The following is a 144,179-nucleotide window of genomic DNA, read 5'->3' as shown; positions in this document are numbered from 1 at the left end:
TCTCCACGTCTGAATAGTTGAGTTCAGCACCTTGTAAATTCGAGCTAAAAAATGCGATTGGAGCTTCCGCTTTCTCTTGATTTGCTTGAGTTAGAATCGCGACATATGATTTCTCTGAGGCAAATGTGTATAAGATAAAAGATTCTGAAAAATTCGGGGTTGCTAAAGATGGAGCGTTAATGATAGCTTGTTTGATCAGGTTGAATGATTCATGTTCATCTTGACCCCATTTAAAATTTGAATTCTTTTTAATCATGTTTTGCAAAGGAGAAACAATACGTGAAAAATCTGGTACAAATCTCTTCACAAAATTGATTTGACCAAGGAAATATTGCATGGCTTTTTTGTTATGAGGCATGGATATTTCAGAAATTTCTTGGATTCTGTCAGGCTCAATGTGAATACCAGATTTTGACACTATGAATCCTAGAAGTTTTCCTTCACTTAATGCGAAAAAAGATTTCTTTGGGTTAAGTGAAATCCCATACCTTAAACATCGTTGAAAGATTTGTTTCAAGTCTTTGAGATGGTCGCTTCGCTTCTTGGAGTACACTGTTATATCATCCAGGTAAATCACTACAGAATTATTGACTAAACCTTTGAATGAGATGTCCATGGCTCTCTGAAATGTAGCGCCGACATTGATCAAACCAAATGGCATCTTCCAATATGCGTATGTGCCCCATTTAGTTCGGAATGTGGTTTTTAACTGATCATCGGGATGTACCAGCACTTGATTGTATCCTGAAAATCCATCCAAAAATGACATTAATTCTGAGCCTGCTACTGCCTGTAATATCTGCTCCATAGGTGGGAGGGGAAAATTGTCTTTTTGACAGGCTTTGTTGAGATTCCGAAAATCGATACAGATTCTAATAGCTCCGTTTTTCTTTCTAACGGGTACCATATTGGAGACCCATTTGGAATGTCTGACGGGGAAAATTATTCTGGCTCTCAATAACTTATTTAGCTCAGTTTTTATCTGATTTTCTAAATTGGGGTGGATTTTTCTGAGTTTCTGTTGGACAGGTTTTTCATTGTCAATCATAGGGATAGTATGTTGAATGATAGAAGTGTCGTATGTCTTTAGCTCATCGTAATTCCAGGCAAAAACATTTTTGTATTGTCTCAATAAACGGATATACGCTAATTTTTCTTCAGGAGCTAGGCTGTGGCCTAGATTAACGTTTTGCGGTTTATCATCGGTTCCTAGGTTTACTAATTCGTAGTTCAGAGTTGAACTGTAGAGCTTAGAATTGGTAGACCTTTTAAACCGACTTTTCAAATCATATAAGTCTTCTAACTTAACCACCAATTTGGGTATAGCATTATCAGTGCTATTTTGTTGTATTTGTCGATCATGATGGTCTTCGTCAATTATTTGATTGGAGTAGGATCCTTCAGAAGTGAGGAAATTTACAATGTCAGGATCGTCATTGAATACTCTCCAGTTTGTAATGTTGTCAGGGATGGACGGTCTAAAGATTAATTATATTGAGAATCTATCTGGACTAAAATCTTCGGAGGGAATTAGTCTAGAGGCTACGTTAGCTAACAGGTCTGCACTCGCATTTTGGAGTCTTGGGATTGACGAAATATTGAATGCTATGAAATGTGCAGTTAGATATTGCACTAAAGATTGATAGTGTTTCAAATGACCCGATAGGCAATGTATGGTGTTACGTACCTGTTTGACGACAATCTCAGAGTCTCCGAAGACTTGAAGGTACTTAACGTTCAACCCGATTCCTTTGTATAGGTCTTGCACCAAGGCCTCGTATTCCGCTGTATTGTTTGTGCAATCGAATTCAAGTCTGCACGTAAGCATGGTCTTATTTCCCTCTGTGCTAATCAGAACGCATCCTGCTCCTGCTCCCTCGTTAGATTTAGAGCCATCAAAATATAATTTCCAAAACAAAGATGTATTTACAGGTTCATCTAAAAAATTAACACGCTTTGAATTATCAGTTTGGGAAAAATTTTCAACTTGGGAAAAAACTGAATTTTCTAAGTAAGGTGAAGTATGAGCATTGAAATTGCCGAGGAAAGAATCTACCGAGTAATTGCATATGATACTGTTGTTTTATGCTATTGCTTCATTTTCTCCTTCCAATTCTGTTACTATGTACTTCTGGTGTAACTCTCGTTCAACCTTTATTTGATTCGGTTTACCATTGTAGGGTAACCACATGTGCGACCAGTCGGTTGAGAAGTATCCATGGAGTTTTTCAGACCAATCCCTGCTAAGAATCAAGCCATAGAATTCTGGGATATCAGCGACTAGAATGTCAATAACCTGACACACCTTCGGGTTAGACGACAATCTTATGGTCACTTGATTAAGTTCACCAATCACTTCGACTTGAGATCGATCAAGCTGAACTATGCGCACTGTGGATTTTTGTGGTTGAACATTCAACTTGGCACATATTGATCTGGGTAAAATATTCGTTGAAGCACCAGAATCTACCAAACAATTGTGCACATTTTTATTGAAAATTTCATAAGTGAGAAGAAAAGGGGGAGTGTGATACCTTGATCTTCCTCCAATCAAGGCGATGTCATTTGGGTCAACCTTATTGATCGTGTTGGTTGGAGGTCTTCCCATGTTGTGGGAAGCTACAGCTGTAGGCAAAGATGTAGTAGGCACGACATGTAATTCTTTCATCATTATTTTCTGTTGATGTTTCAATTTGCTCAACTCATAAAGAGTGATATTAGCCCTAGTATTTTTCATGTCATCAATAATATTGTACTCCATTTCATCCGACACAATTAGTGTTCTTGATGGAGGTGTTTGATCTGATTGGACTGGGCTAGATTGAGTCGCTTTAGCGGTCGTTTTCTTTGTTGCGACTTTATCTTTTGCTGCAGGGCTTGCGCCCTTCTGCTTAGGGGTAGTTTGGGGAGGATCAAGTTGATTTTTGCTTCGTGTGCTAACCGGAAATGCTTCTTGATCTTCTTCTTGCGGGAGGATGAAATCCCACATTCCTTGTAGTTCCACAACTTCTTCGTCATCGGTCTGCCCTTCAGTGGTATTCTCTTCTTCTTCCTCTTCTTCGGATTCGACGTTTGAGATAGCGTTGGGTGGTTTCACATCCATTGAAGGACTTCTTTTAAAAGCTCTGTAGGGATTTTTTGAAGAAGTTTCTGCTACTTGTTTTTTTATGTCAATCATCTCATTGGACATGGTTTTTAACACTTTTTGTAATCCTTCCAAATCGAAAGGGTCTTTCGTTTGTTTCTTCTTGGGGTCTTCCTTGAAGGAAACTTTCTTAGATTTGCGTTCCTCTATCGCAGATCTTTTTTCCAGGGCTACTACGCGTTTCTCTACTGCTATCGCTGTTGTTGGGAAGAGTATCCAATACAGAATGACCCTATCCCACTCTAAGGGTGATAGTTCCTTAGCAACAATCAAAGCAAAGCTATCTGAGATTACTTCTTTATGAGATGTAAAAGAGGGGAGAAAGAGATCCACTAACTGATGTCTTTCGCTAATGGTTGATCCAATCTTCTCTCCTTGCTGCTTGCCCCCAGCTCCTTGCTCTTTCACTGGCCCAGCTACACCAAGATCCTGCAAAATGGCAAGAGAGGGAAACTACAAGAAGCATACATTCATAATTGATTCAAGGATTAGAATAAATCAAATACACAAGTATAACAATACACCATTGAGACACATGCATATAGAAGAACCTCAAATGCTTTATTAATGGAAGAAGTAAGGTTCAGGAAGTGATACAACCATAAGAGGCCCAATCCAGCATCACCTTCCCAGCAGAAAGAAATCTCCTCTTCACCTCCTTCAAAGCAAATCACCCAATAGTTCTAAACTCAAACCAACAGCAATTCTTTACATTCACCAGATTCCAGCCTCTGGATCTCATGGGAGAGAGATCCATATATAGGAGTTTGGAGAGAGGATGAGTCAGCCTGAGATGTGACTAGTGTCCTCTCCCACTCCAGTTCTTCTTCAGTTCTTGAGTCCACTTGGAGGTTCTTGCTTCCACTTGGAGATCTAGAACCTCTTACTCATCACCAGTCGAATTCCTTGATCCAAGTGTCATTTTGGAAGCTTCCTGGGCATTGACTCATTGAGGAATGAGACTTCCACATGTCAAAACTCGCTCAGCGCAGGTATCCTTTGTTGGAGTTGACATTCAACGCAGGTGGTCCATGGAGTAGTTGTCATTCAGCGCAGATGCTCAGTGGAGCAGTTGACATGATCCAGAATTGCCTTGTTTTTGAGTAATTTTCAGTGGAGACCTTGTTTGGATTGCTGTGGTTTGCTGACCTTGTTCCCCTAGGGGTAGGAACAACATGTTTAGGGACTTTGGATCCCTTAGATTATGGACATTTCATGCTTCATGCTGTAAGGCACAAAAATGTCTATAACAGTTGCCCCCTAAAGTATGAGGTCGTTTATCGGGTGAAATGCTTTATCAGGAGGATCCGAAGTTCATTCAATCGTTGAGAGGTGACCTGTAATAAGATACAATACAATACATTATTTTTCATACTGCTTTCATGATCTAGCTGAGGCGGGCATTCCCATGCTCAGCTTTATAAATACATTTTTCTGTACATAGAACAGACAATCGTCTGATGGTAGACTGATAATTCTCTGTTGAAATTATCATCCTTTGGGTAGGATGATCATCTGCTGCACATGTCAATGTCTTTATTTCCTGAATATATATCGCAGCCCGGATGGATGAAACTAGATCTGGGGTCTTCAAACTCGTCCGATCTTCACTCTAAGTACAAGTCGATCCATGTGAGAATTTCTTGGAGTCGAACATGGAAAGACATCGCTTGATTACCAGTCAGTGATGTAAATTGTTAACAAGCGCGAGAGGAATCACCGATAATGATGATGACCCTCAAGGTACGGCAGTACAATCCACGTGGTGTGAATAAAGGACTTGGCGTCGAACACCACGCAAAATCTTTCGGTCGAAGGTCATTGATGTATACCTGTCGCCGGAAGTGAGAAACTTGCCATTGAGGCATGCAAGCTTCAAAGTACTGAGGGGGTTGTTCCTAGATCAACTTCTTGGATAATGAGCTGAAGTCGACAAGAAGCGATCCGTCAAAGGAGGGCCTTAATGAATCCCACATCAGTGACACGGAACGGAGCTAATGATTGTGATGAAGGTGAAAACGATCTATGAAATATGATTCAGGGTGGCGGTCATGAGAGGATGAAAGATGATGTATGGTAGTGGATGGGACACGGTTGACTCTTTCTGAACAACATCTCTTGAACATATAACGACACTGATGCGATGGATCGGTAGCATTACCCCAAATGTGGATGGTTTGGCGAGACCATGGTGATGAGACCGGTGAATGAAACAACCCAACCCGATGTGGTACGGAGGAAAAGTGTCATGTTCAAGAGCGACTTGCTACCATTAAAGCTTTGAGGTTCTCCCAATTTTTCCCCAGTCATTTCTGACCAGTACCTCTTTATTTTTGTCAAGCTTGAGGAGGATAACATATGCTTGTTCTATAACCTGCCCTTCGGGCAAGCCCATCGCTATGTTTTAACGAGCCTAGCGATAGGGAAACTCGTTCTCGTCTAAAGACAAGTTTGTCGCTATTTAATGCATTTTAACGAGTCTAGCGACAAAGACAACTCGGTCCTTTTCATTTTTAGAGAGTCTAAAAAGGTACGTAAAGTTAACTCCAAAGGTCCTTTTTCGTCATCTAATCCCTTAAGTCCGAAAAAGTATAAAACAATACAGAAGGGATGAATGTTCGATAGTTTTATCGAGCCGAACCAGACAAGCGCTCGATCTTTTTGTGCGATAATCCCTCAGGTCCAAAAAAGATTAAAATCTAGAGGAGGGATAGCTCTTTCAGTCATTTTAACGAGCTGGAAGGCCAAAACTCGGTAAACTTTTCATATTTTATGAGTCAGAAGAAAAGAGCTCAAAGAAGACTCGTATTTTGAGGAACGAGTGATAAACAGGGATAGCAGCAGATTCCAGGTACAGGTTGGAATTTTCCAATCGCGGCAGTGTCACAAGGATGGCTAGGTGAAATCACTCTTCGCAGCTGTTCCTCAAAATAGGTAAACAATCAAGTGGAGGTGAATGATCGGCCAAATGAAAAGTGGAGGTGACGGTGCAAACACGACCAAGGCTTTTATGGCTGATGAATTTACGGTCTCAAATGGTTATTTACCGATTCATTTTTTCTGGATGAGCTTGAACTCTGGGGGGAAGCTTGCTCACAGGTGCATTTATTTTTTAACGAGCATGAACTCTTGCTAAAACTGCTCAATTGTGCGTTTATTTTTTAACGAGCATGAGCCTTGCTAAAACTGCTCGTTATACCAGTCATAAGATAAGAAATGTCCCCTATAAAAATGGCAGCTTTTGGATTTTTGCCCCACATCCTTTCTTTATGCAAGTTCGGCTACGACTAATCCTACGAGTTTAAAGGGTTAGACCTACAGGTTTAAAGGGAGGACCTAAAAATTTTAAAAATAAATAGTCGTCCTTGCTTGCACTCCAAAATGTTTGCATGCCCCCAGGTATAAAGTATGATTTCAAGGTTACCCCTACTTCACCTCCGCCAAAACATTTGTCTTGCCGAGAGAGGCCTACCTCTTTCATGTTACCCAAAGATTGTCTTGTTCGCGGCTACGAATAAAACATTTCTTCGGCGATGTTTACCGAAATAGACAACGGTGAATGACCCTGTTCCGTCAAACACATAACTTTGACAAAAGAATCCTATTCTAGAACAACCCCTCTTCCTAGACGGATGGGGTACGGACTAGTCATATTCTCTCGCGGAAACCTACCTTATACCCAAGGTTTTCTCTGCCCGAAGCAGACCAGGATGCATGCCCCCTGGGTTCAAGTCCTATTTTTCCGAATCACTCGCACTCATCGGGAAGAAGGACTGGGGGTGGAGACATTTCTTGATTGAATAGACCATTCAGGGTTGGTATGTGACTATTTGCGATGCGTGATCCCGGAAATGAAAGTTGGTCTACGAGCTTGACCATTCTTCCTTCATGTGGAAAACACATTACTCTAAAGAGTGAGGAGACTATTGCTCCCATGCAATATATATAGTCTCGTCCAAGGAGTAGGTTATAATCCAAGGGTCCTTGAATGACCATCACGTTCATTTGAACGGCCTTCCCTTTCAATGTAATGGGCACATTGGGGAGGATCCCTAATGGTTGACTGGTTCCTTTATCGAAACCCGAGAGATTTCTTATCTCAGGCAAAAGCGTCGGGGAACCCAGTGCTTTCCAAGCAACGGAGGAAAGGATACTCACAGATGCCCCTTCATCAATGACAGTGCCAGCCATTACCATTCTGTATATTTGGACTATGATTCTGAATGGTATACTGGCTGGCAACCGGGGTCTGCCTAGTTGGTTCCAGTCAAAGGACACAACCAGGTTGCTTGGTGGTGGGACCGAATACACGGCCGGATACGACCCTGACGATGTTCCTTCCTGCGATAAAGGAATGGGCGCATTGCCCTGACGCTCGTCAGAGTCTGTGTTGATGAAAAGAATCTGGATGGTGTCATCCTTATTCTCTTCAGTGAGGGTGTCATTTGAAGATGAATCTTCAGTGACGGTGTCATTTGAAGATGAAACTTCTGAAGGGAGAACCGGGTCAACTGCCGTTTCGACCTTTGGACTTTCGTCCGGTCTGGATTCGGTAGGTTCATTTTCAATGACTGACGCTTCAGCTGACCACTTGAGCGGGCCAGCTGTATTCTCAACCAACGAAGGACTTGGCACGAGTTTTTTGTATCCAGGAGGAAGTCTCAACGGTGAAACCGGACGATCTTCCAAAACTCTCTTCGCTTCGTCTAAGAAGGGACAACGGTGGATGGCGTGATCGCCTTCACACAGTCTGCAGGGGGATCTTGCTCCCCCTCTTTTTCTTGAACCTTCACTTTCGCTGGTTGACGGTAAGCATTCAACATGGCTATCAGAGGTTGATGCTCCCGAACTGTGCAAACGAGGGGACCAGTCCCTTAGTATCCAGGGAATATAGGGACAATCTCTACGGAAGTGGTCTCCTCTACATATGAAACATGGTGATTTAGGCCCGGTCTGTGTTGTGTGTGGATTTTTGTCAGATGCCTTTTGCTTGCCCCCAGTCGCCTTAGGCTCCTTCTTCTTCTTCTCTCTCTTCTTCTTCTCTTTCTTCTCCATGGGAGCTTGGCTTTTGCCGGCTCTACCTTGCGAAGATGAAGGATTGGAGGAAGAGTTATAGGAAGTAGAAGGCTGGTGGGCAGCTCTAGACTGATCTAACTGTTGACTCGACTGTTCAGGAACCATGGTGTTCTGAACTACATTGGTTGAGAATAGCCAGATTGGCAGGCCAATTGTCAGTCCTGGAAGCGACAATGTGGCCATGTGGGGCGCACCAACTTCTCCCCAAGAGGAGAAAGGACTAGGATTTCCATCATGGGGAATTCCTTGGTTGGTGTGTTCCATGTTCTCAACCTATAGATCAACGCAGGAATAGGAGGTGATTATGTTCCGTTTTAAAATAAATTTTATAACGACGCTTTAGACACAACTTGCTTTTTCACTTTTTAAGAGTCGAGAAAAAGCTAAAGATGACTCTAGTCTCCTTCGATGTTTTAACGAGCCCGAAGTGACAAATGCTCGGATGGACTTTTTTAGTTATAGAGTTTGAAAAAGGCCAAAAGAAACTACTTTGGAGTTCTAGGCGGAGGGTGTGCCAAACTTTTCGCAAAACCACAGAATACGTTTTACGGTACGGGTGGTCGATCTTCGTGAATGTTGTGTTCACTGCATTGCGATCAGTAGGGCGGCCGACACGGCTTACTATGGATAAAGGCTTTGTTCCTATAGGGGTCTCCCAATATATACGCGATGGTACGTGGGAGCACAAGTCCGTATTGATACTTATCGCTTCACCGTGGAGGAATCACCCAGCCACTCAACGTTAAGATATCACGTTTAACGACGCCGGAACACGTCTCTAGCTTAGACCTCTATGTGTTTGCGTTATGTTTCAAAGCGTTGTTATGTAAATTCAATTTATTTTAGGTTGATCTTGTTTAGCAGTTTGCCTTTATGGATCACCACGAGATGTATGGTACAACTCCTAAATGCAGTCTAAAGATGAGAAGCAAGCTTTTTCAATCTTTTCAACTTATGAAAATCTTAACTACTGAGGGAAAAGAAAGACATCATCTTTTCACACAGATCATAGAGCACACACTAATGCACTTTTTCCTAAATCAACATGCAAGCTGTCGAAATGCACATGCACAATGCAGGTATTTCTTTTCTCTTTCTTAATGTTGATGTACTACAAAAAGAAAGCTGTTGTATAACTTTGAATTCAATTTCAAGTGAAAGCAAACAAGCTTTTGTCCAAAATCAAAAGACACCTTAAGATTTACTTGTTTCAACACTAGAAATACATAAATTCAAACCATATGACGAAAGCAAAAGCTCAATCAGCTATGAACAGCAAACAAACTAACTCTTAAGATCAGAACGACACTTATCACAGGTCTAGATCTAAGAGGCCACAGCAAGACTAGTTCACTTTCGTTATGGGAAACTGCAAATGATGTAAGAAATACACAAAGAAAAAATACAGTTTCTTTACACAACCGAGGCGGAATAGTGGCAAAGAAAGGTGGTTTCAGATAGGTACATTGACTGATAACAGGCTGCAAAAACAGGGATGAAAACAGGGCAACAGAAAGCAGAGAACCCCAGTTGCACAAGGCCACACTGGTTCAGCGCAGGTAGAACACTGTCAGTTTGACATTCAGCGCAGGTAGCCCCTTCGGGACCTGCGTTGAAATGCAGACTGCCTTCACAGTGCCTGCAATGAAGAGAGAAACTCTCGTTTCTCTTGGGTTCTGGGTCACAGATTGCTCAAAAATCAACAGTTTTTGGCCAAATCAAAGCTACCAATCAAGTACACACTAAAGGATGATTCAAAGGAGGACGAAAAGCTATCACTAAGAGCTGTTCAGAGTCCTTGTGGATCAGCTCTTCAAATCATAAACATGCCCAGAAACTGAGCTAGAGTAGTTTCCCTCTACTTTGCATTTGAAAGACCCAAATGCAGTTCGATTCGGTACTCCCTGTGTTTAGGAAATGAATAGCAAAAACACAAACAACCAACAAGATACGATCCCCAGCGGAGTCGCCAATTTGTTGTTGGGAAAAGTATCCAATACGGAATGACCCTATCCCACTCTAAGGGTGATAGTTCCTTAGCAACAATCAAAGCAAAGCTATCTGAGATTACTTCTTTATGAGATGTAAAAGAGGGGAGAAAGAGATCCACTAACCGATGTCTTTCGCTAATGGTTGATCCAATCTTCTCTCCTTTCTGCTTGCCCCCAGCTCCTTGCTCTTTCACTGGCCCAGCTACACCAAGATCCTGCAAAATGGAAAGAGAGGGAAACTACAAGAAGCATACATTCATAATTGATTCAAGGATTAGAATAAATCAAATACACAAGTATAACAATACACCATTGAGACACATGCATATAGAAGAACCTCAAATGCTTTATTAATGGAAGAAGTAAGGTTCAGGAAGTGATACAACCATAAGAGGCCCAATCCAGCATCACCTTCCCAGCAGAAAGAAATCTCCTCTTCACCTCCTTCAAAGAAAATCACCCAATAGTTCTAAACTCAAACCAACAGCAATTCTTTACATTCACCAGATTCCAGCCTCTGGATCTCATGGGAGAGAGATCCATATATAGGAGTTTGGAGAGAGGATGAGTCAGCCTGAGATGTGACTAGTGTCCTCTCCCACTCCAGTTCTTCTTCAGTTCTTGAGTCCACTTGGAGGTTCTTGCTTCCACTTGGAGATCTAGAACCTCTTACTCATCACCAGTCGAATTCCTTGATCCAAGTGTCATTTTGGAAGCTTCCTGGGCATTGACTCATTGAGGAATGAGACTTCCACATGTCAAAACTCACTCAGTGCAGGTATCCTTTGTTGGAGTTGACATTCAACGCAGGTGGTCCATGGAGCAGTTGACATTCAGCGCAGATGCTCAGTGGAGCAGTTGACATGATCCAGAATTGCCTTGTTCTTGAGTAATTTTCAGTGGAGACCTTGTTTGGATTGCTGTGGTTTGCTGACCTTGTTCCCCTAGGGGTAGGAACAACATGTTTAGGGACTTTGGATCCCTTAGATTATGGACATTTCATGCTTCATGCTGTAAGGCACAAAAATGTCTATAACAATCGCCTCTGTCAAGTTTTCAACCAAGGTTGTCTTATTTGCCCTATCCACGAAGATTTCCAAGTTTGATGGTAAGGCCGTAATATACCATTCACATCTTACTTCTTCGCTGGGTTGGGAAGTAGTGCAAATTTTGTTGAGGATTTTATTGAACCGTAAATTGAAATCGTTGATGGGTTCTCTAGCCTCAGCTTTAAGATTGTATAGGTCATTGATTAACGTCGTCGTTGATCTGTCATCACCAAACTTGGTAAGGAATTGACTTTGAAAAATGTCCCAACTTGTGATAGACCTGGAAGGTAATGAAAAGTACCATGACCCGGCTGTTCCTTGCATTGTATAGGGAAAAAGCCGGACAACAGCATCCTTGTTGGTAACTCCGTTGAGATTGACAGAAAGCATGAAATTATTTATATGCTCTTCAACTAGCATGCCTGCTTCTGGATTGAATTTGGGTAGCGATTTCTCAGGATGGGCCGGTATTTGGCTCAGGGGTGGAGGAATTAAAACTACCCCAGGATTGTTCCATGGAGACTGGGCCATCATTGAGCTGCTAGTAAATGAAAGTGCAGAGGATGATCCCTGATTCTGGGAAGATGAAGATATTATGATCTTTGATGATTGAAGAGGAGGGGTTGCGGAAGATGAATGAGTGGTTTGGAATGAAGATGTGGGTGGCTGACTTCGCGGTGAGGGAGTTGAAATGGACGACGTAGATGAAAGAGTCTCACTGTCAGACTCTGGAGGTGTTTTCCTTGCTCTTTTTCTGGTGGGGAGAGGGAATTCAGTTGGCTGGATGCCAAATTTTTCACTCTTTAATCTGGTCAGGGGATGAGCAGGATTGTACTGCGAAGTCACGCTGCTTTGAGATTTATCAGACCTCTGCGTAAAAATAGAAAATCCCTGGAGTTTGCGAATCAGAGTTTGAACTTCAGGGGGTTCTATGGTAAATTGGTCTGAAATATTAGGGTATGTAGCAGCGGTTGATACTCGAGCGACTTCTGACTCTGGATTTAAACGCATTGGGGAAGTCGGGGGAGTTGATGAGGGCGATTTACTCTCAGAATGGTATTTAGATTTTGATTTAGGTGCCATTCATAGTTCGGGCCCTCCTTCTAGCGCCAAATATGTTGAAGCCCCGAAAATCGGGTCGACAACAAGGGGGATACCCACCCGGTCCGGACCTTGGTTGGCAGCTCCTTATCCGTTTGGTATAGCGGGTCCGACTGGGGATAATGGGACCAGTTTCCCAATCTAGGGGGTGTGTGTGTGTGTAGAGTTGGATGATGCTGATCTAGGAGTATTTAAAGCTAATTTAATTCAAACTTCTAAACTAACTCTATGCTATTGTAATCTAATGAGAAACAACACATCTAATCTACGCTAAACCAGGGTGTATTTCTTCTATTATGTGATCTAAAGAGATTTCGAACAATAACTGGTAATAAAGATCATTCAGCTATCATAAGAATAGAAATCAATTAAGATAAACCACTCTGCATAAAAATTTAAGCAAAACAGTTGTGAACAGCATATCGCATAATAAGTTATTCATATATCAAACACAAATAAATGACTCCACCGTACAGAAGTGCCAAATGGTAACCCACACATTCATGCATTAACATATAAACAACTGAAAACTGTATATCACTTTAAGAATATAAGCAGAAATTGGTCAAGAGATAAAAGTACCATTTATGACTGGTTCCACTCATAAGCTTCAAGCAACAACGATTTATCTCTACTTGTTCTAACATCTACTAAGAGTACAAAAGTGCAACATCAGTAGCAGACATCAAATGCAAACATTGATAAATCTCGATCCATCCATTCATCAAAAACCCCCTCCGAGAGTGCAAAAGTGCATGTTCTGAGGACAAGTTTTTTTTGACAAATTTCTGGACCCTTCTCCAAATGCCTGAGAAGGGTTTAAATACTGCTAACTAATTAATCTTAATTACATAAATTTAGGACACGGTTTTAAATGACCGCCCTTCTACTAAAGCAAATTTATTTCTAAAAATTGAATCTAATTTCTAACCGTTTCTGTATTTGCTCCTTAGTGCTGTAAGCAATGCAACATTCGCGTGGGAAGAGTCGGCTGGTCATCTTCTCCTTTCGTTTGAGCTACGAAAATAGAAATAACAAGCGCTGGCACCGCTTTCTGGCAAACTAGAAGATATTTTCGAAAATCTTCTTCTGGCTTGGTGTATTCACTATGTGTATACTTGGTAATAACCCAAATTTCTCTCAAACTGATTGTGCTTTTGCTATTTCGGTTTCCGGCCTTTCGAATGACTGAATAAGTTAGGAACTTTGCTCTCTGAACAATTTTCTGTATTGAAAACTGCCTCCGTTCTTTGTTTCAGGCTTTTCTGGTGCGTTTTCCCTCTTTAGCGCCTTTTTCTTTTTGCTTTACCCAGTTTAAGCTTCAGGATCTTTTGTAAACATGCTGCTTTTGTGCGCCTTTGACTCTGAGTTTTGGATAGCCTATTGACATCAGTATCTGTTGAGTGATACTCTGGAATCTGTGGTCCTATTGCATGCAGCATCCTTTTGTGAAGACATCTCTTCTCTGTTCTCCGAGTATTGACGCTTTCCCCTTTTCCTTAGATGTTTCCTGCACATTGCTTTATGTTATTTGCTGTCTTACAGTTTACGCAAAGGAAAAGAGTAATGATGAAAATATTGACATGAAAGCTTTAAGCTCTAATGAATGCATAATCATGACACCCATAATGAACTCACTCTTCGAAAAACACAACACAATCCTTCTTGGATACTTTGGCGTACAATCATTAATTTCTTTTAAGGTGCGCGCCCAATTTTGGTCTACAGACAGCTTTCCTTGAATACCGTGTCGAGGAAATTTTGCGATGGGTGATTTCTGCGATTCGCATCGCAGTATCGAGGATCGCGTCGTCAAGATGTGTCATCGTAGGAATTGATGATCGCATTCATCGCAGATCGCAACATCGCAGATCGCGATATCGCAGATCGCGAATCGCAAATCGCGCTTAGTCATCCAATCATTGTGTGCTGCTTATGCGATGTTGCGATATGCGACGTCGCATATCGGCCGTCGGAGATTCCTTAAGCTTTTCATTTAAGAGTGCTTCACAATATATGCGATGCGATGAATTTCGCGTCGCTTCTTCGCAGCTTATTATGCGCATAGGAAAACGTTTCACTCTCTTCTCGCGATGCGATACAGCTTTAGGGAGTTAAAATACAAAAATTTTGATAAAATGTTTTTTTTTGGATTTTTATTAAGGGTCCCCATTTGCTTGGTGTTATCGCTAATACCAAACAAAGAGGGGGGTTGTTGGTGGCCACAACACCTTGATACATCCTTTTTTGAGGACCTCAAGTTGAGGGTCTATTGAGGGTCTGAATATTTGACTCTTTCTATGAGTCAGTATGATAATGATTGCTTTCCCAGTTTGATGTTATGATGAAATAATTATGATGGACATATTTCATGACTATGTCTAATCATATGATGGATTCATTATGTCTGGTTACATTAGTTCTTGCTCATAGTTACGAAGATGTTGATTATGATTATGTCATGATGATGATTTAGCATACAAAATTATATTGGTGACTAATATTATGAATCAATTTTTATTGATGATTATTGAGTGTGGAAGGAGACTACCCAGATGCACTTACACATGATGAGTCAATAACCTCTAGTTTGGTTTGAATTACATACTGTTATCTAAAAAAAAAAAGTTCAATTTAAAATTATGTGATGAATTCTAATGACATGTTAGTGGTTGCATGCACAAGTTAGTTACTTGGTCGAACAACTCATGCATGGGTGATGAGGCTCTCTAGATAGATGGAACTTCGTGGTGGAGGTGGAAAAATGTCCCTAATTTCACCTGCTAGCACTCCCACCATGACTTAAGTTGGAAGGTGTTGGGACACCTTTTCCTTGAACATCACGATGTCATGGGGGCAGACCCTGGATTGTGTCACTCACGAATATTGCATTGGGGGGTGCATCAAGGCGTATTCCTTGATCTCTAACACCATTAGTCTCACTATAGAGAGAGACATAGGAGAGGATAGCAATATCTATCATCGCACCTATTTTTTCCCCTCATAGTCATTGGATGCTTAAAGGGAAAGTGGAGTGACACCCTTGGAACTTCAAGGGAATTTCTTGAATGGCATGACTAACTTGGCACCCTTGGCATCAAGAAGAAACAAATTGGTGTGGCACCCTTAGAACTTCGAAGGGGAGTTCTTGAAGGGAACAACCAACTTGACACCCTTAGCATCAAGAAGAAACTACTAAAATATAATTAAGACATGATAAGCATACTAATTCCCATAATGTGGTAAATGAGGTTTTAAAACCAATTTATCTAAATTAAGAATAAACCTTCGAGTAAAGGGAGAATAAAATAAAATAAAAAGATTGGACCACCTGAGAACTCTACTCTTCCCATGTTTGGAAAATCTTAGGTAGATAATGTGCATCAGTGTTTTAATAAGAAAAGTGGGGTGGGGGAGATGAAGACAAATTGAGGTTAATTAAAAAGATTAATCCTAAAACAGTTTAACCTCATTAAGAAAAAAGGGTGGTGAATGAAAATAAAGAATAATAAATTTAATTAGAGAAATTTAATTTCTTGAGAGAACCTCCATGTGGCAAGAGCCAACACAAACATCTTCATATAAGAGTCAAATTGAGTTATACTAAGGTGTAATTGGGGGACCAAATCTGAGACCTACCAGTTGACTTCAGTAATGAACACAAATTAAGGAGCATAAAAGGGGAATCAAAAGACAACTAGGAGAAGAAATAAGGAGTCATGTTGGGGTGAGGAATAATATTATTTTTGAATAAGAACTTAAGTAAATAATTTAGGAGAGCCTTGTTGAGAGGTTGACACATGGGTGGATGAATAGTCAAACTTTTAAATTAAAAAAGAAATAATTATTTTTCATGAAGTGTCAAGTGTCACCAATAAAGCCTCCTATAAAAGGAGCAATCAAAGGGAAAGGTGTCTCTTTTTCCCTATTGTTGGATGGATTGGATAATGATATTGTGAGTGACTATAAAGTATATAATGTCTGGTGAGGTGGAGGTCATTAGAGAGGGGACTCTTGAGCTAGGAGAGCTCTTCCTCCATCGGTTAGTATTCTTCCTCTACTTACAGTCCCATTGCAGCTTGGGGGTTTGTGGGTAAAAAGAGTACCCAAGGTGTAGGCTGGTAGGTCAACCAGTGATTCAGCAACGTTTAGTCAAGACACATCATTCTCCACACATGAATGTGGTCAACAACAAGGGAGCATAAGCAACAGCAAAGCCGAGATCGAATCTCCACTCCAAGGTGAATTGTACCTAGTGTATGCATGATGTTCTATTACATGATTTTGTTGTATCTATAGTTATTAGAATGTAAAAGAGAATGATTTGATGGTTGAATTGTAAATTTATGGGCTATTGACATATGTATCTTAAAATGTGTGTTCCAATGTGGATGTATTTTAATTAATATGTGACCTTCATAATGGATTTGGCTCATGAATAAATAGTTTAAAATGGAATATTTATTTTCTTATTATCTACAATATCATAACTTAAATCTCACCACCTTGTGTTTATTTGAATATAAGCTTGGTTCCTGAATCTAGAAATGTTGTTATTATTGAACTTGGTTTGTAATTGTTTAAAAAAAAAGTAGTATGATAGGGATAGTCCTTACAATGTTGAAGTAAATATAAGATTATAATGGTCAATTAAATATTATAAATAAGCATTAATACAGTCACTTAAACATTAGTTTATATTATGATTTTATGCTTTATTCCACATTGACTCGACTAGCTTGTAACACTTCATAAAAAAAAGTTTTCACTTTCTCATTATTAATATAATCTTGGTTTCCTTTGTGTGTTCAATTTATTATTATACAAGGTAGAGATTTATACTAAACACAATCCCAATGCACCCAAAATCCTAGGCACAACCTCATATTGCAGTTCTAAGAAGAATGAATGCTTACTTCAAATTCAAGGAATTTTATCAATATTCAATTTATAAATTCAATGCTAGCTTAGTAAGGGATTGTGGAAGTATTTTCAAAGAATACAAGTCCTTAAGAAGGAGATTGAACAAATGAAGTGAAATTGAGTAAAAAAACACTATATAAGCTAAAAATTAGCATTCTTTGCTTATAATTAAGATGAAGATTTCTTAAGTAATGGTAATCACAGTACAACAGTAACATTGATTGAATTTCTTCTCTTATAATGGTATGAAAACAAGAATACAATGCAATTTGAAAGCTCAAGGAACAAAGGCAATTTCAAAGAATTATAGAGATAAAAGTGATGGAAGGTAAGTAGAAAAAGAAAGCAACAAGTTAAAAATCTGCATTTCCTTGCCTACAAAGACCGATTATCTTTTACGTACTTTATGTTAATAGATGGAAAATCAAATTCTAAGCGATATGAACTTTCAAGTCACATCATATGAACTGATATGATGGATTGACAACTACAATCTAAAAATCATATGAATTGGTATGGAAAATGGATAGTTGTGATGGTTTAAACCATCTTTGTCTAATCTATCTAATAAAAAAAAATTGTGGACATAAATATGTCGAAATTTGTTAAATAATATTTATTTTGAATGTATTTTTTTATAAATATATTATGGTATGTTGTGATATAAATTGTATTGTAATGAAAGTACAAACGACGATTAAACTTGTTTTTTAAAATAAAAGTATTACGATAGTTATTATTTTTTTTAACACCCCTTTTCATAACACCCCGTGTATGTAAACACAATTGTGTGAATTATAGATGTATGTAAATCTATGTGGAAATAAATTGATGGTTCACTAAAGGGAGGGACATACAAATTCAAATCTCTAAGGGGCTTTCCTATTGCATGCTTGTTGAGTTGCTTGTGGCGTGTCATGACTAGACCCATACCTAACTTCATTTAATTTCCTTGATATCTCCCCTGATCAACGAACTACCTCTATGCTAACGGAGCTAAAATATTAAAGTTATGGAGTGGGTGGAGGAACAAAGAGGATAACACCCATCCCCATACTCCTTATGGGTCGAGGTCGAGGAAGACAATTGCCTTAGGAAGAAGAGGCAAGTCAATGACATGAAGGGGATTGACAGAGAAGAGAAAAGGAAGCAACGAAGAAAAGGAAAAGAATCACAATTCACAAACAGAGTGGAAGCTCGTGAAGGGAACAGATAAACTGAAGGCAGATGAGGAACAATTTACTTGCCAACAAAGAAAACTAGAGCATGGACGAGATTTCCCTCGACCAGTGCTAGAGATTGGATGACATCCCTTGTATGGTGTTGAGATGACATTGGATTGATGTGGTTAAACTTTTATGGTTAGTGGGAGGCTCAGTGGAGAGTTGAACCACTTAGTGCTCACTAAGTAGGCTAATAAACCACTTAGTGCTTACCAGGTAAAATTTTAGGGGCTAATATTCACAAGTGGGCTAATATTCCATGCTTTTTCCAAAAAAAAACAAAAATTCACCAATTTCCATTTTTCTAAACATGGATTTTGTAATGTCCCTTCATAAATTATTTTGGAACGGGATTAATTTCTACATTTTGGGGCCGATTTTGGAGGTGATGGTGCCCATTCAAATTTTATTAGGAGGCTAGACTTAGTTGAAGTTATTTTGATGTGGTTAATTTGTACGTGGGGGCCACCCACACTAGGAGAATACGTGTTCCCTAGTTCAATTTACATTGAGTGGAAATCGATGGTTAAGTGAGGGACCCGTGATGGAGGGAAAAGTGCTCCAAGAAATCTATATAAGGAAGGCAACTCTCCTCATTTCAGTGTCTTATCTTTTTGACATATTGAACTCAACCTTTGTTTCTCGAGCTGCTTAGCCAGGTTACTGTGTTGTTTAGAACATGAGTGTCTCCGAGCGGAGATCTCAACCCTTGCTTTGGTGGACTTCGAGTGACACCCTAGGAAGGCAATTCGTACTACCTTGGAGGAGAGCCGATGGAGTTTCACAGTCACATCATTCAACATTTGTCTCATCTAGTGCGTGTTTTTGGAAGACGTAGAAGGGGAACATGCAGGTGTTGCTTGTGGGTTCATCTGGACAGGAACTACTGAGAGAGTTTGGGCAATGAAGCTACAGTGGAGGATCAACATTTTGGAAGCATTTTGGATCAGGAGGTTGCTGCACTGGAGCAGTTCGATTTATAGTCACCTGGGCCTGCACAGAGAGCCATCACTAAACTCACGTGGGAGTTGGAGGAAGGAATTGTAGAGCTAAAGTTGGCCAGGAGAAGTAGGAGATAATTTGGAGGACTATTTGAGGAGGATTGTTGGAGTTGGGAGAGTAGAGATTGACAGGATCAGTCACAGTAATAAAATTCGAAATTGGAGGAGGGCCAAGTTGTAAAGGGTCAATTTTTTAAGGTTGGAACCAAGGGAAACCCTTTCTGGTTTTTTTTGGGTTTTGGGCAAGGATCACACTCCTAATTTTATAGAATTTTCTGGGCAGATCTAAGGAGTCAAACAGGGGTCCCAACTCAGCCAACAACTAAAGGAGCTAAGGGGAATTTGGGCCAAAATTCCAAGGTCAACATTTGGCCAATCCCTTCATGGGTTATTCTAGGTATTTGGTGGAGAAGCCGAGATTAATTTCTTGTAATTTTATGAGCTCGAGAGGTGGGGTTTCGAGCAACATCTTGGCAGCAGACAACATAGTTTCACAAGGGCAGCGTAGGTCATCATTGCAGCAGTTATTTGTGCCATCTGGGCTTGACATATTACCACTTGGGATTGATCACGCTTGCCATTAAGGCAAGCCCAGGTGCACCACTTCCACATTGTTGTACCTTTCTCCCATATTATAATAAAATGGCTCAGTTATTGGTTATTCCTAGAAATTTTATGGGTGTGCACTGAATGTTTCAATTTTATGGCGTTATTTTTTATTGTTTTCTTTGTGTAGCACTATTTTTCCTAGTTTGGAACATTATAGTGGTATCATAGCATGATCTTGGCCTAGCTGTGGGAAATTAGCCAAAATATCATGGAAGCTTTGGGTATGAGTGCACAGTGACGAGTGAAACCAGAGACAAACCCATGGCTCAAGGGAAATCCAGTATGCAGAAATTATTGGGTAAAATTCATTGGGACAATGAGAGGTTGGCCCCGTTGAGGAGGGTGAAAGACCAAACCCGTCCTCACCATTACAACAGAGATGTTAGAGGTGAGCAGGTCGCGGGGGTGCAACCATCTACATCATGTGGGGAAAGTCGACCAGATCAAGGCACTCGATCTCCTGAAAAGGAGAAAGAAGGACAGAGACGTTTAGAGGGTGAGACCAGTGGGTGCTTTTTCTAGTGGAGATATGGCTTTAGATATCACAAGATTGAAGAGGAGGTTGAGCATGATTCTGAGAGCCCATAGGATGGTGAGGTGCACATCGATATACCTGGTGTGGCGCAAGAGTCAACTTTATTAGAGACCTATTTGATAGCCCCAATTGACACCTTGGTGGAGAAGATAGAGCCTACACACATAGAGCCATCTATTGAGGAGGATCCATCCATGGACGAGATGCCAACAGTTGTTGAGGTATCTGGAGTTGTGACCGATTTTATAGGCGATAGATGCCCACGAAAATTTCACCAGTTTCAGGTCGACCTTGTAGCATGAAGAAGGAAGGTCGCATTAGTGTGTGAGCCTATTATGCAGTAGAACGAGGAGCTGAAAAACATGAGAGTGATTTGTGCCGAGTCAAAGACCAAATTGACTCACGTTGGGGAGTGGTTGGATTCCCTAATGGTGCAACTAGAGTGCACATTGGAGCATGAGAGCAATCTTCTTCATTCATACATAGACGGGGTTGGCATCACTGTTAGGGTACCTTGGCCCATTGGATAGAGAGAGATAGAGATACCCAGTTAGATTTTATGTATTAACTAGGATAGCGAGATAAGATGGCTTGAGTTGCACAGGGTGCACCACCTGCATGCTGGAGTTTTTCTATGTGCGAGAGTTCGTGCATTCGATCCCTCTCTTGGGGTTGGGTGGCAAGAGATTCTAAGTTGGTATCGATGGAACGGGCTATGGAGATGGTAGTGGACCCAAGTGGAGCTCAATAGGAGTTTCCAGGCACTGGGGATGCTGGAAGCCCCAACTGGCATTGGGATTTGGGAGGGACCACCTATCATTTCCCAAGTATACTAGTTGATTACGACCTAGAGGGTATAGTTGATCTAGCAGTCGATCATGCACCTCTGTTAGGAGAGTTTCGGTCAGCACCAATGGCCAACTAGTTTATGGACAGGCTTCTTGGGTTGACTTGGTATGACATTTGTACACAGGATCACGGGGTGATCAACACACTCTAGTAGGAGTTTGTCGGAGCAGGTGGCATTAGCAGGCCACCAGATGGCGACTTGTATGGACTTGGGGATTCTTCACTTTTGTGTGGGGCACAGAGGACGGAGAGGAGTAGTGCAGGGGTAGCATCACTCCTGACGCATAGGGAGATTCACTTCTCAGATCCCTCAGGCAATATTTGTAGTGAAGATCCATTCACCAGAGGGTATGATGATGCGACGATGGAGGTGATGATATTGGTCAGGTGTGGGCCGTCACATAGGGACATAGCTTTAGGTCATCCCATTTGTGGATGGGTAGTAAAATCTAGTGTGGAGCATTGGTCTGCAAATGGGCATGGAAACGCATGGGGGAGTTCCTCACCTTGCATTGAGTACATGCGGGGAGTGACCAGTGCAGTGACACAGGCGAGACATTGGACGGTACAGGACGACATAGCCGTAGTTGGAGGTATCTAGTGGTGTATAGGGACAAGTTGCGGCATACAATGGCATGTCGAGGAACGCTTTGTTGCTTGGTGGTGTGCAGTGACGCATGGTGCAACGCAGCAGGCTCTTGGAGTGTTGCCTCCAAGGAGGCATATGGACAAGGGCATTAGGTGTACTGTTGGATGCATCTCACCTAGGATCACTGAGGATATTGTTGAGCATCTGGGGATACCATGCTTAGCAGAGACAGGGATTCGAGGGAGTTATCAGCAGATCCGAGGCAGAGAGAGTGTCATCTATAGGCTCACTCTTGGGCATTCTAGCAGAATTTTTATCATATTGTTTGGGACATACTCGCCATAATCCTCTAATGTTGCTTACAGTCACAGAGTGTTTGGTTGTTTCCCCTTGACACTATCCATTTAGGCACAAAGGTATGGGAGGCTCACCCTAGGTAGTTGGATGAGACACTGTGTGTCATGAGGTGGGAGGAGACTCTTCAGTTGAGACCCTTGGTAGGTGCACGAGTTGTCAGATACAGGCATACGGATGGTGTGGTTGATAACCAAGGTAGCATATATTCCACCCCTAAGCTCACACTTGAGGGACGGTGGATGGTAGACTTCGTGTACAGGAGGGTACCCAGACTCCAAGCAGCATCGAGGTGTATCATCAGGAGTTGGGATAGTGGATTTCACTTTGTCATCTGGCAAGATTAGGGCAGGTTCACAAGCATGAGACCTACTCCTTATACTTGGGGTCCACCCAAGGAATACATAGAGGGATTGGAGATGAGGGCCAGAAGGGTTCTAGCTGGTAACGATGTTATGCAGTGACATATTGTGAGGAATGGGAGTTATGAACTCCTTGTATGTTTGGGGAATCTAGGGATCCGAGTGGCAAGCAGATCACTCCACTTTGTGACGAGTAGGGTCATGGCAGAGGATGATCCAGTTCACTTTGGGTTTGACACATGGGGGATCAATGAAACCTCCACTGCATGGTGAGGTAGACTTGTCCTGTTATGGCTCAAAGTTGAGATTGGCAGTGGAGGGGTATATATTGGCATCATGGAGATGTCGGGGCAACATGAGCTTGACTCTCACAAATTTTTCACCACTAGGCCTTAGGAGGGGAGGATATTGTCTACGAACAATGGCGAGTATGTCATAGTCAAAGTAGCGCAATGTCAACAGTGGCACCACTCTGGGACTAGCATGGAACTGGGGCATCACAACTCTTCCCATCTCAATAACCTTTAGGGATGTGTTGGCTACTACAGGGGTAGATCATACAGATCTTCCATTTGGCTTTAGCAAGTCACTGATGGAATAGGGGACTTCTGGTACTTGCACCTGGTAGGATAATAAGTGGAACGAAGGGAGCTTCATGTTGACAGGATGGCCTGGGATCCTCGTATTGAAGGATTCTTTCATATTAAGACAGTGCAAAGTTCAGGCACGATCTAGTGGCACATTTGCGAGCCTAGCACATTTTTCAGAGACATTGGGGAGCAGTAGTTAGAGAGGATTCTTTCTCAACCATTATTTGAGGACAAGCGATTTCTAGGGCATTGGAGGAGCTTGTTAGATGAGGATGCTACTTGGGAGGGCAAGCGCATACTTGAGCATCCAACACTGAAGTTGCTTGGGGACAAGCAACATTTGGGAGGGGAGGACTGTAATGCCCCTTCCTAAATTATTTTGGAATAGGATTAATTTCTACATTTTGGGGTCGATTTTGGAGGTGATGGAGCCCATTCAATTTTATTAGGAGGCTAGACTTAGTAGAAGTTATTTCGATGTGGTTAATTTGTACGTGGGGGACGCCCACACTAGGAGAATATGCATTCCCTAGTTCAATTTGCATGGAGGGGAAATCAATGGTTAAGTGAGGGACCCACGATGGAGGGAAAATGGAGGGAAAAGTGCTCCACGAAATCTATATAGGGAAGGAAAGTCTCCTCATTTCAGCATCTTATCTTTTTGACATATTGAACCCAACCTTAGTTGCTCGAGCTGCTTGGATGGGTTACTATGTTGTTTAGCACATTAGTGTCTTCGAGCATAGATCTCAACCCTTGCTTCGGTGGACTTCAAGTGCCACCCTAGGAAGGTAATTCATACTACCTTCGAGGAGAGCCAATGGAGTTTCACAGTCACATCATTCAGCAATTTTCTCAGCCAGTGCATGTTTTTGGAAGGTGCAGAAGGGGAACACGCAGGTGTTGCTAGTGGGTTCATCCGGGAAGCAACTGTCGGGGGAGTTTGGGCATTGAAGATACAGTGGAGGATCAACCTTTCAGGAGAGTTTTGGATAACGAGATTGCTACATTGGAGCAGTTTGATTTACAGTCACCTGGGCCTCCACAAAGAGCCATCACTCAGCTCACGTGGGAGTTAGAGGAAGGAATTGTAGAGTTGTATTTGGCTGGGGAGTAGGAGATCATTTGGAGGGCCATTTGAGGAGGATTGTTGGAGTTGGGAGAGAAAATATTGACATGATCAGTCACAACAACAAAATTAGAAATTGGAGGAGGGCCAAGCTGTGAAGGGTCAATCTTTTAAGGTTGGAACCAAGGGAAACCTTTTCTGGGTTTTTCTATGTTTTGGGCAAGGATCACACTCCTAATTTTATAGAATTTTATGGGAAGACCTAAGAGGTCAAACAGGGGTCCCAACTCAGCCAATAGCTAGAGGAGCTAAGGGGAATTTGGGCCAAAATTTTGAGGTTAACATTTGGCCATTCCCTTCATGGGTTATTTTGGGTATTTGGTGGAGAGGCTGAGGTTAATATCCCGTAATTTTCTGAGCTCTAGAGGTGGGGTTTCCAGTAGCATCTTTGTAGCAGACAACACAATTTCACAAGGGCAGTATAGGGCATCACTGTAGCAGTTATTTGTGCCATCTAGGCTTGACATATTACCACTTAGGCTCGATCACGCTTGCCATTGAGGCAAGCCTAGGTGCACCACTTCCACATTATTATAATAAAATGGCTCAGCTATTGGTTATTCCTGGAATTTTTGTGGGTGTGCACTAAATGTTTCAATTGTATGGTGTTGTTTTTTATTGTTTGCTTTGCCTAGCACTATTTTTCCTAGTTTGGAACATTACAGTGGTATCAAAGCATGATCTTGGCCTAGCTGTGGGAAATTAGCCAGAAGATCATGGAAGCTTTGGGTATGAGTACACAGTGGCGGGTGAAACCAGAGATAAACACATGGCTCAAGGGAAATCCATTATGCAGAAATTTTGGGGTAGAATTCATTGGGACGATGAGAGGTTGGCCCAGTTCAGGGGGGTGGCAAAAAAAACCCATCCTCACCCTTACAATAGAGACGTTAGAGGTGAGCAGATCATGGGGGTGCAACCATCTATATCAAGTGGGGAAAGCCAACCAGATCAAGGCACCATATCTCCTAAAAAGGAGGAGGAAGGATAGAGACGGTTAAGGGTAAGACCAGGGGGTGCTTTGCTGGTGGATACCTGGATTTAGATATCAGGAGCTTGAGGAGGAGGTTGAGCATGATGTTGAGAGCCCACAGGAGGGTGAGGAGCACATCAATATACCCAGTGTGGCACAGGAGTCACCTTTATTGGAGACCTCTTTGATTGCCCGAGCTGACACCTTGGTGTAGAAGGTAGAGCCTACACACATAGAGCCATCTGTTGAGGAGGAACCACCCATGGACGAGATGCCAATAGTTGTTGAGGGATATGGAGTTGTGACTGAGTTCACAAGCGATAGATGCCCAGGAGGTTCCACCAGTTTCAGGCTGACCTTGTAGCATTAAAAAGGAAGGTCGCATTGGTGTATGAGGCTATGCTACAGTATAACAAGGAGCTGGAGAGCATGAGAGCGATTTGTGATCAGGTGCTCAGTATTTAGCTCAAAAATTAAAGTTCTCAGAATCACTCGAAACCTAAATGACCGTGTTCGTCTTGGCGAAACAATCCCAAAGTAGCTCGTTTCATTGAAAACCGAGTTCGTATGAGGAAGATATCATGTTATGTCCGCTTTGCCAAATAGTGGAATTTTGAAAAAAATGTACAGTCACTGCACAGTGAGTAGTCCGTACTGCTGACGTGGCAAGTGACTAGGCAGGTCAACAGGATGGTCAACATCCATTGTGTTTTGCCAAGTTTCATGTTTGTATTGCTCTGCAGGAGTGGTGACATGGCTCGATTTTATTGGTTCAGGAATGGACCAATGAGGAGGGGACAAGTGGCAAGCCCGAAGGCTGCCACGTGTCCCTCCCCAAAGGACCGGTGACAATTGGTGTGCAATGTAAAATTTTGGGTAGGTCGGCGGAGTCGAACTCGCAACCTTGCCCCAGAAACTCCACGACACAGATATTTAATGTTTAATATGTTTGCAGTTGGGGGTTAGGAGGGAGCCAGCCCCCTCCTATGTGAACACTCCATCTGACAATAACAGCTATCCTCCAGCTCAAACGGTAACTACAAACCGTGACATTTTATGCTCCCATGTGAACACACCATAACAGCTTGCAGCTAAGGTTAATGGTTAACCACCAACAGCAACATAAAAGCATAACCATGACATTCAATGCCACCATGTGACCTCCTCCGTGTAAACCGCAAGCTAACGGTCAGTGTAACACGCGGTATTAGCACTAAGCATGATTAGTGCTTAATGAATCCGCATTTAACATTTAGTTAAAGTTATAGTTAATTCGGCAGACTTTTGGCAGTCCCTCCAATTTTGGAGATTCCTCCAGTTTTAGCAAGACTAACTAGAGTTCCTCCAGTTTTAGAGGAGTTTATTAGGAGAAATTGTTTTGACCATAATTTGGGAAAAATTTAACCAAATTGGGATCAGGAAAAGGTGTTCCTCGTTGATTTGGAGGTTCTGAGCACATTGAAGCAGGTTTCAGGAGTAGTAGAGCATTGTAAACAACACTTTTTCATTATTGAGCTAATACAGAGGCCCACACCATGGAAGCTGGACCAAGGAGATGTAGCCTAGGAGGGGTGAACTCCTTCATCAAAATATTGTGTTAAGTGTTCATTTTGATGGTTTGTTGTACATTTGATTGTTATTGTTCAACACTTGTTTTTCATGTTATTTTGCTCATGAATTTAACATAAAACTTGATAAATTTACCTGTTATCATTCACAAACACCATAAGGGAACCTATGCACATGAAGAAATTGACAAGCATTTGTTTATAAATCTGAAGTTGAAATTAGCACAACAAAACTAACATTCAACAACAGATCTCATACTTGACAGAAGAACCACAACTTCAAAGAGAGGGAATGTCGAATACCTTAGAGTGGGACTCAAGGGACAAAATCCTTCTATGGCCAAATGGTTGTAGATCAAGAGGGTGAAGGATTTGTACCCTCTCATGTTGAACAATTGATAGTATCTTTTGGAGTCTAAAAGGCTTCCAATGGGGAGGAATGATCACAGGCTCAGTGTTTAGCTCAAAATTAAAGCTCTCAGAATTACTTGAAACTTGAACAACCAGGTCCATCTTGGCGAAACGATCCCAATGCAACTCATTTCACTGAAAACCAAGTTTGTATCAGGAAGATATCGCATTCTATATGCTTTGCCAAAGAGTGGAATTTTGAAAAAAAATGTACAGTCACTGTACAGTCAGCAGTCCGTACTACTGACATGGCAGGTGACTGGGAAGGTCAATGGGATGATCAACGTCCAATTATGTTTCACCAAGTATCATGTTTTTATTAGTTTGCAAGAGTGGTGACGTGGCTCGATTTTATTGGTTCAAAAATGGATCAATGAGGAGGGTACAAGTGGCAAGCCCGGAGGCTGCCACGTCTCCCTCTCCAAAGGACTGATGGTAATTGGCGTACAGTGTAAAATTTTGGCAAGTCGGCAGAGTCGAACCCATGACCTCGCCCCAACAAAATCCACGGCATACCATTATACCACTACATTGGATCTTAATATTCAATGGTCATTACATATATTTAATGTTTAATACGTTTTCGATTGGGGATTTGGAGGGAGCCAGACCCCTCCCATGTGAACACTCCATCCAACGGTAATAGCTAGCGGCCAGCTAAAACGGAAACTACAAACCGCGACATTTTATGATCCCATGTGAACACACCATAACAGCGATCAGCTACAGTTAACGGTTAACCACAAACCACAACATAAAACCATAATCATGACATTCAATGCAACCATGTGACCTCCTCCACGTAAACTGCAAGCTGATGGTCAGTGTAACGCGCGGTATTAGCGGTAAGCATGATTAGTGCTTAATTTATCCGCAGTTAACATTTAATTAAACTTGCAGTTAATTCAGTGGACATTTGGCGGTCCCTCCAATTTCGAAAATTCCTCCAGTTTTAGCAGGACTAACTAGAGTTCCTCCAATTTTAGAGGATTTTTACTAGGAGAAACTATTTTGACCATAACTTGGGCAAAATTCGACCAAATTGGGGTCAGGAAAAGGTGTTCCTAGCCGATTTGGAGGTTCTTAGCACATTGAAGCAGGTTTCATGAGCAGTAGAGCATTATTAACAGTACTTTTTCCATTATTGAGCTAATACAGATGCCCGCGCCATGGAAGTTGGACCAAGGAGATGTAGCCCAGGAGGGGTGAACTCCTTCATCAAAACACTGTGTTAAGTGTTCATTTTGATGGTTTGTTGTACATTTCATTTTTGTTGTTCAACACTTATTTTTCATGCTATTTTTCTCATGAATTTAACATGAAACTTGATAAATTTACCTGTTATCATTCACAAACACCATAAGGGAACCTATGCACATGAAGCAATTGGCAAGAATTTGTTTATAAATATGAAGTTGAATTTAGCACAGCAAAACTAACATTCAACAACAAATCAGTTTGTGCCGAGTCCACAACCAAATTGACTCATGTTGGGGAGCGATTGGATTCCCTACTAGTGCAACTAGAGTGCACGTTGGAGCATGATAGCAGTCTTCTTCAGATACATAAACGGGGTTGGCAGCACTGTTAGGGTACCTTGGCCCATTGGACAGAGAGAGACAGAGAGACCTAGTCAGATTTTATGTATTGACCAGGATAGTGAGATGAGATGACCTGAGTTTCACAAGGTGCAGCACCCGCATGTTGGAGTTGTTCTATGTGCGGGAGTTCATGCATTCGATAACTCTCTTGGGGTTGGGTGGCGAGAGATTCTAAGTTAGTATCTGGTGGAGTGGGCTATGGAGATGGTAGTGGACCCAGATGGAGCTCAATAGGAGTTTCCAGGCACTGGGGATGCTGGAAGCCCCGACTGGCATTGGGATCCGGGAGGGACCACCTATCATTTCCCAGGTATACTGGTTGACTACGACCTAAAGGGTATAGTTGACCTAGTAGTCAATCGTGCACCTCCGCTAGGAAAGTTTCAGTCAGCACCAGTGGCCAACAAGTTTATGGACATGCTTCTTGGGTTGATTTGGTATGAAATTTTTACATAGGATCACAGCGTGATCAACACACTCTAGCAAGAGTTTGTCAGAGGAGGTGGCATTGGCAGGCCACTAGATGGCGCCTTGTATGGGGTTAGGGATTCTTCACTTTTTTGTGGGGCACAAAGGATGCAGAGGAGAAACGCAGGGGTAGAATCATTGCTGACACATAGGGAGATTCACTTCTCGGATCCCTCAAGGAGGATTTGTAGTGAAGATCCATTCACCAGAGGGTATGATGATGTGACAATGGAGGTGATGATATCGATCAGGTATGGGCCGACGCATAGGGACACAACTTTATGCCATCTCATTCGGAGATGGGTAGGAGCATCTAACATGGAGTATTGGTCTGCAGATGGGTGTGGAGATACATGGGGGAGTGCCTCACATCACATTGAGTAGATACGGGGAGTGACTGGTGCAGTGACACTGGCGGGACACAGGATAGTACAGGATGACATAGTCGTAGTCGAGGGTATCCACTGGTGTACAGGGACACGTTGCGGCATACAATGGAATGTCGAGGAATGTGGTGTTGCTTGGTGGTGTGTAGTAATGCATGGTGTTGCGCAGCGGGATCTTGGAGCGTTGCCTCCAGGGAGGCATATAAACAAGGGCATTAGGGGTACCATAGGATGCAGCTCACCTAGGATCGATGAGTACATTGTTGAGCATCTGGGGACGCCATGCTTAGTGGAGACAGGGCTTTGAGGGAGTTATCATTAGATCTGAGGTGGAGAGAGTGTCGTCTGTAGGATCACTCTTGGGCATTATGGCGGAATTTTGATCATATTGTTTGGGACATACTGACCCATCATCCTCCAATGTTGCTTATAGTCACAAAGTGTTTGGTTGTTTCCCCTTAACACTCTCCATTCAAGCAACAGGGTATGGGAGGCTCACCCTAGACAGTTGGATGAGACACCACGTGCCATGAGCCGGGAGGAGACTCTTCAATTGAGACCCTTGGTAGGTGCACGAGCTGTCAGAGATAGGCTTAGGGATGGTGTGGTTGATAGCCAAGGTAGCATATATTCCACCCCTAAGCTCACACTTGAGGGACAGTGGATGGTAGACTTCGTCTACAGGAGGGTACCCAGACTCCGAGCAACGTCGAGGTGTATCATCAAGATTTGGCATAGCGGATTTCACTGCGTGGTCTGGCAAGAGAAGGGCAATTTCACAGGCATGAGACCTACTCCTTATACTTGGGGTCCACCTAGGGAATACATACAGGGATCAAAGATGAGGTCCAAATGCATTATAGCTGGTAACGAAGTTACGCAGCGACATCCACTAACGAGTGGGAGTTATGAGCTCCCTGTATGTTTGGGGAATTTGGGGATCCGGTTGGCAGGAAGATCACTCTACTTTGTGACGAGCAGGGTCATTGCAGAGGATGATCCAATTCACTTTGGTTTTGACACATGGGGGATCACTAAAACCTCCACTGCATGGCGAGGCAGACTTGTCCTATTATGGCTTAGAGTTGAGATTAGCAGTGGAGGGGTAGATAGTAGCATCATGGAGATGTCGGGGCAGCATGAGCTTGAATCTCATAGATTTTACGCCACTAGGCTGCGGGAGGGGAGGATATTGTCTGTGCATAATGACGAGTATGTCATAGTCAGAGTAGCGCAGCGTCAGCATGGTGGCACCACTCTAGGACTAGCAGGCAACAGGGGCATCACAACTCTTCATAGCTCAATAACCTTTAGGGATGCATTAGCTACTACCAGGGGAGATCATACATATCTTCCATTGGCCTTTAGCGAGTCACTGATGGAATAGGGGACTTCTGGTACTTGCACTGGGCAAGATAATGAGTGGAGTGAGGGGAGCTTCATGTTAGACAGGATGGCCTGGGATCCTCGTATTGAAGGATTCTTTCATATCAAGACAGTGCACAGGTCAAGCACAATCGAGTGGCACATTTGAGACCCTTGCACATTTTGCAGAGACATTGGGGAGCAATAGTTAGAGAGGATGTTTGCTCAGGCAATGCTTGAGGACAAGCGATTTCTGGTGCATTGGAGGAGCTTGCCGGATGAGGATGCTACTTGTGAGGGTGAGCGCATACTTGAGCATCCAACACTGAAGTTTCTTGGGGACAAGCGACATTTAGGAGGGGAGGATTGTAATGTCCCTTCCTAAATTATTTTGGAACAAGATTAATTTCTACATTTTGGGGCCGATTTTGGAGGCGATGGAGCCCATTCAATTTTATTAGGAGGCTAGACTTAGTAGAAGTTATTTCGATGTGGTTAATTTGTACATGGGGGCCATCCACACTAGGAGAATATGCATTCCCTAGTTCGATTTGCATGGAGGGGAAATCAATGGTTAAGTGAGGGACCCACGATGGAGGGAAAATGGAGGGAAAAGTGCTCCATGAAATCTATATAGGGAAGGAAACTCTCCTCATTTCATCATCTTATCTTTTTGACATATTGAACTCAACCTTAGTTGCTCGAGCTACTTAGTCGGGTTACTGTGTTGTTTAGCACACAAATGTCTCCGAGCGGAGATCTCAACCCTTCTTCGGTGGACTTCGAGTGCCACCCTAGGAAGGCAATTTGTACTACCTTGGAGGAGAGCCCGTGGAGTTTCGTAGTCACATCATTTAGCATTTGTCTCATCCATTGCGTATTTTTGGAAGACACGGAAGGGGAACATGCAAGTGTTACTTGTGGGTTCATCCATGCAACAACTGCTAGGGGAGTTTGGGCATTGAAACTATAGTGTAGGATCAACATTTTGGGAGAGTTTTGGATCAGGAGGTTGCTGCATTGGAGCAGTTTGATTTACAGTGAACTGGGCCTACACAGAGAGCCATCATTGGTATCACGTGGGAGTTGGAGGAAGGAATTGTAGAGCTGGAGCTGGTCGGGAGAGGTAGGCGATCATTTGGAGGGTCATTTGAGGAGGATTGTTGGAGTTGGGAGAGCAGAGATTTACAGGATCAGTCACAACAACAAAATTCGAAATTGGAGGAGGGTCAAGTTGTGAAAGGTCAATTTTTTAAGGTTGGAACCAAGGGAAACCCTTTCTGGGTTTTCCGGGGTTTTGGGAAAGGATCACGCTTCTAATTTTATAGATTTTTTTGGGCAGATCTAAGGGTTCAAATAGGGGTCCCAACTCAGCGAACAACTGGAGGAGCTAAGGGGAATTTGGGCCAAAATTCCGAGGTCAACATTTGGCCAATCCCTTTGTGGGTTATTCTAGGTATGTGGTGGAGCGGTCGGGGTTAATTTTCCGTAATTTTCTTAGCTCCGGAGGTGGGGTTTCCAGTAGCAGACAGCACAGTTTCATAAGGGCAGCGCAGAGCATCATTGCAGTGGTTATTTGTGCCATCTGGGCTTGACATATTACCACCTCGACTTGATCATGCTTTCCATTGAGGCAAGCCCAGGTGCACCACTTCCACATTATTGTACCTTTCTCCCTGATTATAATAAAATGGCTCAACTATTGCTTATTCCTGGAATTTTTATGGGTGTGCACTGAATGTTTCAATTTTATGGTGTTGTTTTTTATTGTTTGCTTTGTGTAGCACTATTTTTCCTAGTTTGGAACATTACAAATTCACCCAAATTTTATAGTATAAAGTTATTTTACCTTAAAAATCACCAATATTATATATGGTCTAATATAAAATATTTAGAAATCTAAACATTTTTACAAAATTATCATCAACCAGATTATGGACTAGTAAGATTCGCCAAGGTTGCTAAACTTTAAGATAAACATCCGCCCTTAAAATATTCCTTGGTGCTTATTGAATGGGATGATAAACCACTAAAATGTTTGTTAGTAGGTTGATAAACCACTAGGCAAGTAAGTTGAGCAATTGTGGTGCTTGATGAAAGAGTTGATAAACCACTAAGTGCTTATTGAGAAAGTTGATAAACCACTTAGTTCTTGCTAAGTAAGCTAATAAACCACCTGAACATTGGGCTACAGGCTCCTGTAGTGCTTGCCTTGAAAATCCAACTGATAAACTACTTAGACAATGGATTCAATGTCCTGGAACTGAGCAATACCCCAGCTAGGACTTGGGTAAAGCCTTGTGTTTGGTTTTGGGGAGTATGAGGGTAACTATGTTGTTTTTTTCCTGGGGGAAGTTTATACACCACCCGAATAGTGGACTCATTCTCCTAAAGAGCTGGTAAATCTTTGGTGTGAACTTCATTGAGCCTATAAGCTCCTCAAACTCTAGATTTGGCTCAGGAGTGGTCAACTGCAAGAAATATTGCAGTGTAGTTGGCCTATGGTTGGGAGGAGAGCTAAAGTCCCTCCTTCAATTACGAACCATCTTCAATCACATAGATAAGTGTGAATTGCTTGCGCATATTATCTTATGGACTATGATGAATTGGTCACATTGTGAATGGTGCAAATGCTTGTGTGTTGATAAATATAAAATGAATTCCTTAGTTGTGAGGGTTACTATTATGCACATGATTAGAATGGTATCTTGTATGCTTAAGAATTTAATGCATGCCCAAAAATGTGTCATTCATTGTTATGTCAATGTTATATGTGAGAATCATGTGCTTTTTCTCTCTTAGATTGACTTCTAAAGCCTGTGAATAAATGTATGTATGTCTTAACTAGTTCTCTGTGTTGAGTTTCATGCATAAATATACAAATGGGGGCTTCTCCCAGGGTTGGCAGTCTGGGTCTGCCCCTTTGTTAGAACAAAGTAATAGAGAATAAGGGCTCAAGGCTTCGAGCTTAGACAATATTTTGTTTTAAGACTGCAATTTGTTGAACATGAGCGAGGTGGAGCCCTCTTGTTTCCAGATATTACCTTGGATTCTTATTTCCGAGATGAATGGTATGTTTCCAACACCTCAGGTGGCAGATCTTAAACTTATATGGGTGTGAGTGAGGCCAACACCAAAGGACTAAGGTGGAACGAGGAGTGACGAAACTTTTCCCACTGGACAACAGCCCACTACCCATTGCCAATGAGTGTTATCAGATATTACCTTGGATTCTTATTTCCAAGATGAATGGTATGTTTCCAACACCTTAGGTGGCAGATCTTAAACTTATATGGGTGTGAGTGAGGCCAACACCAAAGGACTAAGGTGGAACGAGGAGTGACGAAACTTTTCCCACTGGACCACAGCTCACTACCCATTGTCAATGACCAATCCAATCATGGTTCCCACCACAGAACCTTGTCATTGCCCACCACTCGGTGCTTGTGAATTACTATGTTGTGGAGGCAATATGAGCGCACCAATAGAATGGGGTTGGTACGACCATGGTTTCATTTTGGGAACTCTGCCCACTAGGGGACTTCCCACTACCCTTTCTCCTTATCAAACATTAAACACCGTGGGTGACAATACAAAAAAGTGGCTCGACGTGGACCTAGGCTAGCGCGACCCACCAAGATGACCTATGGCTGTTGTGTGGAGGCCACATCAGCACCACGTGGCCAACTTGTTGACATGGCCTCTTTTGACAAACTAAACTTCACATTGTTGTAACTTTGGATCTAGGGCTTGAATCATGACAAATTTTGTATTGTTGGAAAGCTCTTGATTATTTGAAAGCAATGGCGACATCAAAATTAAATCCCGTAGACTTTGAAAATGAGGTTTTCGATAACCCCATCTTTACAACAGATCGTGGAGATTGGATTAGAATGAGTAAGTAACAACTCCTATAGCTTGAGATAGTATAACGTGGTGGGAGAGATCATTATATTTTTTATTTGAACAAACAACATAATTTTTTTTTATTAAATTATGTAATTTTTTATTGAAATTTTCAAAATAATAATTGTTTTCATTAAGATAAGAATATAAATAATGAAACATTTTAGAATAAATCTTTAAGAAATGTTTTCTAAAAACATTAAACTCGTAAAATAAATACAGTGGTGACTACGATGATTTCAAAATTATGAACAAGAATGAGATATCTAATTTTTAACTCTTAAATTCATTTTTCACTTATAGTTCAAAGCACTGTAAAGCTTACTTTCGATATCTTTCATCCATATTATGCCTAAACACCATTGTGAAAACTAAGGTGTTGAAGACATTGGTTTTCCACTTTGTATATAAATTCTAGAAAGAACAATGTGTCATCTTTTGCATATATTGCCCCTAAAAACACTACTTCAAACAAAGTCATCTACTTTAGCACTAATTATGATGAAAGTGCAACTATCAAATAGATTTTAATTCTCTTAAGTGATATGGTTTCATGAAGTTGTTTATTAATAGCCACTTTTTAATGCAATTAATATTTATTGATTACTTGACACCACATTACTAAAATAATGTACAAATTGTCCATAAAATTTAAGCCTTAGCATTCTCATAGTACACACCATGCTTACTATCCAATGTATATTTATACAACATTTTTAAATATTGTTCCTCCCATTAAATGATTAAATTCTGATCCTCAAGATTTACTAAATTATTATTGTTGTTTAAGTTCTTATCCTTAACATTCAAAAAATGTTCTTATAATAGAGTTCTTACCCTCATGATTGAATGAATTATTCAAAATTTTCAAAAGTAATGTAAGCATATATTGGTAATTTAAAATTTGTGAATGCTTCATTAGAAAAGTATGAAGTATACGATAAATATTAAATTATTTGCAAGCCATAATATTTTCCACTAATTTCTCACTTCAATATAAGTGTTTCAAATAAATATTCAATGTGTTACCCTGGGAAGTAGGATACTTCTGTTTCTATTAACTATTGTATTTTATCAAAAGCTATACACCAAGAGAATGCAACAATTCTTGCCATAAAATATTATTGGTCTTAGCTTTGGAAATCGAATGTTGGTAATAATGTAAGAAAATGGTATCACTCTTTGCTTTGGGAATTGGATATTTGTAATAATGTATTTCAACCTAAACCATCGACACTCCAACACTCAAATTCCATTATGGCATTTGTGGGTCACTTCCTATAGAGCTCATTTTGTTGTTAATACGCCATCATATATTTTTAATTATTTATCCATTCTAAGCACTTCACTATGTATTCTAAATTGTATTAGGCAATGTCTAATGTGAATAAGATTAACTTATCACTTAAACACTACTTATGCAAAAGCAACACATTACATCAAATCAAATCCATCATCAAACTATATCAACATGAGTATCCAAGGAGTATCAAGTCCAAGCACAAGATCTATACAATAGTTGGCCTAGTTTTGATTTGTGTTGGACCCCAAATTTAAACCACAAAGGGATGGAAGTTGTAACATGCATCTAGCACTTGTTACCACTATTTATTTACCACATACTCATCCTTTTATTTATGAATTCTTTGAAAATCTTCATTGTAAGTTGAAGAATACAAATATTGGTAATGCATTTTGTTTGTCTCATAGCTTCAGAGCTTAATTTCCCTTGATATAGATTTCATTAGCACCATCTCCTTGAAGAACTTCATTTATGGACAATGCAATCAATCCATAATTCTCTATAATGCAATCTATCAATAATCTTCCACAAAGTAAAAGCATCAAAAAAATCAAGAAAAACGTTAGAGCACTATGTATCTATCATTAGAAAATAGTTAGCAAATTTACTAGTTTTGTCCTTGACTCATCAATAATTTACTAGTAACATAGCAAGATGATTGTTCCACCAATACACTATAGAATATTTTCCCATTATCTTGCAACATAGAAGTTATTTAATGTACCAAAAAAATGCAACATACGATAACACCTACCTACTTGAGGTTAATAAAACATATTGAAATAGGTAGTATTTGTGTTGAAACTTACGCCAACTAATTTTTATGTTCAATGTTATTGATTACTTTGGAAAATACTATTGTATTATATTTCAATATCCAAGTTTCATGACTATGGACTTTAATTGCCTCTCTAGAATGATGACATTGTTCAATGTTCAAAATCTACTTGTAATTGCTAAAGAGATAGCCCTTGTTATTATATTTGTATTTAAATTTCCTTGTCTTTAGTATTTCCTTTTATTATTTCAGTGATTTCTTATTGAATCATGAGAATAGAGAATGGCAACTCATACTTCTATACTCAGGTAACACCTTTTAAATTCTACTCAAACTTCCTTGTCTTTAGCAGTTGGTATTATATTTCATTGTCTTCCTACTGGATCGTGTGAAGAAAGAACAGAAAAACATGCTTTATCCAACATTACTCACTCGTTTAATATTTCTCTATTCCATTCTATATTCAGGTAAGACCTTGCAAGACCAAACAAAGTTATTTCCTTGTTTAAAATTTTGTATTTCCTTCTATACTTGTATAAGACCTTTCACGACCAACCCCAGCTCAAATTAGACATTCGGGGACCAATTTAGAAAGATCTGACCCTACCTGAGATGGAAAATTTGTTATGTTATAATTAATTATTTCTTACAACAATTACACTGCTTCTAGATAACATTGTTATTGGATATATTATTGAAGTGGTTCTCCAAAACTACATTTATCGCCCATCCATTCTTGGAACACGCTTCTGAAGCCACCAGAAATTTCACAGCAAAATATGTCCACCAAAATATTCTGTAACATTGTTACTATCTTGAAATCAGATATGCATAGCCTTCAAAAGTTTTGCAGAAATTCCTCACTTTGATAAAACACCGGTAATCCATATAGCATATCAACCTGGAATCAGAGACCTGCTCACCTTAATAGCTTCTCAAAGATCATAGGAACATACTCTGCTAGAAGAAAATTAGTACTCTTTTAAACGCAACCAATGTCTTCCATTCTCCTTTGGCCCAATCCGACTTGCACATGGAGCTTTTATGAAATAGAAGTTCAAAAGAGAGCAGTTCACTACATCATTTCATCCCAGTAACAAGTTCACGTAGCTCCACTGCATTAGAGACTGCATAACCACAATAGTCATTGTTAAAGTATGCAAACACATCCAGTCCTTGAGCAAGCTGCTTCTGGATCCATGACGCATGTTCCTGAAGCTGCTCAGTATTGTAGCAGTGCTGGTAATTTTTTCCATGAAAACGTAGATAGATCCAATCCGCAGTCACAACCTGACTTCCATTAAATCGTTCATGTTACAAATCTGATAAAGAATGTCACCTAACAAAAATAACAGTATTTATCCTATGATAACCAAAGCAGATGCAGCCTGCAATCAGGACTCGATTTCTCTAAGCAACATTGTTTTAACATTAACCTCTATAAAATGAATGCCAAGTAATAACTGTTATCTGGACCTGTGGATGTACGCATGAGATATCTTCATGATCATGTATACAAAGTGAAGCATTATAAGCTCGAAGTAATGCATAAACATCCTCACAGAACCATCTTCTATCTCTGAATTCAACAACCCAACGATATTCTTTTGGGGCAGATTGCAAAAAATCTCCCAGGCGCTCCACATTCACATCAAACTTGGGAGGAAGCTGAAACAACTAGTAATAAGTTAATAGACACATCGACTTGACAAGAGCCATCATCATGTCAAGAATTATTCTGCATCTTTGAGCAGGATTTTGATCGCTTTCATAATTAGGAAAGATTTTATTGATCATTTGTGAATAGCATAAAGGAAGACATTATTCCTGGCCAGAAATTGAAACTAGAAAACAATCATGTTGGATTGAAATTGAAAAAACATGCTTTTTCAGCAACAGCATTGTAGAGAATTATAGAACCTGCACAAGGATTGGTCCAATGAGATGTTTCCCTAATCTCGCAGAACGATCAATGAAGAGAGAAATTGGTTGATCGGGGTCCTTCAGGCGCTTTAGGTGTGTCCCAAACCTGAAGTTCAAATCCAATGTATAGAAGGGCTCGAAAATTTATTATTTCTGTGATAAGGATCTTCGAACTACCTAAAAGTAAACTGCGGCTACATGATCATCAGACAGATCAGATATGTACTCCTAAAATCCAAACAACTATAACCTCACAGAATGAAATTGAATAATTTAAAAAAGGGCTCAAACAGCCATTGTTTTCTTAAAATGTTGTGTTTGTTTAAGAGCATTTTCAGCCAATTTCAAACAAAGAAAAAACAGATTTGTCCAGACAAATTGAAAAGACCTGCTAAACTTCAATGCATAGCAGAAGCCTTCTGGAGCCTGATCCCGCCAAGATTCAAATACTTCATGAGAAGGGAGACGATAAAATGTATTGTTGATCTCCACTGTGTCAAATATCTGTGTATAATGTTCAAACCATTTCTTTTGCGGCATCCCTTCTGGATAAACTACACCTTTCCAATGCTTATAAATATAACCTGATGTCCCAACTCGAAACATACCTGAGCTCTTAGACTGCTGCACTAGTGATATCTCCTGTTTCACTCTAATAGTACAATCATTTTCTGCAGCATTTTTATCTTTCTCAACTTTCACCATGGAAGAAGTCCTCTGAAGAACTATGGAAAGAACAAGAACACGATCAGTTTAATGATATATTAAATTTTCATTTTGTTCCAAAGACCCAAAAAAAAAACAAAGTTGCAGTAGAGAGGAAAGAATATCACACAAGTATATACGTAAGAAAAGAAGGTCAAACCCAAAGCTGTTTAATAAGTCAAATGTTTGATAGAATTTTATCATGTTATCATTACTCCAGTCCCCAAGTCCAACACAATAGGGCCAGACTCCTATCGTGCTATTCCATGATGAAATTCCTTGGAAATTGTAACTAGGTTTGGTCTTCATAACTAAGTGAAGAAGAAAATTTATTTAATAAAAGAAAATCAAATTGTAATATGTCCCATTTGGACTTGTAAAAGAAAAAGAAATTTAAAATTTTCTTGTAATATGTCCAAGCAGCCAAGTCGGCCCTCCCAGTTGAACAGGTCGGCTCTGATGAAGAGGCACCTCTTTGGTCGTGTGAGAAACACTATATATTGGCTAGTGTGCTCCTCCATTTGTGAACAAGTTTGGACATCTTCTGTGGTGGTTGTCTGTGATAGAATACGATCTTCTATGGTGGTTTTTTGTGAGGAAATGCGAGCTTCTGTGATGTTTTTCTGAAGTGGAATGCGAGCTTCTGTGATGATTCTCTATGATGGAAAGCGAGCTCCTGTGGTGGATCCCTGTAATGACATGCAAGCACTTGCAGACCTATCTCTGTGATGGCATACAAACTCGGTGATGTAGCTCTATGATGACCTATGAAGGACTCTAGGGACAGACCCATCTCTGTGATGTAGCTCTATGATGACCTATGAAAGGACTCTATGGACAGACCCATCTCTGTGATGGCATACAAACTCTTTGATGTAGGCTCTATGATGACCTATGAAGGACTCTATGGACAGACCCATGGACAAACCTATGAAGGACAATATGAAAGCAGATGCTGTCTGGTTGAAGGGATGACTTGGCACTTGGGACAGTGGTTATATGACTTGGATTTCTCTTGATTCTACAAGGAAGGGATTGGTGGGTTTTCCCCCTTGATGGGGTTTTGCACTGGCTTGGAGCCTAATCTCTGGTGTCATTTGTCTCTTGTTTTATTTTCTTGCATTTTAATGGTAATTGCTTGATGAAGAAGAAGATTAATAAACTAAGAAGAATCATAATAATGCTCACAAGTAATTATCATGTTAAGGAATTCACTTTTCACTGGAATTCCAGCAGCGTAAACTCCCTGTCTTGGAAGGTAAATGGTGAATTTGGAGCAACATTAGATCAAACTGAATAAAAAATGTTTCCATGGTGAAGCTAGACCAAGATTCCAGTCAAAACTCGAATATTCTCACTCAATTAGAGCAGTTAAGATCTCCTAACACTTAACGATTTCAATGAAAAAGCTTACCCCTTCATAGATTCAATAATAAATGTGACTTAGTACTCTAGACGTCCAAGTTTATATTCTCCAGTCAAGAAATTCCCTTGGCCTCATTGATGTGTAGTTCCAAGAGCAAGGATATTACTTGTGATTTAGGACTAGCTATAAGCATAGATCCATCTTAACTACAGATCTAATGAGCACCAAGAGGGATCAAAAGAACTTGAAATGCAAAATTCTTGGTTCTTCAAAAATCCCAAGTTAAGATGGATCTATGCCAGTGTGAGTGTGCATGTGTGTATCAAAGTTATCACATTTGGACTCGGCAAAGACTTGGTTGGCCTAGGACATGGAAAGACTCAGTGACGTGGAAAAGATTGGCAAAGATTTGGGAAAGATTCAGCAAATCCAAAAAAATAAATCAAAATATTATCTGGGTGAGGCTAATGAGTCTTGGCCAAGTCTTGTTGAGTCACAAGATTCAAGCTGAGAATAAGGCAAGTACTCAGCGCAGCTAAAAATTGACAAGACTCATGAGTCTCAGCCAAGTCAAACTATATTGGTTCGTATTAATTAATGCTTGGTATTAACTTTTTACATTTTCCTTTTACATTACAAATTTTATTTTTTGGTATATTTGATTTATAAGCACAAATGTTACAATTCTTATCCATGCTAGGCAATTACTATTTTGACCCTGCCACCTACACCTACCTACAAGTTAGTGAGAAAAGTCTTCAACCTCACAAGGTGTGGTTGGTGGCAGGGAACTCAGAGAAGGGGTTGTCACACTAATCCCGACTCTCTCCATTTGAGCTATCTCCTAGGTTCGCTAAGGGGGTGGTCCCTAATGAAAGTTAAGTTAAAAGATGTGCGTTTCTAGGAGAGTGTTTTAGTGAAAATGGATTACTTTTAAGGATTTATGAGCAAATATTAAATGAACTTGAAATAACAATGCCAATCACTAATATGACAAAAACCATAAAACCGGTGCCTTATAAGGAATTCGCTCAACAATTTAAAGATATATTTGCTCAAAGTAAAATGCAATGCTCTCAAAAGATAAAGCAAAATAACCTTAAAATGTAAACAAAAATTGTTAGCACAAGATATGTAAGATACAAAATGTTTTTGAGGTAATCAACTTTATAAATCAAAACATGTGAAACATATTTGTCAAAACCCAAGAATTAATAATTAACTTGGAAATTTAAAAGAAATGAGTGCTAAACCAAGACATCAATATGCAATTAGACTTGAAGCATGAAAATAAAGCACTTGTTTGAAAGGATTACAATACTTGCTTTTGGAATAGACTTTGCATATGAAAACTCAAACCATCAAGAGACAAGTAAAGTAAATGTAATGGAAAGTGCTCTTGGTTAATTTTATTAATTATTTCTACAACAAGATTACAATTTAACTCTTCAATCCTCAGACCTCACCCCCGCCCAAAGATTTGGATCTCACAGTGAGGAGTCAATAGAGGAGTAGAGAATCCCTAAGATGTCTACTTCAACTAACTTATGTTGGAAGTGAAATTTTAATGAGACTTGGGGCCTTCCTATACTAAAATGCCTAGATGAAATGCAAATGAATGCTACATGCAAATTCTTCAAAGAGATTGATTTGCAATGCTTTAAAATGAAATAGTGTTCAACATAAGTTGCAATTATAACTTCATTTGGAGGAATAAAATTAGCTTACAAGTGTTGCATGCGTCTAATCATGAATTAAAATGATACAACTAATTTTCTTGAAAGTAAAATTTGTTACAAATAGACAATGACAATAAATTTCTCCAATATTCAAGATAACAATGTAGCATAAAAATGAAGCATGTATTCAAGTGCTCATGAAACTATTTACCAAGGTAAATGGAAACGAATCAAAGTTTGTTAAGAATATAAAATGCTTGCATGTAAAAGATGAATTGCCCAAAATAAAGTGTAAGCTTGTAGCTTCAAACAACAATGAGATAGAAAATGCAAAGCTTAAATGAAATTGTAACAAACTTTAACTTAATGAAATGGGATAGTGAGGTTTTGTTAATTCCCAATAAAAGCATGCATGTAAGTTAATGAATTATGAAAGCTTATACCATGCAAATGTCAATCCACCCAAAAGAAGCCTCCCTCTAAATGGGGAGATAGGATACCATGGGAAAATCCCAAAGCTCCCACAAACAAATTAGATCTTTTATTAATATTACAATGAGAAGAGAGCCCTTCAAAGTCCTCAACTAAACTTCAAGGAGAGTCTTCACAATAATTTCTTGAAACTTGGACACTAGACCTCCTTTCTTGAGAAAGTAATGACAAGATTTCACAAAACTTATGCAAGGGAAACAAGGTGAAAGTTTCCTCCAAATGCCCACGGCTCAGAGAGGAAAATGGGCAGCCCTCCAGTGCACTCAATTTGGTCAAAATAAACCTCAAAAGGGCTCACGACATCCTTGGAAATCGAACTCCCAACACTTGCCAAAGGTCCTGCAAACACTTGTTAGATGTTGTGGGAGATAGCTCTTCAATATCTGCCACACAAGAGTTAGCAAACAATCCAAACAATCATTGCAAAATAAGTTAAGTATTAGTGAAAAATCAACAAGATAAAATGTATATGTACAATTATAATTTACAAAAGGCTAAGCTAAAGAGTGAGAGTAAACTCTCGTCTTTGCTTAGCCATCTTCAAGCAAATGAAAGAAATGAAGTACAATGTTTTTTAAAAGAGATTGAAATTTAGAAGTGTTTGGCTTGTGTACAAGCTATGTGCCAAAACCCCTACAAAACCACTTTGTAAGATAAGACTATGAAGGCTCAAAGAACAAATGAGAACTCCTTTAAGAATGTATCAAGAGTGGGTTGGTCTCTCCAAAGACTTCCCCTCACGCTTGATTTTGTGATCCCAACAAGATGTTCCCTCTACAAAACTTCAATCAAGAATTAGTTCCATATAGATTTAGCAATAAACAATGATAAGAAACTCTAGAGATTTATTTAAAACCAACTAGAGCATTTTATACCTAGAGCATACTTCTAAATCAAATGTCAATGCAAAATAGCTATACATTAACAAATCTACAAGAGCATATGGAAACAAATTAGATCAAAGCACGAGTAAAAAGAATTATACCAATGATCAACAATTCATCACACTCCCAAAGGAGGAACACCTCATGAATGAAACCCCAAAGTCTTTATTGATATTTTTGAAAGTGTACAAGGCACCAGCGCTTCCGCAAGCACAATAGCTAGTAACAATATGATACAAATGAGAGCTCAAGGCTCTATTATATAGAACTATGGGAGTCAATCCCAATGTAGAAGTGATTAAAAAAGTGGCATGAGGTGACAATCCCAAAGAGAAATTAGAATTTGTTGAATGTAGCTCCAATGCCAAGTGTAAAAATCGAATTTTGGCAAGTGGACATCATTTTCTTCTTCCCTTATGTGTCAAATTCAAATTTTATGATAGAATGACAAGTGTATATGGGTGGTAACCCATGCGAGGACAATTTCCCACAAAAATCTCCACCAAATATTCTCCCAAATCCTCCCAAATGTGCATTAGCTTCACAAATTCGAATTTTCAAGTAAGCGGCGTTCTCATTTAATGCTAAAAATTCAATTTTATTTGAACACATGTCCTTTCTTTTATTTTAGGAGTCCACATCACCTTGGGACTTCACTTTTAACTCCCCCATAATTTTCCACCTCATTTCCACAACATTTAGCATGTGTGTATTTATTTTTCTCCATTTATTTAATTTATGGCTTAATTAATTGCCAAATTTCCCACTAAACTTAGGAAAAGTGGGTTTTGAGGATTCAAAACACATTTTTAACCCCTCAAAGTGTGTCATATTATAAATTTGAGGGTGAGAGGTGTAAATTTCATTACTCATACCCCATACAACTTATCGATACATCACTTATTACATTACAAATACAGTTTTATTAGCAATTTCCGCAGTGCGGAAAATCTAAAAATTTAAAAAATGACTACCTAGACCTAACCAAATTCCACGAACTTTTTTGTATGATCTAGTATGGTAATATACATAGGCTCTAGACACTAAGATGTGTTAGGTGTTCAACCTTCAAACCATCACCCCGGCTTTGGGGTAAAAAGTGAGTGAAAAAACCCAGAAAATTATCTACCTCTGAAAAAGAAGGGATAATTAACCAGATAAAAAAGCACTCCAAGGTGTACTCGTTTGTTGATTGAGTTCCAACATCCTAAGCCTGTGGCCCTGTTACATACTCAAAACTCATTATTACTAGTATCACTTATTACAATTCCCTGCAGGGTGTGGAATCTGGGTACAAGAAAGATGATGAGCAAATAGCAGTAGAGTTTAGAAAACTTTGTTGACTGATGATATATGATGGTACAAGTGTCCTCTAGATCATCCTTGGACATGGAGTCTTCATATAATCATCAGGTGCCACTCCAGTGGTCAACATTTAGCTCCATATGGGGATGCATGCTAGATACAACGTGATAGTGTGCAAGAACCTGGAATTTGCATCCATCGACAAAAGACCTATATCAACAGTATCCATTCCAAATATCATCAAATGAAATCAAGTACAGAAATGAAGAAGTGGAAATTTATTCTAAGAGCATAAATGATAATTTATTCTTTAAATAAAACTAATTAAACAAAAATGACAAGGGATAAGGTTAGAAATATGATACAAAAAATGCCCCATAGCATCAAATGTCCTTAATGAAGTTCATGCTGAGAACCTGCTTACTTTCAAGCATATCCAAGGGCTGCTTTTCTGATGTGCCCTATCCAATCCTGAATACTTGAGGACTTTGATCAATCCCAACACTGTGTTGTACATGGCCATCAGATTTACCAAATCCTTCCCACTTTTTTATTTTCTTCTTAATAGATTGTAATGTTGATGTTGAGGTGATCAAAGTAGACCTTTATGTCTGAGTTTGAAGATGCTCTGATGGAAAATTCAAAGTATCCAATACTTCTTTGACTTGCCTTTGTCTTTTCTACTTATGCTCTGACATGGGTGATGTATCAATCTCATAAGTATAAACCTGATTCTCCTCAGTTTCCTTGTTATCCAAGTCTCCATCAATTAGCCATTTTTCAATGGAGTAAATGACCTCCTCATAATGAGATGAAGATTGCTTCAGTGGATCAGGAGGTTTATGATTTGTTTCTTTGTTCTTTTCCCATTCGTCATTTAACCTAAGTTGGAATTTGTGTACCTGTAATCTTTCCATTTCATCCAACCTATTATGAAAAGTGACTAGATTAGCCTTCATAACACTTGTTTCCTTGGCATGATTTGTTTCCATGGCGTTGATTAATTGCACTTGTTTTTCTTCCATGGCGAGCAACCTGTTTTGAATAGAAATCATCTGATTAGAATGATTGACTTCCATGGACTTTACTTCTTGTGCATGATTTACCTCCATTGTCTTAATGAGTTGAACTTGGTTGCGTTGCATATCCTTAATCATTTGAGTCAACCCCTTGATGAGATCCTGTTAAAATTAGCAACTAGGGCCAAACTCCATGTGGGTCTTCTTATTCATGGTAGCTGATATTTTCCTTGGATTCCTCTCGTCGAGAGGTGTAGGATTGATCTAAAGATCATCCAACTCTGACATGTATTCATGGAGATATGAATTTAATTGTGTTATGGGACAGTTCGTCAAGGTCGGCCAGCAACCAAATTGCCCCCTCTTGTGTTCAACATTTTAGTATAAAAAGAGGTGGCTTGCTACTCATTTGGACACACACTCTTCTTGTGATTTCTTCCTCCCACTTGTCTTTGGGTTTTGGTGGAAGGAGGAGTCACTAAGAGAATACGCTACCCTAGAGGGTTTGCCCTAACTCTAGACATCTAAAGAAAGTCTATACGCTGCCCTAAGAGGAGATGCCCTAACCCTACTTACAGTCAAAAGGAGAAAGCTCTACGATGTCTTATATGCAGCCAAGATAAGGGTCTCCTAGCAGCAAGGAGGGAGTTTCTACATGCCACTCAACGCTATCCAAAAGAAGTCTAAACGTTGTCAAGGAAACATGCACTAACCGCAGTCATGAAGGAGACTTAGGGAGGCTCCTTCGTTGTCCAAAGAGGGCTTCTATAATGCAGAAAGGAGAGATGTTTATGTAACCTAGGACGCATTCAATAAGGGGTTTATCTACAGCATAAGGAGACATTACATTGTCCTAAGGAGAGCCCTAACTATTGTCATATGTTACCCTAGCCACAGTCCTAAGGATGAGCTAAGACGCAAAGGGGGAGGCCTTAACCAGCAGGGTGTGAAGGTCTAATCCGTTGTTCTAAAGAGCCCTAATTGTTGACCCTTATACACAGTCAATGTTGATCAATGGTTGTCATTGATGTCAACCCAAGCAACACCAGGGGCTACCCCGATCTTGCAAGGGCATTTTGACTTGACAACTTACTCTATTTTGAGTCAAGGATCTTCTAGATGGATTCTACTCGTCGAGATGTTTCCGTTGTTATATGGCACACCAAGTAATTTTTCACGGTTTGAGAGATATTCATGTTTGAAGTTAGTAACCCCAGTTAGTGGGCTAAAACCATATGGGTTGTGGCATGGCATTCAAAATTGGTTGTGGTCATTGAATAGTTAATAATTAATAAATATTTTTTGCCCCTAAAATCCCTCCAACATTCACTTGTTGAGGACCCTCTCAACTCAATACATTCATATAAATAATGACCCTCATATCCTCCTCTAGTATGGATTTCGTGGCTTCAAACAAATCATCGTGGAATTTTCACTATAACTTTTTTTCTGCGAAGATTCAGAAGCTAAAATTAAAACCCATTTGAGCTGAGATCTTGATGAACCTCGTGACCAAATTTCAGATCTTGGTTCGTTATATTTTCGGAGATACGATCTGAGGAAGTTAGGGTTTTTGCAGGCTTTCGAATTCCATGTCAAACATGTGACGTTGGGAAAATCATCATAACTTTCTCTCTTAGCATTGGATTCAACTTTTGTAAATAGCCACAGAAAGAAGACGGGTTGTAGTTTGTTGAGTAGCGTTTTCAGGGCCGAAGCTCGCAACAGTGACATGTGGCACTTCGTACAAGTTCACTCTACTAAACTAGTCTATAATCAGGTCATCATGGGAGATTGGGCATTACTTTTTCTTGAAGAATCCAATCTTGATCAGACCTGTGGGGTTGGAAAGAGGACTCAGAGGGCTCCCACAAAATGAAATTTCAGACCCTAGAGATCCAAAATTACATAGATACAATAGATTCAATATCGATCTCCTAGAAAGCAAGAAAAAGCATGCATTCAAGGATCACTACAGTAAGGACCACACATCAACAGTCAAGGGTAAGTCTCCTACAGCAAGGTATGTATGATTAGTGTTTACATTTGAAATACGAGTATCATCTCTGGCATATGTTTTTGCAGGACAACGTAAGTACATAGGTGGTCTCGGTTATATCTCTATGTCTCTATATGTCACAGTTAGTTTTGATACCACATTTCAGATGCCCTATTCTTGATGCTACACCAAGTTTGCTAAATCTATATGATGTTGTAAGTTCATGTTACTTGTCTTGTCATAGTTGATGGAATGGTCTCTGTTGTTGTACTTAGAACTTGGTCCATCACAAGTCTAGGGTCTGTCATCAGTTTTTATTGTATATATCTTTAGGTCAATTTTGGATATAGTCTTGCATAGAGTCCAGGCCTATATCAAGAGTGGGAGTCTTTGTCTACTGCTACAACAAATCAACAACAAAAGTGATAGGCACACTTCAGTTACGCATTGTAATTTTAATTTGTATTTATTCATTATTATGCACTTACATGTGTTTTGCAGGTAGAGGTAAGTTGAAGGGTAATTTTTTTTTTGGGGGGGGATTGGTTTCGCTGGGCAAATTTTGCATGCGGGTGGAAGAAGATTTAAGTACAACTTCAAACAAGAATTCAAGAGCAGAAGTATCAAATCAATGGAAGCATTGCAACAGGACATCCTTTGAAGACATGACAACCATCCATATATTGTGAAGAAGTGTCAAGGCCAAGAGTCATCATTGTAAAGTTGTAAAAGAGTCATTTGTAAAAGTGTCATCATTGGAAGAGTCATTATTGTAAAATAGTCAATCTGCCTAGAGTCGTAAAGGCATTATTGGGAGATATAGGAGTCTCTGTTGGGATGATGTCATGGTTGTGTTGCAGGTCATAGTGTGATTGGTGTTCAGTCAAGTACAAGAAAATCATTGTAAATCATATTGTATCGTGGATCATTGTGCCTGGTACGGGAGTCCACACTCTTGTCTCATTTCAATCATTATAGGGTGGTAGGGAGGTGCTAGGCTAGTGCATGAAGTTGCCTACAGGTTGGAGCTTGTGAACACTTTAGGGTGGTAGGTTGGTCTAAGATGTTGGGGCATCCATTCAGTTGACTACTGAAGAAAGCAGGGCATTGGGGCATCCTTCCAGTGGGAGTTGGAGAAGAATGTTTTTCTAGAATTCTAGGAAGTTGTTGCTTTCATTTCAGTTGGGGCTAAATATTAAAAGAATTTATTAGAAAAGTGTTCGATGGTTTTTGACCCGGAGGGGGTTTTTCACCTAAAATTCTTGTGTCTACTGTGTTCTTTTATTTACAGTTATTATTGCATAAACATTAATAATAATTGAATATTAACTAATGCTCTGAAAAGATGTAAAAGTGTTAATTGCTAAGGAATACTGATTCACCCCCCCTATCAGTATTTACAACAATTGGTATCACAGCGAGGTTCCTTCAATAACAGCTTAACTGCTGGAAGTCAGTTTTCAGAGCATAGTGATGGGAAAGTCAAAAAAGCAGGTTACAAGGATTTCAAAGGAAGGTACAACTACAACAAAATCTGAAGAACGTGAGTATTGTGTACCAACCCATGATTTTAATGCAGATAATCATTGGATATGGGAATCCAGGATGGCAGTACATTTGCAGGCACATGGAGTATGGGAATCAATTGTTTCTGGAAACACATCTACCGAAGAAGCTAAAAGGTACAATTCAAAGGCCATGAATGTAATTTTGAATGTTTTGTCAAATTCTATGAAAACAAAAGTTGGTCAATGTTCAACAGCTAAAGATCTTTGGGAAAAGCTTCATAATCTCTATTCAACAGAGCAATCAAGTCAAGATGTTATTGGAAATTCGAATCCTTCTAATTATGATGAATAAATGGGAGAAATGAGTAAAACGTGATCAAGGTGATAAAGGAACTCAAAAGTCAAAAGGAAAAGACAAGACTTTTGGAAGCAGAATTGAAGACAGCAAAAGAACTCATTAAAGAAATTGAAGAGTCTGAGAAGATGATTAGTAGTCTTAGAACTCAATTGGAAGAAATCAAGAATACAGTGACACAAGACCTCTAGAGAGAAGTCCAAAAGAAGCAACAAGAACTCGACACAATGTTTGCAGAGATTAGCAGGATCACACAACAGATGCAGGAAGCAGAAATTGAAAGGAAGGAATCTGATCAAAGATACATATCCGTTGTTGACCAAAAGCAAAAGGAATTAGAAACATCTTCAGTAGAAATAAACAGGCTCAAGATTGAAAATGAGAAGCAGAAGGAACAGATACAAGTTCTCAATAGAGAAGTAGAGAAGACCACTCTTCTCAAGCTACAAGTTGAGGAGGCAGAAAAAAGAAGGAAGATCTTGCTCAAAAGCAAGAAGAACTTGATGCAACCCGTGATGAGATCAACAAACTCAAGGGATCGCAAAAAGAACACTTACAAGATAAGACAAATGAAGAAGCAAAAATGAAGGCAATTAAAGATGGTAAAGCTCTAGTTGATGAAGGTACAAGCTCCACATCTTCACATGATGATTCTAAGAAGGAAGTTGATCAAAGTGAAAATCCAAAGAAGAATGTTGCAACTCCAAAGAACAAGACCAAAGCAATCAAGAACAAAGGACCACAACAAACTACAACACCGCCTCCAAAGAAGAATGAAAAATCTTTCAAGTACAACTATCAAGGACCATCGCATCCAAATGAACCATTCAGGTACGCACATTTATTTAATGGTTATGTCTTTTTATGTGCTAAATATGGACATATGGCTAAGGATTGTGAAGTTTTTTACAGGTACAATCATTATCTGCAAAACCCTAGAAGCAAGTTGGCAGGATTACAAGACCGGTTCCACGATGATTTTGTCAGAAGAGAATACGTGCTAGATGGGCCAAACATTGAATGTTTAATATGCCATAACTATGGCCATAGCGCTCGCGGCTGCAGATATCAGATGGAATCTCTTATGGACAACATTGAATGCTTCAAGTGTCATAACTATGGGCACATGTCTCGAGATTGCAAGAATAAGAAGGTCTAGAAAAGGAAATAGGTACAGGAAGACAAAGCAGATAAAAAGGTTTGAGCAGTTATGCTTTCAGGATTTGTAAAAGAAAAAGGTCATGAGGAATTAACAGTTGCTTCAAATAATGACTCAAGTCAGGATGGGTCGTTAAGTGACTCACTATTTGAACAATCTGGCTTGTTGACTCCTTAATGTTTGTAGAGGAGGAGTCTATGCAGTAGTATATGGCACAAGTCTACGATTGACAGGAAGGTAGTTTGAACAAGATGGCAGTTTCATTACAAGTTCAGGGGGAGCAAAACAGTTGAAGGATTACAGGTTACCAGGAACAAGGCAAGATTAGTCTGCAAAGGATATGCACAGGTTGAAGGAATCGATTTTGAAGAAACATTTGCTCCCATTGCCAGAATGGAAGCTATCAGGATGTTTCTCGCATATGCATGCTCAAGAAAAATCAAGGTCTACCAAATGGATGTTAAGTCAACCTTTCTAAATGGTGAATTGGAAGAAGTTTACATTGAACAACCCGAAGGTTTTCTGCTCACTGACAAAGAAAACTATGTTTGCATATTAAAGAAGGCACTATATGGTCTCAAGCAAGCTCCTAGGGCTTGGTATGCTCATCTTGATAGGTATCTACATCAACAAGGATTCAAGAAAGGAAGTGCTGACAACAATCTCTATGTGAAAGTGGATCAAGATAACCTAACAATTATCGAGGTATATGTGGATGATATAATCTTTGGAAGCAATGATGACAAATTAAGTAAAGACTTTGCCACAAAAATGCAAAGTGAGTTTGAAATGTCTATGCTTGGCGAGCTGACATACTTTTTGGGGCTTCAGATTTCTCAACAGGATAAAGGAATATTCATATATCAAACCAAGTACATCAAGGAAATGCTCAAAAAAATCCAAATGGAAGATTGCAAGCCAGTCCTTACCCCCATGATAATAGGTTGCAAGTTAAGCTTAGAAGATTCGTCAAAGGATGTGGACCAAAGATTGTATAGATCCATGATTGGTAGTCTCCTATATGTGACAGCCTCTCAGCCTGATGTGATGCAGGCAGTTGGACAAGTAGCAAGATTCCAAGAAGCACCAAAAGAATCTCATATTGTTGCCATCAAAATAATTCTTCGATATCTTAAGGGCACAACGGAATATGGTCTATGGTATCCCAAAGGAAATGATTTGGTTATCCAAGCTTATATAGATACAGAATGGGCAGGAAGTGTTGATGATCGTAAGAGTACCAGTGAAGCAGCATTCTATCTAGATGGTTGTCTTGTTTCATGGTTAAGAAAAAAGTAGTCTTCAATCTTGTTATCCACAGCAAAAGCACAATATATCGCGGCAACAGCTTGTTGTACACAAGTTCTCTGGATGAAGCAAACTTTGCAAGATCTTCAAGTCAAGTTTGATGAGACTATTCTCATCTTTTGCAATAACACTAGTGCCATCAATATCTCCAAGAATCCTGTGATGCATTCCAAAACGAAGCACATTCCGACTAAATATCATTTCGTTAGAGAGTAGGTCACCGAAAGGAATATCAAACTTGAATATGTTGGCACAAAGAAACAAATTGCTGACATCTTTACCAAACCATTACCTCGTGAATCATTTGAGTATCTTCGCCAAAATGTTGGGATTCTCCCAAGTTTTCATTAGACTCTTTCTCTTATCTACTCGAGTAGAAAGGGGGAGTGGAGGTGTGTACAGGTTCACAGGATGGTTGTTTGTCAGGGGGAGTTACCCTTTGCCATTGATGACAAAGGGGGAGAGAAGGCAGTAGGAAGAGGTGTCATGATCGCAAGGGGAGTACTTGTGTTGCCATCAATGCCAAAGGGGGAGATCATTGATCAGTGGCTGTCATTGATGTCAACCCAAGCAGCACCAAGGGCTACCCCGATCTTGCAAGGGCATTTTGACTTGAAAACTTACTCTATTTTGAGTCAAGGATCTTCTAGATTGATTCTACTCGTCAAGATGTTTCCATTGAAATATGGCACGCCAAGTAATTCTTCACGGTTTGAGAAATATTCATGTTTGAAGTTAGTAACCCTAGTTAGTGGGCTAAAACCCTATGGGGTTGTGGCATGGCACTCATAATTGGTTGTGGTCATTAAATAGTCAATAATTAATAAATATTTTTTGCCGCTAAAATCCCCTCCAACATTCACTTGTTGAGGACCCTCTCAACTCAAGACATTCATATAAATAATGACCCTCATATCCTCCTCTAGTAGGGATTTCATGGCTTCAAACATGTCATCGTGGAATTTTCGCTATAACTTTTTTTCTGCAAAGCTTCAGAAGCTGAAATTAAAACCCATTTGAGCCGAAATCTTGATGAACCTCGTGACCAAATATCAAATCTTGGTTCGCTATATTTTCGAAGATATGATCTGAGGAAGTTACGGTTTTTGCAGGCTTCCAAATTCCATGTCAAACATGTGACGTTGGGAAAATCATCATAACTTTCTCTATGAGAATTGGATTCAAATTCTGTAAGTAGTCACAAAAAGAGGACGGACTGAAGTTTGTTGAGTAGCATTTTTAGGGCCGAAGCTCGCAACAGTGACACGTGGCACTTCGTACAAGTTCGCTCTACTGAACTAGTCTATAATCAGGTCATCGTGGGATATTGGGCATAACTTTTTCTTGAAGAATCCAATCTTGATCAGACCTATGGGGTTGAAAAGAGGACTCAGAGGACTACCACAGGACCAAATTTCAGACCCTAGAAATCTGAAATTACATAGATACAACATATTCAATATCGATCTCCTAGAAAGCAAGAAAAAGCATGCATTCAAGGATCACTACAGTAAGGACCACACATCAACAGTCAAGGGTAAGTCTCCTACAGCAAGGTATGTATGATTAGTGTTTACATTTGAAATACGAGTATCATCTCTGGCATATGTTTTTGCAAGACAACGTAAGTACATAGAGGGTCTCGGTTATATCTCTATGTCTCTATATGTCATAGTTAGTTTTGATACCGCGTTTTGGATGTCCTATTATTGATACTAAACATTTGATGCTACACCAAGTTTGCTAAATCTATATGATGTTGTAAGTTCATGTTAATTGTCTTGTCATAGTTGATGGAATGGTCTCTATTGTTGTACTTAGAACTTGGTCCATCACAAGTCTAGGGTATGTCATCAGTTTTTATTGTATATATCTTTAGGTCAGTTTTGGATATAGTCTTGCATAGAGTCCAGGCCTATATCAAGAGTGAGAGTCTTTGTCTACTGCTACACCAAATCAACAACAAAGTGACAGGCACACTTCAGGTATGCATTGTAATTTTAATTTGTATTTATTCATTAATATGCACTTGTGTTTTGCAAGCAAAGGTAAGTTGAAGGGAATTTTGTTTTGTTTTGGGATTGGTTTCGCCGGGCAAATTTTGCATGCAGGTAGAAGAAGATTCAAGTACAACTTCAAGCAACAATTCAAGAGCAGATGTATCAAATCAATGGAAGCATTACAGCGGGACATCCTTTGAAAACATGACAGCCATCCGTATATTGTGAAGAAGTGTCAAGGCCAAGAGTCATCATTGTAAGTTGTAAAGGAGTCATTTGTAAAAGTGTCATCATTGGAAGAGTCATTATTGTAAAACAGTCAATCTACCTGAGTTGAAAAGGCATTATTGGGAGGTATAGGAGTCTCTGTTGAGATGATGTCATGGTTGGCTTGCAGGTCATAGTGTGATTGGTGTTCAGTCAAGTACAAGAAATCATTGTAAATCATATTGTATCGTGGATCATTGTCCCTGGTACGGGAGTCCACACTCTTGTCTCATTTCAGTCATTATAGGTTCGCAGGGAGGTGCTAGGTTGGTGCATGAAGTCGCCTATAGGTTGGAGCCTGTGAACACTTCAGGGTGGTAGGTTGGTCTAGGATGTTGGGGCATCCATTCAGTTGACCACTTAAGAAACCTGGGCGTTGGGGCGCCCTTCCAGTGGGAGTTGGAGAAGAATGATTTTCTAGAATTCTAGGAAGTTGTTGCTTTCATTTCAGTTGGGGCTGAAGATTAAAAGAATTTATTAGAAAAGCGTTTGGTGGTTTTTGACCTGGAGAGGGTTTTCCACCTAAAATTATTGTGTCTACTGTGTTCTTTTATTTACTATTATTACTGCATAAACATTAATAATAATTGAAGATTAACTAATGCTCTGAAAAGATTCAAAAGTGCTAATTGATAAGGAATATTGATTCACCCCCCATCTCAGTGTTTACAATAGTCAAAGCCCCCTATACCCTAGCTGAAATATCACTGTTTGTAATATGCAGCAAGCAGAAGGAACACTTAACCAAGGGAAGTGGAACTTCCAACGTGGAAGAAAAGGACTACCATTGTTTAAAAGTTGTAATGGAGGAAGACTTATTACGCAGCCCTTATCTGATGTTAAGAGAGGCCCATTAGTAGTCTTGTATTGCTGCCATGATGTTGTAGATGATAGCGTGTTAAGGACTATCTCGGCATATTGGTGATGAGCTTGATTTGAAGGGTTGCTACAATTAGCTGCTTTGCTAGGCTACAAGCCATAGCAAGCAACTAAATATGTCCCATGATAGTATTGCAATATACAACACAGTGATGATGGACAGTATGTTTAGATACAACATACATGGACGGATGCAGCATGGATAATGAATGCATTGACTATTGTGGGCAGCATGGTGCAGTATGGTGCAGCACAATGGATGCAGTATGATGCAGCACAATGGTACAACATAGTGATGATGGGCATGGATGTATAGCAACAGCATGATGCATTGCAGAAGCTTGATGATGATGGGTGCAACAGCATGATGTGAGTAGTGTAGCAGCAAGAATATATTGCAGCAGCTTGATGGTGATTGGGTGCAACACAGTGTCGAGTGCAACATGATGATGAGGTGCAGCACAGTGATAGGTGCAACATGGTGATGGAATCACTTTGGAGAATCAACTAAAGCAATATGCCTTCACTTGAGTTCAGATCAGTCGCCTCATGTGTTATCTTCATAGAGAAGATCTCTGCTCTTATTTTGTCATGTCAAAATGTTGACTTTTGATGTATATGTACTATCTCTCTCTCTGTTGAACTATTGAAGAACATAAGAAGAATTGATCAAGGGTTTCCCCACATTGGGGTTTGTCCCTGGCTGGCGCCATATCTTGTGTCCTCTTGGCTTGGCTTGTTTTCTGCAATTTATGTTTATGTTCTATCTGCATTTTACTATCATGCTAAATGTGATTACTAATCTGGAATTGATATTGAGCTAATATGGAAAATTGAATTAAATTTGCCCTCAGCATAAAACATACCTAAAATTAACATGGTATCAGAGGTGAGGTGAAGACAAAGCCCAAGCAAGAGTGAAAGAGCAATCACCAAAGACAGTTGGAAAGGACAAAAGGCTCAATGGGTTCCTCATCCCACTTCAAATTCACCAAGGGTGAAGTCGAAGCAGAGAATATAATCCGAGTGGCGCAACAGAAGCATCTAATGGCCTACCTAATGATCACTTCAATGGGAAGTCCGAATCTATGGGTGGAAGGAAAGGCAAATGCCTTGCTTGCAATAAGTTTGGCCATTATGCGAAGGAGTGTCCGAATAGAAGGGACACATCACTTGACGATGATAACAATCACTCCAGGGGCATCTTCAATGATTAAAGGAATGACAGGTACAATGGCAAAGGAAAAAGGAATGCAGGTCGAAGGAAATGGTCGACTCTTCAAAGAAAGTAAGGAACTCCAGGTATGAAGAATCAAATGTTGTTTCTGATAAGCTAAAGGAGTATTATCTTATATTGGCCCTCTCCACTACTTCTCATCCAGACTCTTTGGGAATCTGGCTTATTGATTGTAATGCTTCAAGGCACTTCATCGAATAGAAGGAAGCCCTCTCTAATTTGATAGAGAAGGAAACAATCGTGGAGACTATACTCAGAGTCAATGCCACCTATCCCGGAAAGGGTGTAGGGAATGTTACCCCTCAATTGAATGAGGATAACACAATTCATTTACAAGAAGTTCTTTATGTACCTGATCTCAAGAAGAACCCAGTGTCCATTTCAGCAATGGAAGTCAAAGGTTTCAAGGTGGCATTCATCGATGGAAAGGTATGTGTTTGAAAATGGAATTTTCAAAGATGCTTTTACTCATGGGTTCAGGGTTGGCAATTTGTATCAAGTTGCAGGAAGTCCATTGGGGACCATGTCATGCGACACATCTCCTCAATGGCACCGAAGGTTTGCCCATCTTCATTATAAGGCCCTACCCGATGTGATTCAGGTGGTGAAAGGGATGCTTGAATTCAAGAAGAGTATGAAGGTACATGTCCGAGATGTACCGAAGAAAAATCTTACAAGGAGACCATTCCCCTCATGTAGCAAGTCCACAGGTTTGGAACAACCCAAGGGGTTTGAGATTCATGATAAGGAATCTCATGTATGCAGGTTCAAGAAAGCTCTCTACGATTTAGAGCTAACACCCCGAGCTTGGTATGAGAGAATTGACAATTATCTGATGAAGTTGAGATTCACTAGGAGTGAAGTTGATCCAAACCATTGCTTTAAGGTTGTGGATGATAGACCTCTCATACTGGTACCTTATGAGGACGACCTCTTTATGATAGGTGTAGACCCTCTCATTTGAAAAAGTAAGAGGGAGTTGGATTCCGGATTTGGAATGGTGAACTGCAAGCCCGTGACTACCTCGATGAAGCCTAACTTTAAGAATTTATGCGGTAATGATGTCGGACTTGATTTGGGAAATGCCTCTAAGTTTCATAAACTCATACTAGCATTGATGTTCTTGGTGAACTCCCATACAGATATACGTTTTGCAGTTAGCAAGTTGAGCTCATATATGTTTGAGCCTCACTGGATTGGTGCCAAGAATCATTTGAGATATCTTCAGGGCACAATCTCTCATGGATTGAGATATACTGCCGGAAATGTGAAGCTGCACGATTATTCTGATGCTGATTAGGCAAGCAATGTGGAGGATCACAAGAGTACTTCTAGGTGCTGGTTCTCTTTGGGTTCTGCTTTGATATCCTAGATGCGCAGGAAGCAGAAGTCGGTTGCTTTGAGCACCGATGAGGCCGGATACATAGCAGTGAGTATGACCTCCTGTGAAGCTGTCTGGTTGTGGAAGCTCCTCAGTGAGTTGTTTGGACATGTGCTGGATACCATCATGATCTTCTGTGACAACCAAAGGGGGATTTTATTTTGAGGAATCCCGTGTTCTATGATCGCTCCAAGCATATAGACATTAGGTACCACTTTATCTAGGATATGGTACATCGAGGAGCAAGAAGGCTCCATCACATTGGGACTGATGTGCAGGTCGTCGATATTCTGTCGAAGCCCCTGGGAAAGGTCAAATTCTTGACTTTCCAAGAACGACTAGGAGTCGTGGAGAGACTCTCTCCTAAGGGTCCTGTATGATATGGACATTGAGCTCTGGGAGCTTCGGGGGGGCTTGGGGGTACATCTTGGAGTAATGAGCAACCATAGGGTGAGTGGTTCAGCCTTCCCCTAGTGGTCTGCTATGTAGGCAGGATGAATGGTTCATCCTTCTCCCGCTGAGACACAGTCATAGGGTGAGTGGTTCAGCCTTCCCCTAGTGATTTGTTGTGTACAGGGTGAGTGGTTCAACCTTCCCCGGATAACCTTGGCAACATGTAGGCAGGATGAGTGGTTCATCCTACTCATGTAGTCTGGGACTCATGGGAAGTACCTCTCATCTCGCCAATGAGTAAGGAAATGAGGATAGGGACCATAGTAGTACCGATAGACGCATCGTGTTACTACCGTACTCCCTATGCTAAGATGATATTGATTTGGGATCAATTGGAAGTGACTTCGGGTCAGTAAGAGTGATATAACTCACTCTCTTTTGGAACTGATTTCGGATCAGTAAGAGTGGTATGATACACTCTCTTTATTTGGAACTGATTTCGGATCAGTAAGAGTGGTATGACACACTCTCTTTATTGGAACTAACTTCAGGTCAATAAGAGTGGTATGAGACACTCTCTCATATGGGACTAACTTCAGGTCAGTAGAGGATGGTATGATACATTCTCGATCACTTCTTCTTCTTCATAGTTCAGCAGAGAAGAGCAGTGCAAGGCACTGTTGGCAGAGATAGTATCATCTAGCAATGGAGTTCTCCCTAGTTGAGAGGGAGTGTTAAAATTGGCAACTAGGGCCAATCTCCATCTGGGTCTTCTTATTCACGGCAGCTGATATTTTCCTTCGATTCCTCTCGTCGAGAGGTGTAGGATTGATCTAAAGATCATCCGATTCCGACATGTATTCAAATTTCATGGAGATATAAATTTAATTGTGTTATGGGACAGTTCGTCAAGGTCGGCCAACAACCAAATTGCCCCCACTTGTGCTCAACGTTTTAGTATAAAAAGAGGTGGCTTGCTTTGGGTTTTGGTGGAAAGAGGAGTCACTGAGAGAATACGTTGCCCTAGAGGGTTTGTCCTATAACTCTATAGCTCTAAAGAAAGTCTATATGCTGCCCTAAGAGGAGATGCCCTAGCCCTACTTACAGTAAAAAGGAGAAGGCTCTACAATGTCTTATATGCAGCCAAGATGAGGGTCTCCTAGCAGCAAGGAGGGAGTTTCTACATGCCACTCAACATTGTCCAAAAGAAATCTAAACGTTGTCAAGGAAACATGCCCTAACCGCAATCATGAAGGAGACTTAGGGAGGCTCCTTCGCTGTCCAAAGAGGGCTTCTATAACACAGCAAGGAGAGATGTTTATGTAACCTAGGACATAGACAATAAGGGGTTTATCTATAGCGTAAGGAGACATTATGATGTCCTAAGGAGAGCCCTAGTTGATGTCCTATGTTACCCTAGCCGCAGTCCAAAGGAGGAGCTAAGACGCAGAGGGAAAGGCCTTAACTAGTAGCGTGTGATGGTCTAATCCGTTGTTCTAAAGAGCCCTAATTGTTGACCCTTATACACAGTCAAAGCCTCCTATACGCTCGCTGAAATATCACTGTTTGTAATACACAGCAAGAAAAAGGAACCCTTAACCAAGGGTAGTGGAACTTCTAGCGTGGAAGAAAAGGACTACCATTGTTTACAAGCTATCATCGAGGAAGACTTATTACGCAACCCTTATCTGAGGTTAAGAGAGGCCCATTAGTAATTTTAATTTGTATTTATTCATTAATATGCACTTACATGTGTTTTGCAAGCAGAGGTAAGTTGAAGGGTATTTTTTTTTGTTTTGGGATTGGTTTCGCCGGGCAAATTTTGCATGTAGGTAGAAGAAGATTCAAGTACAACTTCAAGCAACAATTCAAGAGCAGAAGTATCAAATCAATGGAAGCATTGCAGCGGGACATCCTTTGAAGACATGACAGCCATCCGTATATTGTGAAGAAGTGTCAAGGCCAAGAGTCATCATTGTAAAGTTGTAAAGGAGTCATTTGTAAAAGTGTCATCATTGGAAGAGTCATTATTGTAAAAGAGTCAATCTACCTGAGTTGAAAAGGCATTATTGGGAGGTATAGGAGTCTCTATTGAGATGATGTCATGGTTGGCTTGCAGGTCATAGTGTGATTGGTGTTCAGTCAAGTACAAGAAAATCATTGTAAATCATATTGTATCGTGGATCATTGTCCCTGGTACGAGAGTCCACACTCTTGTCTCATTTCAGTCGTTATAGGTTGGCAGGGAGGTGCTAGGTTGGTGCATGAAGTCGCCTATAGGTTGGAGCCTGTGAACACTTCAGGGTGGTAGGTTGGTCTAGGATGTTGGGGCATCCATTTAGTTGACCACTTAAGAAACCTGGGCGTTGGGGCGCCCTTCCAGTGGAGTTGGAGAAGAATGCTTTTCTAGAATTCTAGGAAGTTGTTGCTTTCATTTCAGTTGGGGCTGAAGATTAAAAGAATTTATTAGAAAAGCGTTCAGTGGTTTTTGACCTGGAGAGGGTTTTCCACCTAAAATTATTGTGTCTACTGTGTTCTTTTATTTACTATTATTACTGCATAAACATTAATAATAATTGAAGATTAACTAATGCTCTGAAAAGATTCAAAAGTGCTAATTGATAAGGAATATTGATTCACCCCCCATCTCAGTGTTTACAATAGTCAAAGCCCCCTATACCCTAGCTGAAATATCACTGTTTGTAATATGCAGCAAGCAAAAGGAACACTAAACCAAGGGAAGTGGAACTTCCAACGTGGAAGAAAAGGACTACCATTGTTTAAAAGTTGTAATGGAGGAAGACTTATTACGCAGCCCTTATCTGATGTTAAGAGAGGCCCATTAGTAGTCTTGTATTGCTGCCATGATGTTGTAGATGATAGCGTGTTAAGGACTATCTCGGCATATTGGTGATGAGCTTGATTTGAAGGGTTGCTACAATTAGCTGCTTTGCTAGGCTACAAGCCATAGCAAGCAACTAAATATGTCCCATGATAGTATTGCAATGTACAACACAGTGATGATAGACAGTATGTTTAGATACAACATACATGGACGGAGGCAGCATGGATAATGAATGCATTGACTATTGTGGGCAGCATGGTGCAGTATGGTGCAGCACAATGGATGCAGTATGATGCAGCACAATGGTACAGCATAGTGATGATGGGCATGGATGTATAGTAACAGCATGATGCATTGCAGAAACTTGATGATGATGGGTGCAACAGCATGATGTGAGTAGTGTAGCAGCAAGAATATATTGCAGCAGCTTGATGGTGATTGGGTGCAACACAGTGTCGAGTGCAGCATGATGATGAGGTGCAGCACAGTGATAGATGCAACATGGTGATGGAATCACTTTGGAGAATCAACTAAAGCAATATGCCTTCACCTGAGTTCAGATCAGTCGCCTCATGTGTTATCTTCATAGAGAAGATCTCTGCTCTTATTTTGTCATGTCAAAATGTTGACTTTTGATGTATATGTACTATCTCTCTCTCTGTTGAACTATTGAAGAACATAAGAAGAATTGATCAAGGGTTTCCCCACATTGGGGTTTGTCCCTGGCTGGCGCCACATCTTGTGTCCTCTTGGCTTGGCTTGTTTTCTGCAATTTATGTTTATGTTCTATCTGCATTTTACTATCATGCTAAATGTGATTACTAATCTGGAATTGATATTGAGCTAATATGGAAAATTGAATTAAATTTGCCCTCAGCATAAAACATACCTAAAATTAACATGGTATCAGAGGTGAGGTGAAGACAAAGCCCAAGCAAGAGTGAAAGAGCAATCACCAAAGATAGTTGGAAAGGACAAATGGCTCAATGGGTTCCTCATCCCACTTCAAATTCACCAAGGGTGAAGTCGAAGCAGAGAATATAATCCGAGTGGCGCAACAGAAGCATCTAATGGCCTACCTAATGATCACTTCAATGGGAAGCCCGAATCTATGGGTGGAAGGAAAGGCAAATGCCTTGCTTGCAATAAGTTTGGCCATTATGCGAAGGAGTGTCCGAATAGAAGGGACACATCACTTGACGATGATAACAATCACTCCAGGGGCATCTTCAATGATTAAAGGAATGACAGGTACAATGGCAAAGGAAAAAGGAATGCAGGTCGAAGGAAATGGCCGACTCTTCAAAGAAAGTAAGGAACTCCAGTATGAAGAATCAAATGTTGTTTCTGATAAGCTAAAGGAGTATTATCTTATATTGGCCCTCTCCACTACTTCTCATCCAGACTCTTTGGGAATCTAGCTTATTGATCGTAATGCTTCAAGGCACTTCATCGAATAGAAGGAAGCCCTCTCTAATTTGATAGAGAAGGAAACAATCGTGAAGACTATACTCAGAGTCAATGCCACCTATCCCGGAAAGGGTGTAGGGAATGTTACCCCTCAATTGAATGAGGATAACACAATTAATTTACAAGAAGTTCTTTATGTACCTGATCTCAAGAAGAACCCAGTGTCCATTTCAGCAATGGAAGTCAAAGGTTTCAAGGTGGCATTCATCGATGGAAAGGTATGTGTTTGAAAATGGAATTTTCAAAGATGCTTTTACTCATGGGTTCAGGGTTGGCAATTTGTATCAAGTTGCAGGAAGTCCATTGGGGACCATGTCATGTGACACATCTCTTCAATGGCACCGGAGGTTTGCCCATCTTCATTATAAGGCCCTACCCGATGTGATTCAGATGGTGAAAGGGATGCTTGAATTCAAGAAGAGTATGAAGGTACATGTCCGAGATGTACCGAAGAAAAATCTTACAAGGAGACCATTCCCCTCATGTAGCAAGTCCACAGGTTTGGAACAACCCAAGGGGTTTGAGATTCATGATCAGGAATCTCATGTATGCAGGTTGAAGAAAGCTCTCTATGATTTAGAGCTAACACCCCGAGCTTGGTATGAGAGGATTGACAATTATCTGATGAAGTTGAGATTCACTAGGAGTGAAGTTGATCCAAACCATTGCTTTAAGGTTGTGGATGATAGACCTCTCATACTGGTACCTTATGAGGACGACCTCTTTCTGATAGGTGTAGACCCTCTCATTTGAAAAAGTAAGAGGGAGTTGGATTCCGGATTTGGAATGGTGAACTGCAAGCCCGTGACTACCTCGATGAAGCCTAACTTTAAGAATTTATGCGGTAATGATGTCGGACTTGATTTGGGAAATGCCTCTAAGTTTCATAAACTCATACTAGCATTGATGTTCTTGGTGAACTCCCGTACAGATATACGTTTTGCAGTTAGCAAGTTGAGCTCATATATGTTTGAGCCTCACTGGATTGGTGCCAAGAATCATTTGAGATATCTTCAGGGCACAATCTCTCATGGATTGAGATACACTGCCGGAAATGTGAAGCTGCACGATTATTTTGATGCTGATTAGGCAAGCAATGTGGAGGATCGCAAGAGCACTTCTAGGTGCTGGTTCTCTTTGGGTTCTTCTTCGATATCCTAGATGAGCAGGAAGCAGAAGTCAGTTGCTTTGAGCACCGATGAGGCTGGATACATAGCAGTGAGTATGACCTCCTGTGAAGCTGTCTGGTTGTGGAGGCTCCTCAGTGAGTTGTTTGGACATGTGTTGGATACCATCATGATCTTCTGTGACAACCAGAGGGGGATTTTATTGTTGAGGAATCCCGTGTTCTATGATCGCTCCAAGCATATAGACATTAGGTACCACTTTATCTAGGATATGGTACATCAAGGTGCAAAAAGGCTCCATCACATTGGGACTGATGTGCAGGTCGTCGATATTCTGTCGAAGCCCCTGGGAAAGGTCAAATTCTTGACTTTCCCAGAACGACTAGGAGTCGTGGGGAGACTCTCTCCTAAGGGTCCTGTATGATATGGACATTGAGCTCTGGGAGCTTCGGGGGGGCTTGGAGGTACATCTTGGAGTGATGAGCAACCATAGGGTGAGTGGTTCATCCTTCCCCTAGTGGTCTGCTATGTAGGCAGGATGAATGGTTCATCCTTCTCCCGCTGAAACACAGTCATACAATGAGTGGTTCAACCTTCCCCTAGTGATTTGTTGTGTACAGGGTGAGTGGTTCAACCTTCCCCGGATAACCTTGGCAACATGTAGGCAGGATGAGTGGTTCATCCTACTCATGTAGTCTGGGACTCATGGGAAGTACCTCTCATCTCGCCAATGAGTAAGGAAATGAGGATAGGGACCATAGTAGTACCGATAGACGCATCGTGTTACTACCGTACTCCCTATGCTAAGATGATATTGATTTGGGATCAATTGGAAGTGACTTCGGGTCAGTAAGAGTGATATAACTCACTCTCTTTTGGAACTGATTTCGGATCAGTAAGAGTGGTATGATACACTCTCTTTATTTGGAACTGATTTCGGATCAGTAAGAGTGGTATGACACACTCTCTTTATTGGAACTAACTTCAGGTCAATAAGAGTGGTATGAGACACTCTCTCATATGGGACTAACTTCGGGTCAGTAGAGGATGGTATGATACATTCTCGATCACTTCTTCTTCTTCATAGTTCAGCAGAGAAGAGCAGTGCAGGGCACTGTTGGCAGAGATAGTATCATCTAGCAGATGGAGTTCTCCCTAGTTGAGAGGGAGTGTTAAAATTGGAAACTAGGGCCAATCTCCATCTGGGTCTTCTTATTCACGGCAGCTGATATTTTCCTTCGATTCCTCTCGTCGAGAGGTGTAGGATTGATCTAAATATCATCTGATTCCGACATGTATTCAAATTTCATGGAGATATAAATTTAATTGCGTTATGGGACAGTTCGTCAAGGTCGGCCAACAACCAAATTGCCCCCACTTGTGCTCAACGTTTTAGTATAAAAAGAGGTGACTTGCTTTGGGTTTTGGTGGAAAGAGGAGTCACTGAGAGAATACGTTGCCCTAGAGGGTTTGCCCTATAACTCTATAGCTCTAAAGAAAGTCTATATGCTGCCCTAAGAGGAGATGCCCTAGCCCTACTTACAGTCAAAAGGAGAAGGCTCTACAATGTCTTATATGCAGCCAAGATGAGGGTCTCCTAGCAGCAAGGAGGGAGTTTCTACATGCCACTCAACGTTGTCCAAAAGAAGTCTAAACGTTGTCAAGGAAACATGCCCTAACCGCAATCATGAAGGAGACTTAGGGAGGCTCCTTCGCTGTCCAAAGAGGGCTTCTATAACACAGCAAGGAGAGATGTTTATGTAACCTAGGACACAGACAATAAGGGGTTTATCTATAGCGTAAGGAGACATTACGATGTCCTAAGGAGAGCCCTAGTTGATGTCCTATGTTACCCTAGCCGCAATCCAAAGGAGGAGCTAAGACGCAGAGGGAAAGGCCTTAACTAGTAGCGTGTGATGGTCTAATCCGTTGTTCTAAAGAGCCCTAATTGTTGACCCTTATATACAGTCAAAGCCTCCTATACGCTCGCAGAAATATCACTGTTTATAATACACAGCAAGCAAAAGGAACCCTTAACCAAGGGTAGTGGAACTTCTAGCGTGGAAGAAAAGGACTGCCATTGTTTACAAGCTGTCATCGAGGAAGACTTATTACGCAACCCTTATCTGAGGTTAAGAGAGGCCCATTAGTAGTCTTGTATTGTTGCCATGATGTTGTAGATGATAGCATGTTAAGCACTATCGAGGCATATTGGTGATGAGCTTGATTTGAAGGGTTGCTACAGCGAGCTGCTTTGCTAGGCTGCAAGACATAGCAAGCAGCGAAATCTGTCCCATGACAGTATTGCAATGTACAACACAATGATGATGGACAATATGTTTAGATACAACATACATGGATGGATGCAGCATGGATGATGAATGCATTGACTATTGTGGGCAGCATGGTGCAGTATGGTGCAGCACAATGGATGTAGTATGATGCAGCACAATGGTGCAACATGGTGATGATGGGCATGGATGTATAGCAGCAGCATGATTCATTGCAGCAGCGTGATGATGATGGGTGTAGCAGCATGTTGTGAGTAGTGTAGCAACAAGAATATATTGCAGCAGCTTGATGGTGATAGGATGCAGCATAGTGTCGGGTGCAGCACGATGATGAGGTGCAGCACAGTGTCAGGTGCAACATGATGATGAGGTGCAACACAGTGATAGGTGTAGCATGGTGATGGAATCACTTTGGAGAATCAGTTGAAGCAGTATGCCTTCACCTGAGTTCAGATTAGTTGCCTCATGTATTATCTTCATAGAGAAGATCTCTGCTCTTATTTTGTCAAGTCAAAATGTTGACTTCTGATGTATATGTACTATCTCTCTCTCTTCTGAAATATTGAAGAACATAAGAAGAATTGATCAAGGGTTTTCCCACATTGGGGTTTGTCCCTAGCTAGCGCCGCATCTTGTGTCCTCTTGTCTTGGCTTGTTTTCTGCGATTTATGTTTATGTTCTATTTGCATTTTACTATGATGCTAAATGTGATTGCTATTCTAGAATTGATATTGAGCTAATATGGAAAATTGAAGTAAATTTGCTCTCAGCATAGAACATATCTAAAATTAACAGATCCTTATCATTCTCATTTGCTTTCACTTTGATCTTTCTTTCATCTCCATATTTTTCTTCAAAGGTGTCAATGATTGATTCTAGACAATTAAAATAGTTCGCAGGTAATTCTATGAACCAATCCATTGCATTTCCATCTAATGAAAAGATGAAAAGTCTCATTTTAACATCCTCATGGTTAATATCATGGCACCATTTGCTCACACAAAGGTGGAAATTCCTAAGGTGAGTTTCAGTACTGATGGCATTGTCACCTAGAAAACTAGGCAACTCTTCAATAGCCTCAATGGCTTCATCCAAAATGAAATTCGAATAGCTTGAAATGTTAGTAAAATTACAAGGGGCGAACAAATCATTCATGATGTCATGCTCACTTGACCCTGAAAGAACAAATGGATACCAAAGAGAGGCTCATGTCCAAGATTAGCAAGAAATCTACAAGAAGCAAGCTTCAAGCAGAAATCCTTGTAGAAAATGAAATAAGTGGAGTCACCACTTGAACAAGAATTTAACTCTAAAATCCAACATGCAAAAACCAAAAGTTAGTCATATTTCCCAGGTACAAGAAGACTTGTCCCCAGCAATGGCGCCAAAAATGTTGACCCTACCGCCTACACCTACCTACAAGTCAGTAAGAAAAGCCTTCAACCCCACAAGGTGTGGTTGGTGGCAAGGAAATCAGAGAAGGGGTTGTCAAACTAATCCTGACTCTCTCCGTTTGAGTTGTCTCCTAGGTTAGCTAAGCGGGGTGGTCCCTAATGAAAAGTTAAGTTAAAAAAGGATGTGAGTTTCTAGGAGAATTGTTAGAGTTAAATAGATTATCTCTTTAAGATTTATAAGCAAAAAAATGATATGAGCAATAACATCATAAGATAAACATGAAATACATAAAAAACCAATGCCTTCCAAGTTTTGCTCTTTAAGAACTGAAATTGTATTTTGCTTAAAATGAAGTGAAATGCTTTCAAATGGAAAGCCAAAATAACCCTGAAAAGTGAAACAATAAATTGTTAGCACAAGATATTATAAATGCTTTCAAGATGAATAATTCTACAAATCAAAGCATGCAAACTATCTTGCTCAAAAGGATACAAAAAGAACTCAAATGTTAGACCAAGATGACAACATGCAATTAAGTTTGCAACCCAAAATAATAGTACTTGAAAGTGAAATCAAGTTGTTGTCGCGCAGATTGACATGACAACGCTCAGACCAGGGGCTGTCACTCTGATCCCCGATCTCTCCGTTTAAGCCTGTCTCCCGCGGCTAAGGGGGGTAGACCCTACGAGGTGAAAGAGACCAACTGTCGACCAGTTGGTTGGGAGACACAATATGAAAAGCACTAAAAGAATTTGATTAATTTAGCATACCAGTACCTTAAGAGATTGTTGTTAAAACGATTACTTGTTAGATGATATAGAAGTATAAACCGTGAACAGCAATCATTTATCATCAAATGACTAGAACGACGCGAGATATCAGTTAAAACACAAAACTCAAAACTCAATAATGATATCCAGCTATTAAAAATTTCGAAAGAGATCAAAGGCTTTAAACAACCTCGCAATTATAAACCATATGTCATATGAAGCAAATCTTTAAGATGATCATTCATGCGCAGACTTGTCTATTCGATCTACATAAATTTAAATCTCAGCGTGAAAAATATGACGTGATGAATTCCCGAGAAAAAACTGAAACTTGGCAAAATTTCCCACAATATTTTTATACCTTTTTTCAAAAAAAAAATTTTTTTTTTTGAAAAATTAAAACTTAATTAAAATCTAAATAAAATACAGCTTAAGAAAATTCTAAACTAAAATATAAACATTAAATCAAAACCTAAGATGAAATCTAATATGCTACAGTATCAAATTTTATATACATATATTTTTATTTTTATTTTTTTATTTTTTTCATTTTACGTTTAATAAGAATCTAAAAAAGGAAATCAACGAACGTAAAAAATCTAAAAAATAACGCGATTTAAAAAAATAAAGATTAAAACCCTAACAAAACTAAGACCTGGCCCTGAAGATTAAGCCACCGTAAATATACGCTACCCACGCACGATAAGCCAAGCAAATCCACGGATTTACAAGAGTTTATAAATGCCAAGATCCAAAAATCGTGACCCCGGCTCAGACTTAAACGAAAAAAATTTAACGCAGGCAGAGGAAACGATAACACTGTCGACGGTAAGAAAAATATACGAATCGGATTTCAGATTTTACCTGATATGCAGTGATATACAGTTGATGGCGGCTTTGAAGCGATTTTTGCAGACACGTGAAGAAATTACCTGGGCCGACAGTGAATATGGCAATAACTTGCAGTTTTTTGAACGCTTTCTGAAGCTCCCACTGTTAACGTTTTCGATACCTCCACGCACAACGCACACAACAATGGATTTAAGGCTTAACTCCTACGCATATGACATTTACCATGGAAGATTCGTTTGATATTTCGCCTGGAACTTTTCGACAGCTGATGGCGGAAAACGCAGAGGCAAATTTTCACACTTCTCTTGTAATAATGATGGCCTCAGGACATGCGTTCCGCCTGCACGCCATAACCTTCTTACAGTTTCGATACCGGTCTTTGAAATGAACCCAGGACAAACTTTCTGCGTGAATAGAATCGATGTAGCAATGAATTTTTGTTGATGGCCACGCAAATACTGCTTTCAATGCAAGCTGGCTCAGTGCTGGGTATTTCGATTTGGCTTGGATTTGCTGGCTGAGCAGCTGCAAAACAAGAGAAAAAGAATAAAACCCTAATCTTAAATTTGTATATAGAGCAAAAGTTACAACCCAAACCAGTTGATTAATTTACAGATTTTGGCCCCTTAACAGCCAGATTTAGCAATAAGAACAGAAGTATTTTGAAGAACAAAAATTTCAGATTTTCACTATGAAGAACTTCAGAAAATCTCTCATGCAAATTAGGAAAAATAAACTGAATGATAGACCCAGAGTCAAATCCAACTGGGCTCAGCAAAAAATGCTTGCGGGAGTTGGCTGGTTCAACCGAGAACTTCCCCAAACGCCCACCAATCTTCTTCAGTAAGGGTTTTCTGCACAGCTCAAAACAACCATCAGTAAAGAGGGCAAAAATGCTGCTAGATCCCAAAAGTAATGGAGATACCTGCCATTACTTCAGAAACCCTAACACCACTCAAACCCTAGCAAGTGAACAAGATACCTGTACTCACAATACTCTACAATAAGCTATTATTAATGGCTCAAAAATAAAATATGCAGAAACTAAATTAGCTCACAGCACTTCCAGAGAGTAACACCAGAAAGATTTGGACCCCAAAGTCTTCTTTTATTAACCAGAAAACAGATTACAAGAGAGTTTCTTCAGTACAAGACTCATAGATCCAATGATCTGAAATGACCCCTAGCACCCTACTTAAAGGAAATGATCCCAACAGCTAGTTCGAGTGATCCATGTCAAAATAATCTCGACCGTCGATGAGGATCAAGACATCTCTTAATCTCATCCGTCGAAATTGTTAACTTATTATTAAAAATAATATTTTGCATGCATTCACTCAAAATATTATTATTTTATTACTTAGGGTTTTTGCTTTATTTTATAATTTTTATTATTTTTTATTTATTTCATTTTTTTAATTTTTTTTTATTTTATTATTTTATTTATTTTCTTAAATGGATCATCGAACTAAGCCTTTGGAAACATCACCAAGGACCTAGGACTTAGGACTCATGAGGGGATTTAAAACATTTTCAAACCCTCAAGACACATTACATCATGACTTTTACAATTTACATCTTAAGGGGGAAAACCCCTTTATCATAGACCCTCATAAATCACCCAGTTTCTGTGACACAACTATAATCTAGCAGATTAACACACTAGGATTCTCCTAAAATTCGAATGACAAAATCCATCCCGGCTTTGGGGTCAGGCTGAAGGAAAACTCTGCCGATCATAGATCGGTGAGACAAAAAACCTTCCGGGACGTAGATTACCATTAGAAAGTTAGGTCCACCTAGGCAATTTACATACACGACTCAGATCTGCTAAGATTATTTACAATTCATACATGCAGACTAGGTTTACACTTAAAATGATCAAGCTGCTGATGACTGCAGGCTAGCACGGATACGTCGTTCAGGTGCTACCCATTTCTGCCAAGAAAAGAGGGGGTATACTACAGGGGTAGTTGACCGGTAGTGGTCAACATCTGGCTCTACTTGGGGACACGTTGCTACTCTGTAGGAATGTGAGAATCCAGAATCTGCATCCACGCAACACACAATAAAGTAGCGTCCATCCCAAAAATCATCATATACATTAAGCACAAGAAAGATAAAAGCTCTTCATTTATTAACTATCTAGAAAAGTAAATCTAATCCTAAAACAGAAATAAAAATGCGGAAAAAAAAAAAACCAGGAGTAGGGTTAGAGATACAATACAAAGGATGCCCCATGGCATCAGATCTGTTCAATATAGTGGATACTGAGCATTTGCCTACTCTCAGGCAAATCCGTTGGCTGCTTGTCGGATGTGCCATGTCCAAGTTTGCATATGGTAGGACTTTTTCCTATCCGAAAATCAAGGTGCTCACGGCCGTCTGATGCATCAAATCTTCGTCTCATTCTCTTTCTCTTGCGCTTTTTCTTTGTGGCAGGTTGTATCACTGATGACATGGAACTTTCTGTTTCAAAGCTATCAGATGAAGTATGTAAGATATGCGTGACATGTCTTTCTTTATCTTGCATCTGATCTTTATCATTTTTCAGTCTATCTGGATCACCTTCAATTAACCATCTTTCAATCGAACCAATAACCTCCTCATAATAAGATGGAATTTGTTGCAACAAATGAGAAGGCTCCTGATCTGTTGATGTCCGCTGGTTTCTCTTATCCTCTGACCATTGTTGAAACTTTTGAACCTGTATTTTAATGGCATCCATCTGACTAGAGTGTTCATCTTTTATAGCACTGATTTGCCTGGCATGGTGTTCTTCCATATTTTTTATTACTTTGTCATTCTTTTCCTTTATGTTCATCAAGCAATGCTGCATAGAGTTTATTTCTTCTTTATGATTTGCTTGCATGGTGGCCAACTGATTATTATGATCGAACGTCATGATAGTCATTTCCTCATCCATAGTTAATAACTTGTTTTGCATAGAATCAATTTCCCTATCATGATCAGCTTTCATGGTCGCCATATTTTCCTCTAAGCCTGACATCTTGCTTTGCATGAATCTAATTTCTATTTCATGATTAGTTTTCATGGCCTCAATTTCTTTAGCATGCTGCTTTTGCGTGATCTCCATCTCCCTATTACGTTTTTCCATGTGGGTGCACAAAGTTCTCACATCATTGACATAATTAGTTTGATTAGCCTCCATATTTTTTACCAACATCATTAGTTCTTGTATAATTTGCCTTTGATCTTCCTTTTCATTGTCATTTGTCCGTGATTTTCCACTATCATGGACTTGATCTGTGATAGTACTGGTGGATGACACATTCTGATCTTGAAATCTTTCTTCAACAGCTGGACCTTTAAAAGGATTACTTTCTTTCTTTTGCACAATTTTAGAGGCAGAAGGCAAGCTGTTTGGATAACCATATCTATCTTTAAAAGCATTGACAATGTCTTGTAAAGAAGTGAAAGAATCCTTAGGAAAATTGTTAAACCAATTCAAAGCATCACCCTCTAAAGAAAAGACAAAAAGACGCATCTTGATATCTTCATGATTAAACTGAGGGCGTCTACAATATATGATCATTATGCGAGTAAACAAGCCTAGATGCCTTCTAACAGCGATTGAATCACCACCCGAGAAAATAGGTAATTTAGAAATGGCTTCCTCCGGAAAATCATGTCGACGGTCAGTAAAACGACATGGTTTAAATGAATAATCCATGATGAATAATAAGGGATTAAATGGATGATAGAACAAGACCTCTGCTCACGAAACTCAACAGATGAAAGCAGTGGAGTCGCCACTCGAACAATGAATCTGATTCTAAGATCCAAAAAGGAACCACAAACAGATATGAAGAAGGCTTCTTGTCTGGGAAAATAAATGAAATGGAGTCGCCATCCAAACAAGAAACGAACAGAAGAGAAGTTATTGATATGGCGAAAAATAAGGCAATAAAAGATCCAAATGATAACCCCAAAGGTTGAATCTTCCAGCTCAAATGAGAGATGAGAAAGATGAGAAGATGAATGTCGATGAAACTCCAGGAACAGAAAAACTCTGTCCCCGGCAACGGCGCCAAAAAATGTTGTCGCGCAAATTGACACGACAACGCTCAGACCAGGGGCTGTCACTCTGATCCCCGATCTCTCCGTTTAAGCCTGTCTCCCGCGGCTAAGGGGGTTAGACCCTACGAAGTGAAAGAGACCAACTGTCGACCAGTTGGTTGGGAGACACGATATGAAAAGCACTAAAAGGATTTGATTAATTTAGCAGACCAGTGCCTTAATGTTAAAACGATTACTTGTTAGATGATATAGAAGTATAAACCGTGAACAGCAATCATTTATCATCAAATGACTAGAACGACGCGAGATATCAGTTAAAACACAAAACTCAAAACTCAATAATGATATCCAGCTATTAAAAATTTCGAAAGAGATCGAAGGCTTTAAACAACCACGCAATTATAAACCATATGTCATATGAAGCAAATCTTTAAGATGATCATTCATGCGCAGACTTGTCTATTCGATCCACATAAATTTAAATCTCAGCGTGAAAAATATGACGTGATGAATTCCCGAGAAAAAACTGAAACTTGGCAAAATTTCCCACAATATTTTTATACCTTTTTTCAAATTTTTTTTTTTTTTGAAAAATTAAAACTTAATTAAAATCTAAATAAAATACAACCTAAGAAAATTCTAAACTAAAATATAAACATTAAATCAAAACCTAAGATGAAATCTAATATGCTACGGTATCAAATTTTATATACATATATTTTTATTTTTATTTTTTTTTTATTTTTTCATTTTACGTTTAATAAGAATCTAAAAAAGGAAATCAACGAATGTAAAAAATCTAAGAAATAACGCGATTTAAAAAAATAAAGATCAAAACCCTAACAAAACTAAGACTTGGCCGCTGAAGATTAAGCCACCGTAAATATATGCTACCCACGCACGATAAGCCAAGCAAATCCACGGATTTACAAGAGTTGATAAATGCCAAGATCCAAAAATCGTGACCCCGGCTCAGACTTAAACGAAAAAATTTTAACGCAGGCACAGGAAACGATAACACTGTCGATGGTAAGAAAAATATACGAATCGGATTTCAGATTTTACCTGATATGCAGTGATATACAGTTGATGCGGCTTTGAATCGATTTTTGCAGACACGTGAAGAAATTACCTGGGCCGACAGTGAATATGGCAATAACTTGCAGTTTTTTGAACGCTTTCTGAAGCTCCCACTGTTAACATTTCCGATACCTCCACGCACAACGCACACAACAATGGATTTAAGGCTTAACTCCTGCGCATATGACATTTACCATGGAAGATTCGTTTGATATTTCGCCTGGAACTTTTCGACAGCTGATGGCGGAAAACGCAGAGGCAAATTTTCACACTTCTCTTGTAATAATGATGGCCTCAGGACATGCGTTCCGCCTGCACGCCATAACCTTCTTACAGTTTCGATACCGGTCTTTGAAATGAACCCAGGACAAACTTTCTGCGTGAATAGAGTCGATGTAGCAATGAATTTTTGTTGATGGCCACGCAAATATTGCTTTCAATGCAAGCTAGCTCAGTGCTGGGTATTTCGATTTGGCTTGGATTTGCTGGCTGAGCAGGTGCAAAACAAGAGAAAAAGAATAAAACCCTAATCTTAAATCTGTATATAGAGCAAAAGTTACAACCCAAAACAGTTGATTAATTTACAGATTTTGGCCCCTTAACAACCAGATTTAGCAATAAGAACAGAAGTATTTTGAAGAACAAAAATTTCAGATTTTCACTATGAAGAACTTCAGAAAATCTCTCATGCAAATTAGGAAAAATAAATTGAATGATAGACCTAGGGTCAAATCCAACTGGGCTCAATAAAAAATGCTTGCGGGAGTTCGCTGGTTCAGCCGAGAACTTCCCCAAACGCCCACCAATCTTCTTCAGTAAGGGTTTTCTACACAGCTCAAAACGACCATCAGTAAAGAGGGCAAAAATGCTGCTAGATCCCAAAAGTAATGGAGATACCTGCCATTACTTCAGAAACCCTAACACCACTCAAACCCTAGCAAGTGAACAAGATACCTGTGCTCACAATACTCTACAATAAGCTATTATTAATGGCTCAAAAATAAAATATGTAGAAACTAAATTAGCTCACAGCACTTCCAGAGAGTAACACCAGCAAGATTTGGACCCCAAAGTCTTCTTTTATTAACCAGAAAACAGATTACAAGAGAGCTTCTTCAGTACAAGACTCACAGATCCAATGATCTGAAATGACCCCTAGCACCCTACTTAAAGGAAATGATCCCAACGACTAGTTCGAGCGATCCATGTCGAAATGATCTCGACCGTCGATGAGGATCAAGACATCTCTTAATCTCATCCGTCGAAATTGTTAACTTATTATTAAAAATAATATTTTGCATGCATTCACTCAAAATATTATTATTTTATTATTTAGGGCTTTTGCTTTATTTTATAATTTTTATTTCTTTTATTTATTTCATTTTTTAATTTTTTTTTATTTTATTATTTTATTTATTTTCTTAAATGGATCATCGAACTAAGCCTTTGGAAACATCTCCTAGGACCTAGGACTTAGGACTCATGAGGGGATTTAAAACTTTTGCCAACCCTCAAGACACATTACATCATGACTTTTACAATTTACATCTTAAGGGGGAAAACCCCTTTATCATAGACCCTCATAAATCACCCAGTTTCTGCGACACAACTATAATCTAGCAGATTAACACACTAGGATTCTCCTAAAATTCGAATGACAAAATCCATCCCGGCTTTGGGGTCAGGCTGAAGAAAAACTCTGCCGATCATAGATCGATGAGACAAAAAACCTTCCGGGACGTAGATTACCATTAGAAAGTTAGGTCCACCTAGGCAATTTACATACACGACTCAGATCTGCTAAGATTATTTACAATTCATACATGCAGACTGGGTTTACACTTAAAATGATCAAGCTGCTGATGACTGCAGGCTAGCACGGATACGTCGTTCAGGTGCTACCCCTTTCTGCCAAGAAAAGAGGGGGTATACTACAGGGGTAGTTGACCGGTAGTGGTCAACATCTGGCTCTACTTGGGGACACATTGCTACTCTGTAGGAATGTGAGAATCCAGAATCTGCATCCACGCAACACACAATAAAGTAGCGTCCATCCCAACAATCATCATATACATTAAGCACAGGAAAGATAAAAGCTCTTCATTTATTAACTATCTAGAAAAGTAAATCTAATCCTAAAACAGAAATAAAAATGCGGAAAAAAAAACAAGGAGTAGGGTTAGAGATACAATACAAAGGATGCCCCATGGCATCAGATGTGTTCAATATAGTGGATACTGAGCATTTGCCTGCTCTCAGGCAAACCCGTCGGCTGCTTGTCGAATGTGCCATGTCCAAGTTTGCATATGGTAGGACTTTTTTCTATCCGAAAATCAAGGTGCTCGCGGCCGTCTGATGCATCAAATCTTCGTCTCATTCTCTTTCTCTTGCGCTTTTTCTTTGTGGCAGGTTGTATCACTGATGACATGGAACTTTCTGTTTCAAAGCTATCAGATGAAGTATGTAAGATATGCGTGACATGTCTTTCTTTATCCTGCATCTGATCTTTATCATTTTTCAGTCTATCTGGATCACCTTCAATTAACCATCTTTCAATCGAACCAATAACCTCCTCATAATAAAGATGGAATTTGTTGCAACAAATGAGAAGGCTCCTGATCTGTTGATGTCCCCTGGTTTCTCTTATCCTCTGACCATTGTTGAAACTTTTGAACCTGTATTTTAATGGCATCCATCTGACTAGAGTGTTCATCTTTTATAGCACTGATTTGCCTGGCATGGTGTTCTTCCATATTTTTTATTACTTTGTCATTCTTTTCCTTTATGTTCATCAAGAAATGTTGCATAGAGTTTATTTCTTCTTTATGATTTGCTTGCATGGTGGCCAACTGATTATTATGATCGAACGTCATGATAGTCATTTCCTCATCCATAGTTAATAACTTGTTTTGCATAGAATCAATTTCCCTATCATGATCAGCTTTCATGGTCGCCATATTTTCCTCTAAGCCTGACATCTTGCTTTGCATGAATCTAATTTCTGTTTCATGATTAGTCTTCATGGCCTCAATTTCTTTAGCATGCTGCTTTTGCGTGATCTCCATCTCCCTATTACGTTTTTCCAGGTGGGTGCACAAAGTTCTCACATCATTGACATAATTAGTTTGATTAGCCTCCATATTTTTTACCAGCATCATTAGTTCTTGTATAATTTGCCTTTGATCTTCCTTTTCATTGTCATTTGTCCGTGATTTTCCACTATCATGGACTTGATCTGTGATAGTACTGGTGGATGACACATTCTGATCTTGAAATCTTTCTTCAACAGCTGGATCTTTAATAGGATTACTTTCTTTCTTTTGCACAATTTTAGAGGCAGAAGGCAAGCTGTTTGGATAACCATATCTATCTTTAAAAGCATTGACAATGTCTTGTAAAGAAGTGAAAGAATCCTTAGGAAAATTGATAAACCAATTCAAAGCATCACCCTCTAAAGAAAAGACAAAAAGACGCATCTTGATATCTTCATGATTAAACTGAGGGGGTCTACAATATATGATCATTATGCAAGTAAACAAGCCTAGATGCCTTCTAACAGCGATTGAATCACCACCCGAGAAAATAGGTAATTTAGAAATGGCCTCCTCCGGAAAATCATGGCGACGGTCAGTAAAACGACATGGTTTAAATGAATAATCCATGATGAATAATAAGGGATTAAATGGATGATAGAACGAGACCTCTGCTCAAGAAAGTCAACAGATGAAAGCAGTGGAGTCGCCACTTGAACAATGAATCTGATTCTAAGATCCAAAAAGGAACCACAAACAGATATGAAGAAGGCTTCTTGTCTGGGAAAATAAATGAAATGGAGTCGCCATCCAAACAAGAAACGAACAGAAGAGAAGCTATTGATATGGCGAAAAATAAGGCAATAAAAGATCCAAATGATAACCCCAAAGGTTGAATCTGCCAGCTCAAATGAGAGATGAGAAAGATGAGAAGATGAATGTCGATGAAACTCCAGGAACAGAAAAACTCTGTCCCCGGCAATGGCGCCAAAAAATGTTGTCGCGCAGATTGACACAACAACGCTCAGACCAGGGGTTGTCACTCTGATCCCCGATCTCTCCGTTTAAGCCTGTCTCCCGCGGCTAAGCGGGGTAGACCCTACGAGGTGAAAGAGACCAACTGTCGACCAGTTGGTTGGGAGACACGATATGAAAAGCACTAAAAGGATTTGATTAATTTAGCAGACCGGTGCCTTAAGAGATTGTTGTTAAAACGATTACTTGTTAGATGATATAGAAGTATAAACCATGAACAGCAATCATTTATCATCAAATGACTAGAACGACGCGAGATATCAGTTAAAACACAAAACTCAAAACTCAATAATGATATCTAGCTATTAAAAATTTCGAAAGAGATCAAAGGCTTTAAACAACCACGCAATTATAAACCATATGTCATATGAAGCAAATCTTTAAGATGATCATTCATGCGCAGACTTGTCTATTCGATCTACATAAATTTAAATCTCAGCGTGAAAAATATGACGTGATGAATTCCCGAGAAAAAACTGAAACTTGGCAAAATTTCCCACAATACTTTTATACCTTTTTTCAAAATTTTTTTTTTTTTTTTGAAAAATTAAAAAATTAAAATCTAAATAAAATACAACCTAAGAAAATTCTAAACTAAAATATAAACATTAAATCAAAACCTAAGATGAAATCTAATATGCTACGGTATCAAATTTTATATACATATATTTTATTTTTATTTTTTTTTTTCATTTTACGTTTAATAAGAATCTAAAAAAGGAAATCAACGAACGTAAAAAATCTAAGAAATAACGCGATTTAAAAAAATAAAGATTAAAACCCTAACACAACTAAGACTTGGCCGCTGAAGATTAAGCCACCGTAAATATATGCTACCCACGCACGATAAGCCAAGCAAATCCACGGATTTACAAGAGTTGATAAATGCCAAGATCCAAAAATCGTGACCCCGGCTCAGACTTAAACGAAAAAATTTAACGCAGGCAGAGGAAACGATAACACTGTCGACGGTAAGAAAAATATACGAATCGGATTTCAGATTTTACCTGATATGCAGTGATATACAGTTGATCCGCTTTGAATCGATTTTTGCAGACACGTGAAGAAATTACCTGGGCCGACAGTGAATATGGCAATAACTTGCAGTTTTTTGAACGCTTTCTGAAGCTCCCACTGTTAACGTTTCTGATACCCCCACGCACAACGCACACAACAATGGATTTAAGGCTTAACTCCTGCGCATATGACATTTACCATGGAAGATTCGTTTGATATTTCGCCTGGAACTTTTCGACAGCTGATGGCGGAAAACGCAGAGGCAAATTTTCACACTTCTCTTGTAATAATGATGGCCTCAGGACATGCGTTCCGCCTGCACGCCATAACCTTCTTACAGTTTCGATACCGGTCTTTGAAATGAACCCAGGACAAACTTTCTGCGTGAATAGAATCGATGTAGCAATGAATTTTTGTTGATGGGCCACGCAAATATTGCTTTCAATGCAAGCTGGCTCAGTGTTGGGTATTTCGATTTGGCTTGGATTTGCTGGATGAGCAGATGCAAAACAAGAGAAAAAGAATAAAACCCTAATCTTAAATCTGTATATAGAGCAAAAGTTACAACCCAAAACAGTTGATTAATTTACAGATTTTGGCCCCTTAATAGCCAGATTTAGCAATAAGAACAGAAGTATTTTGAAGAACAAAAATTTCAGATTTTCACTATGAAGAACTTCAGAAAATCTCTCATGCAAATTAGGAAAAATAAACTGAATGATAGACCTAGGGTCAAATCCAACTGGGCTAAGCAAAAAATGCTTGCGGGAGTTGGCTGGTTCAGCCGAGAACTTCCCCAAACGCCCACCAATCTTCTTCAGTAAGGGTTTTCTGCACAGCTCAAAACAACCATCAGTAAAGAGGGCAAAAATGCTGCTAGATCCCAAAAGTAATGGAGATACCTGCCATTACTTCAGAAACCCTAACACCACTCAAACCCTAGCAAGTGAACAAGATACCTGTGCTCACAATACTCTACAATAAGCTATTATTAATGGCTCAAAAATAAAATATGTAGAAACTAAATTAGCTCACAGCACTTCCAGAGAGTAACACCAGCAAGATTTGGACCCCAAAGTCTTCTTTTATTAACCAGAAAACAAATTACAAGAGAGCTTCTTCAGTACAAGACTCACAGATCCAATGATCTGAAATGACCCCTAGCACCCTACTTAAAGGAAATGATCCCAACGGCTAGTTCGAGTGATCCATGTCGAAATGATCTCGACCGTCGATGAAGATCAAGACATCTCTTAATCTCATCCGTCGAAATTGTTAACTTATTATTAAAAATAATATTTTGCATGCATTCACTCAAAATATTATTATTTTATTATTTAGGGTTTTTGCTTTATTTTATAATTTTTATTATTTTTTATTTATTTCATTTTTTTAATTTCTTTTTATTTATTATTTTATTATTTTATTTATTTTCTTAAATGGATCATCGAACTAAGCCTTTGGAAACATCACCTAGGACCTAGGACTTAGGACTCATGAGGGGATTTAAAACATTTTCCAACCCTCAAGACACATTACATCATGACTTTTACAATTTACATCTTAAAGGGGAAAACCCCTTTATCATAGACCCTCATAAATCACCCAGTTTCTGCGACACAACTATAATCTAGCAGATTAACACACTAGGATTCTCCTAAAATTCGAATGACAAAATCCATCCCGGCTTTGGGGTCAGGCTGAAGGAAAACTCTGCGGATCATAGATCGGTGAGACAAAAAACCTTCCGGGACGTAGATTACCATTAGAAAGTTAGGTCCACCTAGGCAATTTACATACACGACTCAGATTTGCTAAGATTATTTACAATTCATACATGCAGACTGGGTTTACACTTAAAATGATCAAGCTGCTGATGACTGCAGGTTGGCACGGATACGTCGTTCAGGTGCTACCCCTTTCTGCCAAGAAAAGAGGGGGTATACTGCAGGGGTAGTTGACCGGTAGTGGTCAACATCTGGCTCTACTTGGGGACATGTTGCTACTCTGTAGGAATGTGAGAATCCAGAATCTGCATCCACGCAACACACAATAAAGTAGCGTCCATCCCAAAAATCATCATATACATTAAGCACAGGAAAGATAAAAGCTCTTCATTTATTAACTATCTAGAAAAGTAAATCTAATCCTAAAACAGAAATAAAAATGCGAAAAAAAAAACGAGTAGGGTTAGAGATACAATACAAAGGATGCCCCATGGCATCAGATGTGTTCAATATAGTGGATACTGAGCATTTGCCTGCTCTTAGGCAAATCCGTCGGCTGCTTGTCGGATGTGCCATGTCCAAGTTTGCATATGGTAGGACTTTTTCCTATCCGAAAATCAAGGTGCTCGCGGCCGTCTGATGCATCAAATCTTCGTCTCATTCTCTTTCTCTTGCGCTTTTTCTTTGTGGCAGGTTGTATCACTAATGACATGGAACTTTCTGTTTCAAAGCTATCAGATGAAGTATGTAAGATATGCGTGACATGTCTTTCTTTATCCTGCATCTGATCTTTATCATTTTTCAGTCTATCTGGATCACCTTCAATTAACCATCTTTCAATCGAACCAATAACCTCCTCATAATAAAGATGGAATTTGTTGCAACAAATGAGAAGGCTCCTGATCTGTTGATGTCCCCTGGTTTCTCTTATCCTCTGACCATTGTTGAAACATTTGAACATGTATTTTAATGGCATCCATCTGACTAGAGCGTTCATCTTTTATAGCACTGATTTCCCTGGCATGGTGTTATTCCATATTTTTTATTACTTTGTCATTCTTTTCCTTTATGTTCATCAAGCAATGCTGCATAGAGTTTATTTCTTCTTTATGGTTTGCTTGCATGGTGGCCAACTGATTATTATGATCGAACGTCATGATAGTCATTTCCTCATCCATAGTTAATAACTTGTTTTGCATAGAATCAATTTCCCTATCATGATCAGCTTTCATGGTCGCCATATTTTCCTCTAAGCCTGACATCTTGCTTTGCATGAATCTAATTTCTGTTTCATGATTAGTCTTCATGACCTCAATTTCTTTAGCATGCTGCTTTTGCGTGATCTCCATCTCCCTATTACGTTTTTCCAGGTGGGTGCACAAAGTTCTCACATCATTGACATAATTAGTTTGATTAGCCTCCATATTTTTTACCAGCATCATTAGTTCTTGTATAATTTGCCTTTGATCTTCCTTTTCATTGTCATTTGTCCGTGATTTTCCACTATCATGGACTTGATCTATGATAGTACTGGTGGATGACACATTCTGATCTTGAAATCTTTCTTCAACAGCTGGACCTTTAATAGGATTACTTTCTTTCTTTTGCACAATTTTAGAGGCAGAAGGCAAGTTGTTTGGATAACCATATCTATCTTTAAAAGCATTGACAATGTCTTGTAAAGAAGTGAAAGAATCCTTAGGAAAATTGTTAAACCAATTCAAAGCATCACCCTCTAAAGAAAAGACAAAAAGACGCATCTTGATATCTTCATGATTAAACTGAGGGGGTCTACAATATATGATCATTATGTGAGTAAACAAGCCTAGATGCCTTCTAACAGCGATTGAATCACCACCCGAGAAAATAGGTAATTTAGAAATGGCCTCCTCCGGAAAATCATGTCGACGGTCAGTAAAACGACATGGTTTAAATGAATAATCCATGATGAATAATAAGGGATTAAATGGATGATAGAACGAAACCTCTGCTCAAGAAAGTCAACAGATGAAAGCAGTGGAGTCGCCACTTGAACAATGAATCTGATTCTAAGATCCAAAAAGGAACCACAAACAGATATGAAGAAGGCTTCTTGTCTGGGAAAATAAATGAAATGGAGTCGCCATCCAAACAAGAAACGAACAGAAGAGAAGCTATTGATATGGCGAAAAATAAGGCAATAAAAGATCCAAATGATAACCCCAAAGGTTGAATCTGCCAGCTCAAATGAGAGATGAGAAAGATGAGAAGATGAATGTCGATGAAACTCCAGGAACAGAAAAACTCTGTCCACGGCAACGGCGCCAAAAAATGTTGTCGCGCAGATTGACACGACAACGCTCAGACCAGGGGCTGTCACTCTGATCCCCGATCTCTCCGTTTAAGCCTGTCTCCCGCGGCTAAGGGGGGTAGACCCTACGAGGTGAAAGAGACCAACTGTCGACCAGTTGGTCGGGAGACACGATATGAAAAGCACTAAAAGGATTTGATTAATTTAGCAGACCAGTGCCTTAAGAGATTGTTGTTAAAACGATTACTTGTTAGATGATATAGAAGTATAAACAGTGAACAACAATCATTTATCATCAAATGACTAGAACGACGCGAGATATCAGTTAAAACACAAAACTCAAAACTCAATAATGATATCCAGCTATTAAAAATTTTGAAAGAGATCAAAGGCTTTAAACAACCACGCAATTATAAACCATATGTCATATGAAGCAAATCTTTAAGATGATCATTCATGCGCAGACTTGTCTATTCGATACATAAATTTAAATCTCAGCGTGAAAAATATGACGTGATGAATTCCCGAGAAAAAACTGAAACTTGGCAAAATTTCCCACAATATTTTTATACCTTTTTTCAAATTTTTTTTTTTTTTTGAAAAATTAAAACTTAATTAAAATCTAAATAAAATACAACCTAAGAAAATTCTAAACTAAAATATAAACATTAAATCAAAACCTAAGATGAAATCTAATATGCTACGGTATCAAATTTTATATACATATATTTTTATTTTTTATTTTTTTTTATTTTTTCATTTTACGTTTAATAAGAATCTAAAAAAGGAAATCAACGAACGTAAAAAATCTAAGAAATAACGCGATTTAAAAAAAAATAAAGATTAAAACCCTAACAAAACTAAGACTTGGCCGCTAAAGATTAAGCCACCGTAAATATATGCTACCCACGCACGATAAGCCAAGCAAATCCACGGATTTACAAGAGTTGATAAATGCCAAGATCCAAAAATCGTGACCCCGGCTCAGACTTAAACGAAAAAAATTTTAACGCAAGCAGAGGAAACGATAACGCTGTCGACGGTAAGAAAAATATACGAATCGGATTTCAGATTTTACCTGATATGCAGTGATATACAGTTGATGCGGCTTTGAATCGATTTTTGCAGACAAGTGAAGAAATTACCTGGGCCGACAGTGAATATGGCAATAACTTGCAGTTTTTTGAACGCTTTCTGAAGCTCCCACTGTTAACGTTTCTGATACCTCCACGCACAACGCACACAACAATGGATTTAAGGCTTAACTCCTGCGCATATGACATTTACCATGGAAGATTCGTTTGATATTTCGCCTAGAACTTTTCGACAGCTGATGGCGGAAAACGCAGAGGCAAATTTTCACACTTCTCTTGTAATAATGATGGCCTCAGGACATGCGTTCCACCTGCACGCCATAACCTTCTTACAGTTTCGATACCGGTCTTTGAAATGAACCCAGGACAAACTTTCTGCGTGAACAGAATCGATGTAGCAATGAATTTTTGTTGATGGCCACGCAAATATTGCTTTCACTGCAAGCTGGCTCAGCGCTGGGTATTTCGATTTGGCTTGGATTTGCTGGCTGAGCAGCTGCAAAACAAGAGAAAAAGAATAAAACCCTAATCTTAAATCTGTATATAGAGCAAAAGTTACAACCCAAAACAGTTGATTAATTTACAGATTTTGGCCCCTTAACAGCCAGATTTAGCAATAAGAACAGAAGTATTTTGAAGAACAAAAATTTCAGATTTTCACTATGAAGAACTTCAGAAAATCTTTCATGCAAATTAGGAAAAATAAACTGAATGATAGACCCAGGGTCAAATCCAACTGGGCTCAGCAAAAAATGCTTGCGGGAGTTGGCTGGTTCAACCAAGAACTTCCCCAAACGCCCACCAATCTTCTTCAGTAAGGGTTTTCTGCACAGCTCAAATCAACAATCAGTAAAGAGGGCAAAAATGCTGCTAGATCCCAAAAGTAATGGAGATACCTGTCATTACTTCAGAAACCCTAACACCACTCAAACCCTAGCAAGTGAACAAGATACCTGTGCTCACAATACTCTACAATAAGCTATTATTAATGGCTCAAAAATAAAATATGCAGAAACTAAATTAGCTCACAGCACTTCCAGAGAGTAACACCAGCAAGATTTGGACCCCAAAGTCTTCTTTTATTAACCAGAAAACAGATTACAAGAGAGCTTCTTCAGTACAAGACTCACAGATCCAATGATCTGAAATGACCCCTAGCACCCTACTTAAAGGAAATGATCCCAACGGCTAGTTCGAGTGATCCATGTCGAAATGATCTCGACCGTCGATGAGGATCAAGACATCTCTTAATCTCATCCGTCGAAATTGTTAACTTATTATTAAAAATAATATTTTGCATGCATTCACTCAAAATATTATTATTTTATTATTTAGGGTTTTTGCTTTATTTTATAATTTTTATTATTTTTTATTTATTTCATTTTTTTAATTTCTTTTTATTTTATTATTTTATTATTTTATTTATTTTCTTAAATGGATCATCGAACTAAGCCTTTCGAAACATCTCCTAGGACCTAGGACTTAGGACTCATGAGGGGATTTAAAACATTTTCCAACCCTCAAGACACATTACATCATGACTTTTACAATTTACATCTTAAGGGGGAAAAACCCTTTATCATAGACCCTCTTAAATCACCCAGTTTCTGCGACACAACTATAATCTAGCAGATTAACACACTAGGATTCTCCTAAAATTCGAATGACAAAATCCATCCCGGCTTTGGGGTCAGGCTGAAGGAAAACTCTGCCGATCATAGATCGGTGAGACAAAAAACCTTCCGGGACGTAGATTACCATTAGAAAGTTAGGTCCACCTAGGCAATTTACATACACGACTCAGATCTGCTAAGATTATTTACAATTCATACATGCAGACTGGGTTTACACTTAAAATGATCAAGCTGCTGATGACTGCAGGCTAGCACGGATACGTCATTTAGGTGCTACCCCTTTCTGCCAAGAAAAGAGGGGGTATACTGCAGGGGTAGTTGACCGGTAGTGGTCAACATCTGGCTCTACTTGGGGACACGTTGCTACTCTGTAGGAATGTGAGAATCCAAAATCTCCATCCACGCAACACACAATAAAGTAGCGTCCATCCCAAAAATCATCATATACATTAAGCACAGGAAAGATAAAATCTCTTCATTTATTAACTATCTAAAAAAGTAAATCTAATCCTAAAACAGAAATAAAAATGCGGAAAAAAAATACAAGGAGTAGGGTTAGAGATACAATACAAAGGATGCCCCATGGCATCAGATCTGTTCAATATAGTGGATACTGAGCATTTGCCTGCTCTCAGGCAAATCCGTCGGCTGCTTGTCGGATGTGCCATGTCCAAGTTTGCATATGGTAGGACTTTTTCCTATCCGAAAATCAAGGTGCTCGCGGCCGTCTGATGCATCAAATCTTCGTCTCATTCTCTTTCTCTTGCGCTTTTTCTTTGTGGCAGGTTGTATCACTGATGACATGGAACTTTCTGTTTCAAAGCTATCAGATGAAGTATGTAAGATATGCGTGACATGTCTTTCTTTATCCTGCATCTGATCTTTATCATTTTTCAGTCTATTTGGATCACCTTCAATTAACCATCTTTCAATGGAACCAATAACCTCCTCATAATAAGATGGAATTTGTTGCAACAAATGAGAAGGCTCCTGATCTGTTGATGTCCGCTGGTTTCTCTTATCCTCTGACCATTGTTGAAACTTTTGAACCTGTATTTTAATGGCATCCATCTGACTAGAGTGTCCATCTTTTATAGCACTGATTTGCCTGGCATGGTGTTCTTCCATATTTTTTATTACTTTGTCATTCTTTTCCTTTATGTTCATCAAGCAATGTTGCATAGAGTTTATTTCTTCTTTATGATTTGCTTGCATGGTGGCCAACTGATTATTATGATCGAACGTCATGATAGTCATTTCCTCATCCATAGTTAATAAGTTGTTTTGCATAAAATCAATTTCCCTATCATGATCAGCTTTCATGGTCGCCATATTTTCCTCTAAGCCTGACATCTTGCTTTGCATGAATCTAATTTCTGTTTCATGATTAGTCTTCATGGCCTCAATTTCTTTAGCATGCTGCTTTTGCGTGATCTCCATCTCCCTATTACGTTTTTCCAGGTGGGTGCACAAAGTTCTCACATCATTGACATAATTAGTTTGATTAGCCTCCATATTTTTTACCAACATCATTAGTTCTTGTATAATTTGCCTTTGATCTTCCTTTTCATTGTCATTTGTCCGTGATTTTCCACTATCATGGACTTGATCTGTGATAGTACTGGTGGATGACACATTCTGATCTTGAAATCTTTCTTCAACAGCTGGACCTTTATAGGATTACTTTTTTTCTTTTGCACAATTTTAGAGGCAGAAGGCAAGCTATTTGGATAACCATATCTATCTTTAAAAGCATTGACAATGTCTTGTAAAGAAGTGAAAGAATCCTTAGGAAAATTGTTAAACCAATTCAAAGCATCACCCTCTAAAGAAAAGACAAAAAGACGCATCTTGATATCTTCATGATTAAACTGAGGGGGTCTACAATATATGATCATTATGCGAGTAAACAAGCCTAGATGCCTTCTAACAGCGATTGAATCACCACCCGAGAAAATAGGTAATTTAGAAATGGCCTCCTCCGGAAAATCATGGCGACGGTCAGTAAAACGACATGGTTTAAATGAATAATCCATGATGAATAATAAGGGATTAAATGGATGATAGAACGAGACCTCTACTCAAGAAAGTCAACAGATGAAAGCAGTGGAGTCGCCACTTGAACAATGAATCTGATTCTAAGATCCAAAAAGGAACCACAAACAGATATGAAGAAGGCTTCTTGTCTGGGAAAATAAATGAAATGGAGTCGCCATCCAAACAAGAAACGAACAGAAGAGAAACTATTGATATGGCGAAAAATAAGGCAATAAAAGATCCAAATGATAACCCCAAAGGTTGAATCTACCAGCTCAAATGAGAGATGAGAAAGATGAGAAGATGAATGTCGATGAAACTCCAGGAACAGAAAAACTCTGTCCCCGGCAACAGAGCCAAAAAATGTTGTTGCGCAGATTGACACGACAACGCTCAGACCAGGGGCTGTCACTCTGATCCCCGATCTCTCCGTTTAAGCCTGTCTCCCGCGGCTAAGGGGGGTAGACCCTATGAGGTGAAAGAGACCAACTGTCGACCAGTTGGTCGGGAGACACGATATGAAAAGCACTAAAAGGATTTGATTAATTTAGCAGACCAGTGCCTTAAGAGATTGTTGTTAAAACGATTACTTGTTAGATGATATAGAAGTATAAACCGTGAACAGCAATCATTTATCATCAAATGACTAGAACGACGCGAGATATCAGTTAAAACACAAAACTCAAAACTCAATAATGATATCCAGCTATTAAAAATTTCGAAAGAGATCAAAGGCTTTAAACAACCACGCAATTATAAACCATATGTCATATGAAGCAAATCTTTAAGATGATCATTCATGCGCAGACTTGTCTATTCGATCTACATAAATTTAAATCTCAGCGTGAAAAATATGACGTGATGAATTCCCGAGAAAAAACTGAAACTTGGCAAAATTTCCCACAATATTTTTATACCTTTTTTCAAATTTTTTTTTTTTTTTTGAAAAATTAAAACTTAATTAAAATCTAAATAAAATACAACCTAAGAAAATTCTAAACTAAAATATAAACATTAAATCAAAACCTAAGATGAAATCTAATATGCTACGGTATCAAATTTTATATACATATATTTTTATTTTTATTTTTATTTTTATTTTTTCGTTTTACATTTAATAAGAATCGAAAAAAGGAAATCAACGAACGTAAAAAATCTAAGAAATAACGCGATTTAAAAAAATAAAGATTAAAACCCTAACAAAACTAAGACCTGGCCACTGAAGATTAAGCCACCGTAAATATACGCTACCCACGCACGATAAGCCAAGCAAATCCACGGATTTACAAGAGTTGATAAATGCCAAGATCCAAAAATCGTGACCCCGGCTCAGACTTAAACGAAAAAATTTTAACGCAAGCAGAGGAAACGATAACACTATCAACGGTAAGAAAAATATACGAATCGGATTTTAGATTTTACCTGATATGCAATGATATACAGTTGATGGCGGCTTTGAATCGATTTTTGCAGACATGTGAAGAAATTACCTAGGCCGACAGTGAATATGGCAATAACTTGCAGTTTTTTGAACGCTTTCTGAAGCTCCCACTGTTAACGTTTCCGATACCTCCACGCACAACGCACACAACAATGGATTTAAGGCTTAACTCCTGCGCATATGACATTTACCATGGAAGATTCGTTTGATATTTCGCCTGGAACTTTTCGACAGCTGATGGCGGAAAACGCAGAGGCAAATTTTCACACTTCTCTTGTAATAATGATGGCCTCAGGACATGCGTTCCGCCTGCACGCCATAACCTTCTTACAGTTTCGATACCGGTCTTTGAAATGAACCCAGGACAAACTTTCTGCATAAATAGAATCGATGTAGCAATGAATTTTTGTTGATGGCCACGCAAATATTGCTTTCAATGCAAGCTGGCTCAGTGCTGGGTATTTCGATTTGGCTTGGATTTGCTGGCTGAGCAGCTGCAAAACAAGAGAAAAAGAATAAAACCCTAATCTTAAATCTGTATATAGAGCAAAAGTTACAACCCAAAATAGCTGATTAATTTACAGAGTTTGGCCCCTTAACAGCCAGATTTAGCAATAAGAACAGAAGTATTTTGAAGAACAAAAATTTCAGATTTTCACTATGAAGAACTTCATAAAATCTCTCATGCAAATTAGGAAAAATAAACTGAATGATAGACCCAGGGTCAAATCCAACTGGGCTCAGCAAAAAATGCTTGCGGGAGTTGGCTGGTTCAACCGAGAACTTCCCCAAACGCCCACCAATCTTCTTCAGTAAGGGTTTTCTGCACAGCTCAAAACAACCATCAGTAAAGAGGGCAAAAATGCTGCTAGATCCCAAAAGTAATGGAGATACCTGCCATTACTTCAGAAACCCTAACACCAATCAAACCCTAGCAAGTGAACAAGATACTTGTGCTCACAATACTCTACAATAAGCTATTATTAATGGCTCAAAAATAAAATATGCAGAAACTAAATTAGCTCACAGCACTTCCAGAGAGTAACACCAGCAAGATTTGGACCCCAAAGTCTTCTTTTATTAACCAGAAAACAGATTACAAGAAAGCTTCTTCAGTACAAGACTCACAGATCCAATGATCTAAAATGACCCCTAGCACCCTACTTAAAGGAAATGATCCCAACGGCTAGTTCGAGTGATCCATGTCGAAATGATCTCGACTGTCGATGAGGATCAAGACATCTCTTAATCTCATCCGTCGAAATTGTTAACTTATTATTAAAAATAATATTTTGCATGCATTCACTCAAAATATTATTATTTTATTATTTAGGGTTTTTGCTTTATTTTATAATTTTTATTATTTTTTATTTATTTCATTTTTTTAATTTCTTTTTATTTTATTATTTTATTATTTTATTTATTTTCTTAAATGGATCATCGAACTAAGCCTTTGGAAACATCACCTAGGACCTAGGACTTAGGACTCATGAGGGGATTTAAAACATTTTCCAACCCTCAAGACACATTACATCATGACTTTTACAATTTACATCTTAAGGGGGAAAACCCCTTTATCATAGACCCTCATAAATCACCCAGTTTCTGCGACACAACTATAATCTAGCAGATTAACACACTAGGATTCTCCTAAAATTCGAATGACAAAATCCATCCTGGCTTTGGGGTCAGGCTGAAGGAAAACTCTGCCGATCATAGATCGGTGAGACAAAAAACCTTCCGGGACGTAGATTACCATTAGAAAGTTAAGTCCACCTAGGCAATTTACATACACGACTCAGATCTGCTAAGATTATTTACAATTCATACATGCAAACTGGGTTTACACTTAAAATGATCAAGCTGCTGATGACTGCAGGCTGGCACGGATACGTCGTTCAGGTGCTACCCCTTTCTGCCAAGAAACGAGGGGGTATACTGCAGGGGTAGTTGACCGGTAGTGGTCAACACAACCATTCATAACAATAAGCAATTAAACCAAAAGATGAGTCACTTTCCAAGTACAAGAAAATTAAACTTGTTGCAAAATTAAAAGGAATTACAATGCTTGCATCCAGAGTGCCTCTTGAAATAAAACTTGCATGTGAGACTTTAAACCATCAAGATAGCAAGAAATTTAAGAACTTTGCAAACAAAGCAAATATGATAGAATGAGTTCTTGGTTTATTTTATTAATTAGTGCTAAGGAAAAGTTACAATTGAACTCTAGTCCTCAGACCTCATCCTCGCCCAAATGTTTGGATCTCACAATGAGGACTCAATAGAGGTAGAGGGTCCCTAAAAGTCTATTCAACCAACTTGACTTGGAGGTAAGTTTTAATGAGGCTTGGGGCCTTCCTATACTAAAATGCCTAGATGAAGTGCAAATTGTGTTAATTCCCCAAATTAAACTAATGCAAATGCAAATGCTTCAAAGAGAAATAGTTTGCAAAACTTGAGAGCATATGCATGTGAGAATTTAAATACAAGATTAGTAAAAATTTGCATGTGAAGTGAAATGTATTGATTTTAAGCATCCACAATATGAAATTTAAAAGTTAGAAAGCTAAGAAAAAACTACAAGCAACATTAGGCCCCCACAAGAATCCCTCATCTAAATGAGGAAGGGGAATGCCATGGGAAAAATCCCAAGCTCCCTCCAACAATTTTTTTTATGTTTTATCAACGCTTAAACTAGGTAAAAATGCCTCTTAGAGGGCAGCCCACAATACGAGAGAGATCTTTGCAAAGATGAGACTCTAACAAAGCTAGACTCTCTCCCCAAAAAATATAAAAACAACAAACTTGAAGATGGAAAAAACTCTCCAAAAGAGATTTACAAGGCTCAAAAGGCCCACAGCTTCAATGAGTTTGCAACTCTCTCCCAAGTGCTTGTGGCCTCCCTAGAAATCAGTCTTTGGATAGCATGAAGGGGTGCTGCATACACACGAGTGAGTAGTTTTCCAAAGCTTCTCCTCAAGCTCCTTGCTACCCAATGCTCAAGCCTATGGGCTGCAAAACACAAAAAAATACCAATTGTCAGTGTAAAATTGAGAAGAAAAAAAAACCAAAACTAAACTTAGAATTTAATTTATAAAGTACTAGCTCAAGTAATGGGAGTGAACCCCCATACTTGCCTAGCTTTAGAAATGACTCTTGAATAGGAGATATAACTTCGAAAGAAATAGAATCAAAGAAGTATTTTGAATTTTAAATAGATGATCAAGTAGCTATAGATTAAGAAAACTCCCTTTTGCTCTTCGTTGGATTGAAAACTTGAAGCGAAAAAATGGCTAAGTCTTGGATCATTGTGATTCTAGGAGTGAGTTGATCTAATTGAGATTTCTCCCACTTCCAAATGAATTCCTGCACACAATACAAAAGATATTTCCCACAACTTGAACACGTATTAGTTTGCACACGATTAGAGCAATATAATAATAAAATAAACCAAACATTCCTCCTAAAATGAATTGGCAAGTTTATCCCTATAATACTATTCTAAATCAATGATATGTGCAAGATATCTTGCACACATCAATCCAAGCAAGATGGCAAGCATAAACTAATATTAATTCAACATGCGAAAAAAATTAAACACAATAGCAGTAGTATGAAAGGACATCACCTCATAACGCCAAGATAACACCAGCCAAATATCCCCAAAGTCTTGATTGTATTAAGAAAGTATGCAAGTACAAAATGGTAGAGTTTCCTCAAGCCCAATAGCTTATTACATGATACAATATGAGAGCCCATGGAGTGATTAAACAAGTGGCATGAGGTGACAATCCCAAAGAGAAATTCGAATTTGTTGTATGGAGCTCCAATGCCAAGTGCAAAAATCGAATTCTGGCGAGTGGACATCATTTTCTTCTTACCTTATGTGCCAAATTTGAATTTTATAATAGAATGACAAGTGTATATGGGTGGTAACCCATGTGGGGACAATTTCCCACAAAAATATCCACCAAATATTCTCTTAAATGTGCATTAACTTCACAAATTCGAATTCTCAAGTAAGCAACTTTTTCCTTTAATGCCAGAAATTCAATTTCATTTGAGCACGTCTTTTCCTTGATTTTAGGAGTCCACATCACCTTGGGACTTCACTTTAACTCCCCCATAATTTTCCACCTCATTTCCACAACATTTAGCATGTGTGGATATTTATTTTTCTCCATTTATTTAATTTTTGGCTTAATTAGTTGCCAGATTTCCCACTAAACCTATGAAAAGTGGGTTTTGAGGGTTCAAAACACATTTTTAACCCATCAAAGTGTGGCATAGTAGAAAGTTGAAGGTGAGAGGTGCAAATTTCATTACTCATACCCCATAATACTTCTCTAGACATCACTTATTATATTACATATACAATTTTATTAACAATTTCTGCAATGCAGAAAAACTAAAAAATTAAAAATTGACTAAGTAGACCTAACCAAATTCCATGAATTTTTTTGTGTGATCTGGTATGGTAATATACAACGACTCTAGACACTAAGATGTATTAGGGACTCAACCTGCAAACCGTCACCCCAGCTTTGGGGTAAAATGTGAGTGAAAAAACCCAGAAAATTATTCGCCTCTGAAAAATAAGGGATAATTAACCAAATAAAAAAAACACTCCAAGGTGTACTCGTTTGTTGATCGAGTCCCAACATCCTAAGCCTGTTACAGACTCCAAAAACTCAACATTACTAGTATCACTTATTACAATTCCCTGCAGGGTGTGGAATCTGGGTACAAGGAAAATGATGAGAAGATAGATGTAGAGTTAAAAAAATTTGTTGACTGAAATTTTGTTGACTGATGATATCTGATGGTGCAAGTGTCCTCTGGATCATCTTTGGGCATGGAGTCTTTATATAATCATCAGGTGCCACTCCAATGGTCAACAGATCCACATAGGACAAAATGAATGAGTTGAAGAATGTCATTGGTCCTTCTTTTGCTAGAGGGGAATGGTCCCCTTGTCTTCTTTCCACCGACACATCCTAGACATAACCCATCATGACTTGCTTGAACGTTAGGCATCCCAAAAACCAACTATCTTACTTTAGGTAAGGCTTCATAATGTAAGTGTGCCAACCTTCGGTGCCATAGCTCGCTTTGATGAGTACTATCATGAACCAATGCTCGGAGTGGTATTCCATTGACTCTATAGAGTCCTTTGATTCTTGATCCCAAAGTGAATGTATCCCTCTTGTGAGATTCCATAGGCCAGATAAGGACCTTTCCTCTTATGAAGGCAACTCTCATCCCTTTGTCTTCCAAGGCAGATATAGATACTAAGTTTTTCTTTAATCCTGGAACATACATAACATCATGAAGAAGAATAGATTCCCTAGAGTCCAAATGAAATTTAACAGAACCAAAGCCCTTCACAGAATATGTGGAGTTGTCTCCAAGGATGATCTTTAAATTGGTCTCCCTCTCAACCAGATTAGAGAGGACTTCCCAGTATCCAGAGAAATATCTAAAAGCCCCACTATCTACCAACCAACTATCACACGAATCTAGAGGAGAAGAATTAGAAAGAGCAGAAATAAGAAATATTCAAATTGAGTAGCAGCTGTATTATTTCCATACTTGGAGTTCCTTGACTTCTTTTGAGGATGATGGTCTTCTTCACGATCATCGAGAGCATCTCTTCTTCTTCTATTGTCTCTTATGCTTCGATCATCTCCTCTTCTTCTATCATTGAACCTGTTGTTGTTGAAGCCATAATTTTTGTTGTAGTTGGATCCTAGAGCATCTCTCTTTTCCGGATAGTCTTGAGCATAGTGGCCATGTTTGTGGCAGTTGAAGCATTCAATTCTCCTTCCTATTCTATGGGAGTCCTTTGATTCAGGGAAGGCTTCCATGAACCAGATGGTCTCCCTCTTCTTTTTCTCTTCTTTTTTTGTGCAGCAAATGTAGAGGGCTCTCCTTCTTCATATTTTGAATCCTCTCTCTGGAGATCATCCTAGTTTCTTCTTGAGTACATTTACCAATGAGCTCATCAAATGTCAAGAACTTGTCATTGTTGCTTATAGTAGTAATGAAGGTTTTCCAAATAGGAGGAGGACCTTGAAGAGTGACCAACACCATCTCTCTATCAAATATAGGCTCACCAGCAGTGTGTGCAATTGATCCCTTAGTTGGGATATCCTCATGACATAGAATTGCACCGAGTCCCCCTTTTTCATCTTGATGTCCTTGAGTTGATTTTTCAAGGAGAGGATATGATTCAAATTGTTGACCTCATACATCCCAACTAGCTTATCAAAGATATCCTTAAGACTTCTTCAATTTTCCAACACAAGTAAGCAAATGATATTTCAAAAAATCAATAAGAATTTTCTTGGCTTTGAGTCGACCTTTCTTATATTTGGACTTGGCAACAACAAGAGCATTTTTCGGTGTCTCAGGTACTTTTCCTTCCACATATTCCAAGACATCATTATCATCCAATACAACTTCCAACCTGATCTTCCAAGTAGCAAAGTTTGATGAGTCACCCAGCTTCTTTGTGTCCTTGAAGTAAGAGGTAGACATCTTGACCAAGTCAAAGAGGATCCTTTAGCTTCTTCCAAAGATGATTTCTCTTGTCTCTTGTTTCCTTGGGCTTGTCTTCACCTCAACTTTAATTCCATGTTAATTTTCCACTATTCTATGCTTAGTACAATCACTTAGCCCAATTCTTTATTCAATTAGCAATCACTTTTAAACAAAATAAATCTTCCAATGAAAAATAGAAATTGTAGATAGAACATTAATTGCAATGTACAATAGAAGACAACCAAGAGCAATGACAAGAGACATAAGAATTGGTCAAAGACCAGAGAAAAACCACACAAGGGGTAAAAACCCTTTCAAATTCTTCTTCTATTAGATTGTCATCAAACGTTTAGCAGAGAGATACAATGTTTCAATTCATCAATCAAGAGTCAAAGTCAAACCTTTGACTAACCAACAAAATCAACAAATCAATATCCCAAAGTTGATCCTAATAGTCAAATTTGGTCAACAATTCAAATCTCAAATTATAATCAAAGTCAATAGCAGTTGTATTAGTCCCAAATGGTCAACGGTCAACAATCAATAGTTCTCCAAAAAAGCTCGACCAACAGTCAAAAAGTGTGGCCTTGAATGCTAGTCAAAGTGCACTGAAAATAGTCCCAAAAAACCCTAGTTGTAGATATGTAGTCAACCAAGGTCAAAGTGCCAAGAAAAATTCGTCCTCCTTGCCAAAGAATTCGACCTCCAAAATAGATGCAAAATCTCAAGTCAAACCAATCCCAAACTTCAAAAAGTCAATGTTGGTCAAACGCTAGTCAAAGACAAAATTCGGCCCAATTAGAAATCTTCTCTCTCCTCCTCGCACATGGGAGACTTTTCAGAAGTGATCGAACCTCCAAGAAAAAAAGAAGATGTGTGATGATGATGGCTCCAAATGATGTGACATGTGGTGTATTCATACGTGTCCAAGGAGGTCGAATTTCCTTGCCAACGTCGACTTGTACTTTTTTGAACTTGTGGGTTTTACTTCAAAAACTAAATTTCTCCTTGACCAAATTAAATTCTTCCAAGGGCTAGGAGGGGTCTTTCTTGATGAGGAAGGTTGTCCAAAGGAAGGAATTTGTCCCTGAGCTGCCAAATTAATAGCATTGTTCGAGCGGCCAAGGCCATGTTGCATGACCAATGACTACCATTAGTCTTTGGGAAGAGGAATGCAACACTGCAGTTTATCTGCCGAACAAGAGTCCACATAAGGTGCTTGGACGAGTTACATCAATGGAGGCATCACCGACAAGAAACCAAAAGTTTCACACTTCCGAATTTTTGGTAGTGTGGTTCACTACCATGTGCCCTCGGGGAGCCAGAAGAAGTTGGAGCCTACAACAGAAAAATGGAATTTCGTGGGCTACAGTGAGACATCCAGGGCATATAAAGTGTATGTAACAGCACAAAAAAAGACAATTGTCAAGCATGATGTCAATTTTAAGGAGGAAAGGACTCTTAGCAAGTCCTCAAAGCATGAGCAGGCTACAACACAGGTGGAGGAGTTGCTAACTCCTAAGCACGAGGCTCATCCAGTGCCTCAAGTCATGTCACAGTCAGTTGTTGGGTAGGCCATATAGTAGTCAGATGGGGAGATTGGGCAGGAGTAGATGGAGGGAGAAGGGCGAGCAGGTTCCACTCCAGCTATGACACCTAGCATAGTCAGGAGAAAGTCGAGGTGGGTTGATCAGTTGACTAAGGAGGCTCAAGACAGGGTAAGGGCACCTAGCTCTACATTCAGGCAGAGAAAATAGCCTCAGAGATACTCAAGTTTTATGGCTTTAATGACTAAGGCCATAGACACAAAGCCTTCTAGCTACCAGGAGGCAGCCTCTTAGCAAGTTTCGTGTGATTCTATGTTGGAAGAATACTCTTCCATCATGTAGAACGATGTCTGGGAGATCGTGCCAAGGCAGAAAGGCAGATATGTGATTGGATCCAAGTGGGGGTCTACAAGATTAAGCAAGTAGTTGACGGTAGTGTAGAGAAGTACAAGGCTAGATTCAAAACCAAAGGGTTCTCTCAGGTGGAGGGCATTGACTATGATGAGACTTTTGCACTCGTATCTCATTATTCATCCATTAGGACCATTATAGCACTTGTAACTCAGATGGAGTGGAAGATCCACCAGATGGACGTGAACACTGCCTTCCTCAATGGTGTTGTTGAGGAAGAGATTCATAGAGCAACGAGAGGGGTTCAAGGCACATAGCAGGGAGACGCATGTGTGCAGGATTAAAAGAGCACTTTATGAGCTCAAGAAGGCCCCACAAGCGTGGTATTCGTGCATTAATAGCTATCTTTTAGGACTGGGCTTCACCAAGAGTGAAGCTGACCCTAACATATACTACATTATGGTTGGGGGACAGCCTTTCATTCTTGTGCTATATGTAGACAACCTCATACTTACAAGGGACAAGAAGCTCATCAGTGACTGTGAGAAGGATCTTGCAGCAGAGTTTGACATGAAGAATATAGGGCTCATCCACTATTTCCTTGGCTTGGAGGTTTCGCAGGGAGATGGACATTTTTTCTTGGGACAAGGCAAGTATACTCTGGAGATTCTCAAGAAGTTTCGCATGCAGGATTGCAGGCCCATGACCACACCTTTAGTGACAAACTAGAGGAAGATAGATGCTAGCAGAGTAGAACGAGTGGATGCCACTCTTGACAAGCAACTTATCGGGTCGTTGATGTATCGGGTGAACACACGACCTGAGATTTGCTATGCAATAAACCAATTGAGTCAGTTCATGGTAGAGCCTACTAGAGTACACTAGGTTGCTGCTAGAAATATTCTCAGACACCTTAGGGGCACAGTTGATTATGGGTTGATGTATAGACAGGTTGATGGAGTGACGTTGGAAGGCTTCACAGATACAAATTGGGCATGGGGTTCCACAGCTAGAAAGAGTACTTCAAGTTGCACCTTCAGTGTTGGGTTAGCAATTGTTTCCTGGTTCAGAAAGAAGCAAACAACAGTGGCAGTGAGCTCAGCAGATGCCAAATACATGTATGCCAGCCTGGCAGCTTGTGACGCCATGTGGTTGAGGAAGTTGCTTGCTAGGCTCTTCAGTCAAAGGTTGGAGCCTATAGTAATTCACTTTGATAATCAAAGTTGCATCAAGCTCTTTGATAATCCAGTGTTGCATGGCCACTCCAAACACATCGAGATCAGGGATCATCATATCGGGGATTGTGTTCAAAGGGCCAATATCAGACTTTTGTACATTCCTACAACAGAGCAAACAGCAGACATATTGACTAAGGCTTTGCCTAGAGGGAGCTTTGTCTTTTTTAGGGACAAACTAGGTGCGGTTCAGAACAGCTTCCTCTCCAAGATGGAGTGTCAAATGAAGTTATAGGAGGAAGGGTTCTGCCATATTTAGTAGGTGCACTAAATTTGGCAGAAGGGCCCACAAGTGGGGCCAAGGCACAGTTTACCTTTTTCTATTTGTTTCTGACTTTAAGAAAATTTAAATTTTCCTATAGTCAAAAATTAGATCGATCTCATCCATCCAAGGAGATCTAATCTTAGCCATTTATGGCAGTGGTGGGCCCAAGTCGAATTCTAAGAGGGAAAAAGGACACAGAACTTGGTCACTATGCACTAGACATCTTGGTGTTCAGCTCAGCAAAAGAAAGAAGGGTTCCGCTCAGTGCCAGAGTTTCAGATCAGTGAATTAGAGGAAGGGAGGAGGTAGATTCAGCTCAGATTACTTCCAGAAATTCGCAGATTTCTTCCAGGAACTGAAATCTGTGTGCAGAAGAGGTCATACAGGCTGTAGAACTCGCAGAAGGGCGCAAAAGAGAAGCCAAGTTGGTTTAAAGTGTACAGACCAGTGTGCAGAGAGTGGAAGCTTTTCCCTCCTATTTGTAATCATCTTCTGAAGATTTGCTGAGCTGAATAAAATAAAACACCAAGATTGCAGGTTTTCCCCAGATTGGCGTTACCTGAGTAAATTATTGTGCACTGTTTTTATGGTGTGCTTATCTTCATATATTCCTTTTGTTTTCTGCTGCATGCAAGTTAAGAAACTTAGCATATTTGTGGGTTAGAAGTTAAAGTTCAAATTTTTGTTCTTTGCTTGGTTAAAATTCACAAATTAGTTCACTGGGCTTTAGAAATCTAGCAATACACATATGCATAAAGATACAGACAAAATTCTCAACAGAAAAACTCTTAGATACAGACGAAATCCTTAGCAGAAAAACTGTCTTAATTTTTAGAACAAACTAGGATCCTATCCCAGAGTTCAATATGAAAGTTCCTTTAGATTGGATCAACATCATTGTAGGCATGATTCTCTGTGCCCTGTTAATCAATTAGGTCACTAGCAAGATCATAGCACCCAGAACAGATGTCAACCAGCCTTTTCCTTTCTTTTTTGGCATGTGCATTGCTGTGTATGTGTAGAGGCCCACCATGCACAACCTAGTTGCTTTATGGGATAATGTTGAAATCATCCCCAATGCCTAGAGATGTTGTAAGACTTCTGCACTAACCACTATGAATACCTGTTTAGACATGAAACAAATAAAACTTATCCCCTTTAAGTTTTAACTCATTGTAAGAAGGAAATGTTATCAGTTGATTAAAATGATATCATTCCTCAACAGATTTTACTAAATAAGATAAGAACCTTGCTTTAAGGTTCATGAGAAAATAATAAATATGCTTGGTCTGAAAATAAGAGATAGCATGAATTACCAACAGTTTCTTCCTTCACGTCTGCAATAGGTGCAGCATCTTCATCTCTTCTTCGTTTTCGTGGCATCCTTGGTTTTCTTCTTTTAGCCATTCACATATTCAGCTCTGTTTACAAGTTTCATGACATAAATCTTCTCTGTTAAACATACTAGATTTACATCCAACATTATAAGTGTTTCAAAAATATATTTGACAGATGAAACCATCAAGAGAACTAAAATATTCAACGGAATTAATTAGAAAAATATAATTCTCATAGAAACGATAACCCTGCTCAAGAATATCTCAAAATTATTTGAGTTTTACAAAAAATCCGTTAATTGATTCATTTATATATAATACTGGATGAACTGTGTCATAATTGTTTTCTCCAAAATGACTGGATAGATACATAAAAGAAGATATCATGGAATTTTCACCAAGTTACACATTTCCTGATTACCAGATTGTTATATGAGAAACTATATCCTTGCGAGGATATTGAGTAACAGAGAGATGATCCTTGAACAACATGGAAAATACATATGCAGGGTTGTCAAGAAACATTCCTCCTCATGGTATACTTCCTTCTTTGTATTACTCACCTTTCACTAGTTGTAGAAATGTCACTTGTGCGTAAATAACTTTGATTGCTGTTTACTGAATATCCTGTCCTATAAGGCTTCTAGAGCAATACACAAAAAAGGTTTTAAAATCTAAGAAACAAACCATAGAAAGTTTTGATAAACAATTCAAAAAAAGAAAGAAATGAAATGAGACATTAAAACCATAAGTTACTTCCATACTGATGGCTGCCTTCTACACCAGGTGTTGATTTCACTCCTTTCGCCAATGACTTGGTCTTGTTGGCTTCTACCCCCAAGGGCTTGAAAAGATAAATCAACGCACTGTCCAACTTTTGTGACCTTCAACAATTGATGGTCAACCTAGGTAAAACCAAGGTTTTGGTCTTCAATGCATCGAAGAGATCTTTTATAGACATACACTTCTACTACTGGGGTGTCGATATTGAGATCACCACAGCTTACACCTACCTGAGGGTACAGTTCATGGGGCCTTGTTTTGGAATGCAACATGCCCTCTAGCCGTAGCTTAATAAAGGATATGGTTCTCTAACCCTCATCGAGAGAAAATGTTTTCAGAGTTAGTTTCAAGACATCTCATCCAAACTTCACCTCATGGAGGCGATTATTAGACCCACTGTCACACCCCGACAAATTTCACACGGTTATAGGTGCCCCGTGATCTCTAGTCATGCATCACCTGCATGTTTCTCATTGACATCCCGACCACTTTGGCAATACTACACTTGGACTATGTCTCATTTTACCGCACAAACTAGCAGGGGACCTAAAGGGGATCAATAAAGGGCAAATGCTAGGCCAAGGGCAACAAATGGAGACTTAGCCCATTGTCACCTCAGCTAAGGCTCCCTTCTATTTACGGACTTTCACCGATGGGAGGAGACCCGATATGTATGGAGTCACCAATGAAGGATAAGTCATTGGATATGAGTGACCCAAATAAACCCTTTCCCAAAAGAGTTTTAAGAATGGATCTTGCTTGCTTTCTAAGCAAGGTACTATGTATTCTAGGGAAAGGGAGAGAGGATTTGAGGGTTAGGTTTATGGGATAAGACTTATGAAGGAGTTCCCCAATACCTAAAATCCTTGTTAGAATTGGTATCCTAGATGGTTCTTGAAGAATGATCTTTCAAAGGAGCAGAACCACACGGGGCCAAGTGGACCCAGTCTAGGTTATGAGGAAAGTATGTAGCAACCATGGTATTCTTACCCTAGACAAGGTGGGGGAAAGGATCAAAGAAATAATTTCACTTGAAGATGTTGTTTTGACCCTTGCGGATGGCGGGGAAATTTTTGATTTCGGAGCTAGGGCTTGCCTTTTCTCCTAACTCCACCATCAGAATGGCTTCAAAATTGGAGGAGAGCTTGAGGAAAGGCCAGCGCAAGAGACCCTAGGAGATCGAATTTTTTGGAGGGATAGCTTGTTGGGAAATTGATGCCCTAGGCATCCCAACTTGGCTAGACCTGGAAGGAGATGAAAAAATATGATTTTTAGTGACCACCCTTGGTAGATCAGTGCCTTAATCTTTGGGAGAATGGAGTCTATGATTAATATGAGTAGGATTTCTTGGTTCCCACTCAAGGAGGCCTCAAGATCACTTCACTAGCCTTCTAGGTCAAGGAGAAGCAACCTTACAACTATTATACTTAGATGTGCAAAGGAAATGGCTTATCAAGGTCAAATTCTTTGATAGAATTACCCCTAGGAGGTTTTGCTCATATTACATGGCCCATACATTGAGAGATGTTATAATAGAGACAAATTCCACAACTTTAGCAGTAAATGCATGCAGCAATTAGCCCTAGAACAACGAAAATCCCAGTGCAACATATATGACAAAAGTAAACAAGAATAACATCAAAAAGCGTGTACTTACATGTAACAAAGTATATCCAACCATTCACAATTGACAAGAGAGAAGCTCCAAGAGAAGATAAATCAATATCCACACATCAAAATTCATCCATAAAGCTCCAATTCATCCACTAAGAAAAAGTGCAAATGAACTCATCTCACTTGTATTTATACACAACTAAGGAGTTTGAATTAGCCTCCTTGGCTTACAGAAGCCCCAAAAATAAAATAATGTTTTAATAATTCAACTTTTGGTGACAAGCCCACCAAACTAGTTCATCAATGAAAAAGTAAGTCTCTCAAGAGGTCAAATAATAATCTATGCATGTCGTAGGGCCCTCTAAAGAGGCCTAATGAGGTCCATCAGTGCTAGAATGAAGAATAGGACCCTCAAAAACAGTGGACAAGGGGTTGGCCCCTTGTAATAACCTATGGTGCTCCAAATGACATTTCGGCACACAAGTGTCCTCATGGGTATCCAAACAAATTGAAGATGCCTATAGATCTACTACAAGGGCTAGGATGATGGTGTAGGTGATGCCACATCATCGTGCAAGTCCTAGATCATCTGCCAAGTGTATGGTGTAGATCTAGGGCCAGATGGGCATGATGGATCAGGTGCATCCTCCTCGTCCAATAAGTGAACCACGAGCAATCTCTGAACGGCTATGGGGATCCATGGAGTGCAATTTGTTGTTGTGGAGGCCCGTGCCTCTCAACGCTCACCCTACATGTGCCAATGTAGCCTTCTGGAGGATTGGGACCCCATATAGGGATACCAAACCCAAGATGGAAACCATCTCCAATCCTGCATAAAATCCAATGCGTCCCCTAACATTCCAATACAATATTTCATTCGATAAATCAAGTAAATGAGCTTACCTAATCATGGACCACAGACGAGGACTTCATAATGGCCTGCCCTTCCATAATGGGCTTCAGGATGTGCCAACGTATCCTAAACTCCAAATGGAGTTAACCAATAATCCTATAGGTGGTTTCTAATTCTAAAGTGAATAATATAGTCAAGGTATGTCCTTCAAAAGGTGGTGGCATGTGGCAGATAGGTGAATGAAGTAGGGAATGAGAAGGGGCAGCCCTGGGTCACACGTTGGGGTACAAGGGTAGCTAATAAGAGGGAAGCTCACACTTGGGCTCAAAATGTGTAGGAGGGAGAAATTGTAGTACATGAGGTGCCCTGGCCTTGATTTTTCCACCCTTTGTGATATGTCTTTTGCCTTTTTATGATTTTCTTTGATTAACTGCTCGGGGCTCAAAGGGGTAAGAGCATGATGTATAAGATATAGCAGCGAATATCCCCCTTTTAAGGTGGGGTGGTTCATTGCCCACCAAAGGTTGGGACAATCATGGGTTCCTATATAATGAATGAGGCTCATAGAATTTGTAGGAACCAAGATGATGGCCATGATGATGGGGTAGAGCTCATGTATTGGCTTTTTCCCACGTGCTAAATGTGCTTGTCCCGGGTCCCGACCATCTTTTGCATTTTGTGGTACATATTCCTGTTGAACGTGGCCATATATGCTTTTATCTTTATTTTTAGCTGCATCAACCTCCGGGCTTCATTCCAGGTCATGACCCAAGTTGTGGGCAAGGGGAAGGGGCATGTTAACCCTATGTGGACCCAGTAGAGGAATGTGGACCCAGGTGGGAGAAATGCTGAAAAGGGTAGCAATGAATGAAAAGGCGACAATATAAGCGAATAAGGGAGCGGGACCACACAACCAAAATCGGGGTTTCCTATGAAATACCATCCCTAGAACCAAATGGTCAGTGAAAGAGATCCCATGGGACTAGAATCCATGGTTAATACTTAAAAGGGGTCTAGGAGACAAGAGCACAGACCTAGCCCATTCTTTCTGCCGAATCCCCCATTAATCCATGCCGAGAAGTGTCCATGATAAGCAAACTACAATACTTAATTTCCAAATGACAAGGCATACCTTTAGGTTCGAGAGGCCTACCTTCAAACATACAATCATAGCAGATGGGCGAGGGACCACATGACTAGTTCAGCCATTCTTTCCGCCGAATCCCCCCATTAATCCATGCCCAGAAGTGCCCATGATAAGCAAACTACAATACTTAATTTCCAAATGACAAGGCATACTTTTAGGTTCAGGAGGCCCACCTTCAAACATACGATCATGGTAGATGGGCGAGGGAGCACATGGCTGGTTCAGGTGGTGGAGAAATGGCACAATGAGCTAGCTGGTGGCTGCAAGGGGTTGTTGGCTGCTAGTTGAGGACCGTCTTGGAGAAAAAAAATCTCCTAGGGATATTACCCACAAAATGGTGGGTAACATCTGGCTCCAACTAGGACGCGATCTCTCGAAGAAGTGGGCAAAACTACTTGAATGAGAGGTCACAAGAACTCCAACAATCTCTTGGTTACCATAGACCTATCACCTGCACATATAATAGATGGAAAAACACAGGGCAGCATGCTTTCTCGGCGTCTCATGATCGCACATGCTATATGTTAGGTCATAAAATCAACAGAAAATAAAATATGCAGATATGCACCTATCTATCATGAGAAATGTCATTTCTAATGTGGAAATCAGCATGCAATGCATCCTACACTAACATGCATGTGATAATGTTAATGCTAAGAGTAATCATAAAGCTAGTGCAACCAACACATCATCATATCAATATACATATCACTGCTAATATGACTGCTCACGCAGCAAATCCCAAAGCGAATGCAAACCCAAACACATAGACGATGTTGTGGGCGGGGGGTGGAAACATATGCTGCCCACACATGGATGATTATGTGAGAAGAGGTGAGAAAAGGATGTGATCTAGTTCGTGAGATCTTCTCTTGCAACCAAAATATAGAGATATCAACAACCAAGCTCATAAACTTTTGATGGATGACAACCTCTGGCATATCACTTCCACCATTATCCTTATTATTTACGTCATGGCTTATGGCCTTCATTGGGTTATGATTAGTGGGAACGGGATGCCAACAAGATGGAGGAACACAAGTAGGTTGCACATGATGATTACACTGGAGGGGATAGACTATGGAGTGATCAAAACCATGAAGGTCCGTCCAAGAAGGAAAAGTATAATCAATGAAGGGCTTTTCCTTGACACTATATTCGAGCGGGGGAAAGGGCTCACGGTTACTTGACATCATATGACCAGGGCTGAAGGAATCACTTGACAAAGACTCCAAACAATGATCAATATGAAAAAGGGGCAAAGAAATATTGCATTCAACGGGTTGTGCTTTCCCACAATCATTATCTAAAGGCTGAAGTGATTTGAACATGGAATCATATTCAGAAGAAGTGGGAGACTTATCAATTTCCTTAGTATCAAAGATCGGGTCTCTCCTAAAAGGAAAATTGATCACTTCTAACTGCCCCTCTTTAGGTAAAGGAAATGAAGATTCTCCTTCCCAAAGGTATCAATGGGTATGTCATCATATATCGTGCCTAAGGGGAAGGGAAGACCAATCTCATCCTCATCCTCCTTGTCAGTGTCGTAAATGGGAGCACAATCAAATTGAGGACCAACAATTTCCCATTTCTCCTTTTCAATGCGGAAATAATCTTCAATGTCATCTTTCAAGGGGCTAATGGGATCATCTCTCTCAAGGTTTTCAAAAGAGGATTCATCGGGAGTAATATCCTTGAGCAAGGTAGGGTTGGTCTCAGTTTCACTTTCCATAAACTCATCCTTCCCAGCACATGTGTCCTCAAAATCATGATTTTCATCAAGTGGACCCAAGGAGGACTCGTCTTCTTGCTTATTACCTAGACTCTCAATGTTTTGATGATGCTCGATGAAAGCTTCCTCTTGGATGCTTAATGCGGGGTGTACTTGAAAATGTTTAAGAAAGCCCTCAACGAACTCTTCAATAGATAAGATGCTCCTAGGTTCATGATCATGCAGCCATGAGTTATGACCACCGAGAGATCCCATGAACAATAACATGAGGACATCTTGGTGGACAACCTTCTCTCTTGAAGCATGTGCATTAAATCTTTCTATGTGGTCAATCGCGGAGAATGGATCACCATCAAACACAGGCACGCCACGTACCATCCTTCCCGCGACATGATTAGGATGTCTAGGGATGCTAGCAATGTCCAAAGCGGGAAATTTACGAAAGAATGATAACCTATTTGAGATATACATGAAACATATGTAGGAGTCACCAGGGTGAAATTAAAGATGCCTAGAAAAATGTTTGCTTCACCCTACAAGCATTGACCTTAAGGTTCAATGAAGAACTAGGGCTTTGTTCTTCCAATGGAGTCACCAATAATGTATGTCAATATGTCATATGGGGAACAAAACACATGTTTTGTGTCCCCAGCAACAACGCCAAAATGTTACCGCTCAAACTAGCAGGGGACCTAAAGGGCAAAAGTTAGGCCAAGGGCAAAAAATGGAGACTTAGCCCACTGTCACCTCAGCTAAGGCTCCCTTCTATTTACAGACTTTCACCGATGGGAGGAAACTCGATATATATGGAGTCACCGATGAAGGATAAGTCAATGACATGAGTAACCCAAATAAACCCTTTCCCAAAAAAGTTTGAAGGATGTAGCTTGCTTGCTTTGTAAGCAAGGTACTATGTATTCTAGGGAAAGGGAGAGAGGATTTGAGGGTTAGGTTTATGGGATAAGACTTGTGAAGGAATTCTCCAATACCTAAAATCCTTGTTAGAATTGGTATCCCATATGGTTCTTGAAGAATGATCTTTCAAAGGAGCAAGACCACACAAGGCCAAGTGGACCCGGTCTAGGGTATGAGGAAAGTATGTAGCAACCAATGATATTCTTACCCTACACAAGGTGGGGGAAAGGATCAAAGAAATAATTTCACTTGAAGATGTTGTTTTGACCCTATGAGGTACTAGCCTTACGGACGGCAGGGCAAGTTTTGATCCCGAAGCTAGGACTTGGCTTTTCTACCTACTCCACCATCAGAATGGCTTCAAAATTGGTGAGCTTGAGGAAAGGCCAACGCAGGAGACCCTAGGAGATTGAATTTTTTGGAGGGCTAGCTTGTCAGAAAATTGATGCCCTAGGTATCCCAACTTGGCTAGGCCTGGAAGGAGGTGAAAGATTATGAATTTTAGTGACCACCCTTGGTAGATTAGTGCCTTAATCTTTGGGAGAATAGAGTCTATGATGAATATGAGTAGGATTTCTTGGTTCCCAGTCAAGGAGGCCTCAAGATCACTTCACTAGCCTCTAAGTCAAGGAGAAGCAACCTTACAGCTTTTATACTTCAATGTGCAAAGGAAATGGCTTATCAAGGTTAAATTCTTTGATAGAATTACCCCTATGAGATTTCGCTCATATTACATGTCCCATACATTGAGAAATACTATAATAGAGACAAATTCCACAATTTTAAGCAGAAAATGCATGTAGCAATTAGCCCTAGAACAACGAAAATCCCAGTCCAACATATATGACAAAAGTAAAGAAGAATAACATCAAAAAGCATGTACTTACATGTAATAGAGTATATCCAACCATTCACAATTGACAAGAGATAAGCTCCAAGAGAAGATAAATCAATATCCACACACCAAAATTCATCCATAAAGCTCCAATTCATCCACTAAGAAAAAGTGTGAAATTCTCAAGAGAGAGAAGAGATCCAATCCAAAGTGATGATGAGAAAATGAGCTCATCTCACTTGTATTTATACACAGCTTAGGAGTTCAAATTAGCCTCGTTGGCCTACATAAACCCCAAAAATAAAATAATATTTTAATAATTCAACTTTGGATGACAAGCCTGCCAAACTAGCTCAGAAATGAAAAATTAAGTCTCTTAAGAGGTCAAACAATAATCTATGCATGTCGTAGGGCCCTCTAAGAAGCCTAATGAGGTTCATGAGTGCCACAATGAAGAATAGGATCCTCAAAAGCAGTGGACAAGGGGTTGGCCCCTTGTAATAACTTGTGGTGCTCCAAATGACATATGGGGGCACACAAGTGTCCTCGTGGGTCTCCAAACAAATCGAAGATACCTGTAGATCGCCTGCGGTTGAAAAATCTAAGGCATAAAAGGTAGGTGATTTCTCTACTTATGATAATTGCTTGTTATAGACTTTTTACTTCTTGATTACGATCTTCTCTTCTTGAGTTATTATTGTGTTCTTTTCATCAAGATAATTACCAAATCATGAACAATAAAGAGACAAGAGACACAGTATATAGGCTTGTCAACCAAGGCCAAAACCTCTCACTCTTTAAGAGGAAAACCCAAACGAAATTCTTCTTATAGAACCTTCAATTGACGAATACCAAGACCATGATAAAGACCCCTTTGAAGTTGACTCTAGAGTCCTCCCAAGACCAAGTCACTAGCCTTCTCTTCAACGATGCCTCTTCCTCTTCCTCTTCTCAGCTTCCTTCAGATTCTTGGTCTCTTCTTGTAGGTCTGCAAACCTACAACAGAAACCCTAGATGATTTTCACTCCTTGAATAGTCTCCTCGAGAGGGAGACTCCTTTCACTTCCTTACTCGGCTTCCTTGAGCGAAGTCCTTTCCCAAACTTGATCATTCTTGTATGACTACAAAAACTTCGGTCTATCCTTGCCAACATTGGATCTACAATTTCTCGCACATGTGAGGGTAATCTGGCCCAAAAACAATCCTCTTATGATGACCCTTTCCTTCGCTATCCTTCCTTCCTTCTTCGTTGGCTTAAAGGCACTTTTCTAAGATGTTTTGTGCACTTGTTGTTGGATACTTTCTTCACCAAATTGATTGCCTTCAAATGAGGCTGAGCACTACTATCTTTTCTAAGATGTTTTGTGCACTTGTTGTTGGATACTTTCTTCACCAAATTGATTGCCTTCAAATGAGGCTGAGCACTACTATATATAGTTGCTTGTCCATGTTCTTTAGGTCGACATGATCTTTGGAATAGGATGACTTCACCTTTCTAGAATAATCCTTCCATTGTAGGCCGACTTGAGTGAGGGCTAGTGACTAGGTCTTGGAGGGTTACTTGCAAAGACAAATATGATTGTTTACAATGTGTAGCATGCTTTCATTACATGACAATGACTCTTTAGACTTTTATGACTAGATGACAATATCCCTAAGGGATCTCAATGGGAGCGTTAACTAAAAATAAAATCTCTTGTTCATGAAACCCATGAGTCAAGCATGCAATCATTTTATTTTTCTTCTTTACATCAATTACATAAAAATCACAATTACACTTGTCATTATGAAGACCTGACCTAGTTACATTTTTCAACACCAGCAAGGGCTAGGATGATGGTGTAGGAGATGCCACATCATCGTACAAGTCCTGGATCATCTGTTAAGTGTATGGTGTAGATCTGGGGCCAGCTGGGCATGATGGATCAAGTCCATCCTCCTCGTCCAATAAGTGAACAACGAGTAATCTCTAAACGGCTATGGGGATCCATGGAGTGCAATTTGCTGTTGTGGAGGTCCATGGCTCTCAACGCTCACCCTACATGTGCCAATGTAGCCCTCTGGAGGATTAGGACCCTGTATAGGGAGACCAAACCCAAGATGGAAACCATCTGCAATCCTGCATAAGATCCAATGTGTCCCCTAGCCTTCCAGTACAATAAGTCATTAGAGAAATCGAGTAAATGAGCTTACCTAATCATGGACCACAGGTGGGGACTTCATAATGCCCTGCCCTTCCATAATGGGCTTCAGGATGTGCCAGTGTCTCCTAAACTCCAAATGGGGTTAACCAATAATCCTATTAGGTGGTTTCTACTTCTAGAGGGGATAATATAGTCATGGTACGTCCTTCAAAAGGTGGTGGCATGTGATAGATAGGTGAATGAATTAGGGAATGAGAAGGGGCAACCCTGGGTCACATGCTAGGGTACAAGGGTAACTAATAAGAGGGAAGCCCACACTTGGGCTCATAATGTGTAGGAGGGAGAAATCGTGGTACATGAGGTACCCCGGCCTTGATTTATTCCTTATATGCCTTTTGTCGTTTTATGATTTTCTTTGATTAACTCCTCAGGGCTCAAAGGGGTAAAGGTGGGGTGGTTCGTTTCCCACCAGGGTTTGGGACAATCATGGGTTCCTATATGATGAACGAGGCCCATAGAACTTGTAGGGACCAGGGTGATGGCCATGATGATAGGGTAGAGCTCATGTATTGGATTTTGCCCACGTGGTAAATGTTCTTGTACCGACCATCTTTTGCATTTTGCAGTACATTTTCCTGTTGAATGTGGCCATATATGCTTTACCGTTATTTTTAGCTGCATCAACATCTGGGCTTCATTCCAGGCAATAACCCAAGGTGTGGGCAAGGGGAAGGGGCATGCTAACCCTATGTGGACCCAAGTGGGAGAATTATGAATAGGGTAGTAATGAATGGAAAGGGGGTAATATAATCGGATAAGGGAGCGGGACCATGCAACCAAAATCGGGGTTTCCCATGAAATACCATCCCTATAACCAAATGGTCAGTAAAATAGATCCCATGGGACTAGAATCCAAGGTTAATACCTAAAAGGGGTCTAAGGGACAAGAGCACAAACCTAGCCCATTCTTTTTGTCGAATCACCCCATTAATCCATGCCCAAAAGTGTCCATGATAAGAAAACTACAATACTTAATTTCCAAATGACAAGGCATACCTTTAGGTTCGGGAGGCCCACCTTCAAACATACGATCATGGCAGATGGGCAAGGGACCACATGGCTGGCTCACGTGGCGGAGAAATGGCACATTGTGCTAGCTGGTGGCTATAAGGCGTTGCTCGCTACCGACTGAGGACCATCTTGGAGAAAAAAAAATCTCTTAAGGATATTACCCACAAAATGGTAGGTAACACCTCATAAATCAACACTTGTATTATATGTCTTAGTTAAGTTATATAGCAGAATCTCAAACTTAATCCAAAACCAAGTGTATCTTTGTCATATCATTCATCACATATAACAATTATGCCATAAACATTACATACACCAAAACTGCGACACCAAGAATATGATTGGAGTGGCCCCTAGCCTAATACTCCACCAAAATAATCATAAACCAAATAAATATGTTTACAATCAGGTTTTGGTTCATCTGCAACCATGAAAATATACAATGCCAAGGCTTTACGGGTCGTACCACCCACACACCCTACCCATGTCCTAACCTGGTACAATATTCAAAAATAGAAATTTGTCGCAGCTCGCATGACCCATCTCAACTCTCAACCTAACCTGTATCACCTTATGATCCAAATTGTGTCACACTCCCTGTTCTACACTTGTGCGCAACACCATGTGCACCTCTAATTCATTTCATTGTGCCACACTCCATTACATTAGACGAAATAGACTTTGCAACAACCCTCAACTATATCATGTCACAGCTCCTTGTTACTTGGCATGTTTCCCCCTTGTGGTCATGCTGCACAACCCGTGCCAACTCGGGTGGTCACCACCTCATGTAGCGCATCATTGGCTCACAAGAAACCCAAATCTAGGCTTGGCTTGTTAGTCTCTTGACCCTGTGATCTTATGTCCAAGCGATTCTCCATCCATGCTGTCTCCACTCATCTCACTCACATATATATATGGGTTGTGGGGAGACAGAGCGCCAAGTGTCATGACGCTTTGTGTGCTCTCGGGCCAACCAACTCATATGACACTAGCCCACACATACATCCACTTATCTCACCTCCAATCACTATTTGTTGTGTCAGCTTCACCCATCATGTGCTCGAGTCACCCATCATGTGCGTCGATTCACCCATCGTGCACGTCAAGTCACCCATCATACGCATCAACCATCTAAGGCATGGGCCATATGCCTGACCGCCACACCCAAACTCTAACTCGTCAATCACGTGTGTGCCTTTGACTGCATGTCTCATGTCTCGTGCCACATCTCGGTGCACCAAGCACGCGCCCTCTTGCCCATGTGTGATGAGATGTCGAACTGATCTCATGTGCACCCACTCGTGAAAACTTCAAATTTTCCCTTAATGTCACATCAATGCCACAAAATTTCCCATGGTGATGTCAAAATGCAAGCCCGTCTTTATTATGTGCGTGCCCTCACTCAGAACTTCCGACATCCTTCCCCACTAAACATAATTACCGTCCTCAGCAAGGCTCCAATCCATAACTCCCCAAGTCACACACTGAAGTCTCCCATCATGGAGTGTCACTCCTCTAGATGATGTATCTGAATGTCTCTAACGAAATCACTCCTACATGTCCTCCATGTGTTGGATCCTCCCATGATTCCCAACTAATTTGATCGTCGCACCAAGTCCCACAAGGAATCATGAATAGTGCAACTACCTCAAACCTCAAATCATCCAAGCAACCAATCAATAACCTGCTCTACATAAGGTAGCCCAAAGGCACCCAAGACATGACTTGCCATCTAATTAGAAAAATGAGCTAAACTGCCCATGGCTCAATATGAATGCCAGGTGTGGTAGTCATGGTGACCACCACCTCCATCTCCAAAGTTGAGAAATCTATGGTAGTGCTTGATCAAGGTTTTTAATTAATTATTTCTCTTATACTTTGACAAGTGCTTGTGATTCTTATTAGTTCATCATCATTATTATGCTTTGTTCATCATCATTATTATCCTCTGTTCATCATCAAGACAAATGCCAAACAAGAAGATCACAAATAGGACACCAAAGATAGACACACAGCGAGGGAAAAACCCTTATGAAGGGGAAAAACCCGGTCAAACTCTTTCTCTAATAGAATCAAATCAATTTGAGACAGACCAAGACCTTTTTGACCATGACACATTCTGTCTTCCATCCATTAAGTCAGCCTCTTATCAACACACATCTACTCCTTAGCTCTGTAATTTTGTTGCTCCAATATAGACTTGATTCTGTAATTACATTGTTCCATTACTATACCTTCGTCCACTGCAATCTCGTTGCTCCTATTATAGACTTCAACCTCTGCATTCTTGCTGCTCCTATTACAAACTTCGACCTTGTAATCTTGTTTTCCAGTTCCAGACTTCAACACTTGTAATCTCATTGTCCAGTTGTAGACTTCGATCCCTGTAATCTCATTGTGCAATTGCGGACTTCGACCTTTGTAATCTTTACTTTCTAGTTGCAAACTTCGATCCCTGTAATCTTACTGTTCAGTTGCAGATCCGAACTTACTTGTTTCTTATCAACCTGGATTGAGTTCATAGGCTATAAATAGTTGTTTTTGTTTGTTCTATTGACGCCAACGTGAATAGTAGAAGAGGCCAACTTGTTATGAGGCTAAGCCGACTTGAATATTTTGAATAGGCCGACTGGATGGAGGAGGGAAAGACATACTTTGACATAAAACACACAAAACAAAATTATTTATTTGACACAATGAGTCCAAGAAGGGATCTCTTACATAATGACTTTGACTTTGACTCAACAAAAATCCTAGAGCACACAATGGGTGCTTTGACCTATAGATAGATGACCCAAGTATGAAACCCATGCTTTAATAAGTTAATAAAAAATTATTTCTCTTTTCTTTTGACAAATACATTATATCACGACTCAAATACAATTATGAAGACCGACACTAGTTACATTCTTCAACATCCAATCCCCATTTGACTTGTTAAAAGTACTCCCCCATACTTCTCTGTAAGATACCTCAACAATCGTGGATGTGATTCAATCCTACCTTCCGCCTCTTCAACAAGATGCTCCAACTGTAGGTCAGAAGGGGGGCATGAGACTAGACCCCCACCACCGAGGACCGCGCAAGGGAGGGGGCGGCTAGATGAGGAGACATGGAAGGACCTCCAGAGGAGGAAGCTATGCTTCACATGCAGAGAGCCCTGGGAACCTGGCCATAGGTGCACTGCAGGTAGAGCACATTACATTGAGGTCTTTTCTGATAGTGACCAGGAGGACGAGGTGGAGCAGGATTGTGGTGGGACAGATGGAGAGAGTCTGGCGGACAAAGGGCCACCACCACCACCTCCACAGTGAGGGGTATCTCTTGCTTCATCAAGAGTCCTTGCTTCTTTATGCAGGATTCCTAAGTTTTTGACACTCAAGATCAAAGGTACGGTATAGGGACAGAGGGTGTTGGTGCTGGTGGACAGTGGGGCTACCCACAACTTCATAGATGCACAGCTAGTCCAGAGGAGGGGCCTCACCACAGCAGAGTTTGAGGGGTTCTCCATCCTAGTACCAAGTGACCGTACCATCCAGTGTACCAAATACATGCCCTCCTTGACAGTAGTTATGGGAAACTACTCGATGACGGACCACTTCTTTGTGGTCGATGTGCCAGACACCAACGTGGTGATGGGTGTCCAGTGGTTGTATTCCCTTGGGCGAGTCACGACAAATTGGAGGAAACCTGAGATGGAGTTCATGGGGCCAGATGGCAAACTAGTGGTCTTGAGAGGCATGCAGTCTTATCCGCCTCAAACAGTTTCAGCCCACAGGATGGAGGCAGATCTCCGGCATGGGGACATTGCATGGGCAGTCGAGTTGAGGATCTCAGAGGTTGGGGGATAGGCACAGCCACCACCAGCAGACATACAGGCTTTACTAGACAGGTATGCAGTAGTGTTCGAAGACATTCCACCAGGGCAGCCACCAGATAGAGGGTTTGAGCACACCATTGAGCTGGAGCCAGGTATACAGGCAATCATCACTACTCCTTACAGGCACCCCAAAGCCTATAAGGACGAGATAGAGAAGGCCATTCAGGAGCTACTTGCGTTGGGCCATATCAAGCCTAGTTCCAGTCCTTTCGCTTCTTCCGTAGTGCTAGTGAAGAAGAAGGATGGGACCCTTCAGATGTGTATCGACTACCGAGCCCTTAACCGGAAGACCCTTAAGAACCAGTACCCCATTCCCCGCATTGATGAGCTGATGGATGAGCTTAGAGGATCCAAGTACTTCTATACGATTGATCTGCGTTTAGGGTACTAGTAGATCAGAGTTGGGGTTCAGGATATCCCGAAGACAGCGTTCTAGTGCCACTATGGGCACTTTGAGTTTTTGTTCATGCCATTTGGACTAACCAACGCTCCTGCCACATTCCAGTCTTGCATGAACTATATCTTTTGGGGACAGCTAAGGAGGTTCGTGCTAGTGTTCTTCGATGACATCCTGATCTATAGCCGGATGTGGGAGGAGCACCTCCAACACTTGGAGGAGGTACTGCGCATTCTGGAGGAGCAGCAGTTTTATGCCAAGCTCTCCAAGTGCGAGTTTGGATTGACGAAGATGCTTTATCTCGGGCATATCATTGGAGCAGATGGGGTGAAGGTTCATGAGGAGAAGATTCGGGCCATCCGGGATTGGCCAGTACCCCGAGATGTGACTACGCTGAGAGGCTTCTTGGGTATTTGCACTTACTACAGGAAGTTTGTCAAAGGGTTCTCACAGCTGGCAGCACCCTTGACCAACTTGACCAAGAAAGGGGCCTTCACATGGACTGACAGAGCACAGGTCGCCTTCGATCGCCTCAAGGAGGTAATGAGCAGTTGCCCTATTCTGGCACCCCCAGACTTTTCCCAGCCATTCACAGTGGACTGTGATGCATCATGGGTAGGAGTTGGAGCCGTATTGTCACAGGAGGGGCATCCCATAGCTTTCTAGAGTCGGAAGCTCCTACCGCATGAGTTGTGATATTCCATATATGACAAGGAGATGCTGGCCATTATGCATGCATTGGCCAAGTTCTGCCAGTACTTGGTGGGCAACTGATTCCGAATGAAGACTAATCACAACAGTGTTCGACATTTCATGGGGCAGCAGGGTCTCAATGACAGGCAGCAAGATGGGTCAGCAAGGTGCAGGCCTACGATTTTGATATTGAGTATGTGCGGGGCAAGCACAATGTGGTGGCCGATGCTTTATCCAAGAGACTAGCTAGGTTACCTCTCATGAGCATCCTGCCAGGATTGGAAGGCTTAGTTATTGGTTGGGTACTCCAAGGACAAGAGGGCCTGCAAGATCCTGGAGGGGACAAATGCAGATGAGCGTTACCGTGTGATGGATGAGGTCATCTATTACAAGGGGCACATTTACTTGGTGCCCAACTCGCAGTTGAGGGAGAGGGTACTCCAGGCAGCTCACGATTCACCACTGTTTGAACACCAGGGGTTCCGGAAGACTTACATGGCTGTTCGAGAGAGGTTCACGTGGAAAGGCCTCAAGAAGGACGTGTTGCAGCACATAAGGGAGTGTGAGGCCTTCCAGCGGAACAAGGGGGAGTTGACTCACCCTGCAAGGCTACTACAGCCACTTCCCATTCCAGAGGGGAAATGGGAAAGTATTTCGATGGATTTCATCACTGGGCTCCCCACGGTATAGGGGAAGGATTGCATATATGTAGTGGTCGATAGGTTGACCAAATTTGCCCATTTCTTCGCCATCCCCACTAGATACATGACTGCACAAGTTGCTAAGTTGTTCTTCCGGGAGGTTTTTAGGCTACATGGGCTCCCCAAAAACATTGTGAGCAACTGAGAGCAGATTTATGGGTGGCTTTTGGCAGGAACTCTTCAGGTTGGTTGGGACGGAGCTCACTCTTAGCACCAGTTATCACCCTCAGACAAACAGCCAAACGAAGAGGGTCAACCAGTGGTTGGAGGGGTACCTGAGGAATTATGTGACAGGTCAGCAGAGGACATGGATTCAATGGTTGCACTTGGGCGAGTTCTGCTACAACACCACGCACCACATGTCTATCGATATGACTCCTTTTCGTGCCCTCTATGGATATGATGCACTAACTTTTGCTGATATTATTTTCAGAGACAGTCGGGCCCCAAAGGCCAAAGACTGGGTCCAAGAGAGCCAAGATATCCTCAAAGCTCTCAAGGATAATTTAGCAACAACCCAAAATCAGCAAAAACTGTATGCAAATCGGCACAAGATAGAGAGGCACTTTGAGGAGGGGGACTTAGTATACCTCCGATTGCAGCCTTACAGACAGTCTACGTTGAAACAGAAGGGGGCCGAGAAGCTACAACCACGCTTCTATGGGCCCTACAAGGTGACTAGGCGGATTGGGGAGGTAGCTTATGAGCTAGGAGTTGCCTCCAAGGAGTAGAATCCATAACGTATTTCATATCTCATGCCTGAAGAAGGTGCTAGGACAACAGGTGACAACAGCGGCGAATCTACCCCCGTTGGATGATGAGGGCCATTTGGTGTTGGAACCAAAGGCCATTCTGGAGAGCAGGGAGAGGAGACTGAGGAGCAAGATCATCAGGGAGTTCTTGGTATGCTGGAAGAACTTGTCAAATGAGGATGCCACCTGGGAGGTTGAGCACATATTGGAGCACCCAGCTTTGAGGTTGCTCGAGGGAACGCAACATTTGGGAGGGGAGGACTGTCATGTCCCTTCCGAAATGTATTATTCACGGGGTGCAGTTACACAATTTTGGCATCATTTTTGGCTTAGGAGGAGGACCCCACATGCAGAACTTAAGAACTATAGGCAATTCGACTTTATTTCTGGCAGCTAGTGGAATGTGGGGGTCACCCACATGAACGATTCGAACTTGGCCATTGCATGAGTTGGAAGGAATCAAATTAGTGGAAGGAGGGGCCCACATGAGGCTAAGGGGGTCCCAAGGTGATAAAAGAGGAAGGAGCTCTCATTTTGCAGCATCTTGATCATTTTACAAACAAACTCATCTTTGTACGCTCTGTTGTTTAGCGAGTCTACCGGCTGTTTAGCCACAAATCTTCTGCAGGGGAGATTCAACCTCTACTTCGGGGGACTATTTGTGCCTGCCCTAGAGAGGTTGTTCCAAAGAGATTACAGGGGTTACAGTATTGACATACACTTCACCCAGCCACGCAGAGGAGGAGATTGCGTATTTTTTGGGCAGCCAAGAACACAAAGGAGGGGATTGAGCTAGCTAGTAGGCCCATAGCTTGTTGGGAGTTCCAGGAGCTGGAAAGGTTATTGATTGAGGACAATTTCGAGCCAGTTAGGGGTTACAGTGGTATGAATTTCTGGGCAGAGGGATTGCGCAGAGGCCTCTAGCAGCAAACTTGTGCTTGGGAGAGCAGTCTTCCGGACCAAGTATCATCCGGGGAGCAAGGAGTTAATCAACACAGGTGAACCCAGCATTCTAGGGGTGTTTTCAGAGGGATTTTCTGGCTGTTTCCTACAAGTCAAGTTTGGCAGCAGCAGCTCGGAAGGGCACCAAGGAGGCCGAAAATCCAAAGTCAAAACCAGAGAAATTCCCTTCTGGGTTTTTCTGGGTTTTTCTGGGTTTTGTCCAAGACTGAAAGGATATATTTTTCCAAGCGGTATTTGGGCACATTCCAGCAGGTCGAAGTTCAGAAGGACAACAATTTTACTGGGACAACGCAGTGCATAGTGGTGCAGCAACTAGACAGCCTTCAACTCATCTATTCCATCACCTAGGTTTGGTCCAGCTTGTCCTTCAAACAAGCCCAGGGGGACCATCTCATTTATATTGTACCTATGCTCTCAGATTTTATAATATATGGCTCAACAGTTCCAGATTTACAGTGTTTTATGGATGTGTGATGCATGTTTTTAATTTTATGCTCCTGCATTGTTTATTTGTTTAAAATATCACTCATATTACCACTTAGGAACATTACACTATATGATTACTCATACTGCAAGTCCCAAAGCGAATGCAAACCCAAACACAGGGAGGATGCTGTGGGCGGGAGGTGGGAAAATACGATTCCCACATATGGATGATTATGTGAGAAGAGGTAAGAAAATGATGTAATCTAGTCCATGAGATCTTCTCTTGCAAACAAAATATAGATATGTCAACAACCAAGCTCATAAACTTTCGATGAATGGCGACCTCTAGCATATCACTTCCACCATTGTCCTTATTATTTACGTCATGGCTTATGGCCTTGATCGAGTTATGATTAGCAGGAAAGGGGGGCCGACAAAATGGAGAAACACAATTAGGTTACACATGATGATTACACTGGAGAGGGAAGACTATGGAGTGATCAAAAACCTGAGGGTGTGTCCACGGAGGAAAAGTATAATCAATAACGAGCTTTTCCGTGACACTATACTTGGGAGGGGGAAAGGGTTCACAGTTACTTGAGATCATATGACCAGGGGAGAGGGAATTACTTGATTAAGACCCAAGATGATCACCAATAGGAAAAAAGGAGAAAGAAGTAATGTATTCAATGTGTTTTGCTTTCCCAAAATCATAATCTAAAGGCTCAAGTGATTTGAACATAGAATCATACTCGGGAGAAATGGGAGCCTTATCAATTTCCTTAGTATCAAAGATTGGGTCTCTACTAAAAGGAAAATTGATCCTGTCCAACTGTCCCTCTTTATGCAAAGGCAAATGAAGATTCCCCTTCCCAAGGGTATCAATGGGTATGTCATCAAAAATAGTGCCGAAGGGGAAGGGAAGACCAATCTCATCCTAACATTCCTTGTTGGTGTCGTAAATGGGAGCACAATCAAATTGAGGACCAACAATTTCCCATTTCTCCTTTTCAATGTGGAAATAATCTTCAATGTCATCTTCCAAGGGGCTAATGGGATCATCTTTCTCAGGGTTTTCAAAATAGGATTCATCGGAAGTAATCTCCCTGAGAAAGGTAAGGTTGGTATCAATTTCACTTTCCATAGACTCATCCTTCCTGGCACATGTGTCCTCAAAATCATCATTTTCATCATGTGGACCCAAGGAGTACTCGTCTTCTTGCTCATTACCTAGATTCTTAATGTCTTGATGATGCTTGATGAAGGCTTCCTCTTGGATGCTTAATGCAGGGTGTACTCGAAAATATCTAAGAAAGCTATCAACAAACTCTTCAATAGATGAGATACTCCTAGATTCATGATCATGTAGCCATGAGTTATGACCACTGAGAGATCCCCTGAACAATAACATAAGGACATCTTAGTGAACAACCTTCTCTCTTGAAGCATGTGCATTAAATCTTTCTACGTGGTCAATTGCGGAGAGCGAATCACCATCAAACATAGGCAACCCACGTACCATCCTTCCCGCGACATGATTAGGATGCCCAAGGATGCTAGCGAGGTCCAAAGTAAGAAATTTATCAAAAAAAGACGACCTTTTTGAGGTATACATGAAAAAAATGTAGGAGTCATCAGGGTGAAATTAAAGATGCCTAGAAAAATGCTTGCTTCACTCTACAAGCATTAACCTTAAAATTCAATGAAGAACTAGGGCTTCATTCTTCCAATGGAGTCGCCAACAATGATATGTCAATATGTCGTATGGGGAACAAAACACATGTTCCATGTCCCCGGCAACGGTGTCAAAATGTTACCGCTCAAACTAGCAGGGGACCTAAAGGGAAAATGCTAGGGCAAGGGCAACAAATGGAGTCTTAGCCCACTATTTCCTCAGCTAAGGCTCCCTTCTATTTACGGACTTTCACTGATAGGAGGAGACCCGGTATATTAGAGAGTCACTGATGAAGAATAAGCCAATGTAATGATGTGGAGTGACCCAAATAATCCATTTCCTAGAGAATTAGAAAGATAGAGCTTGCTTGCTTTCTAAGCAAGGTACAATGTCTTCTAGGGAAAGGAAGGGAGGATTTAAGGGTCAGGTTTATGGGATATGACTTATGAAGGAATTTTCCAATCCCTAAAATCATTATTGTGATTGGTATCCTGACTGGTTCTTGAAGAATTGTCTTTCTAAAGAAACGAGACCACACGGGACCAAGTGGACCTAGTCTAAGGTAGGAGAGAAGAGTATGGAAACCAATGATTACCCTTAATCTGGACAAGGTATGGAAATAGATCGGAGAAAGAATATCCACTTAAAGGTTTGAATTGATCCAATAAGGTACTAGACTTTGGGGATGATAGGGCAAAGTTTGATCCCGAGGGTAGGGCTTGGATTTTCTCACAACTCCACCGTGGGAATGGCCTCAAATTTGGAGGGGGTTTTGAGGAAATATCAGTGCAGGAGACCCTAAGAGATCGAACATTTTAGATAGGTAGTTTATCGGGAAAATGATGCCCTAAGTGACCCAACTTGGATAGACCTGGGGAAAGGTGAAAAAAATGTGATTTGAGGTGACCAACTCTTGGTAGATCGATGCCTTGGTCTTGGGAGAATGGAGTTTATGTTGAATATGAGTGAGCACCTTTGGTTCTTGGTCAAGGAGGCCTCAAAAGTTAAAACTACTTCGCTAGCCTTCTAGGTCAAAGAGAAGCAATCTTGTAGCTTTTATACTTCGATGAACAAAGGAGATGGTTTATCAAGGTCAATTCGTTCTTAGAAATACCCCTGGGAGATTTCGTTCACATTACATGGCCCATACATTGAGATATCCTATAATAGAGACAAAATTCCACGATTTAAAGCGGTATATGCATGCAGCAATTAGCCCTAAGAATAGTGAAAATCCCAATCCAATGTATATGACAAAGTAAAACAAGAATAACATAAAAAGCATGTACTTACATGTAACATAATATATCCAACCATCCACAATTGACAAAAGAGGAGTTCCAAGATAAAATAGACCAATATCCACACATCAAAATTCATCCATGAAGCTCCAATTCATCCTCTAGAAAAAGTGCAAAATTCTCACGAGAGAGAAATGATCCAATCCAAAGTGATGATGAGATAATGAACTCATCTCACTTGTATTTATACACTAATGAGGAGTTCAAATTATCCTTCTTGGCTTGAATAAGCCCCAAAAATAAAATAATGTTCTAATAATCCAACTTTTGGTGACAAGCCCGCCAAACTAACTCATAAATGAAAGAATAAGCCTCTCAAGAGGTCAAATAATAATCTATACATGTCGTAAGGCCCTCTAAGATGCTTAATGAAGTCCTTGGGTGCCATAATGAATAGTAGGACCCTCAAAAGAAGTGGACAAGGGGTTGGCCCTTTGTAATAACCTATGGTGCTCCAAATGACATGTGGGGGCACACAAGTGTCCTCATGGGTCTCCAAACAAATCGAAGATGTTTGTAGATCGCCTACAAGGGCTAGGATGATGGTGTAGGTGATGCCACATCATCTTGCAAGTCCTGGATCATCTGCCAAGTGTATGGTGCAAATCTGGGGCCACCTAGGCATGATGGATCAGGTGTATCTTCCTCGTCCAATCAGTGAACCACGAGCAATCTCTGAATGGCTGTGGGGATCCATGGATTGTTATCTGTTGTTTTGGAGGCCCATGGCTCTCAACGCACACCCTACATGTGCCAATGTAGCCCTCGAGAGGATTAGGACCCTGTATAGGGAGACCAAACCTAAGATGGAGACCATCTACAATCCTGCATAAGATCCAATGCGTCCCCTAACCAATGTCACATGGTTTTGGTTCGAGTTCGAGTTCGACAATGATTAGGTTCGATTTGAGTTCGAACTTTTTGATGAGGTTCGCCATTAGGTCCGTGTATATATAATGAATTATAGAATAAAATAGTAAGAAATAAACATCAATAAACATTAAAAATGTTATCACCAACATGGAAATTGCAAGGATAGATTACAAGAATGTTGTGACATGAGGTTATGAGTTTTGATCTATGAACTTGGTTAATGGCTATGAGGTTCGATGAGGTTCGCCGAACCCCAAAAATTTTTTAAGGTTCGCCAAAATTCGAACCTCAAGGTTAAAGTTCGACGAACCTTGTGACATAGCCCCTAACCTTCCAGTACAATAAGTCATTAGAGAAATCAAGTAAATGATCTTACCAATCATGGACCACAGGTGGAGACTTCATAATGGCCTGCCCTTCCATAATGGGCTTTAGGATGTGCCAATGTCTCCTAAACTCCAAATGGGGTTAACCAAGAATCCTATAGGTGGTTTCTACTTCTAAAGGGGATAATGTATTCAAGGTACATCCCTCAAAAGGTGGTGGCATGTGACAGATAGGTGAATGAAGTAGGGGATGAGAAGGAGCAGCCCTGGGCCACATGCTGGGGTACAAGGGTAGCTAATAAAAGGGAAGCCCACACTTGGGTTGATAATGTATAGGAAGTAGCAATCATGGTACATGAGGTGCCCCGGCCTTGATTTTTCCACCCTTCTTTATATGTCTTTTGCCTTTTATGATTTTTCTTTGATTAACTGCTCAGGGTTCAAAGGGTAAGAGCATGATGCATAAGATATAGCAGAGAATACCCCCTTTAATGGTTGGGTGTTTCATTGCCCACCAGGGGTTGGGACAATCGTGGGTTCCTATAGGAACCAGGGTGACGGCCATGACGATGGGGTAGAGCTCATGTATTGGCTTTTGCCCACTTGCTAAATGTGTTTGACCCGGCCATCTTTTGCATTATGTGGTACATTTTCTTGTTGAATGTGGCCAAATATGTTTTTTTCTTTTTAGCTGCATCAACCTTCGGAGCATCATTCCAGGCTTGACCCAAGGTGAGGGCAAGGGGAAGGGGCAAGCTAACCCTATGTGGACCCAGTGGAGGAATGTGGACCCAGGTGGGAGAAATGATGAATGGGGTAATAATGAGTGGAAAGGGGGTAATATAAGCAGATACGGGAGCGGGACCATGCAACCAAAATTGGGGTTTACCGTGAAATAACATCCCTAAATCCAAATGGTCAGTAAAAGAGATCCCATGGGACTCTAATCCAAGGTTAATATCCAAAAGGGATCTAGGGTGCAGGAGCACAGACCTAGCCCATTCTTTCCACCGAATCCCCCCATTAATACATGCCCAGTAGTGTCCATGATAAGCAAACTACAATAGTCAATTACCAAAGGACAAGACATACCTTTAGGTTCGGGAGGCCCACCTTCAAACATACGATCATGGCAAATAGGCGAGGGACCACATGGCCAGCTCAAGTGATGGAGAAATGGCACAATGAGCTAGCTGGTGGGTGCAAAGGGCTGCTGGCTGCCGGCTGAGGACCATCTTGGAGAAATAAATTCCTCTAGGGATATCACCCACAAAATGGTGGGTAACAGGCCCTAAATACTATCTCAAATTATCCCTTCAATTTATTCCAACTACTCCAAATATGTGTGTGAACCATTCTTTAACCATATTCCCAAACAGCACATGTGTCCTTATCTGACTATTATTTAGGTCAAGGATCTGTAGGGAAGAAATTTGGTCCTTGACCCTCCAACCAAAATCAATGATCTCATGTGCCATTCGCTATGTTATTTCACTAGTTTAGAGCAAGCTATACATCAGTACAGAGTGAAATATCAGGCAACTTGCTTGGCTTCATATTTTGCTGACACACCTCCCTCTTCATCATTACGTTCATCATCAAACTGCAAACACTGGCCTGAACACAGTGGAGAGCATATAGATGCCTTGCCTTACAATACCATGTCACAATTCAGCAGGTATTCCATCCTATATGTTGGGCAAGTCACAAATATATACAAGATGGTTCTTCCCTATAATCATTCCATTACAATCCAAGCAGCTAACCAGAATGTCTACAACAATGATAACAAGGATATGATCATGTTATCTGTCTTATAGAGTGTTTTTCATTCTACAGACCTGCTGTATACACACTTCGCTAATCACAGAAGTCAAATCTGAGTGCATCAAACAGTGATAAGAAACTGGAAAAGTGTACTAACTGATTTCTTGGCTGCTGGAATGTTTTCTAATGGAAGTATTCTTTACTGTTGGAGCAAAACATACAATACTATCCAACAATTCACCAAATAAAATCTCCCCACTGGACACATTAGTTGCTTGAAATCTATATTTATTATTTACAGAACCAATTTTGATTTTACAATATACTTCAGCTGCTATATCCTTGCCATTTTTACAATACTAACTGGTGGGTAACATGTCTCAAACACCATTATTTATAATGGAGATGTACTCCTCCACCATGGCATCCTGCCATATCTGTTAGTCTACCGTCTTTAAAAGCTGGACAGCTCAAAATCTAGAATGTTGCTCATCAATGCCATGTAGTCTGGAAACTTCTTCAAAGGTTTGCCCCCTTTTAATGTGCTCCTATAAGTCTCAACATGCTCCTGAGAATCCTTCAATATCTGAGCAAACCATCAAGGTCTACAGAAGTGTAAGGTGTCACTATCTCCCCCTCTTCACCTGAAGGTTGTTGTCCTAATTTGGAATCACTTGTGACCCAAGCTCAACCTTCGAAGCTTCCTACTCCTCATCTCTATCACCAAGTTTAAATCTCCTTAGACCTATGTTCACTGCTTCAAAAGGTAGACTTGGCATGCTTGCCAATAATGCACCTCTGCATACACCATGTTCCTCAAGAGTCAATACTAAACTCTAGAAGGCCCGTGATTATCTCCCTCAGAATAGGCAACACCTTGTAATGCAGGTGCCCCATGCTCTTGTGCCACAACTCACACTAGTTGTCAATGTTATGCAACGAGGCTTGAACAAGTTCACCTTGTAACCTGTACAAGTTACTTTCTCTAACCCCTATTACCTAAACTATCTCTAGGCTAGAATCCTTCAACCTGATGAGGACTTGTTGATTCTTGAACTCAACTGCAAAGCCCTTATCTTCCATTACTAAAACTTAAAACAAATTCTTCTTGAGATCTAGAACAAACAAGACATCATCACAATCGAAAGAATTACCTTACTGGAGCTGGAAGGGAATAGTACCAACTCCTAATACTAGGTACTTGGCATCATCACCAATCTCAATCTGTACTCTTGAGTCCTACTTCTTCAGTGTATTAAAACACTGCTAGGCAAAAATCATATGTTGAAATGCCTATTATCCACATGCCAAACTTCCGTCGAAATCATGCTAATAGAAAGGCAAGATATCATTGAAAAATCCTTCCCAAACTTGGCAGCACACTCATTCATCTGAGTTTGGAAAGGCTGCTACCTGCTTCTGATACCACTCCCCATTATCCTTCTTATTCTCTAGACACAACATCTATGTTTATTGGAAACAAAGCACTTTATTTTACTCAATTCCTTCTTTCCTAGCTATGAGGTTGACTCCTCGGTCTTTCCCTTACCCTAGTTGAGTCCTTTACCTCTGCCCTTATTTGACTGACCAGATAGAGGTAGGTTCTCATCATCACCATTCTTGTGACCTTTGACTCCATTCGAGTCTCCTCTTGGATACAGTCATCCCACAGCTTCTCAAAGTTAGGAAAGGTCTCCTGAGCACAAATATCTTTGACAAATGGTTTCCATGAAGCTAGAAATCCATTCAATGCCATGTTCACTTTGCTCAACATTTGCAACCTTCTCCCCAACTACTACAAGTTAACCACGAACTTGTGTGATCTTTATAAGGTAACTGGTGATTGAGTTTGATTTGGTCATCACTATGGATCTATATTTGTTGCACTATATCATCTTCTTGTTTATGTTCTCACTCTGGCAGAGATGGGCATTGAACATCTCCTTCTCCATCTTCTTTACAAATATGTGAGGAATCAAATGATCCTTTATGGCATCCAAGATCATCTGATTGGTCTTCATTTTCCTCTTCCTGTGTGCTGCCTATTACCACTCAAACTAGCAAGGGACCTGAGGGGAATCCCTAAAGGGCAAATGCTAAGCCAAGGGCAACAAATGGAGTCTTACCCCACTGTCACCTCAGCTAAGGCTCCCTTCTATTTATGGACTTCCACCAATGGGAGGAGACCCGATATGTATGGAGACACTAATGAATGATAATTCAATGGATATGAGTGACCCATACCCTTTCCCAGAAGGTTTTGAAGGATGGAGCTTGCTTGCTTTCTAAGCAAGGTACTATGTGCTTCTAGGGAAAGGAAGAGGATTTTGGGGGTTAGGTGTATGGGAATAGGCTTTGAAAGGAGTTCCCCACACCCTAAATCCTTGTTAGAATTGGTATCCCGGATGGTTCTTGAAGAATGGTCCTTTGAAGGAGCAGGACCACATGGGGCCAAGTGGACCCGATCTAGGGTATGAGGAAGGTATGAAACAATCAATGATATTCTTACCCTAGACAAGGTGGGAAGGATCAAAGAAAGTATTTCACTCAATGATGTTGCTTTGACCTTGGGAAGTGCTAGCCTTGGGGATGGCAGGGCAAGTTTTGGTCCCGGAGCTAGGGCTTGGCTTTTTTCCCAACTCCACCATCAGAATGTCTTCAAATTTGAAGGAGGGCTAGAGGAAGGCCAACGTAGGAGACCCTTGGAGACCAAACTTTTTCAGTGGCTAACTTGTCGGGAAATTATTGCTCTAAGCACCTCAATGTGGCTAGACTTGGGAGAAGGTGAAAGAATAAGTGTTTTGGTGACCACCCTTGGTAGATCGGTGCCTTAATCCTTGGGAGAATGGAGTCTATGTTGATTATGTGTAAGATTTCTTGGTTCCCAGTCAAGGAGGTTTCAAAATTACTTCACACACCCCTCTAGGTCAAGTGGAAGCAATCTTGCAGCTTTTATACTTCAAATGCACAAGAGGAATGGCTTATCAAGGTCAAATTTACCCCTAGGAAATTTCGCTCATACTACATCGCCCATACATGGAGAGAAACGTTATAATAGAGACAATCCCACAATATCAAGCCATAAATTGCATGCAGCAATTAACTCTAAAACAACGAAAATCCCAATCCAGCATATATGGCAAAAATAACAAGAATAACATCAAAATTTTGTACTTACATGTAGTAGAGTATATCCAACCATTCACAAATGACAATAGAGAAGCTCCAAGAGAAGACAGACCAATAACCATACATCAGAATTCATCTATAAATGCTCCAATTCATCCTCTAAAAAAAAAGTGTGAAATTATCTAAAGAAGAGAGAGATCCAATCCAATGTGATGAAGAGAAAATGATCTCACCTCACTTGTATTTATACACATCTTAGGAGTTCAATTTAGCCTCCTTGGCCTACATAAGCCCCAAAAATAAAATAATGTGCTAATAATACAACTTTTGATGACAATGTAATATTCCTAATTAGCCATGGCTAATTGGAATATTCGATTTTGCTCAATTTTGCCTTCTATAGTTATTTATAAGTAAAAAGGTGAGGAAAGGGGGACATAACTCACTTTTAGAATAAAGTCACTCCCTAGCAGCACAACATTGTGACTTAAAAGGGGAGCCAAGGGGGCCAAAGGACCACGTAGAGAAGGGGCCCACACAAACACTTGGAGGCACTGTGCAAATGGAGAGGAGCACGTGGCAAGAGAGGGGCTACGTTGAAGGAGGTGGGCCTTAGGGTTGAGAGAGGCCAACGCTATAAAGGAGAGAGGAGCCTCCTCATTTTGGCATTGGATTATGTGCATTTGAGCTAGTCACTTCGACTTAGAGCACGCTGGCTGTTTAGCCTGTCTGCAGCACTGTTTAGTGCATCGAGTGTCTCCATTCGGAGATCTCACCCTTAGCCCTGGGGGACTTCGAGTGCCTACTCGGGCAAGGTAGTTTTCAGTAGTCTTTTGCAGGGGAATTGATCTTTGGATTTGAGGAGGAACTGAGCATATTTGATGACTGCGCAGTCTTGAGAGAGGGACGCAGTTTCTTTTAGTGGGAGTTCCGGATTGGGGTTTTTGAGGAGGATTTGAGCTGGGAGATTGAGCAAGGGATCAACCCTTGCATCTTGGAGGATTTTGGCAGAGTTTCGGGCCGAGTTTTGGAGGGTTCTATTCAGTGGCAACGTAGAGCCTTGAGGGGCAGCGTAGATCCCCAAGGGGGTGATTTTCGGGGGTCAGCTATTTTAGAAAAGCTTTCTAGGATTTTCTGGGTTTACTGAGCAGAGGCTGATTCCAGAGTTCCAGCATTTTCCGAGGAGGGGAACAGCCCCAAATCCTCATTTGGTTCCAGCAGTAGCAGCAACACAACAGTTCTCCGGCAGTGTGGACACAGTTCAGAGAGAGGCCATTCCTTACTATTCTGAGTGTATTTCTTCACTTTCCTTGAGCAAGTCGAGGTGCTATCTTCCTGATCACCTCCTGTACTCTTCCCATTACTCAGTATAATAAAATGGCTTAGCATTTCTTGAGTATCTGCTTGTATTCCATGTTTATATTATTGTACATTGCATTACTGTTATTTATATCACTTTGAGCTTCCTGGCTACTACATCACTTGTGTGTTATTTGGTTAGAGTTTAATGGGGTTTGGGGAATATCCCTTAACAGGATATTACAGACAAGCCCACCAAACTAGCTCATAAATGAAAGATAAGACTCTCAAGAGGTCAAATAATAATCTATGCATGTCGTAGGGCCCTCTAAGAGGCCTAATGAGGTCAATGGGTGCCATAATGAAGAGAAGGACCCTCAAAAGAAGTAGACCAGGGGATGGCCCTAAGTTGCACGAAACGGGGAAACGTGTACAAGTTTCGATACGAAACGTGACCTCCCCAAATTTTGGAAACGAGGAAACGCGATATATATATATATATATATATATATATATATATATATATATATATATATATATATATATATATATATATATGTGCAATCATAAAGCATAAATGATACATTATAATCTATTACACTTAAACATTAAGATTTAATTTACATCACATTTACTCATGAATGATCACATAATGAAAATAAAAATATCGGAATATCCAAAAGCAACCTTTATTATATATCCAAATCTCAAAATCACCGTTTATTTATATTAATATATGAGGCTGCAAGTACAATAAAGACTATAAGGCTGCAAGAGAGAGATCCAAATCAAGATTTTCTGCATCCACATCCCATTCTTTAGAAGGACCACTGTTGTATTGGGAGTCTCCTCCTACATAGTCGAACGACCTTAGTGCTCTTGATTAAATACACGTTTCATACCCTAGTGCCCTACATATCTTGATTATTGAGAGTTTCCCCTACATAGAGGGCTTGGTTCTCTTGATTAAATACAAGTTCCATACCCTAGTACATGATAAAATCCAATGGAAACATTGCAATCCCTCCAATCCTGAAAAACAAATAAGTCTACTAGATTTTGAGTGAGATATAAAATTCTACTTTCTCCATATGAAATCCAATGAGGGCGAAACCACTCTCAAACCTCCTGAGTCATTTCATGGTAATGTTAAAAATTTAAGTAAAAGGATGAAAATGAAAAATAAAGGAGAATATCACTTTTACTTTAAGAATTTAACATTACCATGAACTGCATATCCCTCAAACTTCCTGATGAACTGCATATCAACACTAGGACAAACATTCATTTTTATAACTTTAGACACGCATCTAGAAGCAACAAGAAGTCACTAACATACCCTAAAAGTAAATTAAAAAACAAATTTAAAAAAATAAAAATAAAAATAAAAACACAAGTTAATGAGGAAACGTGGGTCGTACGTCCCTGAAACGCATTTCCGGCCGTACTGGCCACGTTTCCATTTCGGGAAACGTGGCAGTACGGCCGGAAACGCATTTCACGGCCGTATCAAACGCGTTTCCACATTTCGTACCCGTTTCCGTACGGAAACGGACCTCTATACCACGTTTCCTGCAACATAGGGATGGCCCCTTGTAATAATCTATGGTGCTCCAAATGACAATTGGGGGCACACAAGTGTCCTCATGGGTCTCCAATCAAATTGCAGATGCATGTAGGTTGCCCTCAAGGGCTAGGACGATGGTGTAGGTTATGCCACATTATCGTGGAAGTCCTGGATTATCTGCCAAGTGTATGGTGTAGATCTGAGGCCGGTTGGGCATAAAGGATCAAGTGCATCCTCCTCGTCCAATAAGTGGACCATGAGCAATCTATGAATGGTTGTTGGGATCCATGGAGTGAAATCTGCTGTTGTGGAGGCTCATGGCTCTCAATGCTCACCCTACATGTGCCAATGTAGCCTTTTAGAGGATTAGGACCCCATATAGGGAGACCAAACCCCAAATGGAAATCATCTGCAATCCTACATAAGCTCCAATGCATCCCCTACTCTTCTAGTACAACAAGTCATTAGAGAAATCGTGTAAATGCGCTTACCTAATCATGGACTACCGGTGGGGACTTCATAATGGTCTGCCCTTCCATAATGGGCTTTGGGATGTGCCAATATCTCCTAAACTCTAAATGGTTTAACCAAGCACCTTATTAGGTCATCTCTACCTCTAAAGGGGATAATATAGTCAAGGTACATCCGTCAAAAGGTGGTGGCAGGTGACAAATAGGTGGATGAAGAAGGGGATGAGAAGGGGCAGCCCTGGGTCACATGTTGGGGTACAAGGGTAGCTAATAAGAGGGAAGCCCATACTTTGGGTTTATAATGTGTAGGAGGAAGCAATCGTGGTATATGAGGTGCCCCAGGCTTTATTTTTCCACCCTTTTTTTTATGCCTTTTGCCTTTTTATGATTTTCTTTGACTAACTGCTCAGGGCTCAACAAGTTAGAGCATGATGTGTAAGATATAGCAGTGGAATCCCCCTTTTAAGATGGGGCGGTTCATCGCCCACCAGGGGTTGGGACAATCATGGGTTCCTATATGATGAAGAAGACTCATAGAACCTGTAGAAACAAGGGTGATGGCCATGATAATGGGGTAGAGCTCATGTATTGGTTTTTTCCCACGTGCTAAAATGTTTTTGTCCCGGCCATTTTTTGCATTTTGTGGTACTTTTCCTGTTGAATGTGGCCATATATGCTTTTAACTTTCTTTTCAGTTGCATCAACCTTCGAACTTCATTCCAGGCCATGACCCAAGGTGGGGGCAAGGGGAAGGGGCAAGCTAACCCTATGTGGACCCAATGGAGGAATGTGGACCAGGGTGGGAAAATGATGGGTGGGGTAATAATGAATGAGAAGAGGACCACGCAACCAAAATCAGGGTTTCCCGTGAAATACCATCCCTGAAACCAAATGGTCAGTAAAAGAGATTCCACGGGACTAGAATCCAAGGTTAATTCCTAAAAGGGGTCTAGGGGACAAAAGCATAGACCTAGCCCATCCTTTCCGCCAAATCCCCCCATTAATCCATGCCCAAAAGTGTCCATGATAAGCAAACTATAAAACTCCATTTCAAAATGACAAGGCATACCTTTAGATTAGTGTGGCCCACCTTCAAACATATGATCATGGCAGATGGGCGAGGGACCACATGGCTAGCTCAGGTGGTGAAGAAATGGCGCAATGAGCTAATGGATGGCTGCAAGGGGTTGTTGGCTATCGACTTAGGACCATCTTGGAGAAAAAAATTCTCCTAGGGATATTACCCATAAAATGGTGGGTAACATCTGGCTCCAACTGGGACGTGATCTCTCGAAGAAGTGGGGGAAGCTACTCAAACGAGAGGTCACGAGAACTCCAGCAATCTCTTGGTTAACGTAGACCTGTCACCTACACATATAATAGATGGAAAAACACGGGGCAAAATTTTTTTGCGGCGTCTCATGATCGCACATGCTAATATGCTAAGCCATAAAATCAATAGAAAATAAAATATGCATCTATCTATTTAATGTCCCCAATTTCAATTTTTCCATTTGAGGAAGTCCACAGAGATTTTGTGGGTGAAACTAAGCATAGCACAATTTTGAAATTCAGGCATTGGAGGCAATTTTGATATGGGAGGCATAAAGGACTTAGGAGAATAGGAGAAATTTCAGCCTTGGTGGAATGTGGGGACCACAAAAAGGAGGCAATTCGACCCTTGGAGATAATTCACACTTGTGGAGGAAGAGAGAGAAAGAAAGGGGGTGCGAGTTAGTGGAAAATGGGGTCCACCATGACAAAGAGAGACACCTTCTATAAATAATGCAAGGAGGCCTCCATTTGGTATCTTTTGACAATGTAACTTTTTAACACAAGTTTTCTTGAGCTGTTTAGCTAAGTAAACCAGTGTTGTTTAGCACAAGGAATTCCCAAGCGGGAATTCCACCTCTACCTTCGGTGAACTTCGAGTGTCACCCTAGGAGAGTATTTCAGAACTTAGTGGGGAGAGATTTGCTGGAGTTCGTGGGACACATCAACTCTTGCTTCAGCTAGTTCGAACTTCCAGGAGGACACAGGGACAGAAGTCGAACCACTGAGTTGAGGGAGTTTCAAGGGAATTCTAGCCAGTGAATTTAAGAGAAATCTCATTGAGGGTGGACCAACATTTGTGGAGAATTTCAGGGCTGGAAGTTGCTGCTGCTGAGAGAGCCAAACTCACCATTTTATGGCTTGCGCAGAAGTATTACTAAGCAGGAATTGTAGGGATGGATTAATCTTATTTGTGTTAGGTTTTGGAAGGGATTTCACTCACATCTTCCAAAGGAAATTTGAAGGGAAATCCTACAGCTAATTGAGAAGGAATTGGTGACATATCCAACAGTTGGAATTGTGGGCATGCAAAAATTGTCAAGGAGGGAGTAGCACCAAATTTGGGTCTTCCGGGAGGTTGGAAATAGCCCAAATAATTTATGGGTTTTGCTGGACTAGCCTCAAGGATTCAGCTCCTAAGTTTGCATGATTTTTAGAGGAGTTTTGGTGCCCCAAAACAGCAAGATCATTTAGCAACAAGTTTGGAGGAATGAGCTTAAGTTTTGGGTCCCGGGTGGTCAATAGAATTTGCCAAATCGTTTCTAGGTTTTTCAAGGTTTTTGGCAAGGACCTCAAATCTAATTTTGCAAAATTTTCAGGGTAGATTTGAGGGGTCAAATCAGTGTCTCAACATAGCCAGCAATTCAGAATTACTGGGTCAGCGCAGATTTTCTAATAGATAAACTACAGCAGCAGTTGGGCATTTGTTGATTTGGGGTAGCATCGAATGTGCTCTAACCACGAAAATTGGTGGAGAGGCTAAAGCACATGAGATCTCCAATACCCAGAAATGGTTTGGGTAGAATCTAACTAGTTTGGGAGATACTAAAATAATTAATATTTTTAATGGAGTCCCTAAGTCTAAACTTGGGGAAAATAAAATATTAATGTGAATTAATATAAAACTGAGTTAAAATGGTCCAAAAGTCATGGATCAAGCCAGATCTAATCTTAGTCGTTGATTAGGGAATTAATCTCGATCGTTGAAATGTCAGCCAGAAAATTATAAGAGGAGGCTTGAGGGTCACTTGGAGAACACACTGAGTTGATCAAGATTTCGATTTTCTAAGGCAGGGTTTGCTGAGGAAGTCGAAAGAGTGATCAGAGTTGCAGCTGAGGGGCAGTGAATACAGAAACAGAGAGGCAGAGATAGCACCGGGAGGATCAGCGCAGAAGCCAGGAGAGAGGGACGCAGAGCCAACCAGAGGTTCACGCAAAGGCAGCCAGGGCTCACGCAGAGGCAACTAGGAGCTGCGCAGTGCCTCAGAGAACCGGTGTGGGTGACGCAAAGGCTCTAAGTGCTGGCGCGGGGCGAGCTAGGGTGGCGTTGGCAGACGTTGGGCCACAAAGGGTTGACGCAGTCCCTAGAGGCTGACACTAGGGTTTTCGTGGGGCAGATTGGAGCTGGGAGCTGTCCGAGTGTTTATCCGGGGTTTCAGCCAGAACATCTGTCTCCGACTAAGAGGCACTACTGCCGAGATTATTCTCTATTGGGTGAGCCAGTTTTGGCACCCAGATTGTATTATGAAACTTCTTAATAATTAAAACCCTCAGATAGTTGCACCAGTTTTCCCGCATTGGGTTTTTCGGGGACATTGGTCCAAAAACAACGGTGTCACTTGTGTGCTTGTTTTGTTTCCTTCAGTTGATGATCTGTAATGTGTTAAGCATGTACTTGTATTTATTTTCAGTGTTTACATGGTAAATAACTTGTTAATTAAATAAAACAAGTAGGCAGAAATAAATTAGAAAAGTGCATGAAGGGTTTCTAGCAATTAGACTTAGAAATTCCAACATGGTATCAGAGCGTGGTTGCAGGTTACAGGAGAACTAAGGACATCAGCTGAACAGAACAGCAGCAGCAAAAAACAGATGTACCGAGTGACAGAAGTTGTTCCTAGTAGAGAAGCAGCAAGGAAGGGGTGACATAGTGCCTGCGTCATCAAGTTTGAGCCAGGAAGAGGATCAGCGCAGTGGCAGAGGGGAGCAGACTCGACCTACGCAGTGCCCGGTCATCTTTTTCAGTCAGGAAGGATTGACGCCCATGGCAAGGAGGTGCGGATTTTGCTGGTGTCGGGATTGCGCAGAGCTTAGAAGCTCTAATCTTCAGTTTGTTGGAGCTTAGGAGGCTGTGGGTAAGTTGCAAAGTGAAGTTGGTCGGGTATTGTAGTCATAACAGTACCTAACAGGGCAAGACCAAGGAGGAGAGAGTTGCTACCGAGGATTTCTAGCCAAGAAATCCAGATTAGTGGTGATGTTGCACTAAAAATCGAAGTGGGGGCATCTCGACATTGGCAGAAGGGTTTCTAGGAGGAAAATCGAGACTCCGAGGGAGTCACACCGAGAACTTCCAGAAGGGAAGTAGAGAAGCAGCGAGATGGCAGTGAATGGGGTAAGAGACCAGGACAGACTGGACGAAGCCTCAAACTTCGTAGTCTGGAAGGCCAAAATCTTGTTCGTTCGAGACAGGAATCGTGTCAAGCACTCGGCCTTGAAGACGATAGCGATCCCAATTGACCCAGCTGAGAACAACAAGTACGAGGAGGCAATGGCTAAGGCCAAGAGCATCATCCTTGACGGGGTCAAGCACCATGTAGTACCACATATTGCCAAAAAGGACACGGCAAATGAGATGTGGGAGGCCCTAAAGAAATTGTACCAGCATACTTTTGTGCAGAGAAGGATGCTACTAGAAAATCAGTTGCGGTCATACCAAATGCAGAAGGGAGAACAGATCGACACCTTCCTTGGTCAATTGAAGGAGATCCGGGATCAGCTGACTTCCATAGGGGCCACGCCGAATCAAGAATTGATGGTGAGAACAACCCTGAACGTAGTCTCAGAAGACTGGGAGGTGTTTGTCCAGAGCATACTGGGTAGGGTGAACCTTCCAGATTGGGAGGAAATGTGGGCAGTGCTTAGCCAAGAAGAGATCAGAAGGCTAAGCAAGGCGGGAAGCAGCGGGCAAGGGGATCAGAATCAAGAAGGAGGAAGAAGAGGATGTTGCCCTAGCATCTGAGGGAAAGCATGAGAAACGAAAGAAGAAGGACCTCTCCAAGGTCAAATGCTTCCACTGTGGGTAACTGGGTCACTATGCAAGCCAGTGTCCAAGGAAGAAGAGCAAGGGAGAGGCTTCTGAGACCAAGGTTGCGCCAGCAAGGGCGGAGAAAGAAGTGGAGACAGATGATGACTGTGCCATGAGTGCTCACACGCCACTTGAGCGTAAGTGGTGAGACATCGAGCTGTAGTCAGACGGACTACAGGCGATGAGGGGCAGGATCCTTGAGGTACCTAACCTCTTGGATTATACCTTGCTACGAGATCCCCAAAGAGGAGTAGCAGGACTGGCGGATGCCAGTAGAGACGGATGCGGATGGAGTAACAAAGGGACCTACAATGCAGGAGTCCCAGGACAGCGTGAGGCAGCAGTGCAAGATGCATAGAGTTGTTGCAGCAGTGCGAGATGCATAGAGTTGTTGCAGCAGTGCAGAGATCAGAGAGGGAGCACTTATTAGTGACAGATAAAGCTTCAGTATTGGGAGTATTTCTAGCCTGATGGAGATGTCAAAGTTGGGAGATCAATTACTTACTTCTCAGTAACTGAGTTGCAGTGCAGCAATTAGCAGTGGCAGTGCTATGAGCAGCATGATGAGAGGGGTTGCAATGCAGACGCAATAGTGGCAGTGGCAGGGCCATGGGCAGCAGCACGGACGCAAAGAGAGTTGTCGTACAGATGCAGCAGTGACAATGGCATGGCCATGGGTAGCAGTACATGATGCAGCAGTGCAGAGGATGTTGGGCAGCAGGCCTAGCATCAGCGCAGGGACCGATGCCAGATGATCAGGGTGAGGCTCAGTGAAGAGTATTACTAGAGCATAGTCCTCGCTAAGAGGGAATGTTGATTTGGGGTAGCATCGGATGTGCTCCAGTCACGAAAATTGGTGGAGAGGCTAAAGCACACGAGATCTCCAATACCCAAAAATCGTTTGGGCGGAATCTAACTAGTTTGGGAGATATTAAAATAATTAATACTTTTAATGGAGTCCCTAAAATATTAATGTGAATTAATATAAAACTGAGTTAGAATGGTCCAAAAATCATGGATCAAGCCCAGATTTAATCTTAGCTGTTAATTAGGGACTTAATCTCGGCCGTTGAAATGTCAATGAAAAAGTATAAGAGGAGTCTTGAGGGTCACTTGGAGAACACACCGAGTTGATCAAGATTTCAATTTTTTGGGGTAGGGTTCGTTGAGGAAGTCGAAAGAGTGATCAGAGTTGCAGCTGAGAGGCAGTGAATACAGAAGAAGAGGCAGAGATAGCACCAGGAGGATCAGCGCAGAAGCCAAGAGAGAGGGACGCAGAGCCAGCCAAAGGTTCACACAGAGCCAGCTAGTGCTCACGCAGAGGCAGCCAGGAGCTGCGTAGTGCCTCAGAGAGACACAGTGCCTCTAGAGGCTGACGCAAGGAGAGCTAGGGTGACGTTGGGCAGACGGTGGGCCACAAAGGGTTGACGCAGTCCCTAGAGGTTGACGCTAGGGTTTTCGTGGGGCAAATTGGAGTTGGGAGCTGTCGGAGTGTTTATCTGGGGTTTCAATTGGAACATTTGTCTCCGACTGAGAGGTACTACTGCCGAGATTATTCTCTATTGGGTGAGCCAGTTTTGACACCCAGATTGTATTATGAAACTTCTTAATAATTAAAACCCTCAGATAGTTGCATCGGTTTTCCCGCATTGAGTTTTTCCGAGGACATTGGTCCAAAAACAACAATGTCACTTGTGTGCTTGTTTTCTTTCCTTCAATTAATGATCTGTAATGTGTTGAGCATGTACTTGTATTTATTTTCAATATTTACATGGTAAATAACTTGTTGATTAATCAAAACAAGTAAGCAGAAATAAAACAGAAAAGTGCATGAAGGGTTTCTAACAATTAGACTTAGAAATTCCAATAGCATTGGCATATCGATCACCTAAGGCTTGTAGCTTTCCTTGTGCAAGCCCAAGGGCACTCTTTCTATTTCACATTGTGTTGAAGTTTCTAAGTTTACTTAGTTTAGAAACCCTTTATGCACCTTTTCTTATTTATTCCTACCTACTTGTTATTTTTCTTTAACAAGTTATTTACAAAGCAAATACTGAAAATAAACACCAGTGCATGCTCAACATATTACAGATCAGCAACTAAAAGAAACAAGAACAAACACACCACATGACACCATTATTTTTGGACCAATGTCCCCGGAAAAACCCAATGCGGGAAAACCGATGCAGCTATCTGAGGGTTTTCTTATTAAGCAATATCAGAGTACAATTTAGGTGTCGTAACTAGCCTACCCAACAGAGAATTTCCTTAGCATCTATACCTCACAGTTTGAGAGAAATCTCTTGGCTAAAACCCCAGAAAACCCTTCCGACAGCTCCTCAGCGCAAAACTGCTCTTGCAACCCCAGCGTCTACCCAATCTGGACTGCGTTAGCCCCCCTATCTCATGTTGGCCCTGTGTCAGCCCCAAGAGGCCCTGCGTCAGCCCCAGGAGCCTCTGCGTTAACTACGCTGGCCCCTCTGGTGCTCTGCGTAGCACTTGGCTGCCTCTGCGTGGCCCTACATGAGCCCTTGTTGGCTCTGCGTCACCCTCCTTAGTTGCTGCACTGCTTTCCCGGCACAATCTCTGCCTTCTCTGTTCCTCTGTACTCAATGCCCCTCAGTTGCTCTCCCGATCACTGATTCTATCTCTCTTAGCAAACCCCGCTCTAGAGAATAGAATCACTGATTATCTAGTGTAATCTCCAAGTGACCCTCAAGCCTCCTCTTATACTTTTCCTGTTGAGATATCAACAGCAGAGATTAAGTCCCTAATCAACGGCTAAGATTAGATCTGGCTTGATCCATGTCTTTTAGACCATTCTAACACAGATTCATATTAATACACATTAATATTTTATTTTCCCTAAGTTTAGACTTAGGGACTCAATTAAAAATTATTAATTATTTTAATATCTCTTGATCTGTTTAGAATCTGCCCAAACCCTTTCTGGATATTGGAGATCTCATGTGCCCCAAATCAACACATTGTACTCCAACATTTTATATAATAAAATTGCCCATTTTTGTGTGTTTGGGAGCATTTTTGGGTTGTTGGTGTTTACTGAAAATTTGTATGTTGTATTGTCTTGCACGTTTTTGCTATCACTGTAATTTTTCCATTAGGAACATTACGGTGGTATCAGAGCATGATCTTGGTAAACTATGGGGAGGCTAGCAAGATCATGGAGAATTTGATAAGGCAGAGCCAACAATTGGTGAGGCATAACCAATAGATCCTAGATGGGATGATCTGAAAATGGGGCACTTAGGCTTCTTGTCTAACTTACAAGAACCTCTCCCACTCCCAAAGCTTAAATTATTCCCAAGTCTTTATGATTAACCAGTGCGGAATTAAATATGTGCTTGAACAGAAGGTGTATGCTAGTGTTGTTTATTAAAACTGTTTATGTGTTGTAATTTAATGTGCTCAAACTGATATATAAATACATATAACAGTAAATAAAGCAGCAGAGACAATGCAGCAATAAAACACACACACAGAACAGCAATATTAATTTGGAGTTCACCCAAAACTCTTGGGCTACGTCTCCGTGAGCTCTAGTCAACTCGACTAGGCTCTCTGGGATTATGGTAAAGTCCTTTTACAAGCTCCCTGGCTCAACTCCATTGGTTTTACACAGAAACAATGGGTTTAGACACCATTTTATCCCCGACTCTTGAAGCTCTCGGCTTTCTAGCTCTCGGCTCTCGCTCTGGCTCTTGGCTCTGGCTCTTGGCTCTTGCTCTTGGCTCTGGCTCCTGACTCTAGCTCTTGGCTCTGGCTTCTTCGGCTCTCTGTCAGTTTACAGCCCTCTAGCTTTCCACTTGAACTCCAAGTGACTCCCTTGGCTGCGTGCGGCATGCGCTTCAGCGTTTGCTTCTTGTGCTGCTTGTTTTGCCGCTACCTTTTTGCGCTACTCTCTTATGCCTTAGCTTCCTGCTTTGGCTTCGCTTTCTGCTTGTGCTCGGTTTCAGCAACAACTCCAACAACAACTGCCAACACCTTTTGCAATTTAGCTCTCAAGCTTTCTTTGAGGCATTTCTGGCTTTTCGACTTCCTCAGCCGTTCCTCTATCAACCGTGATCATGAGGAATCATTCCTCTTCGCGCTTCAAAACACATCCCTGTTGCAGAAACGCCCGCCTGCAGTGTGGCACAGGGAATGATGGTTGTTTTCCCATGGAAAATGAACCAGTGGCCTCCTTTCAAGCGAAAATCCATGAAATACTACATTTCAGGCTTGAAATGGAAATACACAGGAAAAGCACTATCGGGCGTGAAATCCAGACGTGAAAGTCCATTAAATCACCCCTAAAATCCCTATCGGCTCCACCTTCCATCACATATCACAATCGCATCGGTGACATGGCCAATGGCCAAAAATCCATTAAACGGGAAATACAAAGGAAAATCCGAATTCCCGGATTTGAAATTTTATGAAATCAGGGTTTTAAACCCCATCAAGTCCGGTCCTAATTACAATCGAAAGTCGCAACGGCCTAGGGGCTTCCCCTTTGGGTGTGCCGATCGTCGATCCGCCGATTGCAATCGCAAATCGCACGGCCTGGGGGTCCTTTCCTTTGGTATCGCCGACGTCGATCCGCCGATATCGGCGATCGGAGTCGCACGGCCAGGGGTTCCTTCCCCTTTGGGATCGCTGACAGCAATCCGCTGATATCACAATCGCACTATCGCATCGAATCGGGGCCTTTGCCTTATGGGTGCATATGCCTGCCTCCAACCCGATCCGCCGATCCAATCATCGAAGATCGCTGATCGGGAGTCCCTTCCGCCCGACCTTAAGTCCTCCTCTTTGCCTTATGCGATGTGATTTCCTCAAATATCCTTTTAGGCCATTTTTAATGGAATTTGCCCATTTTTCAAAGGATAAAGGGAAACTTCTTCCTGCGATAACTTCTTCATCTGAAGTCCATTTTCGCCCATTCAAGTTGCGTTGGATTCAGAATGAAGAGATCTCTGCAATGAGACTATTTCTAAGAGCAGCCTGCGACTTTCATTTTCCTTTGATTTACAAAGGATTTGTGCCATTTGGCACCTTTTACCTCTTATATGAAGTCTTTTAGACTTAGAGGTTTATTCAGGATCCATTTTTGGATCACGCCTTCCCACTAAAGAACTTTTGGTCTCCAAAAGACTGATATACTGATCTGAACAGTAAATGAGAGTGACTCACCCTCTTCTTTCAGCCTCCCTACACTTGCCTTGCATAGTGCCTCTGAACCAAAGTTTCTGACCACTTCCCTTCTTGGATATGTTGGTCCTCTTGGGAAGAACTGTCTTCCTCCTTGCCTTCCTGCAAAACTCCTGCTGAAATGGACATAGAAGGTAGTTTGAACTTCTCTGCCTTGATCATTGATCCAAGGTGGCTCAAACCAATGTGGAGTTATGTCTGCTCCACAAAACTTTCATTTGTACCTATTTGACACGCTGTCAACAACAACTGTTAACAACAACAGAATACAAACAACAACTGGATGGCATAAACTCCTGCTTCAACAAAATAAACAGATTTCACATCTTGTGAACACCTCCATGTCTTACATCTGCATACAAATAATGGACTAGACAACAAACCCACAAAACATGCCTTTAAAACAAATGACCCTTCAAGTCAAGCATGTAGAAAAGGACCATTAGGACTCCTTTCAAAAGATGAACATTTCATCACTATCTCCATCTTGGAGACCAAGTTAACTTCTTTCAATGTCAACATTACATGCATGTTTAAAACAATCAGCCCTTCAAGTTAATTACACATACATGTTCAAAACAAGGAAAACATCAACATCCATGTGTTCAAGCACATCATGCTTACGCATGCATTTCATCCTCCAACTTTCACTTAAGCACACTGTATTTTCGAAGTTGAAATGAAATATAATGTTGCAACAACAAAGTGAGTCTCCTACTCAACCTTTTTCCATTCACCATCTTGGTAAGTCCTGCAACTTGCATTTCATCATCAAAGAAATGCAAATAGATGCATCAATAGACATGCAACCTTAATTGGAAAAGAACTCTAACCATTTCTTACCAATCCAGTTCAAAGGTCTTTCCTTTGTCTGCACATCAGCATCAACATGTGAATCATCCTAAGACACAT

The 144,179-nt window shown here is 40.6% G+C and overlaps 1 protein-coding gene across 2 annotated transcripts; it reads right to left on the bottom strand.

Moving 5' to 3' along the window:
* Positions 1-37,898: 37,898 nt before the first annotated feature.
* Positions 37,899-101,688, bottom strand: LOC149179437 (uncharacterized). Of its 2 annotated transcripts, XM_089420661.1 has the most exons (6): positions 101,580-101,686; positions 101,294-101,386; positions 39,597-39,933; positions 39,206-39,314; positions 38,762-38,953; positions 37,899-38,575 (listed from the first exon to the last, which is right to left on the bottom strand). In XM_089420661.1, the coding sequence occupies exons 3-6, from the start codon at positions 39,911-39,913 to the stop codon at positions 38,366-38,368; spliced, it is 828 nt and encodes a 275-aa protein (XP_089276787.1). In that variant the 5' UTR covers positions 39,914-39,933; positions 101,294-101,386; positions 101,580-101,686; the 3' UTR covers positions 37,899-38,365. The 2 variants fall into 2 exon arrangements, with proteins under 2 accessions (XP_089276787.1, XP_089276786.1); XM_089420660.1 differs by lacking the exon at positions 101,294-101,386 and having other exon boundaries at positions 101,580-101,688.
* Between the last annotated feature and the right edge of the window lie 42,491 nt (positions 101,689-144,179).

This window comes from Pinus tabuliformis, chromosome 4_1 (assembly GCF_031772625.1).
Source record: "Pinus tabuliformis cultivar Carrire ecotype Pingquan chromosome 4_1, CPIR1, whole genome shotgun sequence".
Lineage (NCBI taxonomy): Eukaryota > Viridiplantae > Streptophyta > Pinopsida > Pinales > Pinaceae > Pinus > Pinus tabuliformis.
Note: the sequence above shows the minus strand (reverse complement) of the source record. Positions and strands in the feature narration are given on the sequence as shown.

Coding starts and splice junctions, on each gene's coding strand:
- LOC149179437 (XM_089420660.1), bottom strand. CDS start 101,670: ATGGCTAAAAGAAGAAAACCAAGGATGCCACGAAAACGAAGAAGAGAT. Junction 39,315..39,596: donor TATGCATTGAAGTTTAGCAG/GTCTTTTCAATT, acceptor TTTGAACTTCAG/GTTTGGGACACACCTAAAGC. Junction 38,954..39,205: donor TTGGACCAATCCTTGTGCAG/GTTCTATAATTC, acceptor TAGTTGTTTCAG/CTTCCTCCCAAGTTTGATGT.